This window comes from Piliocolobus tephrosceles, chromosome 15 (genome assembly GCF_002776525.5).
Source record: "Piliocolobus tephrosceles isolate RC106 chromosome 15, ASM277652v3, whole genome shotgun sequence".
Lineage (NCBI taxonomy): Eukaryota > Metazoa > Chordata > Mammalia > Primates > Cercopithecidae > Piliocolobus > Piliocolobus tephrosceles.
In genome coordinates, this window is record NC_045448.1 from 65,643,273 (window position 1) to 65,744,529 (window position 101,257).

The 101,257-nt window shown below is 44.5% G+C and overlaps 3 protein-coding genes and 1 long non-coding RNA gene across 5 annotated transcripts in view; 2 read left to right on the top strand and 2 right to left on the bottom strand.

Moving 5' to 3' along the window:
* LOC111550478 overlaps positions 1–2,446 on the bottom strand; it is a 15,820-nt gene extending 13,374 nt beyond the window's left edge. The window contains exon 1 of the long non-coding RNA XR_002734054.1: positions 2,189–2,446. This is a non-coding gene — a long non-coding RNA (uncharacterized LOC111550478). The remainder of the gene's footprint in view (positions 1–2,188) is intronic.
* Positions 2,447–10,576: 8,130 nt separating this feature from the next.
* CEP68 (centrosomal protein 68) lies at positions 10,577–38,618 on the top strand. 2 transcript variants are annotated; one of them, XM_023224095.1, is made up of 7 exons: positions 10,577–10,731; positions 23,481–23,883; positions 25,540–27,066; positions 28,359–28,481; positions 31,938–32,034; positions 36,633–36,806; positions 37,736–38,618. In XM_023224095.1, exons 2-6 carry the CDS (start codon positions 23,527–23,529, stop codon positions 36,800–36,802), a joined length of 2,274 nt encoding a protein of 757 aa, XP_023079863.1. In that variant the 5' UTR covers positions 10,577–10,731; positions 23,481–23,526; the 3' UTR covers positions 36,803–36,806; positions 37,736–38,618. The 2 variants fall into 2 exon arrangements, with proteins under 2 accessions (XP_023079863.1, XP_023079861.1); XM_023224093.1 differs by having other exon boundaries at positions 10,583–10,727.
* Positions 38,619–39,233: 615 nt separating this feature from the next.
* On the top strand, positions 39,234–39,633 carry LOC111550587 (60S ribosomal protein L39). Its single transcript, XM_023224097.3, has one exon. The coding sequence runs from the start codon at positions 39,300–39,302 to the stop codon at positions 39,453–39,455; it is 156 nt and encodes a 51-aa protein (XP_023079865.1). The 5' UTR covers positions 39,234–39,299; the 3' UTR covers positions 39,456–39,633.
* A 1,427-nt stretch (positions 39,634–41,060) lies between these two features.
* On the bottom strand, positions 41,061–88,702 carry RAB1A (RAB1A, member RAS oncogene family). The gene is made up of 6 exons (XM_023224096.1): positions 88,184–88,702; positions 60,659–60,731; positions 53,896–53,991; positions 45,556–45,651; positions 43,163–43,294; positions 41,061–42,903 (listed from the first exon to the last, which is right to left on the bottom strand). Exons 1-6 carry the CDS (start codon positions 88,204–88,206, stop codon positions 42,706–42,708), a joined length of 618 nt encoding a protein of 205 aa, XP_023079864.1. The 5' UTR covers positions 88,207–88,702; the 3' UTR covers positions 41,061–42,705.
* Between the last annotated feature and the right edge of the window lie 12,555 nt (positions 88,703–101,257).

Genomic DNA, 101,257 nt, shown 5'->3' on the forward strand with positions numbered 1-101,257 from the left:
CCCGTTCCTCGGCAGTGAAAGGCACAAGGTGAAGGTGAAGTTAACATCAGGGGCCGCATGGCCCTCGGGGGCTGATCCACAGGGCTCTTAACCTCAGGGAACAGCAGTGAAAGAGTCTTGCATGACTCATTGCCCCAGGCTGTGGGGTTCTGGAAGAAGAGAGCTACCGTACAGCTCATGCTCGGTCCACGAGAGGACCACCCAACTGGAAAGGGGACAATCTGGGTCTCTGGTCTGCCTGTCGCACAAGCCTAACAGTCGCTTTGTTTAGTGTGTGAACAGAATATTTAATCCATTCCAGCCAAGCATTTGCGTCCTGATACCGTTTCGATTGCTATAGTTTGTTTTAAATCTTTAACCTCTACAACAACTACTTTGGTTTTATCATTGGGTAGATAACAAGAGAAGGTTTGGTTAGCGGAGAAGTTAGGAGAGGGAGAAGGGGGTGCAGGAGGTGGCGAGACAATGAAGAGCATTTCAAAGGATCCTGAGACTTCTGCTCCTATGCCATAGAACTCTGGGGAGCAGAGATGGTAATCTGTCTCAATTACATTGGTCTACCTGACAATGGGCAGGGGTAACTCCTTTAGTCAAATGAATATATGGTTTTAAGGAACTGCAAGTACTAGTTGGGGCAGCCTATCCTTGCTCTTCAATATTTTATACAGTATTGGACCAACTTTGGCAGAGAAGATCTGCTCTAGGAGGACAAGATTTCCAGTTTACACTGGAATCTTTGTCAAATTCTTCTCAAATTAATTTATCTCAGTTAACAGATTTTTAGTCTGAAAAGAGCTAGGAAGGATAAAGCTACTTTTCTGAAGTGGAGAGTTGCCTCTGACTTGGCAAGTCTCCACAGAGTATAACAAGGCAAGCATCAAATGTAATAGTTTGAGGCGAAATCGACTTGGTTACATTAATAACTAGGTGGTCAGCAATAGAGTGAGAAAAGAGGAAGGAGTAATCAAATAAATAAAACAGAGTTAAATTTTTCTCAGCTTTAGTTTGGTAGGGTTTTCCCCTGGGACCATGGCCCATGACTCTGGAGGGAGTGGCACTTTCCTGACTCAGGTGTGATGGCTCCATTCTTTTTCTGCTGTCCAGACTGCAGTTTCAGTAGTTAGGAGCACTAGGTAAGGTCCTTCCCAGGCCGGTTCGAGCTTTTACTTCTCTCCAACTCGAGTGCTATTTCTTTGCAGCATTGGGGAACAAGCATTTCTAACACTGCCCCCTTATAAAAGCCTCAAAATGCCTGTACAAGTGCATGACTTAGGGGACTTAGGGGCTCCTTTGTGGAAGCTGCTCTGTTACCACCTCGCAGGCAAATAAATGGATTGGATGGAGACTGGTCCCAAGGGCATCTAAACTATTGGCCAATCCAGACCTTCTGAAGTAGCCTGGAGTGAAAATCCAGACCAACAAGAACACCCTCTTTTAAACAGTGACCAGCCAAACCATCAGATCGTCTCTCTTGGGGCTTTACAGAGACACAGACAGAGGGGGTTGTTACTGGCAGGAGAGTAAATACGGAAACAGGAAGAGTCAGTAGCTGAGCTACCCTAATAAGTCTCCAAGCATGTAAACTAGATCATCAGGAACTCTGCTGATATGATTCTCTCCTACAGCAGGGGAGCTTTCTGGGCAGTTGGGAGTAGAGGAGTAGAATAAAGTATAGCAGATGTTTCTCTTCTTTTCACTTTCTCCTCCCTCTTTTCCTTCTTTTTCTTTTCTTATCCATCCCCGCCCCTTTTTGGTTTTTTTCACCTACTCAGTGTCTGAATACCTCCCTAGTTGAGAGACAGGGCCACAATTCTCACTATGGAAGCTGTGAGAGTCAGGTACTTTCTGACCTCACACCTTGGAAGCTGGAGCTTGGGTACATGATCCTGCTAGTGAACCAGAGACTCAGGGTCAGTTGAGAAATAAGTTACTGCTGCAGCATCAAATGTTAGCCTGACAGCATGTAGTATGCAGTGGCTATGGTGCCAACAGCAGTGTGTTCACCTGACTGTCAGCACATAAAACTGCAGATCTACAGAAAAGTTGAAAGATTACAATGGATATACCCTTTACCTAGTGAATTAGTTATCTATTGCAGCAAAACAAATTACTCTAAAACATAGCTTCATGGGAAGAAACATTTATCACACCACAGTTGCCATGGGTCAGGAGTGCAGGCACTGCTTACCTGGCTCCTCTGGCTTGGGGTCTGTCACAAGGCTACAAATCAAAGTGTCAAGTGGGCTGCAGTCTCACATGAAGGCTTCACTGGGGAAGGACCTGCTTCCAAGCTCATTCATATGGTTGTCAGCAGGATTGAGTTCCTCACAGGCTGTTGGACTGAGGGTCTCAGTTCTTCACTGGCTGTTTTCTGGAGGACTCCCTCAGTTCCTCCCATATGAACCTCTTCCCCATGAGGCAGCTCACAACATGGCAGCCCATTGCCATCTGAGCAACTGAAGGAGAGAGAATTCAATTATGGAAGGAACCTCCCACATGCTATTTGCTGGAAGCCAGTCTCTAAACCCAGCCCCTACTCAAGGGAAAGGGATTACACAAGGTGTGAATTCCAGGAGGGAAGGTCAGAATTCACTGAGTGCCACCTTAGAGTCTGTCAACCACAGATTCATCAATTACTAACATTTTATCACATTTGCATGTGCTCCCCTTTAGATAGATAGCTACAGATACAGATATACAGTTTTGCTTGTTAAACAACCAAAATTAAGTTAAAGATTGATATGGTTTGGCTGCGTCCCCACCCAAATCTCATCTTGAATTCCCACATGTTGTGGGAAGAACCTGGTGGGAGGTAATGAATCATGGGGGCAGGTTTTTCCCATGCTGTTCTTGTGGTAGTGAATACATCTCACAAGATCTGATGTTTTTAAAGAGGGGAGTTTCCCTGCATAAGTTCTCTCCTCTTGTCTGCCGCCATGTGAGACATGCCTTTCACCTTCCACCATGATCGTGAGGCCTCCCCAGCCATGTGGAACTGTAAGTCCATTAAACTTCTTTCTTCTGTAAATTGCCCAATCTTAGGCATGTCTTTATCAGCAGTGTGAAAACAGACTAATACAAAGACATTATAACATTTCCCCTCTAATTACTTCAGCATGTATCTCCTAAGAATAAAAACATTTTTCTACATAACCACAATGCCATCACCTCCCCCCAAATTTAACAATTGTGCTATATCACCATCTAATATCAGCCCAAATTCAACTCTCTCCAATTATCCCCCAAATACCTTTTATAGCTCTTTTTTTCCTGCTCCAGTATCTACTCAAGTTTCCTGCATTGTTTTTGGTTATTGTCTATTTAGTCTCTTTTAATCTAGAACCATTCTTTCCAATACATTTATTTCTGGGTATTGTTTTTCATACTGCTGACATTTTTGAAGAGTTCAGGCCAACTGTTTTCTGTAACTGTTGCTCACACAACAGGTGGGCTAGGTCACTTGGTAAGTGACAACCCAATGGCCACAACCAAGTAGGATTTAACAAGGGGATTTTATTACTTACAATTAGTAAAGAGAACAATGGGTATAGATAGCTCCCAAAGCAATGCCTCCCTGAGCTCCGGGCTGTGTCAGATTTTATAAGCATAGGGTAATCAGGCATGATCTGACTGGATCTTGCAATGAGGTAATGCCAAGAGGCATGATCTCACTGGATCCTGCTAAGGAGTGATGCCAGAGCTCAATCTGATTGCATCGTAGATCCAGCCACGCAGTGTCAGCTTCCTAATCCAGTCCCTGCTCCTCTGAGCACTTAGGTTTCACCCTGTGGCTACACACTTGGTTAATCTGGGCCTGCTCAGGTTACATGACCCGAGGCTCCATTAGCAACTGAAAAACAACTCATAACTTTGTTACATAAAAGTTGAACCAAATTGGGCTGGTGCAGCTACATAATATCCCATATTCTGGAGATGATTACCTCCTAATGGTGTTCATCTTATACCAGTATCTACTGTATTTCCTGTAAGCAGGAAGTTAGGTTAAATATTTTTGGAAAGAATTCTACTTAGGAGGCACATATCTAGTAGTCCCATTATTGGTGATGTTTGATCACTTGGTTATGGTGGTAACTGCTCAGTCTTTCTATTATAAATGCATAATTTCCCTTTTGTAATTAGTAAATAATCAGTGGAGCAATACTTGGGAGTCTGTGTGAATACCTTGTTCCCAGAAACTTTTTTCCCAATAGTTTTAGCATCCATTAGTAATCCTTATCTTGGTTAATTATTACATTTCAGTTTCCAAAAAGGTAATTGTCTAATCTAACATTCCTCTTACATTTATCACTCTGTAAAGATGAGCTTTTCTTTTTCTCTCCCTGTTTTCTTTTGTTTTGTTTGAGATTGACTATGGACCATGATTTTCAAAAAATTATTATATTATAATCAATTATAATTATAGATTACAAATATTTATTTTACATTAACATTTAATACATTTATTATATATTTATATGTTAAACATATTACATAGTACTATATATTAATACACAATATATTTAATATATAAACATCTTAAATACAATCATATATACTTAACTATATACCTACTCATTATATTGAAGTTAATTATACATTTAAGTATATAATTATCTCAAATATAAGTACAATTATACTTAAAATATAATTAAATAATAATTAACATTAATTTTTTATTTGCAGATTGTCCCAAATTTGGCCAATGAAAAAGTCCTTCAAGGCCGAGTGTGGTAGCTCATGCCTGTAATCCCAGCATTTTGGGAGGCTGGGGCAGGTGGATCACTTGAGGTCAGGAGTTTGAGACCAGCCTGGTCAACATGGTGAAACCCTGTCTCTACTGAAAGAAAAAAAAAAAAAATTAGCCGGGTGTGGGGGCAAGCACCTATAATTCAGCAGGCTGAGGCAGGAGAATCACTTGGACCAGAGAGGCAGAGGTTGCAGTCAGGTGAGATCGTGCCACTGCACTCCAGCCTGGGAGAAAGAGCGAGACTCTGTCTCAAAAAAAAAAAAAAAAAGAAAAGAAAAGAAAAGAGAAAAAAAAGAAAAAGTCCTTCAGGTTGGCTCCTGTATCTTTTTTTTAAAAAACAGCTTTATTGAGATATAACTTCCCTACCATAGAGTTCACTCATTTACAGTACATAGTTCCATGGTTTTAGTTTATTCACAGAGTTGTGCAAGCATCATCACAGTCAAGTTTAGAACCATCAAATTTAGTTCATGACCCCTAAAAGAAACTGTTACCCATTAGTGGTCACTTCCCATTCTGGAGCCCTAGGTAACTGCTAATCTACCATCTCCATAGATTTGCCTATTCTGGATGTGTCATATGAATGGAATCATCTATGTGGTCTTCTGTGACTTGCTTCTTTCACTTGGCATGTTTTCATAGTTCACCCACCTTGTATAGCAAGTTCGTCTACATTCTGTAGCATTGATTTTACTGCCAGATAACATTCCATATTATGGATATATTGTATTTTACTTACCCATTCATCAGTTAATGGGTATTTGGGTTGTTTCCACTTTTTGGCTCTTGTGAATAATGCTGCAATAACCAATCATGTACAAGTTTTTGTATGAACATATGTTTTAATTTATCTTGGATATACACATAGGAGTGGAACTGCTGGGTCATATGGTAACTTTATGTTTAATTTTTGAGAAACTTCCAGACTGCTTTCCAAAGTGGCTGTATTATTTGACATACTTTTTTTTTTCCTTTCTTTTCAGACAAGGCCTCGCCCTATTGCTCAGGCTGGAGTGCAGTGCTACGATCACAGCTCACTGCAACCTTGACCTACTGGGCCCTAGCGATCCTACCACGTTAGCCTGGCAGAGTTGGAATTACAGGTGTGAGCCACTATGGCCAGCCTCCATTTGACAGTCTTACCAGCCAAGTATGAGAGTTCCAATTTCTCCACATCCTCATCAACACGTTGTTACATTTTTTTTATAGCCATCCTAGTGGCGATAATTGTGGTTTTGATTTGCATTTCACTGAGGCTAATGATACTGAGTCAGTTTTTCTCCAGGTACCTTTGGTCCCAAAAATTCATGTTTTATTTTATATCCAGAAAACTATCTCCAGTTATAGCTTTGTTTCATTGTGACGTTTCTCTTCTTTGGAGACGTCAATGATGCATATGTTAACTTCTGTCTATCTTCTATATCTCTCACTTTTTTTCTGGTATTTTTCCTTCTTTTCCAAATTTGTTTTGGGTTCTCTTGGCTGTTTTAAATTTATTTATCAATGTTCCTTCTTGAATTTTTAGGCTAACCTATTTTCCCGTGGACACAATGTAATTTAGTTTCCGTATCTCATGATTATTTTGGCTTTTTCTTCTACTTCTTTCCTGAATTTAGTCAGTTCTCATTTTACAGCTTTCTGCTTTGTGTCCGAACTTCTATTTTGAGTTGTTTAATGTCTGATTTTTGGTATTCTTTATAGCTGCAGCTGATTACTAAATGATATTTACTTCATACGAAAAGTATTATGTTAGTTTTCCTCTGCTTTTTGCCTGTTGGATGGAATTGTGGTGGGAAGAATTTTCATTAGTTAAAACTTTTTTTATTTTGTTCTTATAGTTATTTTACATGGATGTTGGTAGCTCTTCTGTTTAGCTCAAAATAACTTGCATCTGACCAGGTGTGGTGGCTCACACCTGTAATCCCAGCAATTTGGGAGACCAAGGCAGGTGGATCACCTGAGGTCAGGAGTTCAAGACCAGCCTTACCAACATGATGAAACCGTCTCTTCTAAAAATACAAAAATTAGCCAGGCATGGTGGTGGGTGCCTGTAATCCCAGCTACTCGGGAGGATGAGGCAGGAGAATCCCTTGAACCTGGGAGGTGGAGGTTGCAGTAGGCCAAGATCGTGCTACTATACTCCAGGCCCAGCTGGGTGACAGAGTGAGACACCGTCTCAAAAAAACAAAACAACCTGTCAATATCACTGGGGAAAGGGTTTGTCAAACTCCAAGGCAATTTTCAGTGAGAATGACGCTAAGTTTCAGATTTCGTGGCAATAGGAATGATGTCAGACTTCATATTCCCCATGAAGAACCAGATAGCTAGAGTGTCACTACATATTTTTAAAAGATGACTGAGGATGGAGACAAGTGAGTTGGCAGACAGTGGCAACCTCTGGAAGACGGAATATTCTCTGTTGGTTCCCAGGCTGCTGTTCGCAAAGTCCCAAAACAAGCAACTGGCCTCTCCTGCATTCCCACCGGCTGCACCTTGCTCCTGCCTAGCATGGAATCTGGCTCCCAGCCACCAAGCAAGAAGCCACCAGCTGGCCAAAATTTTTAATTAAAAAAAAAATTAGTTCAAGTGCCTGCTGGGAGACAAAACTCTGAACCAATGACCAATAGTTTCTTCCACAACAGAATATCATTGCTGGAAACAATGGGTGTGGCACTTCTCAAATCATACCTAATGATTCTCCTCAAAATTTATACTTTGCTTTTCCTCAAACCAGCTGGTTTAGATATTTTAGTACAATGCTTTCACCAGAACCTACAATAATGGTTCCTATTAACTGGAAACTGAAATTGATGTGGTCTCCTCATGCCACAGGTCACATGTTGTTTGGTGACTGATCTCAAAGCTCAGGAGGAAGTGGGGTTGCTATTATGCCACAGAGGCAAGAGGAGCAGTACTAGAACCCAGGAGGTCTCCTGAGGCACCTCATCACTCTCATGCCAGGGCACAAGTTGATGGCAACATACTGCACCACCTACAGACACACTACAACCTACCTACAGGCAACCTCCTCAAGAACGAAAACTTGCTTAACCCAAGCAGGCAAAGAATCCTGGCCAGCTGAGGGGTTGCGTGAAGGAAAGAGGGACCTGGAATAGGTAGCAGAGAAGGAAAATTGTAAATGACAATAAAGCTTCATTACCAGTTACAAAAATGAGGATTATAACCTCTAACGGTATTTCCCTTCTTGCTGTATTATATATAAATGGAGAGTTTTTAGCTATTGTCCTTTTCTTTCATTTCCTTTCTCTTCACAATTGTATCTGAAGTCTATCAGTGATGCTTAACTTTACAATGTAGTTTACGCATTGCAATGATGGGATGGGATGATGATGAAACTGAAAGGAAGAATGGAACATCACTTACAGAAGTTGGACTTGGGCCAAATACAATAAATGAGGAGATTGTGAGATGCCCTGCTTTGGGGAAGGGATAAGTAAATTCTGTTGTAGGAGAGAGACTTGCATTTTGTTGGATGGCAACATTTTCATTTACCTTTGAAAGCACTTCTGTGAATGTTGGGCAGCCTAAGAGACGGCCTGTGGTGGAGCAACTTTTGGCAATCCAGCGTTTCATTCTTCTCATTTGAGGGGAGGCCCCCAAACACTGAGTCTTGCTATGAGGCTAGGCCTCCCTGACTAGAAGCCACAGGAGAAACCAGAACTCTATTTGCCTATTGGCAATTAGAACATAGGCACATAACCTAGACTAGACCTAGTAAATGGTCCTTCCCAAAACTTGAATCTTGAGTGAAAAGAGTTGAAAAATAATTCATGTCACCACCAAAGGAGCTGGCATGCACCCTAATCAGAGTACCAAAGTAGGATGGCTTAGCTGGTTCCTAACATTTCCAGGCCTGGTTCTCTAGCATTGCTGGTACAAGGAGTATAACTACAGACAGCTCCAGGCCTATTTTTCCCATGCTCAGAAACACCAGAGGAAAGAGCCTCTTTCTCCCACCCTCATTCTCTAAAATCCCCGACAAGGGCTCAGATCATCTCAGGTTTGGTCATGTGCACATCCCTGGGGAAATCTGAGAACAAGAGGAGGGAGACTATAGTTGGCCGAGCCTGGGCTCCACACCTCCCCTTCTCCACACCCATCCTGCCTTGGGAGGCCAGAGAAGTATGGTGCTAAAGAAACATCTGATCCAGGGGACTGCAGACAATTCCCCAAAGGAAAGTTTTTCCGTCAGGCAAAAACAAAAGCTGCTCACAACACAAAATTACAGAATGTCAGAACCAAAAGGAACCTTGGGAATCCTTCATCCTATCCCCTCTCTTATAGATGAGGAAACCATAAGGATATGTATGCCTGTTTGGACTTTGTACAGTTCTCTGTCCAGCAGGGGTGACTTGGCTGTGGGATTAGGTGACTCCACTGGAGGTCTTCTGTGTATAGGAAAGATCTAGGGTCGCAAACACAAATCCCTTCAGGTAGGCCGCAAATGTGTGAAGGCTGGCTGTTACTTAACGACCAGTGGTGTTGGTGGAATTCAAATTCTTATTAAAAAACAAAAGCAAACAAACAAAGAAAACCTATGTGATGCCCAAATAAAACCATCTGTGGACTAGATGCTGCTGTTGTCAAAACTTTGTGACCCCTGGTTAGACAAAACCTCTGAGCTGTCCTGACAGGTCTGGGAAAACCAAACAAGTCCTTGTCTCCTAAACTACCTGGGACTCAAGAGCCCTGTAGGAAAAAATCCGTACCCTGCACCCAGCTGGGGTTGACATTTACAGACACCTGTTTTATGAATTGAGGAGATATTCAGCAGAAGCCAGATTGCTGAAAGCGCTGCTGAGAGAAAACCATCAGAAGGGAGGACTCCTTCCCCACGCCAGCTAGGTGGTAGTTCCTCTATGCCTCCGGATTCTGCTGAGCAGTAAAAGCTAAAGGGCAGAGTCATTAAGCTCCTAGGGGATGGGATGCAGTGGCTCACGCCTGTAATTCCAGCACTTTGGGAGGCCGAGGCGGGAGGATAGTCTGAGTCCAGTTCAAGCCCAGCCTGGGCAACACAGCAAGACCCCATCTCTGCAAAATAGATAGATAGATAGATAGATAGATAGATAGATAGATAGATAGATAGACAGAGATATATGAAAGCTCCTAGGTCTCATGCTGGCAGGAGGCAGTGTGTGCACTCTGGCCTCCCACAACCTGCCTCCCACTTCCCTCTGACCCCATCACCAATTTCCCATCAGAGCAGGCTGCTCGGAGTCGCTAAGCAGCTCCCAGTTCTTTTTCCACACCCTTCCCATTCTCTGCGAGCCAGAGCTCCACCTCCCCTCGAAGCTGGCCTCAACCACCCGGCCTGGGTAGCTCCCCCTCGGCACTGGCTCCCCACCTCGCCCCACGGCACCTGTTCGGGCCTCCGTCGCGCCGCCGGGTCTTGCAGATGCGAATGTAAACAGAAACACAGCGAAAGGAGGTGGGACCACCTCGTGGCGGCGGCGCGTAGAAACATCAGTACGTCCAGAGCAAAATGAACGAATGTACGCATGACTCCTGGCGCGACCTTCACGCGGGAAAGCGCTCCCCCCGGAACCCACCTCTAAGCGCCCCAGAATGACCCGCCCTTGCACAACCCGGCTCTCAGGCGAAGCTGAGGTCGGAGCTCCAAAAACGAGGGAGGCCAGCAGCTGAAGAAGTCCCGGCTTCCCATAGGTCAAGAAGAAGCAGGGGGCGGGCTCATCTGCAGGAGCGTCCATGTATTGGTCGAGCCCCGGACTGAGGGTTGAGATTGGCTGCGTGACACTGCCGAAACCTCTCCCGCGGAGGGAGAAGGGGCGGGAAGAAGGGTGTGGTGACCGCGTCCGAAGGGCGTGGTTGGCGCTCGGTCCCGCCCTGCGCGTTTCGGGCTGCGGTTGGAGCGCCGCGGTTGGAGTCAGGGCCCCCCAGATCGGGGCCACCGCATGGGGCTGCTGAGGCCGATCCGGACTTGCGAAGCGTTCGCAGTGCGGTAGGTAGGCAGCGTCCCGCGCCCTGGTGCTGGTGTTGGGGGTGTCCGCGGCGCTGGGGGCGGTGGCCTGGGCTAGATCCGCGCGCGCAGCCCGGTCCCCTCCGCCCCCTCTCTTCGGTGCCTGCGGGGCCCTTGCGGTGCTGGCCGTCTGGCCTCGCGTCCCCGCCGGCAAGGGCACAAAGGCTCCCTGGGGGCGGGGGCGCCTCGTGCCTTCGCCTCCATTTTGCGGGCGGAACGGCGTGTGTTGTGGCGGCCGAGGGGTCGGTGCCGAGGAGGGCGGCTGGGCTTGGGAGTGCCCGGGCGCGGCGAGGGAGCGCGCGAGTCCGCGCATCTGGTGGCGGAGCAGCTGCGCTGCTCGTCGGCCTGGGCCCCGGGGGAGGTCACTTTCCCTCAGGCCTTTCCCGGGCGTGGGCTGTTTACCCAGCTCCCCAGTCGGGGCTAATGCAGCGCGGGCCTTTCCCCCTGGAAAGATGGAGACCAGTGATGTCTTCTTATCGCTGTGGATGCTGCAGCGCCCAGATGCGGAGCGAAAAAATCTAGATGTCTCATTTTTTTGCCTCGGAGGGCTACCCTTTCTGTCATCACTAGAACAGTTCTCAGCAGACTGGGGACGAATGTCCAAAACCTGTTCCAGCCCTTGATGATTAGTAGTTTGGATTTAGTGTATTGTTTGTAACAAAAATCAGCGGAAACCTGCCAGGGCAGATTGGACCTCACTGGGAGTTCATCAGGACCACGAAGGGAGGTAGCATTTGTAAATAATCTAACAGTCCTCAGATCTAGGGTATGGAGAATGTTGTATTAAAGTGCGTGACAAAGGGTGTTGGGTCAGTTTGCTTTGGGTTTAGTTGAAAGATCTTGAAGTCACCACTTTTTACTTTGTTCACTCTTTTCCCACCCTCTGTTGAGTCAGTTCTGGCCCACTTAGAAAACAAAACAACAACAACAAAAACAACCAAGGAATTCAGTTTAAGCTCTTTTGCAAAGCTTTTGAAGGCACTTACCCTGCGACTGATAACTCCTCCCTGTTCAGGGCTACCTTCTACGACCTATATTTTTACACGTCACACTGTATTGCGGTTTCCCCAGCCCCTAGCACAATGCTTGGAACATAAAAGGCACTCAATGATGGAAGGAAGCCAAAAGGAAACAAAATCAGCATGGTAGCCCAAAGGAGACACAACAGAAATATTTATTTAACTTCTTGAGCCAGTTATTCTTACAGGTTAGGAAGGCAGCTAAGCTCAGGCTCTCTAAGTCAAACAGACTTTAGCTCTGCCATGTTACTAACTCCGATTAAGTTTGTTTGTTTTAATGGTGATGGGGTTCTTGCCATGTTGTCCAGGCTGGTCTTGAACTCCTAGGCTCAAGCAATCCTCCTGCCTCTGCCTCCCAGAGTGCTGGGATTACAGGCATGTCATTAAGTTATTTAACGTCTCTGTGTCTTGGTTTCCTCATCCTGAAAATGGAAATAGTAATAGTACCTATGTGGTGGGTTATGAGGATTAAATAAGATATTAATGTAAAGTGCCTACCATTGTTTCTGGCACAAAGAAAATGATCTGTAGCTGTTAGCAGTTGTTAGGAGAAAAATAAATGGATACTTGAATACACTCACCAGTATGAAATATCTGTATAGTTCTTGACCCTTCAGGATCTCTCTGCTTTTTGGTCCTTATCCGATCCCTTTTTTTGAGACAGGGTCTGACTCCATCACCCAGGCTGGAGTGCAGTGGCATGATCTCAACTCACTGTGACCTCAGCCTCCTGGAGTCAAGAGTCCCTCTCACCTCAACCTCCCAAGTAGCTGGGATCACAGGTGCACATCACCACGCCCAGCTAATTTTCTATTTTGTTGTAGAGGTGATGTCTCTCTATATTGCCCAGGCTGGTCTTGAACTCCTGGGCTCAAGCGATTACAGGCATGAGCCACGGTGCCTGGCCCCTTATCTGATGGCTGATTTTTTTCTTTTTTTGAGAGGAAGTTTCACTCTTCTTGGCCAGGCTGGAGTGTAATGGCACAATCTTAGCTCACTGCAACCTCCTCCTCCCGAGTTCAAGCAGTTCTCCTGCCTCAGCCTGCCAAGTAGCTGGGATTACAGGCGCCCACCACCATGTCCCGCTAATTTTTGTATTTTTTGTAGAGACAGGGTTTCGCCATGCTGGCCAGCCTGGTCTTGAACCCCTGACCTCAGGTAATCCGCCCACCTCAGCCGCCCAAAGTGCTGGAATTACAGGCGTGAGCCACTGCGCCCAGCCTGATGGCTGATTTTTAAGCATCCCTTTAGCCTTTCCTGATTCTCTTTCCACAGTGAAAGTATTCCATAGAAGATTATCTGTCCATGTGTCTGGAGTCTAACCACCAGCTAAAGATTGATTTGGTGCCAAATAGCAGTTTGGCCAAGAGTTACAATTGTACCTGATACACTCTTAATGGGGTCTGGTACCTGAAATGGTCATATAAAATCAGAGGAGCTAAATAGATTGGGGCCTCGTGTGGCTGACAGAAAATCTTTACATGGTTGATCCATCCAGATAGAAGCAGAGCTTATGGAGGTGAACTCTCCTTATAACTTAAATCTGTTCTCATGAAGAAACTACTATCTTTAATGTTGTTCACAAACATTGTGAAAAGCCCAAGAAGTGTTCCTGTTGGCTTTAGACCTGTCTGCCAGCTAGAGGTGTCAGATACAACCCTTGGGGGATGCTGCGTCACTTCCAGGTTTTCCTGTACCACTTTCTGGATACAGGAAACAGGTTAAGTTGCACATTTCCTTGTAGCTATAAGCTCCCTTGGCATACCAGTTTATCTTAAATTATTTCCAGTTTCCAGAACAAATACCTTTCCACTTCTCACTTGTAACTGGCACAGGAGAATTTCAGGTCTGTGATTCTGTTTTTAACATAGCCACCGTGAATCTCAAATTCTTTCTAGGGAATATTATTATTTCTGAGGACTCCCTTCCAGCCGTGGTATTCTATAATTAGCCATTAAAAACCTGCCACAAGGTGTAAGCCTTTTCTAATGTCCTGTTGCAGAGGCCTTGAAGACAAGGACCATAAATTTTCTTGTGTGTAACTGGCATATAGGCACCCGAGGAATGGTTGTAAAGCTATTTTAGTTGTTCCTTCTCAGGGTGCTGAAACAGCCTTACTTACCAACCCAGTGCTTCTGAAACATTGTGCTTACCAAGTTATCTGGAGATACTGCTAAACTGCAGGTTCTCATCCCAAAGTTCTGGGGTAGGACCTGAGAATCTGCATTCCTTACAAGCTCTGAGGTAATGCAGATGCTGCTGGTGCTGGATCACACTTTGATAGTGAAGTACTAACCCGAGTATCTACATTTGCTTTGTAGAAGTATTGGATAAATGGGTTTTATTTTCTTATGGTATTGGAATAAAATCTTGGCTTTAGGAGCTTTTTTCTATTTTTTGTTTTAACAATTTCTCTATCTTGTTAAAAAAAAAACTATTCAAGGAATTATTCCAAGATACTTTGATATAACAAGATTTTTATTTTTTTATTTTTATTTTTTTTATTTTATTATTATTTTTTTTTTTGAGACGGAGTCTGGCTCTGCCTCCCAGGCTGGAGTGCAGTGGCCGGATCTCAGCTCACTGCAAGCTCCGCCTCCTGGGTTTACGCCATTCTCCTGCCTCAGCCTCCCGAGTAGCTGGGACTACAGGCGCCCGCCACGTCGCCCGGCTAGTTTTTTGTATTTTTTAGTAGAGACGGGGTTTCACCGTGTTAGCCAGGATGGTCTCGATCTCCTGACCTCGTGATCCGCCCGTCTCGGCCTCCCAAAGTGCTGGGATTACAGGCTTGAGCCACCGCGCCCGGCCTACAAGATTTTTAATAAAAGCAATTGAGGCACATGGAGTGAAAAAAAAATAGGAGAAAGTCAAGGGAGAGATTAGCACAAAAAGGCAAGTACCTCTCTGTCCTATGCATTTTATTCAAGTGAGATTGTGTATTTGGCCCTGAACTTTGTAGCAGCCAAAGCAAAGAGGGAATTTTTTTTTTTATCAGTTTTGCCAGTACTTACAAAGTGAAAATGTCTGCTGAGTGGAGATAGCTGTTTCTGTTATTGAGGCCAGAGAATTCTCCCATGGGTTCTCCAAAGAGAATGCTATGGTACAGTGAGTGTCATTCTTAATAGTATCTCTTGAGAGAATCGGTAAGATTCTTCTCAGTCTTCATACATGTAGCCTGATGACCTCACAAAAAAAGTGTCAGAGTCAGGCACCGTGGCCCATGCCTGTTATCCCAGCACTTTAGGAGGCCAAGGAGGGATGATTGCTTGAGTTCAGGAGTTTGCGACCAGCCTGGGCAGCATAGCGAGGCCTTGTCTCTTACAAAAATAATAAATGGAAAAAAAAAAAACTGTCAGTATAGTAAAAGCAATGGTCTGTGGAAATGCACCCATGTGGTCCAGGTACAGCCTCTTCTGACAGTGATTTTTCTTATAAGGAAGGTGTTTTTCTGCTTTGCTCTTTGGTGGGAAAAAAGGTGCAGTTGATTGACATATTCAGCCCTTGGCATCCTTGTACATTGAGCTTTATTACACACAGACACTCTGCTGACTGCTGAGGAGGCCAGAGAGCTTGGAGTTGAGGGGAGGAGTAACTGGGACTCAGTCAAGCTCCTTGTAGATGTGACTTACATTTCTTTAAAGGCTATCTAGGCTGGGCGCAGTGGCTCATGCCTGTAATCCCAACATTTTGGGAGGCCGAGGCAGGAGGATCACATGAGGTCAGGAGTTCGAGACCAGCCTGGCCAACATGGCGAAACCCTGTCTCTACTAAAAATACAAAAATTAGCCAGGCGTGGTGGTGGGTGCCTGTAATCCCAACTACTCAGCAGACTGAGGCAGGAGAATTGCTTTAACCCAGGAGGTGGAGGTTGCAGTGAGATAGCGCCACTGCATTCTAGCCTGGGCAACAGAGCAAGACTCCATCACAAATTTAAAAAAAAAAAAAAAAAAAAAGGCCATCTGAAGACTTTGCCCTGTAAGTAAGAAGATTGGCCTTGTTGGGAGGCTGTCTGGTGGCCCTGGTTGGTCAGCCAACAGATAAGTGAGTGAGAAGGTGAGGAAACAGACAGCCAAGCAGCCTGGCCCACAGCCCTCCCTACCACATTGATCTAGAGGGACCCACTGGCTCCTCCTAGGGCCTTGGGAGACTCCTTCTGTTCTTTTGACTCTAAGCAAAACTTCCAGAAATAGCCCTGGGGAGAAAAGAACAGGCTCCTGGTGCCCGAGGATCCTGGGGATGGCCTTGGCCCATGGCCAAGCCACAGCACCCACAGTTTACCCTCTGTAGCTTTGAGTCTTTTCTTCATTTTCACTTTACTTTGATTTTATCTGCAGAGAAGGGGGACAGAGTGCTCAGAGTGACCTAACTCACAGTGGAAGACAGGGCTGGTGTGGGGGACTATGGGGCTCCAGGGGGATTTCTCAGCAGGGCAGGAGCAGGTGGAACGGCAGTTGCTCTTTGCTGCTGGCCTCCCAGTCTCAGACCTCCAGCCACAGTTTTTCTGGCACCCACACCACCCTGAAGCAGGCCTCAGTCACCTCTTGTGACTGGCCCCTTTGTTGGCTTCCACTACGTGTCTTTACCTCTTTTTCTGCTGCCTCCCACGCCGCTTGGCCTCTGCCTTTAAGCTCCTTTATTCCATAAATCTAGTTCCCCTGGAGTTCTTCCAGCAACCTCTGCTGGGTCCTGCCTTCTGTTTCCTTGTGGACAGTTTCATGTTATTGGAGAAAGAGCAGCAATGCGGAAAGCCTCTTTGTCTAGTTCTGTGGGCAGCTTCTGCCACTGTGTGTTCATGGCAATTATCACTTACACCTGTGGCCTCCTGTAGAAACAAGTGTCGACGTTTTGACCCTGAACTCATAGGGCTTGCTCAGTCTGGCAACACCTGGCCTCTGTAGCTGGCACGGGTGACTGTGCGCTCAGGTCACAAGACCTTGCCAGGACAGAGCTCCCAGGGCAAAGTTGGTATAAATTAGATTGTTTTAAAAGGAGCTCACGACTTAAAGAGTCCTGACCAGGCGTGGTGGCTCCCGCCTGTAATCCCAACACTTTGGGAGGCCGAGGCCGGCGGGTCATTTGAGGCGAGGAGTTCAAGACTAGCCTGGCCAACATGATGAAACCCCGTATCTATTAAAAATAGAAAAATTAGCAGGGCATGGTGGCATGTGCCTGTAGTCCCAGCTGCTTGGGAGGCTAAGCCAGGAGAATTGCTTGAACCCGGGAGGCAGAGGTTGCAATGAGCCAAGGTCTCACTGCTGCACTCCAGCCTAGGCGACAGAGTGAGAGTCCATCTACCAAAAAAAAAGAGGCCAGGCCTGGTGGCTCATATCTGTAAACCCAGCACTTTGGGAGGCCTAGGCGGGTGGATTGCCTGAGCTCAGGAGTTCGAGACCAGCCCTGGCAACATGTGGAAACCCTGTCCGTACTAAAAATACAAAAAATGAGCCAGGCATGGTGGTGCATGCCTGTAATCCCAGCGATTCGGGAGGCTGAGGCACGAGAATCCCTTGAACCTGGGAGGCAGAGGTTGCAGTAAGCTGCAATCGTGCCACTGCACTACAGCCTGGGCGACAGAGCGAGACTCTATCTCAAAAAAAGAAAAAAAAAACAGTCCTGCGGGAGGTCTTTTTTTGTTCAAAGGAGGATTGCTGTCTAGTTGATCATTCATCTGTTTGAGGGGTTTAGTCAAGAGCAAGAGCAGAGCCTCGCCCCTCCCACAGTTCCCAGTCCTCCTCTCTCCATCCTGGACAGAAGTGAGTGGGAGGAAGCCTGGCAGCTGTGACAGGAGTGTCCTAGGGTGATGCAGCATATACCAAGAAGGGTCAGATGTCCAGGTTTAGAGTTTGTGTTACCACATGCATGATTTGTGGGCGTATTTTTACTGTTGTAGGGTGAGAGTAAGCCAAGCCTACATCACTCCTAATTATATCTGGTGGATCATACAGCCTCTTCAGGTTCTGGAAACTAGAATTTTAATAGCAAAGTCCAGATGGTCCCTAGAATATCCTGAAGCTTATGTGCCTTGTCTCTTGGTTTGGACAAAGGACAAGGCAGTTCTGGTGCGTACAGACCTTTCTCAGAGGAGAGGGTTGAGTTCATTGTCTGTGCTCTGATGCCTCCTGTCATTCAGTCCAACCTCCTGGCACTTTCTTCATTTGAGAGGAGACTGGGGCCTGTGCCCCGTTATGGAGCTACTAGCCTCCAGAACACTGTAAAATGTGTGATCCGAGAACAGGAGGCCCCACATTAGGAGATTGTTTAAAGCTGATGACCTGGGAGACATTGTGGGTCCAACACAACAAGTGCTGTTCACCAGTCTGAGAAGGATAAGCTGTCTCTTATTAAAAGTTCCAAACCGAATCTGTCCCCTCCATCCCTACCCCAGAGGGTTAGAAATAATGATATATAAAATCTTGGATCTATGGAAATGAAGACCAGACCTTGCAGTGTTAACGGATGGCCACCTGGCAGATGCAGACAGAGTTGAGTCCTAGGAATCCAAAACTTGTGCATTTATCATAGCCTGGGCCAGTGTTTTCTTCAGCATGATTGGTGTTTTAAAAGTGGTTTGTCTTCAGTCATTAATTCAGGAAGTTTTCCCCAATTATATTTATCCCAACTGATTTCTCCCTTTCGTTGCATTTTGGTAACATTTCATAGACAGTTTTGAATGCATTATAGATTGGTGTTCATTTTCTTTCACACGTGTCTATCTTGGTTCTCATAATAAACTTGTACAGTACAGGGGGAAAAGCATGATTTGTCAGGCAGATTAATAAAATTAGAAAGGGACTGTTTATCCAGTCTGAGAAGGTAACTACCTTCATTCCGTCGTCACAGACGCACCGTTTCCATGAGCATCATTGAATTTCAGACCTTCTTACCTGGTTGCTGAAGGGGCGTTGGCCGCACCACTAACCTAGTTCAGGTTTGTGTGTATCCTTGTAAGTTACTTAGGGATGTCGAATGAATAGTTTGTAATAGCTCACTACTCCCCATCTCTCCAGGATAAATAGATACCTTCTTTTTTTTTGAATAATGAGGTCCAGACAAGATAAATAAAAACTACATCATCAAAACAAAGGGATAATTTGTTTGCACCCCTCCCTTGCCCCACCATCATCTTATTCCAGCACCCTGTCTCAAGACCGCACCCTTTAGTGAGGGGTGTGGGGGATCTCTGGCCATTGAGAGAGTTTTTAGAAATGGAGCAAGAAGTGGCATTTGGGAATTATGGGCTATACCCGGCCTTCACCCTGGTTTTTCCAGCTCAAGGGCTCAGCGTGTTCCCCTAGTTGTGAAAACACACCTTGCTTGTAAACATCTTCATGTGCAGTTTCTTAAAGAGCCACCAGGTGAGGATGTGGCTCCATAAGGTCTCTGTCGCAGCAAGACTTGTCACTCGTCTCGTTGTCCCTCCACCAGTCTTCTCCCTCTTCTGCTTTGTGGCTAAACTGTTTGATCACTTATTCCCCATTTGGTTCATAAACAGCTTGGGCTCTGGAGTTGGGCAGTCCTGGACTTGTCTTGCTCAGAGCCTTCATTTCCCCATCTGTGACATGATGATTAAAGACCCTGGCTCCCGTGGGAACTGGCCCTCACATGTGCTGGTGGAGTATGGAGTGATATCACTCAGCAGAGGGCCACTCGGCAGTGTGTGCCAAAAGCATGCCCGTGGGCACCCTTCGCCTCAGCAGCTCTACTTCTGCAATTTATGCTGAAGATGTGCCAGCACATACGTGTGTGCATAGTGACTCATCATAGCATTGTTTGGACTAGCAAAAAAGACTAGAAATAACCCAAATGTCCACTAATAAGGGACTGGTGAAATAAACTAGTGCGTCCTTGCACCAGAATACAGCACTGAGCAGTAATGAAAAAGAAAGAGGAAGCTCTCTGTGTACAATAAGTCCTCACTTGATGTCATCAGTAGGTTTTTGGAAACCGTGACTCTGCCATTTGAAGGGACGTATAAAGAAACCAATTTTACCATAGTCTAATTGATATAAATAAGAGTTAATGCCATGATGATTTGGGAGCTGAATCTGCAAACAGGACCATTCCAATATGACTATTGGACCATTCCTATATAACCATAGGAGAAATATGACTCCTATGGCATATTTCTGGTCATGAAAGCATCATCAAACTTCTAAATAAACTGTAAAACACTTCTAAATTAAATAATGAAATAAATGTGAGCTGTACATACATTTATGAATGATGAATATAAACAAGTAAGATGAGCCAGGCGTGGTGGCTCATGCCTGTAATCCCAGCACTTTGGGAGGCCAACTAGGGCAGATCATTTGAGGTCAGGAGTTCCAGATCAGCCTGGCCATCATGGTGACACCCCGTCTCCACTAAAAATACAAAAATTAGTCAGGCATGGTGGTGAGTGTCTGTAGTCCCCGCTACTCAGAAGGCTGAGGCAGGAGAATGGCTTGGAGCCAGGGGGCAGAGGTTGCAGTGAGCCAAGATTGCGCCACTGCACTCCAGCCTGGGTGACAAACTGAGACTTCATCTTAAAAAAAAAAAAAAAACAAGATTATGATTTACCTGCTTACTCAAATGGGTTCAAGGTTGCAGGTGGCTGGAGCCTATCCCAACAGCTGAGGGTGTAAGGAGGGAACCAGTCATGGGCAGGACGTCATCCCATGGCAAGGCGCACTCACTCATATACCACTAACTCAGACCAGGACCATGTAGTCAGCCCCATTTACCTAAGTATATATTTTTGGGATGTGGAAGGAAACCTGAGTATCCAGATAAACTGGATACCATCCAAGCAGACATGGGGAGAATGTGTACACTCCATACAGACAGTGACCTCAGCCAGGAATCAGGGTTTCTTCTCATCAGTGATATAATGAGAAGACACTGGACCGACTGGGCAGTGTGGCTCATGCCTGTAATCCCAGCACTTTGGGAGGCTGAGGTAGGTGGATCACAAGGTCAGAAGTTCAAGACCAGCTTGGCCAAGATGGTGAAACCCCATCTCTATTAAATATACAAAAATTGGCCAGGTGCAGTGGCTCACGCCTGTAATCTCAGCACTTTGGGAGACTGAGGTAGGTGGATCATGAGGTCAGAATTTCAAGACCAGCCTGGCCAAGATGGTGAAACCCCATCTCTACTAAAAATAGAAAAATTAGCCAGGTGTGGTGGCGGGCGCCTGTAATCCCAGCTACTCGGGAGGCTGAGGCAAGAGAATTGCTTGAACCCGGGAGGCAGAGGTTGCAGTGAGCCGAGATTGCATCACTGCACACCAGCCTGGGAGACAGAGCGAGACTCTGTCTCAAAAAAAAAAAAAGACATTGAACCAAGTGATGTTACTGAAGGACCTGCTGTATTGCTTATCCCCTAGACGTTTTTTGTAGAGGAAAGAAAAGCAACGTTCTGAAGAGTATGACCCATACAGTTTGCTACTTTTATGTTTTAAAAAAAGGAGGGAAGGATAAGCCCGGTGCAGTGGCTCATGCCTGTAATCCCAGCACTTTGGGAGTTGGGTGGATATCCTGTGGTCAGGAGTTCAAGAACAGCCTGGCTAACATGGTGAAACCCTGTCTCTACTAAAAATGCAAAAAAATTAGCCAGGCGTGGTGGCACACGCCTGTAGTCCCAGCTACCAGGAGGCTGAGGTAGGAGAATCGCTTGAACCTGGGAGGTGGAGGTTGCAGAGAGCCGAGATCATGCCACTGAACTCTAGCCTGGGTGACAGAGCAAGACTCGGTCTCCAGGGGGAAAAAAAAAAGGAAGGAAGGATGAAATAGTATTTGCATCAGGAAACAAGAGTCATACACAAAACTAGTAAGGCTGGTTCCCTGTTTTTGTGGGAGTATCTAGTAGTAAATATTTTGTTTGATTTATATTAAAAAATGGGCTGCTTTTTCTCCCATTTGGCTCCTTTGTCCTTCCTTATAAGGTGGCCTGTTACACTGATTCTGTTGATGCCTCCCCATGACACTAATGACAATAGCCAACACTTAGTGTCCATACCATGCCAGGGGCTGTCATAGATGCTCTGCCTGCCCTGGCTCATTTTAGCAAAGGAATGGGGGACAAGGGCAGAGAGAGGCTTATATCTATTGTGCATTTTACATTTGAGCTGTATATTACCACTCAAAAATAATTGTTTTTCTGATTAGTTCCTGCCCCACCTGGTGGTTGTGGGAATTAGACGAGAGTCCATGCAAAGGGCATGCTCTCCTCCATGGTCACCTCTGAATCAGGCTGGAGCCTGGCATTCTCCATCAGGCAGGGTAGGGAAGGGGCCTCTTGGATCCCAGTGCGAGGAGGCCTCAGTGTGTGGAGTGCCCTTCTAGGTAGTATTTCCCAGTGTGCGAGCTGAGTAGGATGAGCCCACAGCCACAGCCACTCCCCCCTTTGCAGGCTCTCCACCAGCATCTCGTCTTACCATCTCTTTGCTTCCTGTCTGAGGAAACAAGGCCATTTCTGCCCACGTTTAAGCTTTGAGGTTGACCCAGTGCACTCCAGGTAGCTGCCGACATCCTGGGCATTCACGGTTCCATGTCCTCCCAGCGTTAGTCTTCCTCCTGTTGGCCTTTTGGCTCCCTGCCCCATCCCACCAGGGCTCCCAGCACCAGCTCTTGCTGGCATGCTTAGGCTGAGGGTGGTGTCTCTCTGCTGTCCTGAAACTCTTTGTATTGGAATGGTGCTCCCAAATCATCATCCTTCCCTGAATGCTCTGCCTATGCTCCCTCGCCTACCTGCCTGCCGCCTGGCTCTCACTCTCATGTGCATACATGCCGTGTTACACTTACCCTACCACTATTAGCCACCAGCTTTCCACAGCTTCCCTCCGTCATCAGGTGCAGCATAACCCAGGCCAGCCTGAGGAGAGTTGCTGATCTTTCTCTTTGGTCACTGGCCATCCTTGGAACAAGAAGCCCTTACCTGTTCCACAGCCTGGATGTGGTTTCTGTGCTTTGAGAGGGTTGCAGCCTGGGCAGCATGGTGAAACCCTGTCTCTACAAAAAAATGCAAAAATTAGCCAGGCGTGGTGACCTGTGCCTTTAGTCCCAGCTACTCAGGAGGCTGAGGTGGGAGGATCATCTGAGCCCGGGGAGGTCGAGGCTGCAGTGAACTGAGATCACGCCACTGCACTCCAGCCTGGGTAACAGAGTAAGACCCTGTCTCGAAAAAAAGAAAAAAGAGGGTCCTGCTTCGTCTGCCAGGCAGAGCCAAGCATCTTGGGGGGCATTCTTCCAGTGCTCAGCTGAGGCCTGGGCATGCCCTGACTTGCTGTTCTCTAGGATAGAACAGTCAGAGCCAGGCTTGAGTTGCTTGCTGAGGGAACCATTAGGACAACAGAACCCCTGTGGGCCTGTGCACAGGAAGGGTCCCACCAGGACTCTTTTCCAGTGGGGTTGGGCTAAAAGGGCAAAAAGGTGACTTAGGCAGGACCCCAGCCTTAATTGGACTTTGGACGCGTTGACCCTCTTGGGTGTCTGCTGGTGGGGATGGCGTCATCCACTATGAAAGCAGAGGGGAAAATGGTGTGCTTCTGTGTCCCCTTTGGAAAGGTCTGGGGCCAGGGAAAAGCCAGAACTTGGTGCTCCTCTGAGGAAGTAGTCATCGTTTGTATCCTTTTTCCTTTGGCCAAAAATATGTTTGCCTTAATTGTTAAAAGCAAGGCTTCCTGAACACAGATGCAGAAGATTTATATTTTTCTCTCCCCTCCCCTGTTTTGTAGGAAGCTGAAGTCTTCAGCAGAACCCTGACCTAGGTAGGGAGTCTCAATGGCCCTGGGTGAAGAAAAGGCAGAAGCGGAAGCATCTGAAGACACAAAGGCCCAGTCTTATGGGAGAGGGAACTGCGGGGAGCGGGAACTGGACACCCCAGGGCCTGTGAGTGGGGAGCAGCCCCCACACCTGGACGCTGAGGGAGGGCTCATCTCCCCTGTATGGGGGGCAGAAGGAATACCTGCCCCTGCTTGCTGGATTGGAACTGACCCTGGCAGCCTCTCTAGAGCCCACCAGCCACAGGCCAGTGACGCCAGCAGAGAGCCCGTAGCTGAGAGGTCTGGGCCGGCACTCGGTGGCCTGCCTCCTACCACCATGGGGTCTGGAGACCTTCTGCTCTCTGGGGAAAGCCAGGTAGGTACTAAGGCAAGACTGTAGGTGGACCCGTTGCTGTCCTTTGGTAGTTTGTTCTAGGATTTCCGCACCATCTTGCATCCTTTCCTGGCCACTGTGCAGGGTGAGGAATTAGAGGGGCCTGAGTATGATGATTTCTGTTTTGTGGGTTCAGCTGGAGAGCTGGGCCTCAGGACCAGTCGGGGGGGACCGTCCACGGTATCTCCTGTTCCTCAAGAGTGACTGGTGACTTTTTGAGGACTAGGGATTGTATGGCCAAGAGGCTGCTGCCCAGAGGTGTAGGCCAGGGGAATTCTGGCAAGGGGAGCCCTGTACTGTTTCTGACTTGGTGATCTAAAGGCTTTAGGGGTACCCTGAAGAGACTTGGGAAAGGTGTGTCCAGGACTTGGGGTTCCTGGGGGCTCTGAACTAAATCCTCTTCAGACCCAAGGGACATGTCAGAACCTTGGAGCCCTGTAGTAGGCAGCACTGTCCCTGGTTAAGGACAATTCTTTGGGCTTCTCTGACTGCCAGGCAGCTTCTCTTAGTGGGAATCACATGGGGCAGGGAATCCTACCAGGTTCTGTGACTGCAGGCAAATCACCAGATCTTTTAGGCCCTCAGTATCATTGGGAGGTGACCTGAATGATCTGTTCTGCCCAGCTCTTACATTCTTTCCTGTTCTGCTTGCCAAGGCCTTTCCTGGGAATGGCTTTGATCTTCTCAGTGTCATTGTAGCCTTGGCTGCTGCACAGTCCCCTTGTGGAGCTGCATCCTGTGAGGAGGTTCTGAGAGGGACTGGGAGAGAACAGAGGCTGGGCCCCACCTGCCTGGGAGCAAGGGGCGGTGAGAGGCTCTGGCACCTGTGAGTCAGAGATTTGGTGAGGCAGGAAGCGAATAATAAACAGACACAGAAATGGCCTTTCACGAGAATGAGTCTGGTGCATGTTATTAGAATCCCTGTTGTTTGTTAAGCTCTTATCATGTGCTTTGCACACATGGGTATATTTAATCCTTACCTTCTGAGGAGCTGGTGCTATGAGGGGAGGAAAGTGAGGCTCGAAGTCACACATTTGGAAGGTGGCAAAGTTAGGGGCTGGCCTCAGGTTTGTCTAGCTCCAAAACCCATGTTTGGAGCAACACTGTGCTGTCCTGCTTCCCTTGGGGTTGAGTTCTTCATCAAGCAGATAAAAATTCAGTGAAGAAGCTGAGATGAACCAGTCATTCTGCTAGTGTTCAGTTACCACTGGCTTGTGAACTGAGCAGGATGGGGCCTGGGGTGACCTCCTGAGTTTGGATGTGTCCTGTTAGCGACAGAATGATTGAGGGTTTCGTCTGCCAGGAGACGCTTCTCAGAGGTACGGGACTGTATTCCAGCTTCAGCATGACAGAGCTGTCCGAGTTCTGCTCGCTCACACCCTGGATACCGGTGGAGGAAGAACCTTGGAGGGGACTGGAGATGGGAGTCAAGTCACCTTGCTTCCCAGACAGGCAGGGTCTCAGTGCTCCTGCTGGCAGTGCACACTGCCTGGTTCTTGCCTCGGGCAGCAGACTTTTCATTTTAAGATCTTTCCTAAATACTGTCTAGACCCGCAAGGAAACTCCTGGGTTGTCATCTAAGAAAGAAATTGCGTTTGATTTTCACCCAAGTGCTTTTTGTCCCTTTGATCATTGCAGGTGGAGAAGACCAAGCTCTCTGCCTCCGAGGAGCTCCCTCAGACTCTGAGCCTTCCCAGAACAACTGTTTGCTCAGGACATGATGCTGATACCGAAGATGATCCATCCCTAGTGGATTTGCCTCAGGCACTGGACCTCAGCCAGCAGCCTCACAGCTCAGGTCTCTCTTGCCTGTCGCAGTGGAAGTCCGTGCTGAGCCCAGGTTCCACAGCTCCTCAGCCTTCCATCTGCAGCGTCTCTGCTTCCTCCACAGGCAGCAGTCTCCAGGGTCACCAAGAGAAGGTGGAGCCTCGTGGTAGTCCTCTGTCCAAGGTCTCCTCCTCCCTGGAGCTGGTCGTCCCCCAGGAACCCTCCTCTGTGGTGGGGCCAGGACCTCGGCCCCAGTGGTCACCACAGCCTGTGTTCTCTGGGGGTGATGCTTCCGGGCTAGGCAGGAGACGCCTGTCCTTCCAGGCTGAATATTGGGCCTGTGTGCTGCCAGATTCCCTGCCCCCATCGCCCGACCGCCACTCCCCTCTCTGGAACCCAAATAAAGAGTATGAAGATCTGCTTGACTATACTTACCCACTGAGGCCCAGGCCTCAGCTTCCAAAGCAGCTTGATAGCCGTGTGCCGGCTGACCCTGTCCTGCAGGACTCGGGGGTAGACCTGGATAGCTTCTCTGTCTCTCCGGCAAGCACCCTCAAATCGCCTACTAATGTCTCCCCCAACTGCCCAACAGCAGAGGCCACTGCCCTTCCATTTTCTGGGCCCAGAGAGCCAAGCCTTAAGCAGTGGCCCTCTGGAGTACCCCAGAAACAGGGTGGCATGGGCTTGGCATCTTGGAGCCAACTTGCATCTACCCCCAGAGCCCCAGGCAGTAGGGATGCTCCTTGGGAGCACAGAGAGCCAGCCCTGAGGGGCGCAAAGGACCAGCTGGCTGTAGGCAAGCACCTTGATATGGGCTGTCCTCAGCTAAGGACACAGGACAGAGGGTGGCCCTTGCCCAGTCCAGAGAGGGAGAAGAGGACCAGCCAGAGTGTCCAGCGCCCTACCTGCACAGAGTCTAGGTGGAAATCAGAAGAGGAAGTGGAAAGTGACGACGAGTATCTTGCCCTGCCCACTCGGCTGACACAGGTTTCTAGCCTGGTTTCATATCTAGGATCCATTTCTACCTTGGTTACCCTGCCCACTGGGGATATTAAAGGGCAGAGCCCCCTGGAAGTGTCAGACAGTGATGGGCCAGCTTCCCTCCCTTCAAGCTCCAGCCAAAGCCAGCTGCCCCCTGGAGCTACCCTCCGAGGATCTGGGGATCCTGAGGGCCAGAACCCCTGTTTCCTGCACTCCTTCATCCGTGCCCAGGACTCCGCAGGGGAAGGCAGTCTGGGGAGCAGCCAGGCTCTCGGGGTCTCCTCTGGACTGCTGAAAACACGCCCCTCCTTGCCAGCTAGGTTGGACCGGTGGCCATTCTCAGACCCAGATGCTAAAGAGGAGCTTCCCAGGAAAGGAGGAGAACAGGGAAAAGAATCACTGGTGCAATGTGTGAAGGTAACGACACTCAACATTAGGAGGCTTTGTGTACAGGTGTCTTGTCTCTTCCCCCAATCCACTAACATCATAATAAAACATGTTCATGTTGACCAGGCACTTTTTATGTGCCAGGCATTGTGCTGTACCTTGTCTTATTCAGTCCTCACAACTTTTACCAGGTAAGCACTGTTCTCATTTTACCTTTTGGAGAAAAGAGCAGAGAGAGGTTAGGTAACGTGCCCACTTATAATTAGCAAGGGCTTGAGCCAGGAATCAGACCCAGGTAGACTGTTTGTAGAGGCTGAGCTCTTACTACTCTTGGCTGCCTCGTTACTCAGAGGTATTCTGAAAAGGGTTCTGTGCATAGATGCCTTTAGGAGACACTGGGCTAAACAAAGGTAAGTGGCTTTCTTGACTGCAGGACTTCTCAGAGCTTCATTTGCCAAAGTGGTGTAAGTGCAAAGTTAGGGGCATTGGATGTACTGTTTTCTAGACTTTGTGGCCACTGGACCGTCTTTTGTGGACCAACTATCTTAATATCTGGAGGTATAAGGAACACTGCGTGGAACAGGGTTATCGGTGTCAGGCATCTGAATTTGAAACATGGCACGGCTGTCTTTGGAATGTTGGCTCAGTCTCTTTGAGTTTGCTTGTTTGTAAAATGTGGAGCCCTGCTTTCTTGGGATGTTGTGTGCATTAAATAATTCATGTTGAGGGCTTCGGTGCATTCCCAGACCCGTATTGAGGGTTCGGGAATGTGCCTGTCCAGGAACGTGTCCTAGCGCTCGAGGAGGGCTTTCACCTTCCCAGGAGGTGACGTGGTTATTTTGTGAGGTAGGTAGGACACGTTATCATGGACCTTTCTTTACCGATAAAAGATTGGGATGCCATGAGGTGAAGTTGTTCTTGGATATAGCTTCAGGTTAGTCATGATTTTAGTCATTTATTTTGCATTCACTTTTCCAAAGAAACATGGACGTATCTGTCTACAAGATGCCAATTCTAGTTAGTAATGGTGCTGATCCACGAATTGGTTTCCATGGCAGGCACGCCTCTTCTGGGCTGCTCCATTCCCACCTGCAAGGCTGGGTTTTCTCAGCCTGTCATTTTTGGTGTCACACCAGGCTGTGGTTTTCATTGCTCTGGCAGAGGGAGGTCTAGAGTCATGGAGTAGGGACAGGTGAGCAAGGAGGAGAGAGGAGACTAAAGGTGCAGTCTGTCTCCAAGTCCTCCTGATATTTTTAGCCTTTTGATAACATGAATGGCTGTTGAATTAGTAACACCATATGTCCTTTTATTTGTCTCTGCAGACATTTTGCTGTCAACTGGAAGAGCTGATCCGCTGGCTGTATAGTGTTGCAGATGTTACTGACCACAGGACTGCAGCCAGGTCCAATCTTACAAGTCTCAAGTCTTCTCTGCAACTTTACCGGGTAATATACGGTCCTGGCTCTGGCTTATTCCCTCACAAGAGTGGTGACTAAATTACTCGATTACAAAGTAAAATCTCAAATAACCAATGTCTGGTATGTTATAGCTCAGTTGACTATTATACCTGAAATCTAATTAGAGCTTCACATTCTTAAAGCGGAACGGTTTGTAAAACACATGAATTATTTCCCAGGCCAAATAGAGCTTGAAGATACAATATATTTATCTCAAATCAAAAATGCTTTAGGTATTGGGCTGACAGGTGCAGTGGGACAAGTCTCTTATCCCAGCTACTCTGGAAGCTGAGGCAGGAAGATTGCTTGAGCCCAGGAGTTCGAGTACAGCCTGAGCAACATAGCAAGACCCCCCCCCCCCCATCTCAAAAACAGTTTTTTCTTAATTAAAAGTAAAAACAAAAATACTTTAGGGTGATTTGCAATATAATTTTCCAAATGTCTCAGGGATTATAAGGACAGACTTGCACTATTATGACGCCTCTAGTTATGTATGGCTATTGAAGTGAAGTTAAAGACTCTGATTTTTTTATTTGCACTAGCCACATTCTGTGTGCTCAGCCATCACATTTGTCTAGTGCCTACCACGTTGAACAGTGCAGATACAGAATACTTCCATCATCACATAAAGTCCTGTTGGACTGCACCACTATTTAAAGATCTGAGCTGAAATTGTACTGACTCCAGAATCTACAATAGGGCATTTTGATGGTATTTAAATAGAAATCTAGGCCAGGCACCTTGGCTTGCACTGTTAATCCCAGCACTTTGGGATGCTGAGGCTGGAGGATCACTTGAGCCTGGGAGTTCCAGACCAGCCTGGGCAATATAGCGAGACCTCTCTTTAAAAAAAAAAAAAAAAAAAACATAAAAAATTAGCTGAGTGTGGTGGCATGCACTAGCAGGAGGATCACTGGAACCCTGCAGGCAGAGGCTGCAGTGAGCCAAGACCACACCGCTGCACTGCAGCTTGGGCCACGGACTGAGACCGTCTCAAAAAACAAAAACTCTGACTTCAGTTTGTGTGCGTGTGTATGTATTTGGGTTTGGTTTTAGTTTTCTTGTTTCTTTTTCATTAAGATTTTGTTATTTTGAAAATACTAATGTGGATTTTTGTTAACTTGGTCCTAGATTTAGGATGACTTCATCCCAGTTTATGCCTGTTGTTCTGGCATAATAATAGGTCCCCTTTCAGTCTCAGAAGTGTCCTGAATTGGAGGATAAACTATATAGTTGTCATCCCTAAATCTAACGTTAACCTTGGCTGAACTCCTGCCTTCTAGCATATCTGGTTGGCTGCACCTTTCTAATCTCTTCATGAAGAAGCAGAGGGATATCCATGGTCTTAGCCTGAGGCTAGTCTGGAAGGAGTTTTCTAAAACAATTCCTACAGTCTTATAACCTGACCATATCTTCAGCAGCAGAGGGCGCGATTTACATGTGCATGGGCCAGAGCTGAGCTGACTCTGGGCCTTCCTGGGACCGGACTCCAGCTAGAGGGAGGGAGAGGCTTTGTTTTCCAGCTTCGGGCCAACTAAAGTTTAGGGAGGAGCCTTGCTTGACCTGTGCGGGGTGGGCCAGCGGCTCCACCCTGGTGGGAATGGTATTTCCTGCAGTGTGGAGAGGTTGCTTTGAGTTCCTCACTTTGAGGAACTCCACAATGAGTTCCTCTCCACACTGCAGGAAATAGCATTCTCACTAGGGTGGAGCGAGTTTGAGGAAGGAGATAAAGGCTGACTCCAGGGGTCCTGTATGCAGACTCCACATGCATGCACACAGCTGTGCAGGGCCCAGGACCAGTACCACTACAGGGAGAGGAAGCTGCCCTGGTAGACCTAGCTTAGTGGCCCTTCCTGGCTTGTCAGAGCAGGGGCAAACAGAATAATTCCATCCCTCCATCTTATCCCTCAGCTTCCAGGCTAGACAGAAACAACCAGCTTGCTTTGTAGGTAGAGCTGAGATTTGAGCTGGGAGTCACTCCTGCAGGCCAGTGAGGCATAGGCCTCTTGTGTCACCCATACAGCTGTCACAAAGGGGGACTGTATTGCCAGCCCCTTCCGTGCACAGAATTGTGCATGGCTCATGTGTATGTATGTGCTACCTTGACTCCTGCTTGGATTAAGACCTAGTATAAGCGAGCGTGTGTGTGTGTGTGTGTGTGTGTGTTCACATATTTTAACTGTGACTCATTTTCTCATATACTTGTATTTTGTCTTAACACAGGGGTTGCAGCAGCACATAAACTACACTAGCAAAGAATAAAATAATAAGTGTAGGTATCAGGGTAAAGGAAAACTAAAGACAGGAAAATAGTAAATCCAAGGGTAAAACCACTTCAAAATGGTAAAACACCAAGTTCTGGCTGGGCACAGTGGCTCATACCTGTAATCCCAGTACTTTGGGAGACTCAGGCAGGTGAATTGCTTGAGTTCAGGGGTTTGAGAGCAGCCTGGGCAAAATAGTGAGACCCTGTCTTTATTTCTGTTAAAAATTTAAAAATTTATAAAAATCAGCAGGTTCTACACCCTGTACTAAAGGTGGTCATGGATTTGACTTTACTTTTTTTTTTCTTTCTTTCTTTTTTTTTTTTTTTTGAGACAGAGTCTCTCCCTTATTGCCCAGGCTGGAGTGCAATGGCATGATCTCGGCTCACCGCAACTTCCGCCTCCCAGGTTCAAGCGATTCTCCTGCCTCAGCCTCCCGAGTAGCTGGGATTATAGGCATGCACCACCACACCCGGCTAATTTTTGTATTTTTAGTAGAGACGAGGTTTCTCCATGTTGGTCAGGGTGGTCTCGAACTCCTGACCTCAGGTGATCCGCCCGCCTTGGCCTCCCAAAGTGCTGGGATTACAGGTGTGAGCCACTGCACCCGGCCGACTTTACACTTGTTAACTGCTAAAGGAACATCAAGAACACCAGCTTGGTAGCCAAGAGGGGAAAACAAATGAGTTGCTTGGGAAACTCACAGCTTCCCAGATGTTGAGGTAGTTACCCTTGTGGTCTGCATAGAGCGAGGACATGGAGGGAGGAGCAGAGGTAGAGGCAGTGGCTCTCTACGGTCAGTTTAATGGCAGATCTCTTGTAGTCCATTAGAATGGAATAAATTCTGAGACTCCCATAGCCCTGAATTACAAGAGAACCCCATGAGGTGAAGGTGTTGGAAGGAGACCCTAACTCCAAGCTGTTTGTTAGCCAGCCTCTGTCAGGGAAGACGGTTCTGAAGTCAAACTAAACAGGAAAAACTACTGACTCTATTTACCTGGGTTCAAAGAAGCTGAAGTTAAACTGTTGCACTGTTACTTGGGGAATTCTGCAGACCTAGTGGGGTGAATCTTCCACATTAGAGGGAAATAAGGCTACCCTGCATGCTGTGCTTTTCAAATAACTTTTACAAAACAAAGTAACGACGCTTCTTCCTTTTCTTTTTCTGGTATGCCTTAAGCAATTTAAGAAAGATATAGATGAACATCAGTCTCTGACGGAGAGTGTTTTACAGAAGGGGGAGATTCTTCTTCAGTGCCTGTTGGAGAACACCCCAGGTGAGATGCTTAAGGTTTTGGATTTAGCCAGAGCTTAATCCCTGTCAGCAGCAGGCCGAGGGACCGCACTGTCCCTGGTAAGGAGCGGTACTGCAAGAGCCCCTGCCCACACCCAACTGCCTGAGATGCCCCATGCCCCACCGTCTGCCAGCTCCACGCGTTGCTGCCCATCACTGCCCCACACACCTGCCTAGAGGCAGTCATGGTCATAAAACCAAACCAATTAGAAATTAGGTATTGAGCCTGCAAGAATGATGCTGTCTTTTGCTTCTCTTTTTGTATTTTTCTGGTGGTAGCAGTTTTAATCCACCAGCCCTTAGTTTGTGGCTGGGGTATTCAGTGGGTATCCCTCCAGTTCCCCACCTTACCTAGCCCAGGTTGAATTCCGCTCTGATTATCTGTTTTGTGTCATACTTTGGGGAAATGTTTGTTTCAGAAAAGGATTGTATTGCTCAAAAGTATCAGGACAGTCAGTCTGTCCTCAGGGAACAGACTGAATAAAGAACTGATGAGAGGGGACAGGGTGGCAGTAGTGTGCAAACCAAGCTTTTTTTGTTTTGTTTTGTTTTGCTTTTGAGATGGAGGTTCGCTCTTGTTTCACAGGCTGGAGTGCAGTGGTGCCATCTTGGCTCATGGCACCTCCGCCTCCCGGGTTCAAGTGATTCTCCTGCCTCAGCCTCCTGAGTAGCTGGAATTACAGGCATGCGCCACCACGCCCGGCTAATTTTGTATTTTTAGTAGAGATGGGGTTTCTCCATGTTGGTCAGGCTGGTCTCGAACTCCCAACCTCAGGTGATTCGCCTCCCTCAGCCTCCCAAAGTGCTGGGATTACAGGTGTGAGCCACTGCACCCGGCCCATTTTGTAGGATGGGTTCCCCATTTAGGAAAGTGAAAATCACAGGCCTCAGGCATGTATCTAAGCATGCTGGTGCCAAGGATATACAGTTCTTATTGTCTTTACAGGACGAGGGCGTGGGGGATGGGGATGTGATAGGGAGGATGAGCTAAGAGAATGGTAGGGTAAAGCCTTGAACTAATGGCAGCCCCTAATTTCCTGCAAGAGTGTAAATCAAATGCTGACAGAGCCTGCCTATATTATGCTTCATTTTATGTTTTTGAGTGAGATGGGATTTATACTGGAATCCAACCACAGAAACAAAGCTGGGCAGGTCCCACAGACTTGAGAGGCAGTGAGGAGGTGCTTTCCTGACCAGCATGGTGGGCAGGTGCATACCGTGGAGAAGCGTATACAGCAGGATTTCTCAGTCTTGGTGCTTTTGCCATATTGGCCGCGTGATTTTGTGGGGGTTGTCTTATGCATTGCAGGATGTTTAGCAGCACCCCTGGCCCCACTAGATACCAGTAAATCCCTGTTTACCTCACAGTTGTGACGACCCAGAATATTTCTACACATTGCCAAGTGTACCCTGGGAAGAAAAATCTCTAGGGTTGACAGGCATTAGTGGACAGGGACCACTGAACGGTTTTCAGCAGGTAATTGATTCTCTAGTGTGAATTATGTGAGCTCTTTGCAATCCCCTGCCCTTTTAAGGCCTTTATTTTGGCTTTTCTGGCATTTTCACTAGGGTTCTTAGATTTTTTATTGGGGCAGAAATTCCATGTGCAAGGCTCCTTTGCTGCATGTAAATTTACACCAGCATTTTACTGAAGCAGTTGGCACATCAGTGTTCTCCATTTAATCACAGCCCTGTGAGATGGACAGAGTTGTAGATTTGCCTCAGGCCACAGAAGAAGTGGCAGCCTGGCAGAGCCCCTGGGCACGGGCTTTCCGCAGCTTCCCAGCGTCTGGAAGTGTAGAGGCGTGAGCATCTCCTCTCTTCACGAAGGCCACGTGTAAAAGTAGGCCTCTAGACCGGGCGTGGTGGCTCACACCTGTAATCCCAGCACTTTGGGAGGCCAAGGTGGGCGGATCACCTGAGATCAGGAGTTCAAGACCAGCCTGACCAACATGGAAAAACCCCATCTCTACTAAAATACAAAATTAGCTGGGCGTGGTGGCACATGTCTGTAATCCCAGTTACTTGGGAGGCCGAGGAAGGTGATTCGCTTGAACCCGGGAGGCGGAGGTTACAGTGAGCCGAGATTGCGCTATTGCACTCCAGCCTGGGCAATGAGCGAAACTCCTTTTCAAAAAAAAAAAAAAGTAGGCCTCAAAAGCTTCAAGTTTTTTGCCCTTCATTTTAAAATCAATTTAATAATACTTTTCTGTGCTTAGTCCCACTTTGCTCTTCTCTCAAAGAGATCTAGAGGTTTTTTTACTGGCTTTGGGGTTTTCTTTGGTTTTCAGATATGTATCCAGACTCTTTCAGATTGACACATAGCCCTTCCCCATCCATCTGCTTGAAATAATCAGGAATGTGACTTTTTCCCCCTTGAGACTTCAGTGTCTCTCTCCAGCGGGTGCAAAACTTTTCTTCCCCCAGGAGCATGCTATCAAAGTCCATAGAGCCAGCATACAAACATGTTTATTCCACTCCTTCCCAACTTCTTTTATTTGGCCCCAACCAAACATTCTAACAGTCTAAATAAAAGTTCAAAAGCATCCTTGCGCGGTGGCTCACGCCTGTAATCTCAACACTTTGGGAGGCCAAGGTGGGCAGATCACCTGAAGTCAGGAGTTTGAGACCAGCCTGGCCAACATGGCAAAACCCCATCTCTACTAAAAGTACAAAAATTAGCCAGGCGTGGTGATGGGCACCTGTAATCCCAGGTACTCAGGAGGCTGAGGCAGGAGAATTGCTTAAACCTGGGAGGCGGAGGTTGCAGTGAGCTGAGATCATGCCACTGTACTCCAGCCTGGGTGACAAGAGTAAGACTCCATCTCAAAATAAATAAATAAATAAATAAAAGTTAAAAAACAAAGGTCCCTGAACCAATAAAGGTTTCTGTGACATCACACAAGAAGACTGGGCAAAGGTCTAATGAGACTGGAGGGGTTAGCCAGCTGCGGTGGCTCATGCCTGTAATCCCAGCACTTTGGGAGGCCAAGGTGGGTGGATCACCTGAGGTCAGGAGTTCAAGACCAGGCTGGCCAACATGACGAAACCCCGTCTCTACTAAAAATACAAAAATTAGCCAGACGTGGTGGTAGACACCGGTAATTCCAACTACTCAGGAAATGAGGCAGGAGAATCGCTTGAACCTGGGAGGCGGAGGTTGTAGTGAGCCAAGATCGCACCACTGCACTCCAGTCTGGGTGACAAAGTGAGACTCCGTCTCAAAAAAAAAAAAAAAAAAGGGGGGGGGGGGGTAGAACCCAGCCCAGCCACCCTTACAGCCAAGCTTTACCGTGCACTCTGACTGCAGTCCTCTGCCACACTTCGCCAGCTCTTTTTGTGGACAGCACTTTGCCCTGATGACACCGCATTGATGTGGCTTCACTAGGCGAAGATCTCGATACAGCCAGCCTGTGTTCCTTCTCCTTCCACCCATCCAGTCAGCATTGTCTGCAGATAGGCAGCTTCCCCTTTCCCTTCCTCTACTGACAGATGTTATAGCTGTGGCAGGAAACTAGGGAGAGTATTAGCACAGCTGATAAAGGCGCAGGAAACTAAGACAGCCTTTGTGCTTAACAAAAATAAATTTTTGAAAAGAGAAAAAAGCCTGCTGTGTGTGATGCACTCTGACCCTAGCCCATCCTTTCCTCACAGGAATAATTCTGACACTGTGGGAGTGAAGCTTCCTTAGCCTGCTCTCAGGTCATTTTTTTGTTTTGTTTTGTTTTTGAGACAGAGTTTCACTCTTGTTGCCCAGGCTGGAGTGCAATGGCACAATCTTGGCTCACTGCAACCTCTGCCTCCTGGGTTCAAGCGATTCTCCTGACTCAGCCTCCCGAGTAGCTGGGATTACAGGCATGTGCCACCATGGCTGGCTAATTTTGTATTTTTAGGAGACGCAGGGTTTTTCTGTGTTTGTCAGGCTGGTCTCAAACTCCCGACCTCAGGCGATCCACCCACCTTGGCCTCCCAAAGTGTTGGGATTACAGGCATGAGCCACCATGCCTGGCCAGGTCATTTTCTTTTTCAGTCTGTTCACTGAGGCCCTACAAAAAAGGGGTCTCGTGCACTCCCAAATCTATTACCAGACCACCCATGTGAAGTAACATTCCTCCCAGCCAATAGAAACTGGTAGACCTGGTAGCAGGGGTAAGCATCTGAACCTTGGCATGTCGCTTTATTTCATTTAAGCCTTATGCCCAACAGGATCTGGATGTGCCCTTACAGAGATACCTGTCTTACCTCTAAAGTCAGGTAATACCAGCCATCAGAGAACCATGTCTCTGTGCCCTTCTGTAAATTATGCAATTTCAAAGTGAAGTCAGTGAATTCTTTTCTCAGCTTTAATCAGAAGTTAACAGCATAGGTTCTCCAGTGCAACAGAAGTCCCTGGAGAATCCTTGTTGTAGGAATTATGTTGTAGGAATCCTTGTTGTAGGCCTTTAAAAAGGCCATTCAGAAACTACTGCCAGGTCCTACTTTGTGCAAAATACTATACCCTGTATGTTCTTTTGAAAATGCTAAGGACAACACTTGCGTGGGTTTTGTTTCTAGTTTAATTTCTTTGAACCTCATTGTTAGTTTTAGAGGATGTCCTTGGGAGGATCGCAAAGCAGTCTGGTGAGCTGGAGAGCCACGCAGATCGCCTGTATGACTCTATCTTGGCCTCTCTGGACACGCTCGCTGGCTGCACCCTTATCCCTGACAAAAAGCGCATGGTGGCAATGGAGCGCCCATGTGAAGGGGTTTAACCTGGTAAGTAGAGGAACTCAAGAAGAAAATTTGCCTACCAACGCTGCTGTAACAGTTGGCCACTACTTAGAAGCTTGTTAAGCCAAGAACTATTATTGAAACAAATGAGATACTGGAAGAAGACAGCCAATGTTACTAAAAAAGGAGTTGCTGGTCTTCCTGTGTTGATGGGAGGCTCACTGTGGTGCTTTCCATTACTGTTCACCCCTGCTGAGGATGAGGGTGCCTCTGTGCTGCCATTTCTGTGGCACTTTCTTCACTATCAACCCTGCCATCCCAAGACAACAGCAGAAAAACTTAGCTATATACCTACTTTATTTCTGCACAGGTACACTTTTCCAGTATGGGGCCATGACCTGGCCGCCCCTGTTCTGCAGGATCTTCTCCCGAGCTCATTTTGTACTCCAAGCATCTCTGACAGCACCAAGTGCCCAGAGAAACCCAGAGTTACTCATAACTTTGCACCACCACTCCCCTGCCCTGCACAAAGGGTCTCCACGTATCTCCCATACCACTCCCTTCCAAGAAGGCTAGGGGGATGAAGGAGTTAAGACACCTTGGAGACTTAACAGGTAGTACAGCTTTCTTTTGCTCCCTTGAGAAAGTCAAACAGAATGACAGAAAAGGAGCTAGGAGAGCAAGTGTGGGTGTGTCCACCACAGAGTTGCTATTGCCAATGCTTTTCATAATTCCGCAATTGGACTGTACCTTCTCTGAAACATCCTCTCCTACAACAAAATGTTTGTAGTGTTTAACTCGTAGATTTTCTAGGTGAGCACTATAGGTATGTAAAGAGCAGGGAGTCCCTGTATTTTTTAGCAGAGCAAGTGTGAGAAGTCATCTTGATTCTAAAATGAATGCAGGCGACTGCTATTGTCGTTTCTTCCTCTACAACATTATGCCTGTAACAAATGCTGCCTTTTCTCTTTCAGGCATCTTCTCAGGCAGAGATGCAACCTGTCGGCCAAACACTGGTTGGTGAGAAAAAAAACCTTCAAGAAGTCCTTGCCAGAGCCATTCAACACCGAAGTCAAGGGGGAAACCTTTATTTAATACACTAGCTTTAAAATGCCTTTCTCCTCCCTGAATGGAGGGCTGAGTTACTATTTTTATTTACAATGAATCCTTCCAAACTAAGGTTTTCCTTTTGGTGCTTCTCCACAAAGAGTGTGTAGCTTTGCAATTTTTGATAAAATAAGACGTGTTGCCTTCCCCTCTATCCCATTAAAAAAGAGCAGATAAAGCTCAAACTATTCCACCTGGTAAGGTCATTTACCAAGGGCTGGTAGGAGGTTTCGAATACTCCATACTCTCAGGCACGCAAGAGGACCTAAGAGACTGAAAAAAGTGAATGGTTGGCCAGAAACCTTGGGTCTTTTCATAAAAGGAAATTTGGGCTTGTCAATCCCTCTTTGAAGATTTAGGTAGAAGAGATTTTTAACCCTTTGTCTGCAAAAGAAAAAGCGTTAAATGAAGCACCTCTACAGATTACTTTGAGAGATTATGACACCTTTTGCCATCTTCAGGGCTTACATCTTTACTTTCTTGGCTAACCAGTTTCTTAGAAGAAAATGTGTCAGGGACTTGGGGATCTGCAGTCGTGCTTTAGCATGGCTGTGGAGCTAATGATCAAGCTTAAAGGGTACCTTTGGGAGGAGGACTCCTTTCACTCCTAGTCTCCCTTGGAAGAGCAGTCCAGGATCAGGGAAGGGAATGGATGGGATGACACAGTAAGTACAGAAACTGAAGCTGTCAATAGTGAAGGAAAAAGGGGAATTCTTTGTTGCTTTGGCATTGACACATAAGTACTTTGATAGAAGAAGAAAAAAAAAAACTATGGATCAACCATTCAGAGCATCAATTCTATAGTTTTTTGAAGCAAGATGATCAGTTATTGCTGGTAACTGCAGATTCTACAGAAAAGCACTTTTAAAGTTCTGTTGGGCAATGAATGAACCTGGAAGGAGGAAAGCACAGTAACAATGGAAACTAAAGTCCTATTATTAATGTGACTTTTCTGCTTCAGAATCTCTGAGACTTTATAGTCACTGGAAAATAGCCATTAAATTCTTTAAAGATTAGCTCTTCAACAGTAGCTACACATAAAATGCAGTATTTCAAGTGCCTGATGCTGCTGTGGTATGCTTTATCATAATGCTTAAGGGCATGATCAAAATTAAAATGTCTTCTGAGGTTGCCATATTAATCTTAGTTCCATACACAGTGAGACTTTAAAAGAGAAAAATCACTCTAGCAAATAATTGTCAATTATAAACCTATATGTAAAAATTCTTGAAAACCTAGAATTGGTTAAAAAGGTAGAGATGTCTGACGGCCTCTTCTTAAATTGAAATATTTTACCTTCTCTTAGATGTTTATTTGTAAGTAGGAACATGCCCTTCCATTGAGTATGTTACTGAATAGCCCTTAGGAAATTAAACCCCCCTCTTTTCCTTTCTCCGCCATCGTGGTGTGTTCTTGCCTCCACTTCTCGCCATGTCTTCTCACAAGACTTTCAGGATTAAGCGATTCCTGGCCAAGAAACAAAAGCAAAATCGTCCCATTCCCCAGTGGATTCGGATGAAAACTGGAAATAAAATAAGGTACAACTCCAAAAGGAGACATTGGAGAAGAACCAAGCTGGGTCTGTAAGGAACTGCACATGAGATGGCACATATATTTGTGCTGTCTGAAGGTCACGATCACATTACCATATCAAACTGAAAATGTCACCACTCTCTGGAGAGTTCGACGTATTTTCCTCTCTGAATCTATTAGGAATGCGTTGGTTGGCTGGGTTCAGTAATAAATACGTGAGGCCTTTCATTTCGGGGGGAAAAAAAAAAAGGAAATTAAACCCATTTATTTACTAATATTTGACAGGTATGGAAGTGTATTAGTTAGCATAAAAGTTGGAGATGAAAACCCTAAAGAAACAAACTGGCCAATATTATACTAATTGAATGCAGAATGTGGCATTCTGTTCCCATTCAACCAATAATCAGCTTCAACTGACCAGAAGTTTCACAGAATGTTACACAATACCCTGTTTCCCAAGAAAGTGCTACCTTACCTAGAGATGATCTAAGATATTTTTGTTCATCCTCTGAATAAGGTGTGACTAAGCGGTGCTAACTCCCTGGACCTGGCTGTGAATGCTGCTGAAGAGTATCAACACAACTGTTAATTATACCCCGCCCTGCTTTAAGTTTAAGACTTCCCTTAAAACTCAAGCTGAAATTGTTTCAGCCTAGTAAGATGCTGCCAGCAGCATTTCTATGAGCAAACACGGCCAAGTTAGAGTCAAGTAGCTGAGCTTGCTAACGGCACTGTGGTGCCACACTGGAATAACTTAGTAGTCCCTTAAAATTAATGGAAGTTGAATCCACAGGGAAGTGATGATACTCAAAGCTGGATCAGCAGTTTCAAGATCTGGGTTCTTGGAGCTCGATGGGTAAGCTCAGCAAATGGAAGACGATGTCAATACAGGGCTATTGTGAAGCTCAGGTGGGAATGGAACACAAAGAAGGTTTGATGTAAGATATGCTGGAAAGGCAAGATACAGGCTAAGGGAAATTCAATCCAGGGTGAAAGAATAGGAAATTACTGCTCGGACCACAATGACTGTCATTCTGAAAGGATTTCACAGAGTGTGCAGCTGCTTAGATTTAAGAACACTCTTCACTATGTAAACTAATTTACGGCAGCACCTTATATTTAGAACAAGTGATAATTCCCTTTACTAAGTGAACAGATTATTAAAGCCCATAGCAGCCTTGAACCGTTTGTACTTGAAAATGTGGGTATAAAGGGGAATATATTTTTTCCAGAACCACATTTATTGGCATATACATAGAAGCAGATCTTGCGGCATGCTGAAATATGTTGTAAATCCCAATCTTTACTGCCATGGGGAAAAGAACGCTGGAATTTTCTAAACTTAAGTCTGTAAATATGCTCATCTTAAGTTCATGTAATGTTTCCGCTAACTCACCAAGAATAAGCTGACGATTTAAACAACTTTTACTGTATAAAACTGAAGTGCACAGCATGGCATCACAATATCTTGACATTTGTTTTGTGTCATTTTGCTACTTTAGAAAATAGTTTCTGAACCCTTGCCCCTTTATACTGTATTAAGGCAGAAACAAAGCTTTTGAAGCATTAAAGATCTTCACCAAAATAACTATTGGTAACTTCAGGAATTTGTCGGTTGCCTTATGTGAGGATGAATAGATCCACCAAGCACGCCTATAATACAAAGTAAACTATGATTTTTATTGTGAAATTTTCATAGATGGAAAATTGAATATTTATTCTGTCCATTTCATTTTACAATTATCTTACCACTTATTTTTGTACCATGTATTTCAATTGCCTGTTTAGTGAAAAATAAAAATTAAAAAACCTATTAATTTTTGGCTTGTGTTTAGCTTAAATTTTATCATTAAATTAAGGAGCCCACAACAAAATATGTTGCCAGCAGCCATATCCCACGCCCCTGTGTGAAGAATATTTTGGCTGCTATTTCAACCTAATGAAACAACCTTTGACCTCAATCACCTTAAAATGCCAGTGTGGGCAGATTTTTTATTCGTCACAATTAAAAAACAAAACAAAACAAAAAAAACCCCTAGGATCTTGAAGGTCCTATTTCAGAAAATCTTCACACATGCAAAATATCACCAAAATAAATACATTTCCCTCAATTATTACCACCCAGTATTCATGTTTCAATTTTTAGGGATATAATTTCTAAAATTAGAGGAATCAAATTTCCTGCTTCCTATTTTAATGCTTAAACCCTCCTCCAACACCAAGTTAAGCAACTGTGGAGGATAAAATAGTTGAATCTGACTGAAAGCATGGAAGAAAAACATTAGCACACATTAGTCTGATCATTTGCCAGTTAGGAAAGGTGCTGCTTTCTACCTCTACCACAGATGCATTTATGAAATGTTAATCAATGAAGCCATTTCAAATGCCTTTAGAGAAGGATCAGAGATAATGGGCTAGATAGCGTATATTCTAAACTTGTTTTCCATATAGTTTGAGCTCCCTGAACCACTGAAGTTGGTTAAATCCCTACACAGCACAGAAGCCTCTTTAGGTCATGTTATTGGGCCTGTTATCTAGAAAGCAAATACTGGATGCTGCTCTAAGATAGGTCTAGAATACCTTAGTTTGCATTGTGCACACACAAATGGCCGTGTTGAATATAATGCAAGGCTCTATTTCCCTTTAACCGTAAGAATTAAAACAATACTTATCACCATACAGTTTGATATTACTTCCAATAAGTACAATATTTATTAAACATATCTTCAGTTGTTTTGTTACATAGTGTGCAACAAATTACAATATTCTGCAGCCACAAATTATATGCAGAGTATGAAGAAACTATTAATCAGATAGTGTAATCTTTCCATTTATAACTCTACAAGGAAGAACTAGCAAATCAGATCTTACATATAACATCTCACTAAACTTTATGCATGGAAAGTGACAGACACTGCTTGTGCTGTTTGATACAAAATGGCTGAACTTCATCTTCAGAAGACTAAACCTGACATCTAAACATGCCAATATAAACATCAAAACAAAATATATTCTAACCAACCACGGGAAACAGTCTGGTATCAGGAAAGCAACAAGGATTACACACATTATTTTATAAACCAGCACACAAAGGTTTAAAACAGTTCTGAAAATGAAGTTAGCTGTCTTGAGTCAAGGGAATAAAAAAAAAGTCAGTATTGACCATTTACAATCTCTGACCTTTGTGGAGACGGTAAGAATCTGTTGTAGTGCAGCTACATACAGTACAATTCAGGCAATTTTGTTTTTTCACTTGGGTTCAGATTGCAAATTCATTGCTGTGAGAAAAGGACGGAGGCAAATTTTAGCAGCAACCTCCACCTGACTGCTTGACCGGAGTGCTCTGAATTTTAACATTGGACTTCTCAGCACCACCAGCTGTTGCTCCGGGACCCATTCGCTTTTTAATCTCAGCTGCCATCGTCATGAAAGACTGTTCTACATTCGTTGCATTCTTAGCACTGGTTTCCAAAAATGGAATTCCAAGGGAATCAGCAAATTCCTAAGAGAATAATGAGGCACAATTAACACTGAAAAATCTTTTTCACTACTTCTTAGTGCATTTCTACCATCCATAATGGAGCACGAGGAACTAGGAAGTTCATTGGATCCAAACAGATGTTACACAAATTATCACTGTCAGAGTACTCTAGTGCACATATTTTTAAAAGTTAAGGTGGCTGTGGCCTTAGTATTACTGCAGAACCCATACATAATTCAACACCTTCAAATTCAGTATGAAAATTAAACTTTAAACATACCTTTGCTGTTGTGTAGTCTACTACTTTCTTTGTGGTCAGATCACATTTGTTCCCTACCAACAATTTGTTGACATTTTCACTGGCATAACGATCTATTTCCTGCAGCCACTGTTTAACATTATTGAAGGACTCCTAAAAAGACATTTGAAAGTTTGATGATCTGGTTCTGGAATAAATGGAAACAACCTTCCTGACCTAACAGACAAATAACAAAGAGCTAGTGAGACAACTCTAATTACAAAATAACCACTGCTAAGGAGTGAAGGGATTTTTTTTTTTTTTTTTTTTTTTTTTTTTTTGAGACAGGGTCTTGCTCTGTCACCTAGGCCGGGGCGCAGTAGCACAATCACAACTCAATGCACCCTCGACCTCCCAAGCTCAAGCCATCCTCCCGCTTCAGCCTCTGGGATAGCTGGGACTACAGGCACATGCCATCACACCTGGCTAATTTTTTTGGATTTTTTGTATAGATGGGGTTTCACTATGTTGCCCAGGCTGGTCTTGAACTCCTGAGCTCAAACAATCGGCCCACCTTGGCCTCAAAAATGCTGAGTTTACAGGTGTTAGCCACTGTGGCTGGCCGTAAACAGATATATTAAAATGACTATAAATATCTAAATGATGACAAACTAGAATTTACAGGCTTAACGATGAAAATAACTTATTTGAAAGGGAAATACAGCTTAATATTAAACTGCAACTCAGGCAAACCCAGCTGCTTTGGAATATGCAATTTAAATGTACTACAAAACCTGGTTTTGAAATTTGATAGTTTTTTTTTTTTTTTTTTTTTTTTTGAGACAAAGTCTTGTTCTGTCATCCAGGCTGGAGTACAATGGCACGATCTCGGCTCACTGCAACCTCTGCCTCCTGGGCTCAAGTGATTCTCCTGTCTCAGCCTCCCAAGTGACTGCTAGGATTACAGACACGCGGCCCCACGCCTGGCTAATTTTTTTTTGTTGTTTGTTTTTGTTTGGTTGTTGTTGTTGTTGTTGTTGTTTATTTGAGACGGAGTCTCGCTCTGTCACCCAGGCTGGAGTGCAGTGGCCGGATCTCAGCTCACTGCAAGCTCCGCCTCCCAGGTTTACGACATTCTCCTGCCTCAGCCTCCCCAATAGCTGGGATTACAGGTGCCCGCCACCTCGCCCGGCTAGGTTTTTTTTTGTATTTTTTAGTAGAGACGGGGTTTCACCGTGTTAGCCAGGATGGTCTCGATCTCCTGACCTCATGATCCGCCCGTCTCGGCCTCCCAAAGTGCTGGGATTACAGGCTTGAGCCACCGTGCCCGGCCTAATTTTTGTATTTTTAGTAGCGATGGGTTTTTGCCATGTTGGCCAGCCTGGTCTCTAACTCCTGACCTCAGGTGATCCACCAGCCTTGGCCTCCCAAAGTGCGGTGATTACAGGCGTGAGCCACTGCACTCGGCTTGAAATTTGATAAAATTTTGGCTTATGAATAAGATGACCTACTGTTACTACTAGACATGTCAAAATGTTATTAAATATACTCATTTTCTTATCCACAGTCATATTTAGAGGAGGAAAGTTTTCATTTAAAAGTATTTCACGGCAATATGACTAGAGATTTTTTTTAAACTAGTATCATTTTTTTCTCTTGCAGATATCACCCACCCAGCACTTCTAATGGCACTGAATCAAAATGTTTACACGTAAGTTATCTCCTAATTAGCTATGATTTCATATTAGAGTTGAGATTTAACATTTGCCAAAAGAAAAACAATTCCAATTGTGAATGTTTTGCTTCTGTCCTTTGATAGAAAGGACAGTTTCTGATTAAAAATAATCATAACAAAAAAACAGTTACGGCCCCTGGACCACATGCTTCACACTGTCCCACATTGTTCCCTCCATCGCCCTGCCCTCTCTCATAGCTAATCTTCAGATACTCATTCTCATACTAAGATCCTCCTACAGATGATCCTATTCAAATCCTTTTTTTCTGAACCACATCCTCCACAGGCAGAGACCCCCAAATCCCACTTTTAGCAATTCTGATGGACAAGTTCTAATTACCAGGCCATATTCCTGTTAACAACACCAAGAACACAATATGAGCCAAGCAACTCCCGATTCCCTACAAACTCTTGCCTATATGTTAGGGTCTTGGCTATTTGATCAGTTATTTAGTTGATAATAAATACAACCAGAATCCCTTGAAAGCAAATGTAAAACTTATTACTAATGTTCTATTTATTACAGGAAAACAAATGTCTTTTAAGTGATTCACATTTATATTTGAGAGTGGACAAAGTTTTCTGCCATAAAATTAATACTGATGGCTTATATGCGAAGTAGTAAATGAATGAATCTTACATTAATCGAATAATGACTTCCTACTTGGTCACTGTAACACAATCTCCTCTTGGAACTTACCTGATCTGTCACATCATACACAACTATGATGCCATGGGCTCCTCTGTAATAACTGGAGGTGATTGTTCGAAATCTTTCCTGGCCTGCTGTGTCCCACTATTACAAAACAATCAAGAAATCCAAACAATTCCATTAAAATAAAGTTGGGGAAAAGTGGGGGGGGGGGGAATAGTTTAGTTTTCATAACTGTGGAGATTATCAGGATGTGATATAGAAACATTAGTCCTCAACTCATACCACTAAATTGCACAGTAATAAGTACCTGAAAGTCCAGAAAAGAAGGTAGTACCTACAACTGAGCTTATGATAATACTAAAATTACAAGCTGTTGAGAGCAGGAAGTATGTCATACTTTTCACATTCCCTACCGCCTTTAGCACCGTGTTTAGGAATGTCACTGGCCTAAAGCCCTTGAACACAGAACTCTTCCATGTAAGACAAACTCACTTGCTTGCACATTCTACCATGATTAAATTAGCACTGGTGGGACCTAATTCAAGTAACTACCAGTCAAGACAGAACTTTAATTATCCCAAGCAGGTATCTTTTTCTTCCCCCTCTCAAGCAGGGTTTCAGATCTGTCATCCGGGCTGAGTGCAGTGGCATGATCATGGCTCACTGCAGCCTCAACCTCCCCAGCTCAAGCAATCCTCCCACCTGAGCCTCCTGAGGAGCTGGGACTATAGGCACATGACACCACACTCGGCTAATTTTTTCTTTTTTGTAGAGACGGAGTTTTGCTATATTGCCCAGGCTGGTCTCAAATTCCTGGACTCAAGCAATTCTCCTGACTTATTCTCCCAAAGTGCTGGCATTACTGGCACGAGCCACCATGCCTGGCCAGGTGTTGTCTTCATCCTAGAGAAAACAATGTAAGGAAGATGATTCCAAACACTTTTATAAAATGTATTTTAAGAGCAACTTAACTGCATTTCAACTAGTTAGGCTCAAATTCCAAAAACAAATGCTAACATTATTGCATTATAGTTCTGGGTTTAAAAAAACTGTTGGGGTCGAGTGCAGTGGCTCAAGCCTGTAAGCCCAGCACTTTGAGAGGCCGAGACGGGCGAATCACGAGGTCAGGAGATTGAGACCATCCTAGCTAACACGGTGAAACCCCATCTCTACTAAAAAACACAAAAAACTAGCCAGGCGAGGTGGCGGGCACCTATAGTCCCAGCTACTCGGGAGGCTGAGGCAGGAGAATGGCGTAAATTTGGGAGGCGGAGCTTGCAGTGAGCTGAGATCCGGCCACTGCACTCCAGCCTGGGCGACAGAGCGAAACTCCGTCTCAAAAAAAAAGAGAAAACTGTTAGCCAGGTGCAGTGGCTCATGCCTGTAATCCCAGCACTTTGGGAGGCCAAAGCAGGAGGATCGTTTGAGGCCAGAAGTTGGAAACCAACCTATGCAACACAGCAAGACCCTGTCTCAACTAAATTTAAAAAATTAGTTGCGCAAGGTGGTGCACACCTGTAGTTGCAGCTATTTAGGAGGACTGCTTACGCCCAGGAGTTTGTGGTTACAGTGAGCTATTATTTTGCCACTGCGCTCCAGCCTAGGGGACAGAGGGAGACCCTATCTCTTAAAAAACAAAACAAAAAAAGTTAAAAATATCTAGACGCAAACTCAATTTTTAGATGTAAAAAGCTTTGGTTTGGTTTTTTTTTGTTTTTGTTTTTGTTTTTGAGAGAGTCTCGCTCTGTCTCCCAGGCTAGAGTGCAATGGTGTGATCTTGGCTCACTACAACATCCGCCTCCCAGGTTTAAGTGATTCTCCTGCCTCAGCCTCCCGAACAGCTGGGATTACAGGCACCCACCACTACGCCCGGCTAATTTTTGTATTTTTAGTAGAGACGGGATTTCCCCATGTTGGCCAGGCTGGTGTCGAACTCCAGACCTCATGTGATCCACCTGCCTTGACCTCCCAAAGTGTTGGGATTACAGTTGTGAGCCACCCTGCCCAGACAAAACCTTGGTTTTAACAAGGGGAATGATCGTGGACTGAGCCTCACTAAGGTTTTAAATGACAAAACTTAAAAAAAAAAGTTCAGTAGTATTCAGTGAAATCGCTTTCTTTTCCTGATCCAGCCAACATGGAGCTAAAAACAAGTTGCAATTTTGGGTAAACTGGAAGAGGAGCTGGGTATTAAGGAATTAATGTCGGTTCTATTTGATGTGGTAACAAAATAAAGATGCATACTGAAGCATTTTGGAGTAAAATATCAAATGTCTATAATATACTATTAGAATAAGACAAATAATATAAAAATGTCAATAATTGTTAATCTAAAAAAGCAAATAAACAAAAATACAAATCACCACAGCTTTATTTCCTTTTCTGTCCAAATTACTAAGCCTGGGAGCTCAGAAGACTAGTTAGACAGTAATCAATAAAGAGGCTCAAGGCCAGGCACGGTGGCTCACACCTGTAATCTCAGCACTTCGGGAGGCCAAGGCAGGCAGATCACTTGAGCTTAGGAATTTGAGACCAGCCTGGGCATTGCTGGTCTCGTGACATGGCGAAACCTCGTCTCTTACTAGAAAACCCAAAAATTAGCCAGGTATGGTGGTGTGTGCCTGTGGTCACAGCTACTTGGGAGGCTGAGGCAGGAGAATCACTTGAGCCCAGGAGGCAGAGGTTGCAGTGAGCTGAGATCATGCCACTGCACTCTGGGCAACAGAGACAGACGCTGTCTCAATAAAAGAAGAAAAAAAGAGGCTCAAAGTCTTTCAGTTTATCCTTGGAGGAAGCATGAACTCTAGAATCAAGCCACCCTGACTTCAAAACATCAAATCTAGGTTCCTGGTTATTTAATATTAGGGAGAGTCACCTAACAGTTTCTTCATCTGTAAATGCTAGATAGTATTCACCTTGTACAACAGCTGAAGGGGTTTAAAATGAACTAATGTTTATAAAATGTGCCTGACTATAGAAGCTGCTCAATAAAATAATTTCCTTTTCTTTCTTGCTCACCAACCCCTTTCACAAAGATAGAAGGAAAAACTGTTGTTTTTTGACTGAAAGTCAACAAGAAGTGATAGCTGACTAAAGTAAGCAATAGCATCCAAACAGTAAAATTTCCTTTTTTTTTTTTTAAATGGAGGTATTGCTATGTTGCCCAGGCAGATCTTGAACTCCTGGGCTCAAGTGTTCCTCCTGCCTCAGCCTCCTAAATAACTGGGACTACAGGCACTGATACGGTTTGGCTCTGTGTCCCCACCCAAATCTCATCTCAAGTTATAATCCCCACTTGTTGACTGAGGGAAGTGATTGGATTATGGCGACGGTTTCTCCCATTCGAGTGATAGTGAATGAATTCTCACAAGATCTGATGGTCTCAAAAGGGGCTGAAGTATCCTTCGCTTCCTTCACACACTCTCTTGCCTCCTGCCATGTAAGACGTGCCTGCTTCCCTTTCTTTCATGGTAAGTTTCCTGAGGCCTCCCCAGCCATGCAGAACTGAGTCAATTAAACCTTTTTTTTAATAAATCACTGAGTTTTGGTCAGTTCCTTGTGGCAGTGTGAGAACAGAATAATACATGCACCATGCCTGGCAGAAAGAGTAAAATTTCTGATGTTTCCTCGCTACTCTGAAAACTTTCCTGACTCTAAATCCTAACAGTACTAGCAGTACTTTCCTTCATATGTAATTCGCATTACCCCTCATAATCAGAGTAACTTTTTCCCATGTTCGTCTCTCCCACTGTCTGCCTCCTAATGGGCTATGTTTTATTCACCTCTGTAACCTTGCCTGGTGGAATGTAGACATTTTCATAAAGCCTCTTGAATGAACAATCACAGAAAGAGGCTTTCCATGGTGTACAACTGGACTCAGTACCTGCCCTACCTTGCTGAATGTTTTGTAATCTAACAAAACTCAGTTAAAGACCCAGATGTCACACCTGAACAGGAAAAGCTAAAAGGAAAAGATAATTAAAATATAAATCAACAGAATCAAGATTTTGAAAAGATCTAGAAAACTTGAAGGATTACTGAAGCCAAGCAAGAGGAAAAGATAGGATTAAAAGTAAAATCTTGTGTTTAGATTTTTGGTTTTTTTTTTTTTTTTTTTTTTTTTTTTGAGATGGAGTCTCTCTCTGTCGCCAGGCTGGAGTGCAATGGCACGATCTTGGCTCACTGCAATCTCCGCCTCCCGGGTTCAAGCGATTCCCCTGCCATAGCCTCCCGAGTAGCTGAGATTATAGGCACGAACCACCATGCCCAGCTAATTTTTTTGTATTTTTAGTAGAGACAGGGCTTCACTATGTTGGCCAGGTGGGTAATGAACTCCTGACCCCATGATCTGCGCGCCTCGTCCTCCCAAAGTGCTGGGATTATAGGCATGAGCCACCGCGCCTGGCCTGTTTAGATTTTTAAAACACCAGTCACAGAAGTGTAAAGTAAGACCCTCTTTTTTTTTTTTTTTTTTTTGAAACAGGGTCTCGCTCTGTTGCCCAGGCTTGAGTGCAAATGGCATGACTTTGGCTCACTGCAACCTCCATTTCCAGGCTCAAGCAATCCTCCCACCTTAACCTCTTGAGTACCTTGGACTACAGGGACACACCACCATGCCTGGCTGAATTTTGTGTTTTTGGTAGAGACAGGATTTCGCCATGTTGCCCATACTGGTGTTGAACTCATGAACTCAAGTGATCTGCCTGCCTGGGCCTCCCAAAGTACTGGGATTACAGGGGTGAGCAACTGCACGCGGCCAAGACCCCTCTTTTAATTAAAAACAAGCAAATCAAAAACCTTAAGACCCAAACCAGAAATAATATGGCTACTGAAACAACAAATGGTTATGTCTTTGATTAATAATAAGAAAGGGCCATGAGCCTTTGAAGTTCAAGAGAGAAATTCACTCAGGCTCCAAATTAAGACAGGATTTACCTCATACTTGATTTAAGAAATCAAATTTAATAAAAGGCATTTATAAAATGTAAGAATAACCCAAACTGCACAAGGTTCTGAAAATATCATTACAGGAAAGAATGAGGAACTTCAGAGGTAGAAGAAAGGTGGTGATAAGATCAATCTGAAGGGCAGGCTTGCCAATAAAAGAGGAATTAATCTGATTCAGGCAGCTCCACAAGGCAGAGGAATAAGAAGAGACAGAAGTAAAAGGAAACAGGCTTAAGCTCAATATAAAGAATTAACATGTCTCTAAAAGAATCATGCAGTGAGCTGAGATAGTGCCACTGCACTCCAGCCTGGGAGACAAAGTGAGATTTTGTCTCAAAAAAAAAAAAAAGGAATCGCTAGGAATAAATAAGAAAAATAACTGGCAACTAGAGGTTTTGTGGTTTTTTTCCGTATATTTTGCAGAGATTAGGTTTCGCCATGTTGCTCAGGCTGGTCTTAGACCTCCTGAGCTCAGGCAATCTGCCGACCTTGGCCTCCCAAAGTGCTAGGACTATAAGCGTGAACCACGACACCTGGACAGCCACTGCGCCCAGCCTTATTTTGTTTTTGAGACAAGGTCTCACTCTGTCCCCAAAGCTGGGGTGCAATGGTGCAATCTTGCCTCACTGCAGTCTTCTGGGCTCAAATGTTCCTCCCACCTCAGTCTCCTGGGGAGTTAGGACTACAGGCATGGACCACCACACCTGGCTTTTTTTTTTTTTAGTAGAGATGGAGTCTCTATGTTGACCAGGTTGGTCACAGGAGCTATGTTTACTCCTGGCCTCAAGTGACTCTCTGACCTAGCCCTCCCAAAGTGCTGGGATTACAGGTGTGAGCCAACATGCCTGGCCAAAGTTATATATAAAATGGAACTAGCTACTTCGAAAAAATGGTAAGCTTCTTAAAAATGTTCAAAAAGCCAGGCGTGGTGGCTCACGCCTATAATCCCAGCACTTTGGGAGGCCAAGATGGGTGGATCACTTGAGGTAAGGAGTTTGAGACCAGCCTGGCCAACATGGCAAAACCCCATCTCTATGAAAAATACAAAACTTATCCGAAGGCCGGGCACAGTGGCTCATGCCTGTAATCCCAGCACTTTGGGAAGCTGAGGCAGGCAGATCATGAGGTCAGGAGTTCGAGACCAGCCTAACCAACATGGTGAAACCCTGTCTCTACTAAAAATACAAAAAATTAGCAGGGCGTGGTGGTGCACACCCATAATCCCAGCTACTCAGGAGGCTGAGGCAAAAGAATCACTTGAACCTGGGAGAAGGAGGTTGCAGTGAGCCGAGATCACACCACTATACTCCAGCCTGGGCGACACAGCAAGGCTCCGTCTCAAAAAAAAAAAAAATTGTCCGGGCATGGTGGTACACATATGTAATCCCAGCTATTAGGGAGGCTGAGGCAGGAGAATCACTTGAACCCAGGAGGCGGAGGTTGCAGTGAGCTGAAATCATGCCACTGCACTCCAGCCGGGGAGACAGAGCAATACTATATCTCAAAAAATAAAAAAACAAACACAAACAAAATGTTCAAAATGAGGCCTTCAGGCATGGAAAAGAAATTCCTATTAAAGATGAAAGACAGGCCGGGCGCGGTGGCTCAAGTCTGTAATCCCAGCACTTTGGGAGGCCGAGACGGGCGGATCACGAGGTCAGGAGATCGAGACCATCCTGGCTAACATGGTGAAACCCTGTCTCTACTAAAAAAAATACAAAAAACTAGCCGGGTGACGTGGCGGGCGCCTGTAGTCCCAGCTACTCGGGAGGCTGAGGCAGGAGAATGGCCCAAACCCGGGAGGCGGAGCTTGCAGTGAGCTGAGATCCGGCCACTGCACTCCAGCCTGGGCGACAGAGCAAGACTCCGTCTCAAAAAAAAAAAAAAAAAAGATGAAAGACAAAGAGTGTCCTATAAGATCCCCTCCAGCCACAGGAAAGTAACAAAATATGAATGTTTCACACACAAATACACACCCAAATCTTATGAATGCCAATGATCACACATAATACAATTATTCCATACCAGTACTTTAAAGTACAGTTTTGGGTAGATCTTTATGTACTCTTCATGGTGCCAAATAAAAAGTTGACAATGTACTTATATAGCGGGAAAAAATATGGAGGGTAATTTGTTCACTGAAAGTATTTCAAGCTATTTCTGAAAACAAAATCCTTGCAAGTCCTAACTTGACACATCAAGTGTATTTACTTATATCAATACCCACATCCACCTATCTTTTGTAACGTACCTTCTTTTCCTCATCAGAATCATATAAGGAAAAGAAGCAACTTAACCTATCAAACACCCATTTATCTGGGCATGTCATAGTATCTATATACTGCCCAAAAGTTTACAAAGGGCTTTCACATGTATTGTCACATACATAAAGCTATTAGATCTGGTTCTCACAGCTACCTTATAAATCAGTAAATCAGGTGTCATCACACTCACTTTAGAAACGAAACTGGGTCTCAGGGTTCGGCCTTTTCCCCCAAGACACAAACCCATGATTCTCTATCAAGTAAACACGAGATCCAAGACAACAAATCTAAGTCTTCTGACTCCTAATACAGGACTCCTTCCAGTTCCATGTGTCATCAGTTCCATGAAAAGGGGCAGTCACTTGTTTCCTATGTTTATATAGCCTACTTCTTGCTAATAGCCTACTCTGAAAACTACTGAGAGATTTATTTTTTAAAAGACCACAGATATGTCCACACTGACAGGACTCAGACCCATACTGAAGAGGCACAACTGAACTATTATACCTGCCTATATTTAATTGGGGGCTGAGGGTATAAAGATGGATAAGGGGGATAGGATGGCATAGACACACAAAATATTGAAGACAGAGCTTCGGTCACTTGGTTCTACCAGTAACTGTAGGCAAGTCATTAAATCTTTCAGCATTTATTTTTTTGAGCAGTAAAATGAACAGGTTACAAAAACTAAGTTCCTTTCCAACAAAATTCTGTGTTTCTACAGAGTTGGTACACACTATCTAATAAAAATACTTAAAACAGAACTACATAAGTACTTCCCTTCAACTGAGCCACATATGAAGAATCTCTTCCTAGGGTTCCTTTAATGTTCCATGCACTTAGCACAGTAAAAGACAAACAAAAATGGTATGTAACATTTGCACTGTAGGACAAGGTAAACTTGAACTTAGATTTCCACTGATAAAAGATGAGGACCAAGTTTGACTTAAAACATGAGTTTCTCTGCTTCATGAACAGAAAATTCAGTGAGGCTTAAGTAATCTTGAAAACATTATTTTTAATCTAAATAATTCTTATTCTACTATTCTATCTTAAGTACATGATTCTTAAGACATTTTACATTCAATTGTTCGCATATTAAATATGCACAAAATAATAATTACAAATTTGCCAAAATAAATTCCAAAAAAATTACTAGCCAAAAGTCACTTACTATTTGAAGCTTGATTGTTTTCCCGTCTAACTCTATAGTTCTTATTTTGAAATCCACACCAATTGTGCTGATGTAGCTTTCTGTATATGTATCATCCTGAAGGGGGAAATAATTAACAATTAAATGTATTGTTCAGTGGAGCAGATGCAAATCTAAGTTAAAAAAAAAAAAAACTGTTGTTCAAGAGTAAATAAAAAAATCATGTTTACTTTTATCTACAGTCCAAGTTTATGAATGAAATGTATAAAGTATAACATGCTGACAACAGTCACTCCATCCACTTTCAGTACTTTCTTCATATTCTGATTACAAACCACTACTTAATTGTAGTTTCTTCTTTCCTTAAGATCTCTACAATAGCCATTCTTTATTTTTTCCAAACATCATCTCTTGCCAAATTCTTTACATACATCATATAGAAAAACATTTTATATTTTCAATGATCATGAATAATTTTTCTAATCACTAATCAGCAAAACTCTTGTGACCCACCTACCCAATTTATTCACCACAAAACAACAATCATTTCACTCCACTATTTTTTTTTTTTTTTGAGACGGAGTCTCGCTCTGTCACCCAGGCTGGAGTGCTGTGGCCGGATCTCAGCTCACTGCAAGCTCCGCCTCCTGGGTTCACGCCATTCTCCTGCCTCAGCCTCCCGGGTAGCTGGGACTACAGGCGCCGCCACGTCGCCAGGCTAGTTTTTTTTTGTAGTTTTTAGTAGAGACGGGGTTTCACGTGTTAGCCAGGATGGTCTTGATCTCCTGACCTCGTGATCCGCCCGTCTCGGCCTCCCAAAGTGCTGGGATTACAGGCTTGAGCCACCGCGCCCGGCCTTCACTCCACTATTATGGACTTTTTCTTAGAAGTCAATCTTGCTTCCTAATGATTTTTTTTTTTTTTTTTTTTTTTTTTAGACATAATGCACATAAAAGTCACCTTTCTGAAGTGGACAATTCAGTGGTTCCTATACATTCACAAGGTTGCGAGCTACAACCATGAATGCCAGGATATTTTCACTCCAGAAAGAACCCTGTACCCGCTCCAGAAAGAACCCGTCTTCACACCCTGGCAACCACTGATCTACTTTCTGTCTCTTTAGATTTGCCAATTTTGGACATTTTGTATAAATGGAATCATAAAATATCTGGCCCTCTGTGTCTGCCTTCCTTCATTTAGCAGAACATTTTCAAGGTTCATCCATGTTATACCATGTAACAGTACTTCATTACTTCATTCTTTTTTTTTTTTTTTTTTTTTTTTTTGAGGCAGGGTGTTGCTCTGTTGCCCAGGCTGGAGTGCACTGTCATGATCTCAGCTTACTGCGACTTCTGTCTCCCAGGTTCAAGTGATCCTCATGACTCAGCCACCTGAGTAGTTGGGACTACAGGCATGCATCACCACACCTGCCTAATTTATGTATGTTTAGTAGAGATGGGGTTTGTGATGATGGTCAGGCTGGTCTCAAACTCCTGGCCTCAAGTGATCCCCCTGCCTCAGCCTCTCAAAGTGCTGGGATTACAGGTGTGAGCCACCATGCCTGGCCCATTTTATTGGCTGAATAATATTACATGTACAAATATACCACATTTTATCTATTCATAAATTGATTTGGGTTGTTTCCACTTTTTGGCTATTATGAATAATGCAGCTATGAACATTTGTGTACAAGCTTTCCTGTGAATGTATGTTTCCTGTCAATTTTTTAACCCAATGTTAAACTTTTAAAATTGTAACTGCTTCTCGCAAGTACTTGCCATGAAATTTTATTAAGAATGGAATAAAAATATTTCTTGTGAAAAGATATATGAATGAACAGACCAGGCTATCATCATGTGAGCCACAAAGCACCACCTAAGAAGTATTCTGTCAACAAAGATGGACCTTAATCCAATCAAGTCTAATGAGAACAGCACTGCCAAACAGAACCTTCTGTACAATGGAAAGGTTCTATAAGCTGTGCTAGCCAATATGGCAGCCATTAGCCCTATGCGGCTTGTGAAACAAGAAACTAAATTTTTGATTGTTTTCCCCTTAACGGGACATGATCTCAATGTCTCCCAAGCTAGAGTACAATCACAGTTCACTGAAGCCTTGAACTCCTGCACTCAAGCAATCCTCCCACCTTGGCCTCCCAAAGTGCTGGGATTACAGGTGTGAGCCACCAAACTTTCTCAGTTTTAATAATTTAAATTTAAATAGCTACAAAGAGCTAGTAGTCACTCTAAGGATAGTGCAGTTCTAGGTCTTCTAATTACAGAAAGAGGGATAAACGAATAAGCATAAGGACATCACAAGGAAGCAAAATAACAAATCAAAAATACTGGACAATCTACAGGACAAGTGCTCCAGTTTCTGCAAAAAGTCAATGGCATAAAAAAATACATAAATAAAGGCCGGGCGCGGTGCCTCACGCCTGTAATCCCAGCACTTTGGGAGACCAAGGCGGGCGGATCACAAGGTCAGGAGATCGAGACCATCCTGGCTAACATGGTAAAACCCCATTTCTACTAAAAATACAAAAAATTAGCCGGGTGTGCTGACAGGCGACTATAGGCCCAGCTACTTGGGAGCCTGAGGCAGAAGAATGGCATGAACCCGGGAGGCGGAGCTTGCAGTGAGCCGAAATCACACCACTGCACTCCAGCCTGGGTGACAGAGCGAGACTTCATCTCCAAAAAAAAAATATATATATATATATATATATATATACACGTGTGTGTGTGTGTGTATATGGTAAGTTATAAAACTCTAGATTAAAAGACTAAGCAACAAAACAACCAATGGAAAATATATTTTATAGGTTGATAATGGCAATGTCATTTTACAAAAAACATTTTTAGAAATATGGGCGGGGCATGGTGGCTCACGCCTGTAATACCAGCACTTTGGGAGGCTGAGGTGAGTGGATTACAAGGACAGGAGTTCGAGATCAGCCTGGCCAAGATGGTGAAACCCCATCTCTACTAAAAATACAAAAAATTAGCTGGGTGTGGTGGCGGGTGCCTGTAATCCCAGCTACTCAGGAGGCTGAGGCAGGAGAATCACTTGAACCCAGGAGGTGGAGGTTGCAGTGAGCCGAGATCGTGCCACTGTACTCCAGCCTGGACGACAGAACTAGACTCCATCTCACAAAAAAAAAAAAGAAAGAAAGAAATACTGAATTCTTATAAATCCCTAAATGACCTTAACTCCCATGCCTCTGAGCCGTTACTATTACTTCTGCCCAAAAGCCTCAGTTATCTCTTTCTACATAACCCTACTTACTCCCCAGCACCAAGGTCATATGGCATTTATTCATCTGATTTTGAGCTCAGCCAATACTGACTGCCCAATTTCTTCAACTCCTCAGCCAATAGATTCTTCCCTCTGTGCCCCCAAAACTTATTGCACATTTCTTTATTATAGTCCTCACCACAACTGTCTCTATTAATATTTTGAGGATATAGGGATCAGCATTTAAAAAATACTTTCCAGGTATCCTACTATGTAGGCAGTACCGGAAAACCTCTGACTTCAAGCAATGGGCATCCCAGACAGGGTTTTCCTTGAAGCACAAACACCTCAGGCTACAGCTAGATTCTTCCCACCTACTGAGTGTTGCTTAAGAATTATTCTTAATTTTAATATTTGCCAATTTAATAAAAATTAAATGATAACCTAATTTTAACTAAAAGTCCTTTAATTACAAAGTTGAGCTTTTTTTTTCATGTTTATTGGCAATTTGTATTACTACTTTTTTTTTTTTTTTGAGACAGAGTTTCACTCTTGTTGCCCAGGTTGGAGTGCAATGGTGCAATCTCAGCTCACCACAACCTCCACTTCCCGGGTTCAAGCAATTCTCCTGCCTCAGCCTCCAGAGTAGCTGGGATTACAGGCATACGCCACCACACCCAGCCAATTTTGTATTTTTAGTAGACACGGGGTTTCTCCATGTTGGTCAGGCTGGTCTCGAACTCCTGACCTCAGGTGATCCACCAGCCTCAGCCTCCCAAAATGCTGGGATTACAGGCATGAGCCACTGCACCCAACTGGCAATTTGTATTACTTCTTTTTTCAACTGACTGCTGATGTATTTGCCACTGACTTTCATTAGGACAAATATTCTTTTCTTATTGATGTGCAAATGTGCTTTACATATTGAGAATACCAATCTTCATATATATTTATTTGCTAGTGCCATCAGTTTTCTAACATTTTTGTGCCCACGACAAATTAATTTTAATACAATCAAATGTAGCAGTGATTTCTTTCTTTGATTTTTTCTTATTTTAAAAAATACCTTCACACACCAAGATTAAAGAGCCACCTATGTTTTATTCTAGTACTTCATGGTTTTATTTTTAACTGTTTTATAAAAAGAATTAATAACCTTCATTAATATCGGCACTCATCAGAAAAGTCGTATGTATTTAGGATACTGTCAAGCGGTAAACTGTAAGTTTTTTCAAATTCTAATTTTCCATTGTAAACTTAAATTTTATTTCAGCCAACAAATGCTTGCAGCTACTTCCCTTGAAATGACTATCACAGTTCATCTGAGAAAATATGTCAAATAGCGAATTCTGTACAATTCTAATCTGTCTGTTAGCTGTTCTTTCAAGTTAAAAAAAAAAAAAAAAAAAAGGTCGGACGTGGTGGCTCACGCCTGTAATCCCAGCACTTTGGGAGGCTGAGGCAGTCAGATCACCTGAGGCCAGGAGTTCGATATCAGCCTGGCCAACATGGTAAAACCCCATCTCTACTAAAAATACAAAAACTAGCTGGCCTTGGTGCCTATAATCCCAGCTGCTTGGGAGGCTGAGGTAGAAGAACTGCTTGAACCCGGAAGGCGGAGAGGTTGCAGTGAGCCAAGAGCGCACCATTGGACTCCAGCCTGGGCAACAAAGCAATATTCCATCTCAAAAAAAAAAAAAAAAAAAAAAAATGGTGTTCCATGGAAAAAAATAAAGCAGTTAGCTCAACTTACAACTCAAAAAACTATAAATGCTTTTCTTTTTTCCAAAATAACCAACACACTAGCCAGTATGCAGTAAGAAGTGCTTTCTCCAGCACTTTGGGAGACTGAGACATGTGGATCGCTTGAGCTCAGAAGTTCGAGACCAGCCTGGGCAACGAAGTGAGACTCTGTCGCTACAAAAAATACAAAAATTAGCTAGGCATGATGGCGCATGCCTGTGGTACCAGCCACTTGGGAGGCTGAGGTGGGAGAATGGTTTAAGCCTGGGAGCCAGAGACCATGCCACTGTACTCTTGCCTTGGAGACAGAGTCAGACTCTGTCTCAAAAAAAAAAAAATGTTTTATGTGAACTTCCCATTTCATCACAAATATTTTTAAAGGAATACTCATGGATCAACATTTTTCAAAAATTAATAATTTTAACTGTTTTGTCAAGGACATTCTTCAATAAAAATGGCAGGGTTTGTTGTTGTTCCTGTGAGTGCACAGAGGTAAAGAATGCCATCACTATGAGTACAATCTGGAGCTTAGCACTGCCTTGATGTGTACCAAGCCACCAGCAATTTTACCCACATTGCTTTTGTACTACCAGAGCCACTGTCATCACTGAAAAAGGCAAACATCTTTTATTTTCGTATTATTACCAAGTAAATATTTCCTTACAAATACTAATGTCTTAGTATTAGGATATTTTGACCTCATGGGCTACTGGAGAGGGTCTTGGTAACCCCCAGGAGTCTTTGGTCCATGTTCTGAGAAACAACGATCTAGACAGTAAGAAGTGAAACGTGCTAATTTATATATATACACACACACATATATATATATGGTTTTTTTTTTTTTTTTTTTTTTTTGAGAGAGTCTCGCTCTGTCGCCAAGCTGGAGTGCAGCGGCGCAATCTCGGCTCACTGCAACCTCCGCCTCCTGGGTTCAAGTGATTCTCCTGCCTCAGCCTCCCAAGTAGCTGGGACTATAGGCATGTGCCCCCATGCCCAGCTAATTTTTTGTATTTTTAGTAGAGATGGGGTTTCACACCATGTTGGCCAGGATGGTCTCGATCTCTTGACCTTGTGATCTGCCCACCTCGGCCTCCCAAAGTGCTGGGATTATAGGCGTGAGCCACCACGCCTGCCCAGGAAACATGCTAAATGTAAAGGTAGTTGATAAAGACTATGAAGGACACTGTGAATTCTGCTAAGTCTGAAGTCCTTTATCTGTCAGCTTCAGCATTTAGAACATTTAGAACTATGCCACTGGCCAACAAAGTTTGTCCAGGACTCTACTTTTTAACTTTTTTTTTTTTTTTTTTTTTTTTTCAGAGACAGAGTTGTGCTATGTTGCCCAGGTTGGTCTCAAACTCCTGGCCTCAAGTGATCCTTCCACCCCCAGCATCCTGAGTAGCTGAGATTGCAGGCATGAGCCACTGCACCACCTGGCTCTGCGTTTTCTTTTTATTCTACCAAAGTTTAACTTTAAGATTTATTTTCATCAAGTCACTTTCAACACAGGCCAACAACTACCCCTTTAACTTGGTGCCTATATTGGAACGACTGTTTGACTCTGACCAAAAATATTAGACATTCTGACTTTAAAACCATACTTCACTGAATTTAAGAGCAACAATATTTTTTTATTTAACAGTCCAAGATACCACTGGGGATGTATATTTGGAGTCCTTAAATATATAAATTCTGGAATAATTAACTTATTCTGAATAAAACTTTAATTTTTTTTGTCTACCTAGAAAACACACATAGCATTAAGTGTACCATTAATTGTAAAGGCATTTCAATTTCAACTTACTGCAAACCTAAGAAGAAGGCAAGACTTTCCAACCCCAGAGTCGCCAATCAGAAGTAACTTGAATAAATAATCACTGCAAAAAGAAAAAGAAAATGATGTTAATAAAAAGCACACTGCATTATTGTAAGCTATAAACAACAAAAACACAGCTACAAATAACAACTCACTGTGAAAACTACATCTCCTATAAAGCCCATGCATGGCTTAAGCCAAAACTGCGAACAGCTGCAGCCCTTCTGACAGATCACTAAACATGACAGAATATGTAAAAAGTAGGCAATGCCACCTATGATCTCTAACATCAGTGAACTTCCACTTAAAAGGAAAGAAGGAAAAGAAAAGTAAGTGATATGCACTCTTGGACTGCCCAAGATCCTTAAAACATTCTAAATAAATCCCACTGCTCTGCAGTATTAGATTACAGAAAGGTAACTTGTCATTGTTTTTACCCATGAAATATTAGTCTCTCCTTCAAATTCTAAGATCAGGCCAGGCGCAGTGGCTCACACCTGTAATCCCAACACTTTGGGAGGCCAAAGCAGGCAGTTCACTTGAGGTCAGGAGTTCAAGACCAGTCTGACCAACACAGTGAAACCCTGTCTCTATTAAAAATACAAAAATTAGCCAGGCATGGTGGTGGGTGCCTGTAATCCCAGCTACTCAGGAGGCTGAGGCAGAAGAACTGTTTGAACCCAGGAGGCAAAGGTTGCAGTAAACCGAGATTGCACCACTGCACTCCAGCTCCAGCCTGGGCAATAAGAATGAAACTGTCTCAAAATGAGAAAAAAAAAAAAAAATTCCAAGATCAAATAATTTCATAGCACTCCTTCAATGAAGGGGTTTACATGATTCTTCTCTAGCATCCAGCTTGAATTCTCCCCTCAAAACAATGTTCATTTAACTTCTGAAAGCCCTTATTATATTTTAAACTAGAAATGTGGTAAATTCACAGGCTGTTTAAGTGCAAAACTTGACCAACATTCTACACTTGTATTAAAGCATTTTTCAGAACCATTGAAATGAAAACCAGGCTTTTTTTTTTTTTTTTTTTTTTTGAGACGGAGTCTTGCTCTGTCACCAGGCTGGAGTACAGTGGCGCAATCTTGGCTCACTGCAACCTCTGCCTCCCTGGTTCAAGTGATTCCTCTACCTCAGCCTCCCAAGTAGCTGAGAATACAGGCATGCACCACCATGCACAGCTAATTTTTGTATTTTTAGTAGAAACGGGATTTCACCATGTTGGCCAGGACGGTCTCAATCTCCTGACCTCATGATCTGCCCGCCTCAGTCTCCCAAAGTCCTGAGATTACAGGTGTGAGCCACCGCGCCCGGCAATAAAACAAGGCTCGCTTTATGTATCTCTAACATTGCCAGGCCTAAGTCAAAAACTATCCCCAGAGATTCCTTCATGGAACTAAGACAACGTATTATTCATCCATGGTCTCCAAGGAAATCCCTCATAGATCCTTTCCAACTCAGACCAGTTCTATGCATTCTTTTAAGTAATTTCAAAAGGACAAAAACCTTAGAATTTACATATTGTTTTTGGAGAAGATACACGTGATTTTGTACTTGCCCTTTTTGATTTACTTTTCAAAAAATGCTGAAGTGAAAACCACGTCACAATTTAGATTAAAATTATGTACATATAAACAAGATATAAAACTTTTTATTTTTTTCATTTTAATTGTACTGCCAAAAAGAGAGGATATAAAACTTCCATAAGTGATTATCTTTGTGAATATTTAACTATTACGTAGGTTTACATAATGATATGCATTACTTAAAACATTGTTTTGGTTTTAGCAAACTACCATATTACACTTATTATTATACTTATTGTCTTTAATTATCAGCAGCAAAACAGAAGTCAGAGAAGAAAACAAAAAGCTTATAAACAAGTAAATCAGAAGAGGGGACTGAAGCACAGAATGAACTAGACATCCTTTCCAGTTTGAGATTTTAAAATTTTTAAAAAGAGGGCCGGGCGCGGTGGCTCAAGCCTGTAATCCCAGCACTTTGGGAGGCCGAGACGGGCGGATCACGAGGTCAGGAGATCGAGACCATCCTGGCTAACACGGTGAAACCCCGTCTCTACTAAAAACTACAAAAAACTAGCCGGGCGAGGTAGCGGCGCCTGTAGTCCCAGCTAATGGGAGGCTGAGGCAGGAGAATGGCGTGAACCCGGGAGGCGGAGCTTGCAGTGAGCTGAGATCCGGCCACAGCACTCCAGCCTGGGCCACAGAGCCAGACTCCGTCTCAAAAAAAAAAAAAAAAAAAATTTTTTTTAAAGATCGCTATTGTAAAATACTATCCTTAATAAATGATACCTAATACCATCAATTTGTACGTGGCAATTCAGCTGGCTGACTGACTTTACTACTATTGATAAGGTTCCTTCTTAATTAAACCAAATATTCTTTTTTCTTTTTTTTGAGACAGAGTCTTGCTCTGTTGCTCAGGCTAATGTTTGCATTTTTAGTAAAGACAGGGTTTCACCATGTTGGTCAGGCTGGTCTCCAACTCCTGACCTCAAGTGATCTACCCACCTTGGCCTCCCAAAGTGCTGGGATTACAGGTGTGAGCCACTGTGCCCGGCCCCAAATATTCTTTTGTTGTTTGTTTTGAGACAAGAGTCTCACTCTGTCGCCCAGGCTGGAGTACACTGAAGCAATCTCAAGTCACTGCAGCCTCCACCTCCCAGGTTCAAGCAATTCTCCTGCATCATCCTCTGAAGTAGCTGGGATTACAGGCATGTGCTACCACGCCCAGCTAATTTTTGTATTTCTAGTAAAGACAGGAATTTCACCATGTTGGCCAGGCTGGTCTCAAACTCCTGACCTTAGGTAATCCGCCCACCTCAGCCTCCCAAAGTGCTGGGATTACAGGCGTGAGCCACCGCGCCCAGCACCAAATATTCTTAAGAATACTAAACACCGAACATTAACAATGAGTATATGTTAAGAATTTACATGTATTAAGACAGCAAGACTATCACAGCATTGATACTACCATAGTAGGTTGGTTTTTGGGGGGATGTTGTTATTACAGAGTCTCACTCTGTCGCCCAGACTGGAGTGCAGTGGCTCAATCTCCCCTCACTGCAACCTCTGTCTCCAGGGTTCAAGTGATTCTCAGGCCTCAGCCTCCTGAGTAGCTGGGATTTAGCAGGGAGGTTTTTAAACAAGTTTCTGTTTTTTTGTTTTTTTGGTTTTTTTTGAGGCGGAGTCTTGCTCTATCGCCCCAGCTGGAGTACAGTGGCCGGATCTCAGCTCACTGCAAGCTCCGCCTCCCGGGTTTACGCCATTCTCCTGCCTCAGCCTCCCGAGTAGCTGAGACTACAGGCGCCTGCCACCTCGCCCAGCTAGTTTTTGTATTTTTAGTAGAGACAGGGTTTCACTGTGTTAGCCAGGATGGTCTCGATCTCCTGACCTCGTGATCCGCCCGTCTCGGCCTCCCAAAGTGCTGGGATTACAGGCTTGAGCCACCGCACCCGGCCTTAACAAGTTTCAACACAACAACTGGACTTAACGTACCAATCTCCCTGAGCACCATGCCAGGCATCCAGTAAACACTCAAAAACATTCTCTGAATTCGCCTTACTGGACCCAGTTACAGTAAAGGACTGTACTGGGCCTCAGATGTTGTCTGAAGTATCACCTTAAAGATCAACAACTCAGGCCAGGCGTAGTGGCTCACGCCTGAGGTCAGAAGTTCCAGACCAGCCTGGCCAACATGGTGAAACCCCGTCTCTACTAAAAATACTAAAATTAGCCAGGCGTGGTGGTGGGCAGCTTTAATCCCAGCTACTCGGGAGGCTGACCCATGAGAATTGCCTGAACTCAGGAGGTGGAGGTTGCAGTGAGCTCAGCCTGGGCAAAAGAGGAGTTTCAAAAAAAAATTCAACAACTCTATTTCAGAGCAACCATCAAGCTTTAAAAAACATGAACGGGCCCAGGTGCAGTGGATCACCAGAGGTCAGGAGTTTGAGATCAGCCTGGCCAACACAGCGAAACCCGCCTCTACTAAAAATACAAAAATCAGCTGGGTGTGGTGGCGGGCACCTGTAATCCCAGCTACTCGGGAGGCTGAGGCAGGAGAATCACTTGAACCTGGGAGGCAGAGGTTGTAGTGCGCTGAGATCACGCACTCCAGCCTGGGCAACAAGAGCAAAACTCCATCTCAAAAAAAAAAAAAAAAAGAAAGAAACATGAAGTCTTCCTAATTGCATTACAAGTTACATTATGGATTCAAGAAATTAATAGTCAATTTTTTTTAAATTGCCTTTTTCAACCATTACATTCTTTTTAAGTTTTACAAATACCACGCTGTTATTTTTAAATATTATGGCTGGGTGCAGTGGCTCAGTGAGCCTGTAATCCCAGCACTTTGGGAGGCTGAAGCAGATGGATCACCTGAGGTTGGGAGTTCCAGACCAGCCTGGCCAACGTGGTGCAATCCCATCTCTACTAAAAATACAAAATTAGCCAGGCATGGTGGCACATGCCTGTAATCCCAGCTACTCGGGAGGCAGAGGCAGAAGAATAGTTTGAACCCGGGAGGCGGAGGTTGCAGTGAGCCAAGATCACACCATTGTACTCCAGCCTGGACAATAAGAGCGAAACTCCATCTCAAAAAAACAAACAAAAAAAAACATTATTTATGAGTTTCTAATAATGTAAGGTTTAAATTAAAGCCACTATAAATAATATGAAGAGTTGAGTGCTCTGTATAAGACAATCTTTACAAAAGACTACTGGTTCTCTCGCAAACCATTTATTTACTAGCATGACAACAGTCACATGAGAAAGGCAAATAAAATCAAACCCACAAACTTCCCCACCTCCTCTTATCAAAGACATACACCGAAATAGTGTGATCAGTGACATGTTAACTTGCATTGGGACTTTTTTTTTTTTTCGGTTGAGACGGAGTCTCACTCTGTCGCCCAGGCTGGAGTGCAGTGGCCGGATCTCAGCTCACTGCAAGCTCCGCCTCCCAAATTTACGCCATTCTCCTGCCTCAGCCTCCCGAGTAGCTGGGACTACACGCGCCCGCCACCTCGCCTGGCTAGTTTTTTTTTGTATTTTTAGTAGAGACGGGGTTTCACCGTGTTAGCCAGGATGGTCTCGATCTCCTGACCTCGTGATCCGCCCGTCTCGGCCTCCCAAAGTGCTGGGATTACAGGCTTGAGCCACCGCGCCCGGCCTCATTGGGACATTTTAAATCACCTACTACAGAAGTAGTTTATTTCTCAACTGTAAATACACTGAATATTCGTGAAAATTCATTGCTCTGAGTTTGCTTTAAAATGTCTCTATAATTTACAAACCACCACACAGTAAAAATGTTGATAGAAAATATGCAAATATAAAATTAGAGAGCACAAGGACAAAAGTTTGGTACAAAGAGCCAAGACTAATTTAGCAAATGGTAAGACTTTAAATGTATTTATTCTTCATTCCTCATGAATTTGGATCAAGTTTTCATCCTACAATAATATAATTTTGGCTTAAGTGAAAAAAACTAAATTATGCTAGTTTAGAAACCTATAAAGATTTGGCTGGGTGCGGTGGCTCACACCTGTAATCCCAGCACTTTGGGAGGCCGAGGCGGGTGGATCACCTGAGGTCAGGAGTTCAAGACCAGCCTGACCAACATGGTGAAACCCCGTCTCTACTAAAAAAAAAAAAAAATACAAAAATTAGCTCAGCGTGGTGCCAGATGGCTGTAATCCTAGCTACTTGGGTGGCTGAGGCAGGAGAATCACTTGGACCCAGGAGGCGGAGGTTGCAGTGAGCCGAGATTGCGTCATTCCACTCTAGCCTGGGCGACAGAGCAAGACTCCATCTCAAAAAAAAAGAAGAAGAAAAAGAAACCTTTGAAGATTTACAATTGTCACCCTCCTAAATTATTCTAGTAAATCCCATCCACTGTTTCCAATTCAGAACTTCCTCTAGCTTTTTGTACTTCTAATCTACTATAACTTCATTATTTTCTACCCTCAAGAAGTTTGGAGTCTGTGTTTGTCCACCCTTGTGTTTGACATAGCTATCTGTGGGTGTGGAAGGTAAGCTGGCTTATGCATCTATGTATACAAGGATCTAGCACTGTGCCTTTTACAAAGTATGTACTAAGAGATCAGGGAACATTTTAGTTCTACATTTTTAATCAGGCCTCTTTCATCGTGAGATACAGCTACAGAAAATTTGTGCCATCCTTGATTAACATTTTTGGCCAAAATACTAGGTGGAAAAAACGATGAGGGCACGGCATGTTAAAAGGATACAGGAGCCGGCCGGGCGTGGTGGTTCATGCCTGTAATCCCAGCACTTTGGGAGGCTGAGGCAGGCGGATCATGAAGTCAGGAGATCAAGACCAGCCTGGCTAACAGGGTGAAACCCCGTCTCTACTAAAAATTAGTCAGGCGTGGTGGCAGGCACCTGTAGACCCAGCTACTCAGGAGGCTGAGGCAGGAGAATTGCTTGAACCCAGGAGGTGGAGGTTGCAGTGAGCGGAGATGGCACCACTGCACTCCAGCCTGGGCAGCAGAGGGAGACTCCATCTCAAAAAAAAAGGCCAAGCCAGAACAATTTGAGGCACAAAGTAAATAACTATGTATCAGATTATAATTCACAAAATAAATACCCATTAATTCATTACCAGTATAAATGATTAAATAAATAAATGGGAGAGAAGAGACAAGTTTTCCTTATAGGACTTCAATAATACATGCTGAAGAAATGAGAAAAACATAAAATGACCAGTAGCACTACATTAATAATTGCTGCAATGCTGGGTGCGGTGGCTCACACCTGTAACTCCCACCTACTTGTAAGGCTGAGGTAAAAGGATCACATGAGGCCAGAAGTTCAAGACCAGCCCGAGCAACACAGCAAGACCCCCATCTCTAAAAATATTTCTTTTTAATCAGTTGGGTGTGGTGGTCTATGCCTGTAGTCTCAGCTACTTGAAAGGCTGAGGCAGAAGAATCACTTGAGCCCAAGAGTTTGAGTGAGCCATGAACTCACTATAGCATTCCAACTTGGGCAACACAGTATGATCCATCTCTTAAAAAAAAAAATTAAGGAAAAAAGAAAAAGAAAAAATAATTGCTGCAAGGAAGATTTACTAGATAAATGCTAAGTTAACGGGTAAAACTAGGGGGAAACAGGGTATCTGCATGACCTCATCAAAGTATATCCCTCAAAATATCGGCCAGGCATGGTGGCTCACACCTGTAATCCTAGTGCTTTGGGAGGCCAACACGGGCGGATTGCCTGAGCTCAGGAGTTCAAGACCGGCCTGGGCAACACGGTGAAACCCCTTCTCTACTAAAATACAAAAAATTAGCCAGGCATGGTGGCACATGCCTGTAGTTTCAGCTACTTGGGAGACTGAGGCAGGAGAATCACTTGAACCTGGGAGGTGGAGGCTGCAGTGAGCCAAGATCATACCACTGCACTCCAGCCTAGGCAACAGAGCGTGACGCCGTCTCAAAAAAAAAAAAGAAAGAAAAAAGAAAAAACATCAGACAAATGCAAACTGACAGACAACTGACGGGCATTCTACAAAATACCTATCAGCACTCTTCAAATGTGTCAAGATCACGAAAAAGAAGGAAAGACTGAGAAACTGTCACAGACTGAAGGTGGCTAACATGGCCTAGAACTAAATACAATATGGTATACTGAATTAGATGCTAGAATAGAAAAAGAACATTAGTGAAAAAATTAGAGAAACCAGATTAAGTCTATAGTTAACACCGTACCAATGTTTATTTCTTAATTTGGACAAAGGTACCATGTATGTAAGATGTTACTATTAGGAGAAGTGGAGTGAAGGGTATACAAGAACTCTACATTGATTTCACAATTTCAGTAAATCTAAATTTAGTTCAAAATAAAAACAGTTTTAGAAAAGGTTTTAAAAGGTTTTTATAAAGGTTAAAAAATTATGAGGAGGCCGGGCGAGGCTCAGGCCTGTAATCCCAGCACTTTGGGAGGCCCAGGCAGGCGGATCACCTGAGGTAAGGAGTTCGAGATCAGCCTGGCCAACACAGTGAAACCCTGCCTCTACTAAAAATACAAAATTAGCCAGGCATGGTGGAAAGCATCTGTAGTCTCAGCTACCTCAGGAGGCTGAGGCAGGAGAATCACTTGAACCTGGGAGGCAGAGGTTGCAGTGAGCTGAGATCGCACCACTGCACTTTAGCCTGGGCAACAGAACGAGACTCCATCTCAAAAAACAAAACAAAACGAAAAATGACAATCACTTCAAAAAGCTAGCTCATGACATAGATACAATTTTTTTTTTTTTAGACAGAGTTTTGCTCTTGTTGCCCAGGCTGGAGTACAATAGCAGGATCTCGGCTCATTGCAACCCCCGCCCCCTGGGTTCAAGCGATTCTCCTGCCTCAGCCTCCTGAGTAACTGGCATTACAGGCATGTGCCACCACACCCAGCTAATTTTGTATTTTTAGTAGAGACAGGGTTTCTCCATGTTGGTCAGGCTGGTCTCAAACTCCGACCTCAGGTGATCCACCCACCTCAGCCTCCCAAAGTGCTGGGATTACAGGCATGAGCCACCATGCCCGGTCTTTTTTTTTTTTTTTGAGAAAGAGTCTTGCTCTGTTGCCTAGGCTGGAGTGCAATGGCATGATCTCAGCACATTGCAACCTTCACCTCCTGGGTTCAAGCGATTCTCCTGCCTCAGTCTCCCAAATAGCTGGGATTACAGGTGTGTGCCACCACGCCCAGCTAATTTTTGTATTTCAGTAGAGATGTTTCACCATGTTGGCTGGCTGGTCTCAAACTCCTGACCTCAAGTGATCCACCTGCCTCAGCCTCCCAGAATGCTGGGATTATAGGCATGAGCCACCACGCCCAGCAATTTATGACATTTTTAAACAATATGAGAGACATTTCATGTTTTCTCAAGTTAAATCTAATCACAAATTGGGCTGGGTTTGTAAAATAAAGCTGCTTTTGAGTATTTCTATTATCAGTGAAATTTGCTGAACTGCTTGAATTTTATAATACTATGAGCAGATATTATATTTTAATTTAAAAAGTTCACTCTATGAGAAAGCTAGAAACAGTTAAGGCAAGAATGGCATAGAATAAGCCTGGAGAGAAAGAAGTAGGCGGAGAGAAATTAACAGTAGGCTTTAACAACTAGATGGTGGGCATCAAATACAGCAACAGGAGAAAAATTATTTTTGCTATCAGTTTTTCCTATAAGTCAACTTTTGGTCTACTTTTGCAATATTGGAGATTCCAACAATAAAACAAAAGCAATAAGGTACAGTAAGGATGAGTTTTATTCTACTCAGTTTGCATGAAGTTAAATGACTGATGACAGGCGCAGGCACGGTAGCTTGGGTCTGTTAATTCCAGCACTTAGGGAGGCTGAGGTTGGAGGATCATTTGAGCCCAAGAGTTCGAGACCAGCCGAGGCAACAAAATGAGAAGCTCCATCTCTTAAAAAAAATTAAGGAAAAAATGATCAATGACAGGATATGTGAGTTTTTGCTAACATTAGAATCGTCTTTTGCTTAACAGATGGGAAAAAATTGAACTATATATTCAATTACAAATCAGTAAGAGGGCCCACCCCAGAACCCTTGTTTCAAATTTCAGTTTAGAGTTCTATTTCCATTATTTGTTTGCGTGCAAAAATGGCACCAGTACATATATGTACATTTATGATCTGAACATAGTCTTGATGTCTGATGTATGTACCTATGCCATTTTTGTATGCAAGCACTACCATTTCCTACACCTTTAAAAAAAAAAAAGCCTGCTGCAGTGGTGCACACCTGTAGCCCCAGCTACTTAGGAGGCTGACAGAGGAGGGTAACTTGAGTCCAGGAATTCCAGGTTGCAGTGAGCTAGGAGAGAACCACTGCACTTGCTCTAGCCTAGGCAACAGAGTGAGACCCTATCTCTAAATAACAAATATAAAAATTAAAAGTCACTATTGTGAAAGCATGGAACAATATTTTTTAAATAAAAAGTTAGAAAAACAGATTTTCGGTTCAAAATTCTATTTAGGTAAAATTCTTTTCTTGCCTAAAGTACAAAGTAGAGGATGAATCAGCTTGTTTCCGAATCTAACATGCTACTGGAAATTCTAAAACCTCCAAAATAACACTGTTATGTGAAAGGATTACGGAATTTTTTTTTTAAGTATAACCTCATTTTTGTTTTTTAAAAAATCTTTAGAGGAGCTAGGCATGGCTAGCTCATCTCAGCACTCAGAGGCTGGAGCAAGAAGTCTAAACTGCAAGATATGGATTGATGGTTTCTTCTTTATACCTTTTTAACAACCTGCAATAAGCTTGTATAACCAGGAAAAAAAAATGTTATTTGAAAGGAGAAGAAAAGAGTTTTAGTCAATGACTTAACACCCTTACAAATGTGTTTAGCATATGTCAGCACAGCACACCGATCATAACACAAATTACTTCTAAGCAGGTAGAGTAGGTCAAGGTTGTAAACAGACAGCAATGGCATACTCCCAATACAGCCACAAGTACATGAAGTTAAATTTTGGGTTAAATGAGAATATACTGTTTTCCTCCTTCATGAAATAAAATCTAGATTCTCAGACAAGGTTCACATGTCAATGAACACTTTACAAAAGAAAGCTGTTTGACATTAACCCAACTTTCAACATTCCACCCTTCGGAAACATGCTAAGGAAAAAAAGTCTAACAGCAGAGAACTATAGTGTATAGTTGTATTTGTACAAACAGAAATACAAATACAAATTTATACAAACAGAAATACAAACTTTATAATATTAGCTGTAAGTACCTTAGAAAAGGCCTATTCTAAAAAGTTCAATGGAAACTAAATTTATTCTCTTTCATCTAGAATGGATTCATTTACATGACAGGAATTCTTATGGTTTGAATGTATCCTCCGAAGTTCCTGTGTTAGACACTTAATCCCCAATACAACAGTGTAAGGATACAGAGCCTAATGAGAGGTGATTAGGTCACAAGGGCTCTGCCCTCATGAATGGATTACTGCATTCTCTCAAAAGTGGGTTAGCTTTCTCCTGAGTCACTCTTATAAAAGTGAGTTCAAGCCCCTTAGTGCTCTCTGTCTTGACATACTCACTTGCCTTTCTACCTTCCACCATATGATAACACAGCACAAAGGCCAGAACCATGCTCTTGAAGTTCCCAGCCTCCAGAACCACAGACCAAATAAACTTCTACTGTTTACACCCAGTCTGTGCTATTCTGTTATAGCAGCAGAAAACAGACTAAGACAGGAACGTTATTTTATCTTCTTCTAAATGTCTTCTTTGAAAACAGCATAAAACTAAGCTCACATATCAAATTTAAAACAAAATCCTGATACACTGGCCAAATAAAGTTTAAGGGAAAACTATCAAGACAACTAAACTACATACTATTTTAATAACCTTGGGGTATGAAATAATAAAAACTTCAGCTGCAATGATCATGTTTGACATATATGTTTCTTCTTCACTCACTTTAAGTACACTCCACAGAACACAATTCAAAACCGACCTTCAGGTTGAAACACTTACTCCTTGCTGGAGACAAGAGTTAAGAACTTTTAGTTAGTTCATATGCTTCTGTACTGTGAATTTTACAGTGAGCACATATTACTTTTATAATTAAAAAAAAATTAGGCCGGGCGCAGTGGCTCAAGCCTGTAATCCCAGCACTTTGGGAGGCCGAGACGGGCGGATCACAAGGTCAGGAGATCGAGACCATCCTGGCTAACACGGTGAAACCCCGTCTCTACTAAAATACAAAAAATTAGCCGGGCGTGTTGGCGGGCGCCTGTAGTCCCAGCTGCTCGGGAGGCTGAGGCAGGAGAATGGCGTGAACCCGGGAGGCGGAGCTTGCAGTGAGCTGAGATCCAGCCACTGCACTCCAGCCTGGGCGACAGAGCGAGACTCCACCTCAAAAACAAAAAAAGGTTTCCATTCAGATGAACCATCTTAAAAAAAAATTGTTCCCATAATCAACCACTAAAATTACATGTTTTTATTTGATATTTAGAGACAATAGATTAATTTTCCAGGTTCCAATAGTTATGTTTAGAACAGTATTCTAAAAATTCAAAGCTGGCCAGGTGCAGTGAGTCACGCCTGTAATCCCAGCATTTTGGGAGGCCAAAGTGGGTGGATCACTTGAGGCCAAGAGCTCGAAACCAGTATGGCCAACATGGTAAAACCCCATCTCTGCTAAAAACACAAAAATTAGTCGGGCGTGGTAGTGGGCGCCTCTAGTCCCAGCTACTAAGGAGGCTGAGGCAGGGAGAACTGCTTGAACCTGTGAGGCGAGGTTGCAGTGAGCCGATATCATGCCACTGCACTCCAGCCTGGGCAAGAGAGCGAGACTCCGTCTCAAAAAAATAAATAAATAAAATAAAAATAAAAATTCAAAGCTGAAATTCTGAAAGAAATTTTGGAAGTGCCAAAGGAAGCAGCAAGTGACACAAGACGACAAAAGGGTAGACAGTCTTTAATCTGCATACAACAAGTATTTGCTGAAAAACACACCAAGAAGGGTGTGTTCAATGTTCCTACCTCCTTACCTCTCAAAGTCTGCATGGGTTTGAACCTGGAAGACCTGTACTTAAATTCAGGCTCTACTGCATACTAGCTATAGGATCTTGGTGCAAGTTACTCACTTACCACCATAAGCCTCAATTTCCTCATCTATAAGGTTCAATTAGCACCCACTACCATCCAATTAGGCTTCTTGTCAGGATTATAAATCACGTTTCTGAAACATCTAGCACATACTCTCTGGTACATACAGAAGCACAGTAAGCGGCGATGGTTATTTCTCCTTCCTCCTACCAAAACCATGAGGTAACAATACAAATTTCAGAGGTTCAGACAAAAACTTTGAAGCTATTTATCCAAAGCTTCTGTTCAGATTATCGGTGACAAAGGAACACAGGAGTTTACATATATAATCTAAAGTTAAAGTTTAAAAATTGCCAACTAACAGTTGTAAGTACTATGATCATACAAGTCACAACTCCCAAAGCCTAGTAATGCATCAAACAGTAACATGCTCTGAAGCAAGTGTGCCCTCTACTGCAAGAGAAGGCAGCTCTCTGCTTCATGTGCTTTTCATAGAAAGACATCCATGACTTCTAAGGCTCCAAGTTTAAATATACAACAAGACAGAAAAACTGTGAATTAATACAATTAATTTCAACCCAAGATGTGAAGGGTAAAGTTAAAAGCCCATTTATAAATAATACATACCTCACAAACCCTTCTTAAATCCTTCCCCCACCCCCACCCACCACCACCACAAAGACACAGTTTTGCTATGTCACCCAGGCTGAAGTGCAGTGGTGCAATCACAGCCCACAGCAGCCTCCAACTTCTGGGCTCCAGCAACCCTCTTGCCTCGGCCTCTTGAGTAGCTGGGACCACAAGCACACTGACCACACCTGGCTATTTTTTTAGTTTTTTAGATTTTTTGAGACAGGGTCTTCATATGTTGCCCAGGTCTCAAAATCCTGGCCTCAGGCAATCCTCCCACCTCAGACTCCCAAGTGGCTGGGACTACAGGTGCACACCACCACACCTAGCTCATTTGTTAATTTTTTGTAGAGAGGGGATCTTACTAGGTTGCCCAGGCTGATTTGAACTCCTGGCCTCAAGCAATCCTCCTGCCTCAGCCTCCCAAAGTGCTAGGATTACAGACATGACTCACCACACCAGGCCTCCAATCATGAATTCTTAAAGTAAATGACCACAAAATGTTAGTGTCTAGTTACTAGACTAAAATTTTTAATTTTTTTTTTTTTTCTTTTTTTAGATAGACTGTCACTCTGTCACCTAGGCTAGAGCGCAGTGGTGCAATCTCGGCTCACTGCAACCTCCACCTCCCAGGCTCAAGCGATCCTCCTATTTCAGCCTCCCAAGTAGCTGGGACCATAGGCGCATGCCACCATGCCCAGCTAGTTTTTTTTTTTTATTTTTGGTAGAGACGAGGTTTTACCATGTTGCTCAGGTTGGTCTCAAACTCCTGAGCTCAAGCGATTTACCCACCTCAGCCTCTGAAAGTGCTAAGATTACAGGAGTGAGCCACCACAACCAGTCTAAAATGTTAAATTCTTAGAAGTAACCACACGTAGTAAAGCAGAAAGAGCCTACTTGTACTGTGACTTCCAAGCCTTTGAGTTAAAATTCCAATTCAGTTGCTTACTTTGAATGCAATTGGGCAAGTCATTTAACTCTTCTCTACCTCTGTTTCCTTGTTTGTAAAACTAGGACATTTTCTTCACAGGATTATTGTGATGGTTAAGGGAAATAATGTACACACATAAACTTTCTGGCTGATGGGAACTCAGTTCTGCTGACCCCACTCAAACATCTAGTGTTCTGGAGTCCTTTGGGAGCTCTGTTCCTCTCCAGTTGAATCAACATAACTAAAACTTTCTGTTAAAAGAAATTATAGGCCCCTTCCCCAAATCTTTCGCACTATTTTGCCATGCTATTTCGTAAACATATCACAATATTTAACTTGTATTAATCATTATATTGATTATGTTTGTTTGAACATGAGTCATTTTCTTAATTAATTTGTAAGCCCCTGGAGCAGAGTCCACGTTTTGTTTTTTTTTTTTTTGTGGAGACGGAGTCTTGCTCTGTCGCCCAGGCTGGAGTGCAGTGGTGCGATCTCGGCTCACTGCAAGCTCCGCCTCCCAGGTTCTCGCCATTCTCCTGCCTCAGCCTCCCGAGTAGCTGGGACTACAGGCGCCTGCCACCAGGCCTGGCTAATTTTTTATATTTTTTAGTAGAGACAGGGTTTCACCGTGTTAGCCAGGATGGTCTCGATCTCCTGACTTCGTGATCCGCCCGCCTTGGCCTCCCAAAGTGCTGGGATTACAGGCCCGGCCACAGTCCATGTTTTGTAATTTAAAACAAGCAACAATATAAGTTTTAAAAAACAGAAAAAAAAAAAAAACTCAACTCTTAGTATACTCTGAAGATAAAAAAGGGCTATTTTCCTTTTTTGTTTTTTTTTTTGGAGACAGTTTTTTGCTCTGTCGCCTAGGCTGGAGTGCAACCCCTGCCTTCAGGGTTCAAGCAATTCTCCTGCCTCAGCCTCCCAAGCAGCTGGGACTACAGGTACATGCCGCCACACCCGGCTGATGTTTTGTATTTTAGCAGACAGGGTTTCACCGTGTTTCTCAGGATGGTCTCAAACTCCTGCGCTCAGGCGATCGAACTCCTGAGCCTCGGCCTCCCAAAGTGCTAGGACTACTGGCGTGAGCCCCCCGCCCAGCCAAAAGGGCTATTTTTCTTTACCAAGCCTTTCTCCAAGAATTCTCCATGTGTGTACGTTTGTATATATGTACACACAACCACGATTTTTGAGACGGAGTCTCGCTCTATCGCCCAGGCTAGAGTGCAGTGGCACGATCTCGGCTCACTGCAAGCTCTGCCTCCCGGGTTCATGCCACTCTCCTGCCTCAGCCTCCCAAGCAGCTGGGACTACAGGTGCCCGCCACCACGCCCGGCTAATTTTTTGTATTTTCAGTAGAGACAGGGTTTCACCATATTGGCCAGGATGGTCTCGATCTCCTGACCTCGTGATCCGCCCGCCTCGGCCTCTCAGAGTGCTGGGATTACAGGCTTGAGCCACTGCGCCCGGCCTGGGTTTGTTTTTTAATAACAAGTTTTTAATGTAGAAAAGGCCAGGTACAGTGGCTCATGCCTGTAATCCCAGCACGTTGGGAGGTCAAAGAGGGAAGATTGCTTGAGCTCAGGAATTCAAAACCAGCCTGATCAACATGTGAAACTCAGTCTCTACAAAAAGAAAAAAAAAAAACACAAAAACTGCCAGGTATGGGCATATGCCTGTAGTCCTAGTTACTGCAGAGGCTGAGATGGGAGGATCACCAGAGCCCGGGAAGTCGAGGTTGCAGTAAGCCGTGATCTCACAACCCTGTCTCAAAAATAAAAAGTTCTTGAGGCCTAGTGTGGTGGCTCACACCTATAATCCCAGCACTTTGGGAGGCCGAGGCAGGCAGATCACCTGAGGTCAGGAGTTAGAGACCAGTGTGGTCAACATGGCGAAACCCCATCTCTACTAAAAATACACAAAATTAGCCGGACATGGTGGTAAGCGCCTGTAATCCCAGCTACTCAGGAGGCTGAGGCAGGAGAATCGCTTGAACTTGGGAGGCAGAGGTTACAATGACCCGAAATCGAGCCCCACTGCACTCCAGCCTGGGTGACAGAGCTAGATTCTGTCTTAAAAAAAACAAAAACAAAAACAAAAAAACCTATCAGAATGAATCAAATCATATATAAACTAGCACCCAGAACCTGACCAAATACAAAGAAAAGTGTGATTCACTGCTTAAATTAAATTAGAACACTTGTGTTAGTAGAGAATAAGGTCAGCCTGGCGCAGTGGCTCACAACTCTAATCCCAGCACTTTGGGAGGCTAAGGTAAGAGGACTGCTTGAGCCGAGACAAGCCTGGGTAACATGGGGAGAGCCTGTCTCTTTAAAAAAAAAAAAAAAAATTAGTTAATTAAAAAATAAAAATAAAAAGGAGAATAAGTTAGCTCAGCTCAAAAGAGCCTGGTGAAAATGCCTAATTTGGAGTTCAGATTTCACTAGCTTTAGTAAGTAATGAATCCAACTGCTCTTTATCAGGATAGATGCTAACCACCAATCTACACATAAAGCACTACATAATTATCCACATTATATATTTCACAAAATTGTTTCAAATGGCCTTTTATAAATGTAGCTATTTGACTATTTTTATAAATTTCATCTAACCCACTTTAAGACTAACATCTTTTTTTTTTTTTTTTTTTTTTGAGACGGAGTCTCGCTCTGTCGTCCAGGCTAGAGTGCAGTGGCCGGATCTCTCAGCTCACTGCAAGCTCCGCCTCCCAGGTTTACGACATTCTCCTGCCTCAGCCTCCTGAGTAGTAGCTGGGACTACAGGCGCCCGCCACCATGCCCAGCTAGTTTTTTTGTATTTTTTTAGTAGAGACGGTGTTTCACCGTGTTAGCCAGGATGGTCTCAATCTCCTGACCTCGTGATCCGCCCGTCTCGGCCTCCCAAAGTGCTGGAATTACAGGCTTAAGCCACCGCACCCGGCCAAGCCTAACATCTTAAACTCCACATTTTAAAACTCAAATTAGGCCGGGAACAGTGGCTCACACCTGTAATCCCAGAACTTTGGGAGGCCGAGGTGGAAGGATCACGAGGTTAGGAGTTTGAGACCAGCCTGGCCAACAAGGTGAAACTCCGTCTTTACTATAAATACAAAAATTAGCTGGGCGTGGTGGCGCAGCCTGTAATCCCAGCTACTTCAGAGGCTGAGGCAGGAGAATCGCTTGAACCTGGGAGGTGGAGGTTGCCGTGAGCCAAGATTGCGCCACTGCACTCCAGCCTGGGTGACAAAGCAAGACCTTGTCTCAAAAAAAAAAAAAAAAAAAAAAATCAAATTAGTTTGGGATACCAGATTTAAAGCTAAGCTTTGTCACTCTCACATTTTCACATTTTAATACTGATAATGACAGTTAACATTCTCTTTTCTGTTTTCAATCTTCTAAATCAAGTATTCTTAATCTGAGGTTCATGAACAGACTTGGTATGAACCGCCTATAACTTTATGCAAAATGTTATGAGTATACAGACACAAAGGGCAGATGCATTAAATGTAATGTGGGTATGGCTACACGACCATAAATGGTTTAAATGTAACTGTCCCAAATCAAGATACTAGAAAATATCTATATACAGAGTAGAAAGGACAAAGAGTAATTTCACTTAAGTCCTATTGTTATACAAAGGAAATACATTCAGAGAAATTAAATTCATCATTGTTCTTGGAAAACATGAATTATATAATTCATTGAGTTTCAATGTTGAAGATCACTAGTTCGAGGTGCAGACTGTACAAAATGCCCTATGTAAAGACCATAGATGGCGGAGTAAGGCGCGTCACACCTGTAATCCCAACACTTTGAGAGGCTCAGGTGGGAGGATCAATTGAGTCCAGGTGTTCGAGACCAGCATAGGCAACATAGTGACATATTATCGCTTAAAAAAAAAATTAGACAGGCATGGTGCCAGCTACTCAGGAGGCTGAGAAAGGAGGATCACTAGAGTCCAGGAGGTTGAGACTGCAGTGAGCCATGACTGTGCTACCACACTCCAGTCTGGGAGAAAGAGATAGACCCTGTCTAAGAAAAAAAAAACAATAGCCAAGTGGCTGGCACTGACAGTAAGTGCTAAATAGTACCCAGTATTATTAAAAAGTGATGTTTCCAAAGAATGATTCCTCTTGTGAATAAAGGCATGCATATGTAACACTACTTGTCCTAATTAGGAAATCTACAAGCATAGAACACAGTAAACTTCACTGGAACCTATCACAACCTTGGATTTAATAAAGCAGTAGAGGGTGTTCCAGTCAGCTGAGCCAACCCGTCACAAAAGGACGAAGGAAAACTTTATTTCCTACTTCTTCCGTACCCTATTTCTCACATGTTTCAGTCAGTCAATAAACTAACAACAGTTCTCTGGCTCCTCAGGACCATTTTCCCCCTGAATATCATTCCACTATTACCCTACTTATAATCTGCAACACTCCCAGGGTGGTTCCAAAGAAAGGCCAAGACCTAAATTTTCTTCCCTAAATTATATTCCAGATATCAAAGCAGTAATCTCAGCTCCACCTTCTATAGGGAAACAAAGGAATAGTCTAATTGCTCCCCTCTCCCTCTAAAGGGAAGGGGGAGTCTGGGCACTTTGCCTAATTCTCAAAGGAAAATTCCAAAATGTAGTGCCGACAAAGTGGTAAAAAGCTGATAGGCAGCTGAGCGTAGTGGTTCACGCCTGTAATCCTAGAACTTTCGGAGACCAAGGCAGGCGGATCACCTGAGGTCAGGAGTTGGAGACCAGCCTGGCCAACATGGTAAAACCTCATCTCTACTAATACAAAAATTAGCTGGCCACGGTGGTGGGCGCCTGTAGTCCCGGCTACTCAGGAGGCTGAGGCAGGAGAAATGCTTGAACCTGGGAGGTAGAGGTTGCAGTGAGCCAAGATCGTGCCACTGCACTCCAGCCTGGGTGACACAGCAAGACTGTCTCAAAAAAAAAAAAGCTGGTAAGCTACACATTTAAAATACCTCATGTACTAACACACTACACCCATTTTCAGTTTTTCTTCATCTTAAGACACTCAGCCAAGCATGGGGCTCATGCCTATAATCCAGCATTTTGGGCAGCTGAGGCAGGTGGATCTCTTGAGACCAGGAATTTGAGACCAGCCTGGGGCAACATATTGAAATCCCGTCTCTACAAAAAATACAAAAAAAAAAAAAAAAATTAGCCAGGTGTGGTGGCATGCGCTTGTAGTCTCAGCTACTCAGGAGGCTGAGGTGGGAGGATCGCTGAAACCCGGCTAGGAGGTGGAGGCTGTAGTAAGCTATACGCACCACTGCACTGTAGCCTGGGTGACAGAGTCAGACCCTGTGTCTCAAAAAACAGACACTCGGGCCAGGCGCGGTGGCTCACGCCTGTAATCCCAGCACTTTGGAAGGCCGAGGCGGGCGGATCACGAGGTTAGGAGATCGAGACCATTCTGGCTAACACAGTGAAACCCTGTCTCTACTAAAAATACAAAACATTAGCAGGGCGCAGTGGCAGGCACCTATAGTTCCAGCTACTCAGGAGGCTGAGGCAGGAGAATGGCATCAACCCGGGAGGCGGAGCTTGCAGTGAGCTGAGATCCGGCCACTGCACTCCAGCCTGGATGACAGACTGAGACTCGGTCTCAAAAAAAAAAAAAAAACAGACACTCAAAGTTGATTGGCAAATTTTTTTAAATCTCAAAACCTTAAAAAGCATTTTATTTTACCCTAAACATGTTCATATATTAGGAAAGTATATAGCTTGCCACAAAAGAAAGCTATTCTGGCCGGGCGCGGTGGCTCACGCCTGTAATCTCAGCACTTTGGGAGGCCGAGGCAGGAGGATCATGAGGCCAGGAGATCAAGACCATCCTAGCTAACACGGTGAAACCCCGTCTCTAGGCATGGCGGCGGGCACCTGTAGTCCTAGTCCCAGCTAATCGGGAAGCTGAGGCAGGAGAATGGTGTAAACCCAAGAGGCAGAGCTTGCAATGAGCCGAGACCGTGCCACAGCACTCCAGCCTGGGCGACAGAACAAGACTCTGTCTCAAAAAAAAAAAAAAAAAGAAAGTTATTCTTTACTATCCAAAATAAAACTTAACTATTGCAACTACAAACAGTGAAACCATCACATAGATATAGTCAAACTACCCAGGAGAGAACACACACACACATACACAACACACAGCCAACAGATTGCTATGGAATGTGAATACAGCAGGAGGTTAGCACATACGTAAATTATTAAGATTGCTTCCAGAATTAAAAAGACCAAGATATCCGAGAAATAAAAATACTCAGAAAGCAAAATTCCCTTTAAAAGCCAAGTAGCAGCCGGGCGCGTGGCTCACGCCAGTAATCCCAGCACTTGGCTGAGGTGGGCGGATCACGAGGTCAGGAGTTTGAGACCGCCCTGGCCAACATAGTGAAACCCCGTCTCTACTAAAACTACAAAAATTAGCCAGGTGTGGTGGCACGCACCTGTACTCCCAGCTATTCAGGAGACTGAGGCAGAAGAATCACTTAAACCTGGAGGGCAGAGGTTGCAGTGAATGAGATTGTGCCAACACACTCCAGCGACAAAGCGAGACTCTGTCTCAAAAAGAAAAAAAAAGAAGCCAAGTAGAGAACTGGCAAGGGAAGATTTGATTTTGAAGCACTTCCATCTTTAAGACAACGTGAAAAAATAGAATTAAAAAAATATTTGATGGTTAAAAACTGTCCAACATCCCTTAATTTGATGAAAACGGGAAATGTTTATTTATTTATTTATTTATTTATTTATTTTTTGAGACAGAATCTCACTCTGTCACCCAGGCTGGAGTGCAGTGGCCAATCTCGGCTCACGGCAACCTCCTCCTACCGGATTCAAGCGATTCTCTTGTCTCAGCCTCCTGAGTAGCTTGGTACTACAAGCGCACACCACCGTGCCTAGCTTAATTTGGTGTTTTTAGTAGAGGCAGGGTTTCACCACGTTGGCCAGGCTGGTCTAGCTAGAACTGACCTCAAGTGATCCGCCTGCCTCAGCCTGCCGAAGTGCTATTACAGGTGTGAGCCACCTCACCCAGCCGAAAGGGGGACATTTTTTTCTTCTTCTTTTTTTTTTTTGAGACGGAGTCTTGCTCAGTTGCCCAGGCTGGAGTGCAGTGGCACGACCTCAGCTCACTGCAAGCTCCGCCTCCCGGGTTCATGCCATTCTCCTGCCTCAGCCTCCCAAGTAGCTGGGACTACAGGTGCCCACCACTACACCCGTCTATTTTTTTTTTTTTTTGTATTTTTAGTAGAGACAGGGTTTCACCATGTTAGCCAGGATGGTCTCGATCTCCTGACCTCATGATCCACCCGTCTCGGCCTCCCAAAGTGCTGGGATTACAGGCGTGAGCCACTGCGCCCGGCCACGAAAGGGGGAAATTTTTAAATGCAAAATTTCAGGCTGGGCATGGTGACCCACCCAGTGCTTCGGAAGGATTGCTTGAGGCCAGGAGTTTGAAACCAGCCTGCACAACATAGGAGGCCCAGTCACCACAAAAAAATTTTTAACGTGAAATTTCAGTTCTTATCTTCATTTATTTTATTTTATTTTGAGACAGAGTCTCGCTTTGTTGCCCAGGCTAGAGTGCAGTGGCGCGATCTCAGCTCACTGCAACCTCTGCCTCCAGGGTTCAAGAGATTCTCCTGCCTCAGCTTCCCAAGCAGCTGGGACTACACGAAGGCACAACCACACCCAGCGAATTTTTCTATGTTTAGTAGAGATGGGGTTTTGCCATGTTGGCCAGGTTGGTCTCAAACTCTTGACTTCAGATTTTGCCATGTTGGCCAGGCAGGTCTCAAACTCCTGACGTCAGGTGATCCACTGCCTGGGCCTCCCAAAGTGCTGTGATTATAGGCATGAGCCACTGTGCCGGGCCTCTGTTCTTATCTTTAAATGATCCTACAAGATCATCTCATCATCTCATTCACACAAAATTCTCAATATATATATTTTTAAAGGTTCTATACAACTACTGAAAACTTAAATTACCGAAGAATTACAGATGTTGATATTCTATAGACACTAAAAAATCATATTCTGGCCGGGCGTGGTGGCTCAAGCCTGTAATCCCAGCACTTTGGGAGGCCAAGACGGGCGGATCACCAGGTCAGGAGTTCGAGACCATCCTGGCTAACACGGTGAAACCCCGTCTCTACTAAAAAATACAAAAAAGCTAGCCGGGCGAGGTGGCTGGCGCCTGTAGTCCCAGCTACTCGGGAGGCTGAGGCAGGAGAATGGCGTAAACCCGGGAGGCGGAGCTCGCAGTGAGCTGACATCCGGCCACTGCACTCCAGCCCGAGCGACAGAGCGAGACTCCGTCTCAAAAAAAAAAAAAAAAAAAAATCATATTCTGGACAATAAGAATACTAGTTAGCTTTCTTCTTTAAACTTTTCTGAGTTTTTCAAACCACCACCAAAAGTCACAAAGGCAACCTGATTTCTCTTTCAAACACTTAAGTTTTTTAAAACATTATTTGAAACACAATGCAAGAAAAGAAAAAAAAGGTCAAATGTTTCTTGAGTCTAACATGAAAGGAGAGCAAAGTCTGAAAGACTGATAACATTTTGAGAGATTCTGGAGCCAGGATATACTTAAGGGGATGGGGACTAAAAATAAGGTAATTGAACTTTTTCTGCATTAAAGAATTATAGTTGATCCAAGTAGACTACTATACTTCTTCCTACTATAGTTAGCTGGTATACTGAAGACAGGTACACCTTTTATTCTTAACACATTCCTTAAAGACGAAGCAATCAAAATTATTTTCTTGACACCAAAAAAATCCACTAAAAGCCAGGGGATTATGGAAAATGTTATGAGAATAATCATGGGAATAATGTTAAGTATTTCTTTCTTTTTTTTTTTGAGAAGGAGTCTCATTCTGTCTCCCAGGCTGGAGTGCAGTGGCATGATCTCAACTCACTGCAGCCTCCACCTCCCAGGTTCAAGCGATTCTCCTGCCTCAGGTTCCCCAGTAGCTGGGATTACAGGCATGCACCACCACACCCGGTTAATTTTTTTACTTTTAATAGAGGCAGTGTCTCACCATGTTGGCCAGGCTGGTCATGAACTCCTGACCTCAAATGATCCACCCACCTCGGTCTCCCAAAGTGCTGAGATTACAGGTGTGAGCCACTGCTCCTGGCCATGTTAAGCATTTCTTAATGTGCTGAAATAATCACTGCCTGCTTCAAAACGTAGCTTTAAAAAAAATCCATATTTTTCTTCAGATCCTCAAAAAAAAGCTTTGATGGCCCTTTCTATCTCCTTTTTTAACTGTTCAGATTATACTTTCAATTGTTTTTTTTTAAGACAAGTCTTGCTCTGTTGCTCAGGCTGGAGTGCAATGGTGTGATCTCGGCTCACAGGAACCTCCACCTCCCAGGTTCAAGAGATTCTCCTGCCTCAGCCTCCCAAGTAGCTGGGATTACAGGCACCAGCCGCCACACCCGGATAATTTTTTGTATTTTTAGTAGAGATGGGGTTTTGCCGTATTGGTCAGGTTGGTCTTGAACTCCTGACCTCAGGTGATCCACCTGCCTCGGCCTAACCAACATATTTTTGGTAGTGATGGCTGGGTACTCTATACAAAAATTAGCTGGTTATGGTGGCACATGCCTGTAATCCCAGCTAATCGGGAGACCAAGGCAGGAGAATCACTTGAACCGGGGAGGCAGAGATTGCAGTGAGCCAAGATCGCACCATTGCACTCCAGCCTGGGCGACAGAGTGAGGCTCCATCTCAAAACAAATGAAAAGAAAACACGAAAAAAAAAAAAATGGCCAGGCGCAGTGGCTCAGGCCTGTAATCCCAAAACTTTGGGAGGCCAAGGCCTGCATGACAGAGCAAGACTCCATCTCAAAAAAAAATACAGCTACCAACCCTTATGTAAACCAACATAAATCTAAAAATTCTGTTGCTTCAGAATCTTTTTTGTCAAGATTCCATTTTCACTATCAATTTAGCAGCACCCGTAACACAGATTATAAATTTCTAAAAGAATACAAATTAGTAATCATAAACCAAAGTAAGTTAAGGAACATCTGGAGTAGATTCGTAAACATTAGCTAATATACTATTGTTAAGTTACTAAGATAACATACTGGAAGCAGGAAAAGCATCCACCCATTAAAGTTTTAACTGAAGAGAAAGCGTAAGACTTTGGAGTTTGGAACAAGATGTTAAAAACGAAGGAACTTGTACTTGGGTGATAAAACACTAAAGAACTTTTCTTTCTTTCCTTGATTTTCCAAATTTTCTCTAATTACTTTTACAAAGATAACAAGCTCCATTAAAACAAAAAGAAACCGCTAAAGTCAGATAGCTGAAAATCCGATTGCTCACTGCCCTTGTGACCTCCCCTAATAAAATATCCCTCACTTCCTCTCACCCTAAGTAATTTTCACTAACACTTTTGCAAAGGTTTTCCCAAATTCCTGTATTATTTTACTAGACAGTCTAGAACACAAATATAGTAGGCCAGATATTCATGTATTTGATTCCAGAAAAAAATATAAAAACTGTTTCTGGGTTTGATCCCATTGAGGTCAGTCTTCAAAAGCAAGGATGATTTGACACCGTATTTACTTATTAATTACTGTCATTGTCATTTATGAGCCATTCCTCCTTCTCCTTGAAAATTCCTCCTCAATCCCTCTGTTCCTCCAAATCTAATTGCTGATAATTCCCTTTCAGGTCTCTTTTCTATAAAGTCTTTCAAAACCCAGATAGCTAATCACAACCCACCATCCCCCTGAAATCCTGTTGCTCTCATCCATGCCACACATCTGGAATTTGCTATATCTACTGGTGTTTGACATGTATAAAACCTATTTCTGCCTGGCGCGGTGGCTCACGCCTGTAATCCCAACACTTTGGGAAGCTGAGGCGGGCGGATCACCTTGGGAGTTTGAGATCAGCCTGACCAACATGGAGAAACCCCGTCTCTACTAAAAATACAAAATTTACCAGGCGTGGTGGCACATGCCTGTAATCCCAGCTACTCAGGAAGCTGAGGCAGGAGAATCACTTGAACCCAGGAGGCGGAGGTGGCGATGAGACGAGATTTGCGCCATTGCACTCCAGCCAGAGCAACAAGATTGAAACTCCCTCTCAAAAAAAAAATAAATAATTTTTTTTTCTTTTTTTTTTTTGAGAAGGAGTGTTGCTCTGTCGCCCAGGCTGGAGTGCAGTGGCTAGATCTTGGCCCACTGCAAGGTCCGCCTCCTGGGTTCACGCCATTCTCCTGCCTCAGCCTGAGTAGCTGGGGCTACAGGCGCCCGCCACCACGCCCGGCTAATTTTTTTGTATTTTTAGTAGAGGCGGGGTTTCACCATGTTAGCCAGGATGGTCTCCATCTCCTGACATCGGGATCCGCCCGCCTTGGCCTCCCAAAGTGCTGGGATTACTGACCTGAGCCACGGAGCCCGGCCTATATCTAAACTTCTTAAGTGCAAGAATTATATTTCTAAATCCTAGTACTAATAGAATGCCTTTCATGAAACGGATACATACAACCTGAAGAATGCTCATACAGTTTTCCAAATTCTTTTATACACATTTGAATTTCACCACTACCCTGACAGTAATAATGACTCCAATTATCCTATTTTACAAAAGTGGAAAAAAATTCAGAGGTTGAGTAACTTGTCAAAGCTCTCGACTAATCTTGAAGATTTATTTACAGTAATAAACATATATATACTTATAGCAAATTCAGAAAATTTCCTGAACAGTAGAGGTCTATAAACCTCGATAAAGCAGTAAATCCATGTTCTTTATTGTTACCAAGAAAACTACTAAATTAAGAACCTCAAGTTCAACTCCATTCAACTGTGCAAAACCAACTTTGTCCTTGGAGCCCTTGAAAAAAAATTTTTTTAAACTGTCAACACAGCAAATGTCACTACAACAACACTATCCTTAACTTCTAAAGCATGAAATTCTAATGAAATACTACGGTTTCTGTATAGTGCAAAAGATTTCAGCATCAAGCCACAGTATTACAAAACTTGAAGAAAGCATTTTGCAAGAGCCATGTGACACACATATGACAGTCAGCTAAACTGGTGGGTGGACCTTTTAGGGGGAAATGTTTAGCAGTCTTTGACCAAAGTAGCAAATAAACTCAACTTTTACAACAAATACTGATTTTCCCCCATCCCTCAAAGGCCTTTAACACTGAAAAGGAATACCAATTCGGTCTCTTACAATTATTCATTACTTTACATACATGTAAACTGTAGAGGAAATTTTTACAGGGCCACTGAAGAGAGCCCAACAAACTACCCAAAGGAAGTGAACATCAGTTCCCAGGAAAGGTGCCAGGTGTGTCACATCTGCTGTGGTGACTTCTTGAGTAAGCAAGAAAAAGAAATGCATTAACTTTTCATGACACGTCATGGAACCTCATTCCCTATCTGCAAGCATCCAAGCAGGTAATCTAAAACTACATACAGATCTATCATAGGTCCCATTCGTTTCTCTTTCAACTTGACAGCAAGCTTCCTTTAATCTGCGAGTATCAGAAACACATTCCTTGGCTTTAGTTGTTTTTTTTTTTTTTTTTTTCCCTTGACCTACAGAAGGCAAAATGACTTAGGTGTCCTCTTTAAAAAAAAAAAAAAAAATTCTCACAAATGCCCAGGTTTTTAGGAGGGCAATGGACCTGGCGAGCTCTTAAAGAACTCTTCCAAGACACAACTCAAAACGAGAACTAAAAAATGTTCAGTTGTTTCTCCCCATCTACTCATTTCCCTCAATCCCACGCAGTCCCGAAAAGCATCCATATTACCTGAAACCTGGCGGGGAGGATGGAAGGAAAGAGAGCCAACAAGCTCAGGATTTACAAGTAAAGCTGGTTTCCACCCCGAGGATCCTGACAGCTCCGCAGAGTGCGGGCGCAAGGTCTGCCAGTGCCCTCTACAAGCGTTCTCCCACCCCATCCCCTCCTCTTAGAAACAAGTCCTCCTTCAAAAGTCACTGCCTCCGAGAGAAGCTACCTCTTCACACCGCCCCAGGCCCCTGGGCAGACTTCCTCAGCACCCGCCCCGCAGTCAGGCCCTCCAACCTGACCCGGTCCAGGCCCGGGCGGCTCACCCCTCCGACCCGACCCCTCCCCCCGCCCGGCCGCCCCTCCGCGTCAGACAATGGGGCCCGACTCCCGGCCGCCAGCCTCTCCTGACCCATCACCCTCGCCTCACCCCAGCCGATGCCCCGACTTCCGCCCCAACCCTCCTCGCCCCCTTTAAGATCCCCCAAGCTGGCCCACGGACCCAGCCGACCAGTGCTCTCCTAAACTCACTATTCGGGATTCATGCTGGACATGTCACTGCAGCTGCCACCGCCGCCACCGCCGCCCTTGCTGCCGCAGCCGCCGCCTTGACTCTCCGCGCCACGGGTAATCGAAAGAAAGGAATGAGATAGGCTGTTCCGGGAGAGCAAACGTCTTCCCCTACTCCGTCCCCTAGAACACAATCAGCAGCCGCCGCCACTCAGCTATCGCTTCCACCCAAAATGGCCGCCGGCGAACCAGGAAATAGGGAAGCCTTAGATCGAGGGGCCTTTACACAGCCCAGAGGGCGGCCGCACCGCCTGGCATGCCGGGAAAGGGAGTCGCGAGTGCGGCTACGCGAGCTGAGGACAGATAGTGAGGCGCAGAGGCCAGGACTCAGCTTCCCGCCAAGCGCCGCGCCTCGGGGACATGCGTACTTGAAGGGTTGTCGTCCGTCCCATTCCCCACTCCCTCACCTCCCCCCCCTCCGCCCCTCCCTACTCCCCTCCCCTCTGACTCGCTGGCTAGGACTTCGCTCGGACTCCCCCTGGCGGATTGGCTAAGGCCGAGCGGCCCTGGTGATGTCATCAGTGAGACGTGGCAGCCGGGCGAGTCAGCGCCCCACGGAGGAGGGGGCGGAGAGGGGCGGAGGGTGGTGCTGGCGGCCGACGGAGGCTGGGGGTCGAGGGAGGCAAAGGACCGGAGGGAGTGGTCAAACTGAGGGACTGCCGGGGTGCGGGAGCGGAGAGGGGGCCGGGGGACACGCGTGTCGGCTCCTGCCTCCCTTGCGACTTTTGCTGACCTGACCAGTTTGAGGCTTGCGCCACCCTGGTGGCGCTGGTTGGAGGCTGGTCGGAGGACGTCCGCTCTAAGGACAGAAGGGAAGTCAAGGGGCTCCCTGGACAGCACGGAGCAGTTCTTTCACTTCTCGTCACTCACCCAGACCCACCTCTATTCAGTCATCGTCCATTGTTGGCCCCGCGCACTACCATTTTCTTACTGGATTTCTTCCCGTTCTTACTGTGCCCCGCTCTCGTCAGCCTGGCTATTGCAGTAGTCTCCAGGTGGACTTTACTTCTCTCTCTCCCCTCCGCCCCAGCCCATTTGCACACACAGTCGGATGTATCTTTCTGAGACCGCACCTCCATCGTGACCCCACAACCTTCAATGGCTCCACATCCCAGAGCCAGCCTAAAATTCAAGTCCTCCTCCCTTCGTCCCAGCCTTCAGGTTGAATTGTATTATTTTTAGTTGCTGCTAATCCTGAGCCTTTCTGCAAGACTGGAAAATAATAAGCAATAAAAACATGCAATTCATCACTATATAGTGCCTACAATTTCTGGGAGTAATATTAACTCATTTTTTAAAAACGTGGTCTTAACAGCTCTCTTTAATCAGCTCAGTAATTTAAATCTCCACTAAACTTTAACACATTATCTTGAGTTATTTAATTACAAAGGGCATAGTGTAATACGTCGTCCAAAGTTTATCTTCCAACTTCTAAGAAAATTGTCTCCTAAGACTTATCGCAGAATTACTTTAAATTCCTACAACGCCAAAATATAGAAAGAAGGCACTTATTTCTACCCATACGCTAATTACATCCCTTGGCCCTCAAATTCTGCCATGGGCCTTAGTTGATGAACTTATCAAAAGTTACCCGAGTTTCTTCACATGTTGGCTTCTGAAATGAACACCGTCACCACCCCAGGAATACCCTGAATGGTTCAGTAATAGGCACCAAAAAGTGTTCGTTAACCTGGACTCTAAAGCCCATGACCCTTCTTGCTTATTGTGATTTCAAATAAAAACTCAGAAAACTGGCCAGGCGCGGTGGTTCACGGCTGTAATCTCAGGACTTTGGGAGGCCAAGGAGGACAGATCACGAGGTCAGGAATTCAAGACCAGCCGGGCCAACATGGTGAAACACCGTCTCTACTAAAAATACAAAAATTAGCCGGGCATGGTGGTGCGCGCCTGTAATCCCAGCTACTCGGGAGGCTGAGGCAGGAGAATTGCTTGAACCCGGGAGGCAGAAGTTACAGTGAGCGGAAAGGTCACTGCACTCCAGCCTGGGCGACAGAGCAAGACTCCATCTTGGGGGGAAAAAAATCTCAGAAAACTGTGACCTGAGTCACTAGTAAAGGCACACACACACACACACCCCTCAGAAAACTGTCCAGAACTCGTCCTCAGCCAAAAATTACAATCTGTCCTTCCCTGGGAAGTATACTCCTAAACTTCCTTTAATGAACTGTTTTCTTTCCCAACGAAGAATTACCTCCAGCCGGGCGGAGTGGCTCACACCTGTAATCCCAGCACGTTGGGAGGCCGAGGCGGGCGAATCACAAGGTCAGGAGATGGAGACCATCCTGGCTAACACGGTGAAACCCTGTCTCTACTAAAAATACCAAAAATTAGCCTGGCGTGGTGGCGGGCACTTGTACTCCCAGCTACTCTGGAGGCTGAAGCAGGAGAATGGTGTGAACCCGGGAGGCGGAGGTTGCAGTGAGCCAAGATCACACCACTGCACTCCAGCCTGGGCCACAGAGCAAGACTCCGTCTCCAAAAAATACAAAAATTAGCTGGGCGTGGTGGCGCGTGAGATTACAGAATCTCAGCTACTGGAGAGGCTGAGGCAGGAGAATCGCTTGAACAGGGAATGGGAGGTTGCAGTGAACTGAGATCGCGCCACTGCACTCCAGCCTGGCAACAGAGTTAGACTCAGTCTCAACAACAACCAAAAAAAGAAAAAAATTACCTCCTAGTAACTTTTATTCTAAGTGACAGGATAGTTGTAAGCATTGAATAAACAGAATGTAAACCATATAGTATGATGACTTTGGGACATTTGGTAAATGTTAATTACTTTTTTCTGTAGGAGAGCAAAAAAAAAAATGACTTCCCTCCACGCTGCTAGGTTCCTTGGCTGGTTTATGAACTAAATTGACCTAAGACAAGATTAACAGGAGAAAATCATATTTGATTAAGTACATACCTATGGGAGTCCCACAAAGTAAGAGACTCCAAGAAGGGTCTGATGATTGAAGCATCCTGAGCTACAGAAAAGAATACGGCTTGGTGGCCGGGTGCAGTAGCTCAAGCCTGATCCCAGCACTTTCGGAGGCCAAGGCGGGTGGTTCACGAGGTCAGGAGATCGAGACCATCGTGGCTAACACAGTAAAACCCTGTCTCTACTAAAAATACAAAAAAATTAGCCAGGCGTGGTGGCGGGCACCTGTAGTCCCACAGTCCTACAGGACTACACCTGTAGTCCCAGCTACTCGAGAGGCTGAGGCAGGAGAATGGCATGAACCCAGGAGAGGGAGCTTGCAGTGAGCTGAGATCGCAGCACTGTACTCCAGCCTGGGCAACAGAGCGAGACTCCGTCTCAAAAAAAAAAAGATACAAGGTGGGGCTGGGCATGGTGGGTCACGCCTGTAATCCCAGCACTTCCTGGAATCCCAGACCTCTTCCTGGAAAGCTTACCTATCCACATCAACCTAAAATGGATGATCTTCATCTTTTGTGATCTACCTCGGTTCTTTTTAGTGCGCATGGACTGTCTCATACTAAGCTGTCCAATTAAGAAGCCATGAGATGGCCGGGCGCGGTGGCTCAAGCCTGTAATCCCAGCACTTTGGGAGGCCGAGACGGGCGGATCACGAGGTCAGGAGATCGAGACCATCCTGGCTAACACGGTGAAACCCCGTCTCTACTAAAAATACAAAAAACTAGCCGGGCGAGGTGGCGGCACCTGTAGTCCCAACTACTCGGGAGGCTGAGGCAGGAGAATGGCGTGAACCCGGGAGGCGGAGCTTGCAGTGAGCTGAGGTCCGGCCACTGCACTCCAGCCTGGGTGACAGAGCGAGACTCTGTCTCAAAAAAAAAAAAAAAAAAAAAAGAAGAAGCCATGAGACACATATGGCTATTTAATGATTTAATGTATTTAAAATTAAGTTAAAATTTCAATTATTCAGCTCCTCAGTTGTGCTATCCATATTTCAAGTGCTCCACAGCTACATGTGGCTAGTGGCTACCATATTAGTGCAGATAGAGACTATTTCCACCACTGCAGAAAGTTCCATTGGATAGCAATTAGTATACAATTAGTTATAAGTTTACATGTGTATGTTTTCTACCTGTGTATGTTTTGTTTTTCCAGCTAGACTATAAGCTCCTCGAGTGCAGGAAGCCTTCTTTACCTTTCTGTACTCTTTCCCACCAGCATTTAGCACAGTGCTTTATACCTAATAGATGTTGGACATATTCGTTGATGGGCTCCTCAGGAAAAACTGTCATTTTTTTTTTCTTTTCTTTCTGAGATGGAGTTTCACTCTTGTTGCCCAGGCTGGAGTGCAATGGCGTGATCTCAGCTCACTACAACCTCGGCCTCCTGGGGTCAAGTGATTCTCCTGCCTCAGCCTCCAGAGTAGCTGAGATTACAGGTGTGCACCATCACGCCTGGCTAATTTTTGTATTATTAGTAAAGACAGCGTTTCACCATGTTGGCCAGGCTGGTCTTAAACTCCTGTCCTCAGGTGATCCACCTGCCTCAGCCTCCCAAAGCGCTAGGATTACAGACATGAGCCACCGAACCTGGCCAGAACCGTCATATTAATAAGCTTTAGGATAACATAAATCTTTTCACTTTTTCTTCAGCCAAAAATAAATCAGCCCGTCTTCCAGGAAGAGGAATAATACATTGATGCCTAACAGATCAGAAATTTCAGGCAGGGCATGGTGGTTCATGCCTGTAATCCCAGAACTTTGGGAGACCAAGGTCGGGGAATCACCTGAGGCCAGGAGTTTGAGACTAGCATGGCCAACGTGATGAAACCCTGTCTCTACTGAAGATACAAAAAATTACTGGGGCATGGTGGTGGGCGCCTGTAATCTGAGCTACTTGGGAGGCTGAGGCAGGAGAATTGCTTGAACCTGGGAGGCAAAAGTTGCAGTGAGCTGAGATTGTACCACTGCACTCCAGACTGGGAGACAGAGTGAGATTCCATCTCAAAAAAAAAAAAAAAACAGTTTTGTCCCTCCAGGCCTGGTCAGTGGGAAGAAAGGGCAAAGGAAGGGATCTACCGTAGATACCAGAGTCTAGGCCTTCTACCTGAACACTTAGTTCCCTGACTCCCAGCTCCCATGGTGAAATATTCCATATGTGGCCAGGGTACTGCCAAGGCCACCGTCGTGTTCAGCAATAGGTAGGGTAGGCCACAGGAGTGTTGGATAAAGTCAAACTGAAATTCTCTAAACAGGGCTCAAAACCATTCCAGATACCCTGGGCTCAGGGTGACACAAGGCTCAGTTAGTTAACCTGGACGACCCGTTTCAGAGCATACCTCCAACCTTACCCAGCTCTCACCCACCTACCTGATCTTAGTCAATCAGGATAGCTTTAGGACTTAGTTCCTGGAACCTAAGAAATCCACCAGCAAACCGGGCATGGTGGCTCACTCCTATAATTCTAGCGCTTTGGGAGGCCAAGACAGATGGATCACTTGGGGTCAGGAGTTTGAGACCAGTCTGGCCAACATGGGGAAACCCCATCTTTACTGAAAATACAAAAATTAGCCAGGCGTGGTGGCGTGTGCCTGTACTCCCAGCTACTCAGGGGGCTGAGGCAGGAGAATCGCTTGAACCCAGGAGGCAGAGGTTGCAGTGAGCCAAGATCATGCCATTGCATTCCAGACTGGGTGACAAAGTGAGACTCTGTCTCAGAAAAAAACAAAAAAAGAAATTCACCAGCAAACAAGAGTTGAGCCACACCTGATTATATTCAGTTCAGTGTTTTCTAACTTAACATCTATTGTTGTCTCATTGTTATAAGTGTCATATTTGTACCCTTGAGGGCAGGGCCCTTATTACCATCACTGTCCTACACATTTTTTGAGATGATTAAATGAAGCTGATGTCTGTGGAAGTGCCTTCCATAGAGGATGCCTCAAAAATGTAAACTCCCTCTGCTTTTGTCTCCTTTCCCAAAATCTGGACCTGAAGCATGCCTCCTTTCTCTATTTCTTCAAGTCTTGCTCATTATAAAGATGCAGTTGAAAGTCCACTTTCTGGCCGGACGTAATCCCAGCACTTTGTGAGGCCAAGGTAGGCGGTGAGTCTAGCCTGGCCAACATGGTGAAATCCCATCTCTACAAAAAATACAAAAATTAGACAAGTAAGGTGGCGAGCGCCTGTAATCCAGCTACTCGGTAGGCTGAGGCAGGAAAATCGCTTGAACGCAGGAGACAGAGGTTGCAGTGAGCCGAGATCGCGCCATTGCACTCCACCTGGGCAACAAGAGCGAAACTCCGTCTCAAAAATAAACAAATAAAAATACAAAAATACAAAAATTAGCAAGGCATGCGCGTGCCTGTAGTCCCAGTTACTTGGGAGGCTGAGACAGGAGAATCACTTGAACCCAGGAGGTGGAGGTTGCAGTGAGCTGAGATCGTGCCACTGCCGTCCAGTCTGGGTGACAGAGTCAGACTCTGTCTGTCTCATACATACAAAAAAATCAATATATCACCGGGCACCATAGTATGTGTCTGTGGTTCCAGCTACTTGGGAGGCTAAGGTAGGAAGATTACTTGAGCCCAGGAGTTTGGGGGATGTCGTGTGCCACTGCATTCCAGCATGTGTAACACAGCAATACCCCATCTCTAAAAAATAAAAAATATATATATCTGAAAGCACTTTACACAGTGCCAAGGATGTTTTAAGCCCTGAGGAAATGTTTAGTATGTGAAGTGTCTAGATAAACCCAATAAAAAAGCAAGTCACAGTCCTCTGGTCACTTGTATTCTAATATGTATGTAACAATGAAAGGCTTGTATCAACCAAACCATTGTTTGATAAATCTCAATAATGGCTCTCTTATGACAGATTGCTGCTGCTGTGGCACCACCTGTGGGTGTGGCACCATAGCCTTCCTCACTGGTTACTCAATGTTGGCTGACACTCTTCTGTCAGTCAAGCCATAACAACATGCTGTGTGCTACAAAGAACCCATCTTCGTTCCCTTGTCATTGACAACCCTGTGGACAACTTTTATTTCATCTAATGGTGATACCACATAACTAGGCTGGGCAAATCAGAATCCTGAACCAGCAGACAAGCAGTTACATGACAATATGAGTTCACACCAGAGATCCATGTAAAATGTTATATATTGAGCGATATTCTCTGGAATTGGGTTAGAGTGGAAGGGTGAGAAAGTGCAGTTATCTTTTCCTACTCACTTTGCCACAAGAGGGTCAGCCAGGAAGTCTTATCAGTAAGAGTTGCCTTTGCATACTCCATGAAATCCATTCTGTATTGATCTTTCATCCACTCATTGATCCACTCATTCACTCAATTATGTATTAATTACCTATTCTGTTCTGATATGGAGATATACCAGTGATCAAAACTGACCAAGTCTAGACCCTCATGGAGAATGTAAATTCTCATGAGAGGCTGGGCGTGGTGGCTCACATCGGTAATCCTAGCACTTTGGGAGGCTGAGGCGGGTGGATCACTTGAGGTCAGGAGTTCAAGACCAGCCTGGCCAATATGATGAAATCTTACTTCTACTAAGATACAAAAATTACCTGGGCGTAGTGGCATGCACCTATAATCTCAGCTACTTCGGAGGCTGAGGCAGAAGAATCACTTGAACCCAGAAAACAGACATTGCAGTGAGCCGAAATCGCACCATTGCACTCTAGCCTGAGCAACACACTGAGACTCTGTCTCAAAAAAAAAAAAAATCTCATGAGAGAGATCTATTGATCGATTACCGTATTTCCTCAAATCTGAGGCACCACTGATTGCCACAATGGGTTTCATAACAGCTTTTCAGGAAAGAAAAAAAAAGTGTTACCACATTAAATATACACATTGATTAGATGTTAGTATCACAAATGCCTTCCTCAAAATATCACCAAAGCAACATCACTAAGACTAAATTTAGTTTATTGCTTATTGTGGTAAGGCAGAGCACTTTCTAGACAGTCTTTGTAGCATCTCAGAGGAGAGTAAGGGCAAGATTGGGCTATTTATTGAGCTGTACAAATTTGGTTTAAGGAGAATCTTTTAATGAGGGAAAAGGGAAGTCTTGGTTGGCCCAAGATAACAGTCATGATGCAATAATTTAGGATTGGTAAGCGCAGCAATTTGAGGCAAGGGGTTCAAAGAATCTTGGGATACAATTTGTCATTTGATGCCTTATTTTAAAGAATTGATGGGTCCTTCTGGAAGTCCCTGAAATCAATAATAAAATTATTTTCAACTTTTATCTTCATTGGTCAGCGTTTCCTGGAATAGTAAAGTTAACGTTGAAGATGGCAGTACAATAGTAAGCCATGTTAATGTTTAGGGTAAGCTATGACACATTATAAACATGTCAAAAATGTGCACCTTTGGAGAAATAAAGTAATTACACAATTAAGGATATGTAGTTACAGTTACAAAACATGCTGTGGAGAAATATAGGGTGCAATAGGAACATGTAACTGGGGCACCCTACCAATTCTGCAGAGGTCAGAAAAAGCATTTTTGAGAAACTCATCTTTGAACTAATGCAAAATGCTGAGTTTGGCTTGATAAAGTGGAGAGGTGGATGTGGCAGGATGAGATAGCATGTGCAAAGGTCCTGTGGCAGGAAGGAGCATGATGTATTTAAGGACTTGCAAAATCAGCAAGGCTGGAGCACAGGAAGTGACAGGGTAGAGACACAGTATGAAGGCTGATGGCGGGGGTGGAGAGCATTCTGTTGTAGAGGCCAAGGGAAACTTCCCCTTTGCCCTCTGAAGAGTTGCTAAAAAAAATCAACTCACTGGCCATGCACAGTGGCTCACACCTGTAATCCTAGCACTTTGGGAGGCTGAGGCAGGCAGATCATGAGATAAGGAGATTGAGACCATCCTGGCTAACACGGTGAAACCCTGTCTCTACTAAAAACACAAAAAATTGGCTGGGCATGGTGGCACGCACCTGTAGTCCCAGCTACTGGGGAGGCTGAGGCAGGAGAATTGCTTGAACCAGGGAGGTGGAGGTTGTAGTGAGCCGAGATTGCGCCATTGCACTCCAACCTGGGCAACAAAGCGAGACTCCATCTCAAAAAAAAATCAACTCACCAAAGGCAGATGAATAGGGGAAAAGGCATACAAATTTTATGAACTTGTACATGGGAAGAACCACAGGGTGATTACCTATATACCTGAGGAGGTTCAGAAGCTTATGCACCATCCTGGCAAAACAGGCTACAGGAGTGGGAAGATTTCTGTTGAGGGGATTACTAGGGACAAAGAATAGATCAGAGAAAAGAGATTAATTTGTACTTGTGAAAGGGTCTGTTCAGGTGTGGTTACATTCTTTTCTTTTTTTTTTTTTTTTGAGATGGAGTCTCAGTCACCCAGGCTAGAGTCCAGTGGCGCAATCTTGGCTCACTGTAACCAGTGAGCTCATTGAACTCCCGGGTTCAAGCGATTCTCCTGCCTCAGTCTCCTGAGTAGCTGGGATTACAGGCATGTGCCACCACGCCTGGCTAATTTTTGTATTTTTAGTAGAGGCGGGGCTTCACCATGTTGGTCAGGCTGGTCTCGAATTCCTGACCTCGTGATTCACCTGCCTTGGCTTCCCAAAGTGTTGGGATTACAGGCATGAGCCACCGCGCCCAGCCCAGGTATGGTTACATTCTTAGGAGAAAAAACAATTATTCCTTTTGGTGGTTCCAGATCTTAGGCAGATAAAGGACTTTACTGTGCTTTGGGAGAGATGGTGGGTGGGGGTCAGGGAGAAGATCAGAGAGGCCTGGAGGCTGCTGGTTCAGTTAAGCATGTCAAAGCACCATATTCGAGGGTATTGGCTTCTGAACCCCAAAACTGTCCACTGCTATGTTTCCCAATGACTATTTTTTGAGACAAAAACACTTTATGCTCTGATATCTGAAGATTGTATTCCCAGAATTATGATCAACATTCTCAAGCCCTTCAAAACAGTGGCGAATGAGCCTCCATGCTAAGCTACCACAATAACGTCAGATTCAAATTGTTGCCCAACCAGAGCAGAACCAGTTCCAGAATATCCTCCTACATGAGCCCAAACTTGTGGTCAAACAGGTTGTCTGGATTCTGGTCTGGAGATCTAGCCATGCCCAAGAGGAAGCAAAAAGAAACCAGATAAATTTAAATTAAGGAAGAAGAGCTATTTCTAAGTGCTTGGCTTGAAAGCAAACAATTTTTTTTGTTTTTTTTTTTTATCTTTGAGATGGAGTTTTGCTTTGTCTCCCAGGCCGGAGTGCAATGGCGTGATCTCTGCTCATTGCAACCTCCACCTCCCGGGTTCAAGCAATTCTCCTGCCTCAGCCTCCTGAGTACCTGGAATTTTTTATAGGCATGTGCCACCATGCCCAACTAATTTTGTATTTTTAGTAGAGACAGGGTTTCACCATGTTGGCCAGGTACGTCTTTAACTCCTGACCTTGGGTGATCCACCCTCCTTGGCCTCCCAAAGTGCTGGGATTACAGGCATGAGCCACCATGCTCTGCCAACTGCAGTAAGCTATGATTGTGCCATTATACTCCAGCCTAGGTGACAGAGGAAGACTCTGTCTCTTTAAAAAAAAAAAAAAAAAAAAAACGGCTGGGAGCAGTGGCTCATGCCTGTAATCCCAGCACTTTGGAAGGCCAAGGCGGATGAATCATGAGGTCAGGAGTTCGAGATGAGCTTGACCGACATGGAGAAACCCCATCTCTACTAAAAATACAAAAATTATCCAGGCATGGTGGTGTGTGCCTGTAATCCCAGCTACTCAGGAGACTGATGCAGGAGAATCGCTTGAACCCGGGAGGTGGAAGTTGCAGTGAGCTGAGATCACACCACTGCACTCCAGTGTGGGCAATAGAAGGAGACTCTGTCTCAAAGAAAACAAAACAAAACAAAAACAAACAAAATGGTTTGGGGTTGAAGATACATCATTTATAGTGATTTTAGTTTTGTAGACATTTATTAATTCATAAAAATGCTTAAATAATGTCTACTAAGTACAAGCTGACATGCTGGGTCATAAGTAAAACCTGCTTCCTGCCTTTAAGGATGTAAAGATGGGTTTAAAACTACATGCTCAAGTGAAATTCTTTATTCAGGGGCCTCTTTGTTCCCGTTATCTATGGCTGTGCAACAGGCTACTCCAAAACAATATCACTTAAAATAACACTTTGTTATGTGTTTTGGGGTTGGTTGGGTTTAGTTTAGCAGTTCTTGCTCGGTGTCTTTCTTGCAGTTATAGTCATATGCCAACTGGAACTGCAGTCATCTGAAGATTCAACTAGATTAGACATCTAAGATGGCTCTTTCACCTGTCTGGTAGTTGATGCTGACTGTTGGTTAAGAGCATAGCTGAGGCTGCCACCCAGGGCACCCACCTACTTGTGGCTTCCCTGTGTGGCCTGGGCTTCTCAAAACATGAAGGTTGAATTCTCAGAGGAAGCAGCCCAGAAGCAAGAGGTTCCAAGAGGCAGGAGCAAAAAGCTGCCAGGCCAGTAAAGGACTATGCCTGAACTTCTCCAGTGTTATTTTTGCCATATTCTATTTGTCAGAGCCCAGATACCTCATTTGCTGTCGGTTGTTGGGTCCTTCTTCGGGTCAGGAAGTACTGTCTGGGAACCCAAGTGGGATCGGGATTTGCTGTCGATTGTTGGGTCCTTCTTCGGGTCAGGAAGTACTGTCTGGGAACCTAGATGGTGTAATTGCCGGGTGTTTCGTTTACACGCCTCTCTTGAGTTTCCCCAGTTAGATTTTTCCCAACCTGACCCCACTGCCAGGAGAAAGGTAAGAGCAAAGGCGTGAAGATGAGAAATAGGAGGATATTCTGGAACTGGTTCTGCTCTGGTTGGGCAACAATTTGAATCTCATCTTCCAGATCACCAAATAATTAATGTCTCTTTTTTTTTTTTTTTTTTTTGAGACAGAGTCTTGCTCCGTCACCCAGGCTGGAGTGCAGTGGCTCCATCACAGCTCACTGCAGCCTCAAGTTCTCAGGCTCAAGCAATCTTCCCACCTCAGCCTCCTGAGTAGCTGGGACAATAAGTGCACACCACCATGCTTGGCTAATAAGTTTTGTATTTTTTTTAATAGACATGGGGTCTCCCTATGTTGCCGAAGCTGGTCTCAAACTCCTGCACTCAAGGGATCCTCCGCCTAGGCCTCCCACAGTGTTGAAATTATAGGCATGAGCCACCGTGCCCAATCTCCAATAATGTTAATAAATAGTTGCTTTGTGTCAATAACTGTGAAGGGCTTGAGATTTTATTCTACTTGCAAATAGCTAGTAGCTGCAAATAGCTGCAAATGGTCTGCCAATTTTGTGGATAGTGACCAAAGACAAATCTGTGTCAAAGGATAGTTTATTACTCACAGCAATAGTTGTAGCCAAACAATCGTCATTTTCTTGCATTAGTTCCTCAACGCCCAATTCCTCCTATAGGTGATACAATGAGGTCCAGGTGATGCCTGCACACCTGGTGGGTTGCATTATAGGAAAGAAACCCCTAGTTTAGAAAACCCTAGTTTTGTATAAGGGGCTGCAAGCAAACACATTGCCCAACCTTCACCTAAGAGGGAAACACTGTTAATTATACTGGACAGCAAGCAAACCTACATTCTGCTCTGGTGGAAGGTGCTATCTCCATCTTCTGAGGCATTCTTATTGTTGAAAAGCTAGTATAAGGCCAGGTACAGTGGCTCACACTTGTAATCCCAGCACTTTGGGTGGCCGAGGTGGGCGGATCACCTGAGGTCAGGAGTTCAAGACTAGCCTGGCCAACGTGGTGAAACTTTGTCTCTACAAGAATACAAAAATTAGCTAGGTGTGGTGGCACACACCTGTAGTCCCAGCTAGTCAGGAGGCTGAGGCAGGAGAATCACTTGAACCTGGGAGGTTGCAGTAAGCCGAGACTGTGCCATTGCACTCCAGCCTGGGAGACAGAGCAAGACTTCACCTCAAAAAAAAAAGAGAGAGAGAAGGATGGAAGGAGGGAAAGAGGGAAGGAAGGAGGGAGGGAGGGAGGGAAGGAAGGAAGGAAGGAAGGAAGGAAGGAAGGAAGGAAGGAAGGAAGGAAG

What these genes read in the sequence shown, in the direction of transcription:
- CEP68 (XM_023224095.1), top strand. Translation starts at nt 23,527, where the DNA reads ATGGCCCTGGGTGAAGAAAAGGCAGAAGCGGAAGCATCTGAAGACACA. An exon ending in CTTCTCTGCAACTTTACCGG is followed by an intron (nt 28,482 to 31,937) that starts GTAATATACGGT and finishes GTATGCCTTAAG; the next exon opens with CAATTTAAGAAAGATATAGA. An exon ending in CCTGTTGGAGAACACCCCAG is followed by an intron (nt 32,035 to 36,632) that starts GTGAGATGCTTA and finishes CCTCATTGTTAG; the next exon opens with TTTTAGAGGATGTCCTTGGG.
- RAB1A (XM_023224096.1), bottom strand. Translation starts at nt 88,206, where the DNA reads ATGTCCAGCATGAATCCCGAATA. An exon ending in TCCAGCATGAATCCCGAATA is followed by an intron (nt 60,732 to 88,183) that starts GTGAGTTTAGGA and finishes TTCTTTTTGCAG; the next exon opens with TGATTATTTATTCAAGTTAC. An exon ending in GCCTTCTTCTTAGGTTTGCA is followed by an intron (nt 53,992 to 60,658) that starts GTAAGTTGAAAT and finishes TTCCCCCTTCAG; the next exon opens with GATGATACATATACAGAAAG.
- LOC111550587 (XM_023224097.3), top strand. Translation starts at nt 39,300, where the DNA reads ATGTCTTCTCACAAGACTTTCAGGATTAAGCGATTCCTGGCCAAGAAA.